The sequence below is a fragment of the Carassius carassius genome, chromosome 40 (genome assembly GCF_963082965.1).
Source record: "Carassius carassius chromosome 40, fCarCar2.1, whole genome shotgun sequence".
NCBI lineage: Eukaryota > Metazoa > Chordata > Actinopteri > Cypriniformes > Cyprinidae > Carassius > Carassius carassius.
The window spans coordinates 20,048,026-20,192,204 of record NC_081794.1 but is presented as its reverse complement, the minus strand read 5'-3'; the positions used below and the strand labels follow the sequence as shown (position 1 = coordinate 20,192,204).

The 144,179-nt window shown below is 38.6% G+C and overlaps 5 protein-coding genes across 37 annotated transcripts in view; 3 read left to right on the top strand and 2 right to left on the bottom strand.

Annotated features, from left to right (window-relative positions):
- Positions 1-36,004, bottom strand: part of afap1l2 (actin filament associated protein 1-like 2) — a 44,484-nt gene extending 8,480 nt beyond the window's left edge. Inside the window, exons 1-6 of one of the 2 annotated variants that reach the window (XM_059532470.1) lie at positions 35,809-36,004; positions 12,993-13,121; positions 8,229-8,294; positions 6,290-6,369; positions 1,563-1,674; positions 1-105 (exon numbers count right to left, since the gene is read on the bottom strand). The exon at positions 1-105 is cut by the window's left edge and continues 101 nt beyond it. In XM_059532470.1, the coding sequence (XP_059388453.1) occupies positions 1-105; positions 1,563-1,674; positions 6,290-6,369; positions 8,229-8,294; positions 12,993-13,121; positions 35,809-35,824 (508 nt within the window). In that variant the 5' untranslated portion in view covers positions 35,825-36,004. The remainder of the gene's footprint in view (positions 106-1,562; positions 1,675-6,289; positions 6,370-8,228; positions 8,295-12,992; positions 13,122-35,808) is intronic. The other variant, XM_059532469.1, reaches the window with a different exon arrangement.
- LOC132122329 (uncharacterized) lies at positions 18,191-21,115 on the top strand. Its single transcript, XM_059532468.1, has 2 exons — positions 18,191-20,808; positions 21,008-21,115. Exon 1 carries the CDS (start codon positions 18,411-18,413, stop codon positions 19,716-19,718), a length of 1,308 nt encoding a protein of 435 aa, XP_059388451.1. The 5' UTR covers positions 18,191-18,410; the 3' UTR covers positions 19,719-20,808; positions 21,008-21,115.
- Positions 36,005-43,583: 7,579 nt separating the features above from the next.
- LOC132122327 (actin-binding LIM protein 1-like) lies at positions 43,584-111,824 on the bottom strand. 31 transcript variants are annotated; one of them, XM_059532444.1, is made up of 27 exons: positions 111,618-111,824; positions 96,597-96,817; positions 80,737-80,871; positions 65,846-66,029; positions 64,506-64,615; positions 61,528-61,654; positions 61,242-61,335; positions 55,781-55,868; positions 55,474-55,532; positions 55,036-55,158; positions 54,587-54,631; positions 53,203-53,280; positions 52,618-52,776; positions 50,896-50,940; positions 50,312-50,350; positions 49,259-49,294; positions 48,779-48,908; positions 48,475-48,561; positions 48,130-48,144; positions 46,932-47,024; positions 46,580-46,627; positions 45,542-45,688; positions 45,009-45,094; positions 44,595-44,718; positions 44,456-44,505; positions 44,075-44,135; positions 43,584-43,975 (listed from the first exon to the last, which is right to left on the bottom strand). In XM_059532444.1, the coding sequence occupies exons 2-27, from the start codon at positions 96,733-96,735 to the stop codon at positions 43,956-43,958; spliced, it is 2,322 nt and encodes a 773-aa protein (XP_059388427.1). In that variant the 5' UTR covers positions 96,736-96,817; positions 111,618-111,824; the 3' UTR covers positions 43,584-43,955. The 31 variants fall into 31 exon arrangements, with proteins under 31 accessions (XP_059388427.1, XP_059388417.1, XP_059388418.1 ...); XM_059532434.1 differs by lacking the exon at positions 111,618-111,824 and having other exon boundaries at positions 96,597-96,858; XM_059532435.1 differs by lacking the exon at positions 111,618-111,824 and having other exon boundaries at positions 45,542-45,682; positions 96,597-96,858.
- A 2,061-nt stretch (positions 111,825-113,885) lies between these two features.
- LOC132121792 (pseudouridylate synthase TRUB1-like) lies at positions 113,886-117,276 on the top strand. Its single transcript, XM_059531544.1, is given in 9 exon segments — positions 113,886-114,027; positions 114,181-114,279; positions 114,835-114,890; positions 115,054-115,135; positions 115,228-115,300; positions 115,403-115,542; positions 116,355-116,411; positions 116,514-116,700; positions 116,702-117,276. Coding segments are annotated over 9 exon segments (858 nt in total). The 5' UTR covers positions 113,886-113,903; the 3' UTR covers positions 116,742-117,276.
- Positions 117,277-140,398: 23,122 nt separating this feature from the next.
- Positions 140,399-144,179, top strand: part of LOC132122326 (attractin-like protein 1) — a 92,213-nt gene continuing 88,432 nt past the window's right edge. For both annotated transcript variants that reach the window (XM_059532433.1, XM_059532432.1), the window contains exon 1: positions 140,399-141,544. In XM_059532433.1, coding sequence (XP_059388416.1) covers positions 141,309-141,544 — 236 coding nt within the window. In that variant the 5' untranslated portion in view covers positions 140,399-141,308. The remainder of the gene's footprint in view (positions 141,545-144,179) is intronic.

Below are 144,179 nucleotides of genomic sequence, written 5' to 3'. Positions count from 1 at the left end.
CGATGGATGCCTCAGGAGATGGCCACTGGTGCTGCGCAGTGGACTTACCCTTCGTCACTTCTTCCTCATCATAGGACTCGTACGAACTGCTCACCGGTTCTGTATCTTTTGTAAATGCAAAATATGAGAAAAATGGCTGGTCTGATTGTTCATTGCCAGTGCACTGGGATAAAGAAAGTAAACATCCCCTACAAAATACCCCCACAGATTCTGTTGAATTTAGCATTGCATGAGAAAATAATAAGTCAAAAATGTCCTGTGTGAGTTTCTTCTGAGGAAAACAAAAAGAACGAGATGAGGATTATTACATTAGGACATGATGGGGGGAATGATTGTTTTTTAATTGGTTTGTCTAGATCGTTTAGTCCAGATAAAGGTATTTCTGAGAGCTTGGGGGCACAGAGAAGTAAGAGTACATCATGAATAAGCAAGCAAACACATGCAAAGTCAGCAGCCTTATGTTTGGATGCATTAAACAAGTTTTTCTCGGAGCTGTGCACTTCACCGCAGCCTATAAAGTTAGTGCTGTTTGATGTTTTCTCTCTTGATGTACACTGAGAGAAACAGAGATAGATACCCCGAGTAATCACAGCATAGACCACACTGTTTGAGGATTCTATGCGCTTCCTGACCCCTGTGATGATGGCAAAGCAACCAAAATCTATAGAAACACAGGATGACAATAAAAGGGGAAATGCAATAAGGGAGGAAGAGAAAAAAAGATCAGGTGAGAAGCTGTAGATAGTGAAACCTTATGTGGCTTACATGTCACATGAAAGAAACAGGAAGTGTAAATAAGTGCGAATGATGCATGAGAAATGTTCATTAGTACTGCAATAATTATATTTTGGGGCTGCACTAATTATTTGTGTCTTGTGGTTTTTATGTAACCAGAAGCATCACTGCTTGTATTATTTAAGGGTTTCATCATGGTCAAAACGTATCAAACTAGAAATTCACTTCACAAATTCGAAACCATGGGGTTTGGCTTGATTTCAACTGCCGAAACATCAGATTTTGGCCATGCACAGCCCTTGTGTGTTGATATTACACAGCACAGCTGCATGCTAATGCCTCTGTATCCTTTGACCAAGAAGAGACGTCATCTGCTGAAGAATATTGTAAATGATTGTCCCCTCGCTGGGCTGAACTTTGCAACCCCAGCCAAATGCCCTATCACTGTTGGCCCCATTTCCTGGGCTCACGGTCAATGTTCCATCACTGTGTGTCCAGAGCCAGAGAACCACTACCGTTGAACAAAGACCATCACTGTTTTCTGTGCTCCCTGCCTGCAGGCTTCTCTATATCACAGTAAAGCTGAAGACTACAGTGGGATGGAGCTAAAACAGAGCACTCAATGACCAAAGGTTCCCTCTCTTAAGATAGAAGTGAGAAGGACAATGTTAAGGGGAATAAAAAGTCACAAATCACTAACCTAATCTTTGGAAAAATCCTTTTTTTTAACCAGGTTATAAATGGCTTGACATGAACGTCAAAGTAAAGATTAAACCATAGAAGATAATGTGTATTTAGGTTAATTTTGGACACAATTTGAGACATACCATTGATGCTAATGGGATCATAGGGTTGTGGATCTTCATAGTAACTTTCAGTCTCCAAACACGCAGGAGCAGGAGCTGGTGGAAGAGGAAACGGCTCCCTTCCAATGTTGCACTGAGATAAAAAGAATGAGAAAAAAGAGAAAGATACTTAAAATTTGAGATAAAGAGAGAAGGAGATAACATTATGTCAGCATCATTTTTTTTTTATTAGTTGCTTATTAGCATGCCTATTATTAACATACAGTCTGCTTATTAGTACTTATAAAGCACATATTCCTCATAGTCTACATCACTAATCCTACTAAATACCTAAACCTAACAACTACCTTACTAACTATTAATAAGCAGCAAATTAGGAGTTTATTGAGGCAAAAGTTGTAGTTAATGAATGTTAATGGCAAAAATTGGACCTTGAAATTAAGTGTGACCAAAATGTAAAATTAGAATAAAAGATCAGGAACATCTCTTACACACTCCCATGTAATGAATCAAATAGAGGGACTCTCAAGAGATTAGCATAACTAGTAGTTTTTGCACCTGTCTTTCATGTGGGCTTTTCTTTCTGACCGAAGGGGGATTCTTCCTCGAAACTGATCCCTCTCTCTCTCTGACCTCAACCCTGCTCAGCTAGAAAAGGAATTCCACACGTGTTTGCCTGCAGGAGTAATGGTTTTAAAAGGGTGTGGAACTAGCGATGAGGTTTCCCAAATCAACCGGTTCATAACATTACTAAATTCCCCACTGATACACACAATGCATTGGCAGCCCCTGGGCAAATTGAACACTGATCCTCTCCTTATGACACACAAAACACACTGACACACACACACACACACACACACACAGGGTTGATTAGGGCTAGCGGTAGCTTGTGAACCATAAAGCTGAATGATTACAAGAGGTTACAGACAGACGGCTGGGAAAATCTCCTCTTGCTTGCATTATACTTTATACTAAGTGGCTGGATTGAATCCTCCTGTTTGACATGACGTGCTTGTGCTTCTCGAAAGCAGAAGTGAGGCAAACAGGCAGGCTAAGTGATGGCAAGGCATGTATATAAACAACTGGATATCAAGGACACAGGAGGTTGAATGCAAAAGCTTGCTAGAGGCTCCACTTCAATAAGTAATGTAGAAAGAGAGTCAAAGAGTAAGATGTAAAGGGACCAACAAAATATATTAGGGTTTTGGTGGGAAAATAAGAGCAGTCCAAAGAGAAGGAACATGTCGATTGAACTGTGTAGAAAGTATTGTTTTTCTCACATCAACCCCAACTCACAACCCCCACATTTTTCGCTTCATCCCGCCCTCGCTCTTCTGACACTCAAAATAAAATCTCTGAAACAGAAAACAGTGTGCTGAGTCCTCAGGCATCTGATAATGATTAATAAGAAAGTGAAGTGATTTCAGGGAAGGCTACAACTCTGTATCACTTCTTCTCTGGCCACTGCTGAAGGTCAAGACCATGTCCACATCCCAGAATCAATGACAAAAGAGATATCATTTTATATGCTGTTAATTGGATATAAACATCACTGTGAGTAAAAGACAAATCCTAAACCTTTAGTACTGTATGTCGAGACTGAACTCCACCCAAGGCTTGTTTTCATAATCTAATCCACAAATCACACCATACCAAAAGAAAAAAAAAGAGTAAAGAAAAAATGCAGTCTACAGTATATAGGAAACATTTCAAGAGTAAGACATAAATAATGATTAAGCACCAGTCTTTGGGACAAAAAGCAAAAAAATGCAAGTGGGCAAAAGACCAAAAGAACACCCAGAACATGGAAAATCCCCCCGTTCCCATGCCAAAAATCCAGTGAAGAAAAAAATGGAGCTCACCAGGGCCAAAACACTTCTGAGGTAGAGAGGGTACTGAAGGAAAATAATCTCTTTAGTCTTATTAAAAACAGGAGTGGCTTTCTGAACTACTGTCATCACTTCATCTATGGGTTTCTGTCTTTATTAAAAATCGTTATGAGTCAGCTATGGAAAAAAATAACAGCTTAATTATTAAATTCAATTGTTTAATCAAATCAATTTAATTTAAACTACATTAATTCAGAATTACATTGGAATTTATTTGTAGCATTAGTGCTGATCATTTATGACTACTATTTTGAAGTCTGTGGCCTCTATGCTATTTTAGTGTGTTGCTATTTTCAGTCCAGCAAGTAGCTGTGAGACTGCAGCGTGTGCAGACTTCTGTTTACAAGTCAAATCCAAACAGAAACACTAACTGACTTGAAGTCTAACTTTTTAGTTCATGAACAGAGTAATCTGGGTACGAACAGGCAGGAGAGAGGTGTAATGGGGCCCCCTTTCAATTTGGGTCAAAGCAGGGACGGAAGTGAAGAACACGTAGAAGAGTCCACTGGGATTCTGAGAGTACGGGTTGAAGAGAGCGTTTTCACCATAGATAGGGCCGTCCTGGGGCAGAACTGTGAGTATTTCTGTGCTCTCTTCTGCTTCTCTTCTGGAAGCCACCGGATACTACAGATATTTATGAATATGCACCTAAAAATGACAAATGGACACTGGTCACCACTATGGCCAAGCCTCAGAGTTACGGGCACTGCATGGTGGCTCATGGCGACAACCTGTATGTCATGAGGAACGGCCCCTGTGATGACTTCCTGCACTGACTCATGGACTGCTACAACATCACTACGGGTCAATTGATGGCCATGCCAGGACACTACGCCAATAGCAGGGGCGCCCTCTTCACAGCTATGGTGTGGGTGAACTCTGCATTCACCGTCAACCGCAATTTAACCCTGGAATATGTAATTTGCGGTGACAAGTGGAAGCCTCGTAGACAGATGACGGGTTTTCCAAAAATTGGCTTGCTTTGGACTTGCTCACTCAGACTGCCGAAGAGCACAGATGCACAGCAGGAACGCGAAGCAGAGGAAGCCCTGGAGATGGACGCCAATGTGGAATTTGTGGAAGAAGATTCAGTAGAGGCTAATTATCCACCTTAGGGATTGCAGATCAATCTATTTTATTTGCAATCATAATTAAAGGAACAGTATATTACAAAGTGTTTCAAACCTGTATGACTTTCTTTCTTCAGTTGAACACAAAATATATATATATATATATATATATATATATATATATATATATATATATATATATACGCCTAACGTTTCTTGTTCCCACACTTACAGTATGCACACGCACAAGTGTCTCTAACGGCGGTTCTCCAGCTTCTATAAACAGCTCCCCGATCGCTTGTGCAGCTGCTGTTAATCAGCCCCAGCACCCCGCAGATGGGTCTGAAGTTCAAAGGCGTTCACTGGAGAGCTCTAATACTCTCCATCCTCTTGTCTGTCTGTCTGTATGCCTGACCGACTGCAGACTCCCACAGCACACAGACTCCACGCTTTTGCTTCCCTGCTGGAATTTCTATCATTTGATTGAAATGAGTATGCTATCTTTTAGGAGAATTATGGTTTCTAATCAAGGCAGGATTCATAATCGACTAGTTACTTGGCTACTTTGTGGCTTATAAACAAAAACACAGCCATTTTCCGTGCGTGAGAAATAGGTACATAACAAATACAGTATGTGGTCAAAATGGAAATAAACAGCAGATAATAAATGACAGCAGGACCACAGTGTCTTGCATTGTAGATAGTGAGATTGAAAGGCAGATATAGCTAAATAAAACTACATACATAGCTATATTTTTATGCATATTGATTATATTCATCACAGTTTGTTTTTACTCTGTTATGGCTTATTTGAATCAAACTGCAATTAAATAGAATCAAAATATTTAATGTTTATGTAAAATAAAGTACAACTTAAAAATAATAATGCTATGTTATTCACATAAAAATAACATCATCATAATAATAATATAGAAGTGTAATTTTTTAAATTATGTACCTTTACATGAACCAATAAAAGAAATATTTAGCAACATATATTTAACTTAAATATTTTAACACATGAGAAAAATGCTACGTCCGGACTTCCATGAACATTTGTTACTGATGATGTGAACAAATTATTGATTCTTGAATTACTAAATCTCAGATTACTCAATCACTGAATATTTGAATTATGAATCAATTAATTGAAAAGCACTAAAAAGTGTGTTAAAATCATTATGATATGCACAGAAAATTACTGCAAATATAGCTTGACTATTTAATACTATTTAATTGCCCAACCCTAATAGCAGATTAAATAGAGTTACATTTGTGAAGGCGAAAGTTTCTTTGAAAAGTAATGCATTACAATATTGCGTAACTTAAATATAACTAATTGTGTTACTTGGTTAATTTTTATGGAAAGTAACTTGGTATGTTACTATTGTGTTACTTTTTGTCACCTGGGCTGGGCTTGCTAATTTGTTTTTTAATACAAGAAAAAACAGTTTTATTTATGGCATTGGCAATTGTAAGGGCCTCTGTGCCTCTGCACCTCATTCCCAATTCTTTTCAACATGGGGTCAGGAGATAATGTCAGTCAATGATAGGAAAACAAAGCAACTTGCATTAACCACTTGAAAAAAGTAACTCAGATATTTTGTGGCAAATTTAATTTACATAATCTGATTACATAATTTGCATTACTTGTAATGCATTACCCAACACTGGTGTCATAATGGCATTTCAAAACAAACTTTGTGTGAAATGTGTTTTTGTAATCTTTTTGCATCTTTGTCATTATGTAAATAATGTTTAAATGAAGTTGAAATTAGTCACTTACTGGTCTGGGAGGTGGAGGCTCTGGGGGGTTCTTCATAGGGATGTGTTTACCTGGTACTCCATTGGCTTCTGGTCTGTAGTCTGAGGAGCATATTGATTTACACACAGAACAAAAGTGGCTGTTAATAAATAGATTGAAGACTTCTCAAAGGATTCATCAAGTGAAGCGATAAGAAGCATTGAATAACTGTGCTTGCAAGCAACAAGTAAACATATTAATTCTGTTGTTCATCTACCACTGTTTGCATATGCTAGCAGCTCAACTCTGGTAACATTGCATAGCCTGCGGCAGTCTCTTGGAGCTGATGGCCATATTCAGTGGCTTCCCATCAGACATTCCTTCAACTTCCTTTCCAAGCGGTAACATCTGGGTTGCCGTAGGAACGCAAGGCGAATACCAAACCCGCACAGCAAGGGCTAAGAGTCACCAAAGAGTCAAGACACCATAAAGTGCTTCTTTTCACTGAAATTCCATTTATCCACACCACTTACAGTGGTGGCCAAAACTATTAGAACACTGGTATTTTCACCATCTAAAAATGGTTTTAAATCAGTTATTTCTTTTTGCTTTTGCTGTAATGTGTCAGGAATGACATGAAGAAACAGAACAAACTGAGACAGACTAAATCCAGAAGAACTTTGGCAACGTCTGCAAGATGCTTCAAGAGACCTATCTGCAAAGCTACTTGAAAAACTAGTGCAAATTCTGCTTTAAAAACAAAGGATGGTCACACCAAATGTTGATTTAATTTAGTTAATAGAAGTTTATTGAAAATCTATTTATGACATTATTTTTAACAGCACCCTCATTTTTCAGCATTTTTACACAAGTGCCTAAAACTTAGGTAGGATTCTTGAAGCATCTTGCAGACCTTGCCACAGTTCTCCTGCATTTAGTCTTGTCTCAGTTTTGTTCTGTTTCTTCGTGTCATTCCAGACAGACTGGATGATGGTGAGATCAGATCTCTGTGTGGAGAACTGGCTCCTAGTGCAAACAAAAATCTCACTGGATTATTACAATTAATGGCAAAATCAATGTTTGGACATGGGAACAGATATTTCCTACTGACACAATACAGCAAAATACAGAAATAACTGACTTGAAACCATTTTTTAGCTGGTGAAAATACTAATGTTCTAATAATTTTGGCCACCGCTGTGCATTTCTCTGTTGGTTTACGTGAGTTATTGCATGTTGTGTTACATAAGTCACTCATCGCACTTGATTTTTATCATTGATTTATCAGATGCAAGTTAACACAGGGTTGGGGAAATTTTCACATATGGGCAGGAAATTATGAAATCATTGTGCTTGAAATAAATTATAAAATAAAAGGCATTATACTGAACTTCAAAGTGTTGTTCTCTTGATAAGCTTTTTTTTTATTCAAATGATGCCATTTGTGAATTTGATCGAAGAACGCCACCACAGTTTAGTCATGCATGTATCTTTTTGGCAAAGACGACTGCGATGTGAATGTTAAGTCTGTTTTATTGTTACGCTCATTCTTCAGTGAAATCTAAACAAAGCAGCTTGGCCTCAGATGGGGGTCTGGCAGAGAGAGAGAGCAAGAGGAGGACAGGAGTTACTGAGAAACAGACAGGAAATGGTGAAGATGGGGGGAGGGGGGCTAAACACTTCAGCCATAACCCAATCACCCCCTAAACATGACACACATTCACAGTGGTGCTGTCAAACAACAAGATAAACAACTGTTATATATAGTGTTCCTGTAGCTCAATTGGTAGAGCATTGCGGTTCTATTCCCCGGGAACACATGATAGGTAAAAATTGATAGCCTTAATGCACTGTAAGTTGCTTTGGATAAAAGCGTCTACTAAATGCATAAATTTAATTTAATTTAAATTTATATGTGACAGGCATCCTCACACCTGCAAAAGTTGCTGAAGGTAAATTAAGGTGAAGATTATAGACTCACCTCTGTCTGTTTTGTCTTGGTTTTGACATGTGACCTTGTTCATGTAGATGTATTCTTCATCTCCTCCTGCAAAATAACCATCATTAAAGACTGGATTACAGATTACAGATTTGAATTTTCAGTTGTGTTTACAGCTGAATCTTGTTAAAAGCTTTCTCACATGATTCCACAATTATAGGTTTTTGCCACAGGAGCCCAAAAATTATCTGGACACTTAATTTAAATTTGCAAAAAAATTACTAAAAGGTCAAATTATTCATGATATTATTCATCATAAAATAAAAAGAATTAGATATCACAGCATTATAATGTACTTTATAAAAGATTACATTTAGCACTGTAATTTTTCTTTAATTATATGTGTTTTTAAAAACCAGCTTCAAGTGAGCATTAGATAATGGCAAAGGTCAAATATTTTAAAAATCTAGGAAATGAGCATGCACAATTAAACATCCAATATCAACCGATACCTTTATACGGTATGTGATACCTATATATCAAGCATCTCTACAAAATATCAAACTAAGGGGTATTTATTTTACAGAAAAAAAGCCCACACAGAGATATCAAGTAAAACCTTTGATATAAAACATGTTTGTCTACGTTTTAATTGATAAAACATAAACATTGTCTGAATTCAAGGTAAAAAGTATTTGGACATTTTATGGTTGGTCAAACATTAGTGGGACATGTTTATAGTTGATTTGATGATTTACACCTGTGGTTACTCTGCTAGGACACCTGTGTATATTTGAGGAACTTATTTAATTGCCTATTTATTCAATAAATTCAAAGGGATAGATTCATCAGAAATGAAAATTACCCCATTATTTACTCACTCTCAAGCCATCCTATAGGTGTATGACTTTCTTCTTTCAGATGAATAGTTGGAGTTATATTAAAAACTGTCCTGGATCTTCCAAGCTTTATAATGGCAGTGATTGGGGATTGAGATTCAATAGTCCAGTAGAAGTTCAATAAAGTGCATCCATCCATCATAAAAAGTGCTCCACATGGCTCCCGGGTATCCATATTTAAAACTTTATAAACTGTAATCTCTTGCTTCTGCTAACTGTCATATGTGCATTCCCAAGAGAATGGCGTTCAATCTCAATTCGCTTCAGAAGGCCTTTATTAACCCCCCCGGAGCCGCGTGAAGGACTTTTTATGATGAATGGATGCACTTTTTTTTGGACTATTGAATCTCCATCCCAGTTCACTGCTATTATTGGAAGAGTTGGGACATTTTTTTATATAACTCCAATTATATTCGTCTGAAAGAAGAAAGTCATATACACCTAGAATGGCTTGAGGGTGAGTAAATCATGTGGTAATTTTCATTTTTTGTTGAACTATCCCTTTAAGTGTGGCCTAATTGTCCAAATACTTTTGGGGTCACTTTGAACCTTGCCTAGAACTTTTAGGACTTCTTTGACTTTTCCTCCCCTCGTCTCATATTTAAAGCTTTTTCAGATTCTAGACCCTTTTATCTCTCACTCATTTTACTGAACATGTAATAGATTTGTGCTGTAGAGAAGAACAGTGAGAGTTTTGTGCTACATTTCTCTTGTGTAAGGGTCCAAAGGCATCTCCAGGCCCCCTCTTTCTATACACATCAAAGACAGGCCAGTGGGAGACATGAGAGGTCATATTCTATCAAAATAAAAGTGCTGATTTAGTCCTAGCCTGTAGGATATGGTTTTCTAGAAATTGCTTGGCAACAGAAAATTTTAGGGTGTTTTTTTGGATCTTTAAAATAATTCAGATACACTAAATTAAGCATAGGGGACAAGATGTTATCATGGCAGAAAAAAAGAACATGACAGTCCATAGGTAACACAGCTTTAATGCATTTTTTTGGGGGGAAATAAAATGTTTTGATGGTACAGTGAAAACAGATTGGGATTTGGAGGATGGAAATGAAAGCTATTTATAAGCTGCTACTAAAAGGAAGTGAGTGTCCCTAGAGGATAAAAACAGCCTTGGAAAATGATACAGTTAGGAGCCAGGGGAGGAAGTGCACAAGCCCAAGACCAGAACATGAAAAACCTACAGCCATGCTTGTGTGAAAAAAGAAGCACATGCACGGACCAAAATTACGGGCTCCTTAATAAGACAGAACAGAGCAGATTCTCCAAACAACACAGAGGTTATAAATGTACACACAACTGTTGCTCTTTGGGAGGACAATTGCGCTATGCAAGTGTAATGCTTAAATACATATACTGTAAATAAAAGTGTACATTTGTTGGACCTTTTGCTACTTTCTATTTGCACCAGTAGAGTGCCTCTACATGAGCAGCACAAAACAAGGTCTGTCATATAATTGTGTGTAGACCATTGATTACATTACGCTTACATTTTTAAGGTGGTAAACCTGACTTAACAATAAAAAAATTGAAAAAAGTTGCGGATACCCCAAATCAGAAGGAAATCTGCTAACTAAGCTGAAATAATCTTAATGTAAAGTACTGTTGAAGGTAGAGCTGAAACAACGAATCGATTTAATCGATAAAAATTGATTATTAAAATAGTTGTCAACTAATTTAGTCATCGATTCGTTGCTAAATAACTTTTATTTGCCGTAAGCGGCTCATTTCGTGCATATTTCAAATCTGCGGTGACCAAAGTGTGGCAGTAATGAGCCACCGGAGGTTTTACTCAGCCAGTACAGCAGGAGAAGTAGCGAATAGCCAATAGCTGGCCTCGTTTTATGTCACGTGCTTCCCGAACAGCGTCTCTGCGGCATTTAGCGGGATGTGGGAGACTGGGAGTACTTTACTTTGAGCCTTCAAAAAAGAAGAGTAACCTGTAAACTCTGCACTACTGAACTGTTTAAGGGGACGTTCACATATCGCGTCTTTTGCGCGCTCAAGTTCATTATTTCCAACACCGCACCGCATCGAGTTAAAAACATCTCAACTTTTCAGAATGCTGCAAGCGCATCGCGGGTCATGTGACAAGAACTAACCAATCAGCTTCATCCTTTCCCGTAACAACGTTAAAAGCTCAGTCAAGATGAAAGGAACAGCTGATCATAGTTGTATATGGATTTCCATTTTGAAATAAATTTAGTAGCAGAGCTACTGCAAGCGATTTTTTGAGCTGCAAATCCATTTATCCTTTGCTGAAATTTCCGCGTCTTCAAGGAGAGAGCACGTCATGGTTGCTTAGCAAAGGCAGACGCCTCAGGGGCGCTTCTGCACGAGCGCTTTGGAAAGGAGAAAGCGGCGCGCCTAGCGTTTTCCACGCGTTTTTAGGCACGATATGTGAACGGCCCCTAAGACTTTTATTTGTGCAGATTCTCCAGTACAATGTTGTTTGCAAATGTTTAGTCGTAAAAGCTGATAACATTGCTTTTTAACAGTTAACATTTAAAGCTTTACAAACATGTTCTGTGATCAGTTTGTCGTTTACCAGTTCAAAATTCAGTCGTGTAGCCTAATTATGACTGAATGAGAGGGGTAAATGTTTAAAGATATTTGAAATGCACTTTTTTTCTAAGTATTCACTGCTCTTTTTCACACAGCAGGTTTTTTGTGTGTGACTGTCCAATTTTTTTTTCTGGACAACCTTCTGATGGATTTTACTTTAAATTGTGAGTTCCATTCAGGTTTCATGCCATTAGCACTTTATTCGAAGGATTGTTTACAATTTCACAGCAAAAGCTATAAAGCTGTTTCCCAGTAAATAATAAAATACAATGCACTGCAATTTTATTCTGTTTTATCCTTATTCTTCGTGAAAATATGTTCTGAAAGATTCCTTAATAAGCTTCGTTCGGGATGTTAAACTACTTTAGGAGCTCTAAGGACTGCCATGGTGAAAACATTATTTTAAATCTCCTTGTGAAATTTGCTAGAGTATGGGTCAGTGTTCTGATTGCAGAAGAGTTCGACAAAGGATTACTAACACAATAAAACAACTCCAGGTATATTTTTGATTAGGATATGACAGTGCAAAATGGTTAAAATCTCTTAAAAATCTATGCTGAAGGATAAAGACCATTTATTAATAATTTACTTGGGGAAAAAATGGGAAAAACTAAAATATAAGTACATAAACCGATTAATCGATTAATCGTAAAAATAATCGACAGATTAATCGATTATCAAAATAATCGTTAGTTGCAGCCCTAGTTGAAAGTTTGGGGTAAGTAAGATTTTTAAAAGAAATAAATACTTTCATTTAGTAAGGATGAAGGATCATTTAGAAATTAACCATAAAAGGACAGTAAAAGCATTTATAATGCTACCAAAAAATTTTGTTTCAAATAAATGCTTCTATTAACATTCTTTAAAGAATCTGGAAAAACAATGATCACAGTTCCCAATAAAATATTAAGCAGTACAACACTGATGATAATGTTTTGTGAGCACCAAATCAATATTAGAATAATTTCTAAAGAATCATGTGACTGGCGTAAAGGCTGTTGTATCACAGGAATAAATTACATTTTAAAATATATTAAAATAGAAAATTTTTATTTAAAATACAATAATATTTCACAATATTACTGTTTTTGCTGCATTTTTGATCAAATAAATGCATGCAAAAGACTTAGCTCTTTTTTTTTAAATGCACCAACCCCAATTTATTGAAAGGTTGTATAGTAAATAATTACTCAATTCATTAATTGTTAGCCCTTTTTGGTGGTCCTTTTTTCATGGACCACCAATGGTTTGTAGATCAAAGTTTGAGAAGCACTGTCTGGTAGAGAGTCAGATGGTTAGTGTAGACATGATTATGATGTTATTTATGTACCATTGGAAGACTTGTACGACTGCAGCAGCTCTGTTAGAAGGCCCTTCTGCACTGTGGCATTTCCACTCAGCTTCTCTCCATCCAGGATCTTCAGAAACCTCTGCAGCTGCTCCAACAGCTGCTCCAGCACTGCACACACACACACACACACACACACACACACACGCACACACACACACACACACACACACACACACACACACACACAACGTACTGTGATTAGTAATAAAGAAAAGCATCATGTCAGTGCACTAGATCTCCTGCACTGCACTAAACTTTGATTTCGAGTACAAAGTAAAAACCTCTCATGCTGATTACAAATTAGTCACAGTAAATATATAATAAAGCTTATACATGCTTCATATTGTAAGTGGAGGATTATCTGCATTTTGGCAACATAAGTGAAGGTGTCAACAAAGTTTAAATTACCAAAGGGGACACTTGTGCCTGTGAAAGCCACAGACTGTGCTTATCAAGAGCGAGCTACACTATGTGAGCTATATTAAGCACACTAAACCAAGTAGATTTTATAATTACCATCTATTTCCTATTTATTAAAACTCTGTTGGATAATATCTGAATGTTATGTTAATTGTTGACGACATCCGTGCTATTTGGTCTTTTGTGTCTTTGTGAATAGCTTGCAACAGGTTGAGGTCAAGAACACGTCATGGGTTGAATGGGGGAGGCTTGACACTCTACCCACACACCCTCCATGGGCCAGCAGCAAACTGGGTGTTCCATTATGAAGGCAATAGTTTGTTTGTGAATAGCATTGCCTTGTAACAGAGAAAAGCAGAGCAGAACAGACATTACCGGAAAAGAGCTCAAAAAAGGAAATGAAACCAAAAGTAAAGATTATCATGTGTGATTTACATCACATCAAAACTCCACATTAGGTTATAAAGACCTGCTGTGTGTGAAACAAACCACTAACTCCTCTTTGCCACATTGCATTCCATTTAGTCATGTAAAAATATGCGATTTGTCTTCATTTTGTGGTATAATTTACAAATGAGTACTCACTTACTAACAGTCACTCTCCTGTTCATTTAAAAAAACTGGTCATACTTAAAATTTCTACATGATCAAATATGACATGTAATTGTACAGTGTGTTAAGGATGAGAGATGAGAATTGTAGTGTCTCATTTTTGTGCATGCACATGGATTATACAGTGTTTGTAAATAACCTTCAGTTATTTTAAGGAGTTTCCAAAAAAATTATATATTATTTTATATTATTTAATTATATGCTTTCTTAATATTAGTTAACTTTTTGTTATATTTTGTAATGTATTTTTACACTCTATAAGTTATTTAACCGATAGAGACCTTTATTTTGAAAGGCGGCTTGACGGAAGTGCTCAGAGCCCGCTCATGCACGGAGAGCGCGCAATACGGAGAGAGAGAGAGCGCGCAAAGACGGAGACTGCACACGGCGTTAGGAATTAAGGACACTTTTAAGTGAATTTAAGCACCAGATTGTTGTTTTATTTTCAGTATTTTGTTTGCTTTGAGTTTGTTGCTTGGCTCCTGGTTGGAAAGGGGTAGTTAAGATCATTTATGCACGTCTTAAATAACGTAACACACATATTATATATTGCATGTGTCTCTGTTGACATAATTTTATGTTGTTTAGGATGAATGTTAGTATTAATTGTGTAATTTTATTGCTGTAAGGTTGATTGTTTTGTTTCATTTTTATGTATAAGATCTCATTACAATTTCCAATATTGTTTATTCATCTGTTTTAGCTCTTACGGTGTTGTGAAGTCTATAAGGACAATAAACACAAAAAGAAAGACAGTACAACATCAGTGAATGAGTTAAATCCTTTATTCTTCAACCGGGCTGTCACAGTAAGAGCTTGCCCTATTGATTCCATTTGCTGATGTAAATGATGACAGACCAAGGATCAAATTTGTGCACTCCTGTGAAGGAAATTGAAGTATTAAAGGTTGCACAAAACAAGGAAACAGATGATGAGAAGATCGATCTGAAGTTGCAAAGAGAAATGAAGTACGTCGCTCTGTCCGTGAACGAGTTCCAATAGAAAAGATGCTTGCATATCAAAGAGAGGAGTCAGAAAAGGCAGATAAAAGGCTTATGCATGCATATGAAAAATGGAAGGATGAGGCTCGAAAGGCAAGAGGGCTGCTGAAAACAGACATCACTGAAAGCCAATTAGCGTCAATTATAGACATATTGGAAAATGAAAGAGAAACTGTAATGAATGCATACATAAAGGTTCGAAGTTATGCAACGCCACCCACTGATACAAGGAGAAGAATTGATGCTTGCGATGCCATGACAAAGGATAGTGTAAAGATTGCTTATGAGAGGATCTCAGGTGTGGATGGAGACTTTGATAGTGAGCGAGTAAGGGGGCGTCTTCGTGAACTGCTTGATCGAGATTATGCTCGCTCCACTATGGTTCTACGGTCTCACATATCAGCTCAAAGTTGAGTACGCCCATAAGTCAACCTTCAGTGAACTCCATCCTGATGGCCAAGCGAATAGAGGCAGCAGCAGAGCTTGCAGCAAAGGAAGCAGAATATGCAACAATAATGGTGGAAAAGGAACAAAGGGAAAAAATACAACTTCTAGAAGAGAAGCAAAGGAAAGAACTGGATGCTCAAAGGAGTGAGTTCGAAAGATTACAACCAGTAAAATAGGTAAGAGCTGCTAAAGCAAGACTAGAAGTGTATGACAAAGAAGAAACCACTCACCCTGCTAACCAAAATGACGAGCTGCTACAGCCTGTAAGCATTTCCACACACAAACCTGTTTGTTCATCCTCAGTTAGGCCAACACTCAATGAAAGGGTATCATCGCCAACCCCCAATGTGGATGTGTCTTACCTTGCACAAGCTGTCCAAGACAGTATAACGTTAAACAGACTTCCTATTCCAGAGCCCACCGTTTTAACTGGTGACCCAATTCACTTCATAGAGTGGAAAGCTTCATTCCAATCACTCATCGACAAAAGACATATTTCCTCAGCAGATAAGTTATACTATTTGAAGAAGTATATTGCTGGGTCTGCTCTGAAAACCCTAGAAGGCATCTTTTACAGAAACGATGAGGAAGCTTACAAGGATGCATGGAAAAGACTTCAAGATCGTTATGGACAGCCATTCACTATTCAAAGAGCATTCCGAGAGAAACTCGCAAACTGGCCCAGAATCCAGCCAAAGGACTCTGAAGGTCTCCGAAATTTCTCAGATTTCCTGACCACATGTAATGACGCTATGCCTCATGTGAAGGGACTGGAAATACTGAATGACTGTGAGGAGAATAGGAAACTTGTGAGCACAATTCCTGATTGGGCGGCTGCCCGCTGGAACCGCCAAGCCACACAAACACTGAGTGAGACACAAGATTTTCCATCTTTCCAAGATTTTGCACATTTCATGTCCAAAATTTATTTCATGTCCATGTCCAGTGAGGCTGAGGTGGCCTGCAACCCAGTCACTTCCTTTTATGCCCTTCACGTTTCTGAAGCTAATAAAGAGAAGCATAATCTCAAGGTTAGTAAGAACAAGGCCAGTGTCTTCCATACGAAGATAGTCACACAGCATGAGAATCCAAAGCTCAATAGTAAAATCACTAAACCACGTTTGTTCTGTCAAGGGAGTGAACATCAAATTCATGATTGCTCTAAATTCGCTGCAAGATCTCTTGAAGAGAGAAGACAGTTCATAAAGGACACAAAGCTGTGCTATGGATGTTTGAGACTTGGTCACAATGCCAGAGACTGTCACTACAGACATAGCTGTAAAACCTGTAAGAGAAGACATCCAACCTGCTTCATTAGAAAGTTAAAGTCTTCCTCTCTTCAAGGTCCAGAGAATGCATATGAGAAAGTCACAACATCTTTAAGTGTAGAATCTGGATGCACATCTGCTAACACCTCAAAGATTGTGCCAGTGTGGTTGTCCTCACAAAACAACACAGTTTCTGAGAAATTAGTCTACGCTCTGTTAGACACACAAAGTGACACTGTCTTCATTGAATATGCTGTAAGTCAAAGTCTAAGGGTCGACTCATGCCCAGTGAAACTTAAGCTCACCATTATGGTTGGGAAGGATTCGTTGATATTAAGTGAAAGAGTTTCTGGTCTTAGAGTTAGAGGCTTTAATTCCACATTAGTACTAGACCTTCCCCCGGCATATACTGAAGAATGTATTCCTGTGGATCGTGCCCACATCCTTAACAGAGAGACAGCCATGTGTTGGAAACATCTTGCTCCTCTGACAGACAAAATTCCCCCACTTCAAGACTGTAAGGTTGGTCTATTAATAGGATATAATTGTTCCAGAGCTTTGGCCCCCAGAGAAGTCATTCTTGGAGCAGAAAATTGCGTGTGGTTTTCGACTGCTCCACCAGATTCAAGGGAACAAGCTTAAACGATCATCTTCTTGCAGGCCCTGACCTTATGAACAGACAGTACCCTGTAGCCCTGATGTGTGATATTGAGAGGATGTTCCACCAGTTCCATGTTGACAAAGCCGATCGTGATTACTTGCGCTTTCTATGGTTGAGAAATGGAGATTTCAACTCACAGCCTCAAACGTTCCGCATGAGAGTACAACTCTATTTCTACAACTCTATTTATCACTAATTATGGACTAAAGCATCTTGCAAGAGAAGGTGAACATCTGTATCCCCTAGATTCACAATTTATTATGCAGGATTTCTACATGGATGATGGAGTCTCTAGTGTGGAAAGTGCAGAGAAGGCCATAAAGTTGGCTCGAGAAGCTCGCCAACTTTGTGCACTAGGATGCTTAAGGTTGCATAAATTTGCATCCAATGACAAGGCAGTTTTGGAGACAATACCGCCCTCTGAGTGTGCTGTAGATGTTACATCTGTCAATCTCTCCCTCACTGACCAGTCCTTGGAAAGAGCCCTGGGCATTTACTGGCATCTTGAACATGATCATTTCAAATTTCGTGTCATTATTAAAGACCAGCCAGCAATCCGTAGAGGTATACTGTCTACTGTGGCCTTGTTATTTGACCCCTTAGGGTTTCTCGCACCATTCTTGCTCAAAGGAAAGTCTGTTCTTCAAGAAATGTGCCGAAATGGCATGGGCTGGGACGATCCCTTACCTGATGGTTTGCAGTTAGGTTGGGAGCACTGGAAGACTGATCTTCTTAACTTGGAGAAGATTCACAGCCTTGTTGTATTGTGCCTGCTGGGTTTGGGACAATCATGATGAGAGAGATTCATCACTTCTCAGATGCCAGCATGAGAGGATATGGCCAGTGCTCATACCTTAGGCTCAAGAATGAGCAAGGTAACATCCATTGTTCTTTGCTCATGGCTAAATCTAGAGTAGCCCTGCTTTAGGTCACCACAATCCCTCGATTAGAGTTGACTGCTGCGGTTGTGTCAGTTGCAGTGAATGATATGTTGAAGGAAGAAATGAACCTTGGAGATGCAGAAGCATATTTCTGGACTGACTCTCAAGTAGTGTTAGGTTATATAAACAATAAAGCTAGCCGCTTCCACACGTCTGTCGCGAATCGAGTTCAGAGAATTCATCGCACCACAACTCCTCAGCAGTGGCGATACATTCCATCGGATGAAAATCCAGCCGATTATGCATCAGGAGGTCTGAGTGTTAATGATCTGGTCACTTCCAGCTGGTTCAGAGGACCGGACATTTTGTGGGAACTGCAAATACCTTCCCCTGTGGATGTTAACCCACAACTTCCAATCGGTGACCCAGAGGTCAAAAAGGCTCAATCACTTAACACGCAAACATTACAGTATTCCTGCTTATCCAAACGTTTCACAAAGATTTCTTCATGGTTCAAAGTCATCCAAGCAGTTCCATGCCTACTTCGTCGTGTCAGGAAGGACAAGTCCATTGAGCACAGTACAGTGGCAGAACGTGAGGATGCTAAGTGCATCATAATTAAGGACTTACAGAGTCAGATATATGCAGAAGAAATGGCCTTACTCTGTAAGGGCAAACAGCTCCCATGCAGCAGCAGGCTATATAATCTAGATGCCTTTGTTGATCACAACGGATTGCTCAGGGTGGGAGGAAGGCTTTGTGATGCTTCTGCCCCTAACTCTGTTAAACATCCAGTGTTATTTCCAAAGGAACATCATCTTACAAAACTTCTGATCGCGGATTGTCATGAAAAAATGGCACATCAAGGAAAGGGATTGACTATCAATGAGATCAGATCAAGAGGATTTTGGATTACAGGAGTAAACAGGACTGTAGCATCCTTTATACTACAGTGTGTGAGATGTCGCAAGCTTCGCAGACCCACTGAAGAGCAAAAAATGGCTAACCTGCCCTCAGAGCGCATAGATCCATCCCCTCCATTCACATACAGTGGAATGGATGTTTTTGGTCCGTTCATCACCAGACAAGGTCATAAATCGTACAAGAGGTATGGACTTCTCTTTACTTGTTTCTGTTGCAGAGCCATCCATATTGAGATGCTGGATGATATGTCCACAGACGCCTTTATCAATGGTCTACGTTGTTTCATCGCTATTAGAGGAGCAGTAAATCAAATAAGGTGTGACCAAGGCACTACTTTCATTGGAGCCAAGAATGAGCTCACCAAGGCCATGGAAGAGATTGACACCAACCGTCTGGTAACATTCTTAGCAGAAAAACAGTGTGACTTTGTCTTCAATGCACCCCATGCAAGTCGGAGCGCGGAGTTTGGGAGAGACAGATTAGAACTGTGAGAAGTGTTCTTCATTCCACTCTGTCCCAGTCATCTGGAAGACTAGATGATTCTTCTCTGCGAACCTTTTTCTATGAAGCCATGGCCATTGTAAATAGCCATCCACTCACTGTAGATAACTTAAGTGATCCCTGCAGTCCTGAGTCTCTAACCCCTAATCACCTCCTCACCCTGAAAACTACCCAAGCCTTACTACCCCCTGGCAGGTTTGTCAGAGAAGACCTATATGCTCGCAAGAGATGGCGCCATGTCCAATACTTAGCGGAACAGTTTTGGGGACGTTGGCGCAAGGAGTATGTGTCTAACATTGCAACAAGACAATGCTGGCTTTCACCAAGAAGGAACATGCAAGCTGGAGATATAGTCTTGGAGAAAGCCGACGATCTGCCCAGGAATGCATGGCGCTTGGCAGAAGTTATTTGAGACTGTCGTTGACAAAGATGGTTTGGTGAGAAGAGTAAAGATACATTTTGGAGACAGAAATCTGGGAAAGGATGGTAAACGTCTGAACAAACCATCATTAGTTGAACGCCCAGTGCAGAAGCTGGTCCTGCTGCTGGAGGCACACTGAACTTCCTGACATATCCTTTGATTTAAGCAGTTTAAAGTAGAACAAGTTTCAGTTTGCTTTACATCTAGCCTTAAACATTGGTATTTTACTTTAGAAATCATTCGTGACTAAAGTTTTAAATTTATAGTCACTCATGATTGGTGGGAGTGTAAATAACCCTCAGTTATTTTAATGAGTTTCCAGGATTTATATATTATTCTTATATTATTTAATTATATGCTTTCTTAATATTAGTTAACTGTTTGTTATATTTTGTAATGTTATTTTACACTCTATAAGTTATTTAACCGATAGAGACCTTTATTTTGAAAGGCGGCTTGACGGAAGTGCTCAGAGCCCGCTCATGCACGGAGAGCGCGCAATACGGAGAGAGAGAGAGCGCGCAAAGACGGAGACTGCACACGGCGTTAGAAATTAAGGACACTTTTAAGTGAATTTATGCATCAGATTGTTGTTTTATTTTCAGTATTTTGTTTGCTGTGAGTTTGTTGCTTGGCACCTGGTTGGAAAGGAGAACAAGGTAGTTAAGATCATTTATGCACTTATATAACGTAACACACATATATTGCATGTGTCTCTGTTGACATAATTTTATGTTGTTTAGGATGAATGTTAGTATTAATTGCGTAATTTTATTGCTGTAAGGTTGATTGTTTTGTTTAATTTTTATGAATAAGATCTCATTACAATTTCCAATATTGTTAATTCATCTGTTTTAGCTCTTACGGTGTTGTGAAGTCTATAAGGACAATAAACACAAAAAGAAAGACAGTACAACATCAGTGAATGAGTTAAATCCTTTATTCTTCAACCGGGCTGTCACAGTGTTTTATAAATATACTCAGCATCTTCTAAAAGGGAAAGTTCTGGCCCCGGATGCTAACTAGGTGTCAGAGCTAACACAGGAAGTACAAATAGCTATGATGTGAAACATCTCACTGCCATCTCACTATGTATAAAATATCATATTTCACTCAATGCTTTGCTATACTGGAGTATAGTCAGAAATAAAGGGGTTTCAGGGCCTTTGATGTCAAAACCCTTTAGTTGTGACTGTTTATGATGCAGTCTCTCCTACCTTACTGGTTAAATATAAACTTCTTTTGTTTCTTATCTAGTGCATTGACCTATAAAACTACTCAACCGATGTAGATTTTTTTCTCATAGCCTGTACATATACATCCCTTACTGTGGAACCTTAGTGTTTTTGCCCTGGCTTTAGGAAAGGACAAGTGATGCAAAAATAGGTAACATCTGTCTTTTTGTCCCCAGTAGCAGTGTCTCTACTCACTGTAAAACATTTCACGTTGGTTAAACTTATAAACGAAAGTTCACCTGCTGCCTTAAAAATGTGAGTTAACTCAACTCACAGATACTCTTTGTTTCAACTCAAGGAGATAAGTTTTACAATTTTTTAAACTAATGGCCATTAGTTGTTTCAACTTGATGCTCTGAGTTAAAACAACTTACTATGTTACATTATCAGTTCAAGAAAACTCAAATCAGCTCATAATAAATAGACTTGTAACTGGTCTGCTCAAAAATGTAAAAAATTTATTGAAATAAATTCAAGTAATGTACAAGCTTTAACATTGGTTTGAAAATACAAATTCTTGTAGGAAAACAGGTTTTAAAAAGTAATTTAGGAACACAAGTGCTTAAACATCCATTTCATCAAAACATCAAAGATTCTCTAATAATATACAGAACTAGAAGAAAGGTAGATGAGTGGTATAAAAGAGGTATAGAAAATGTAACTGAGGGGGAAAGAAAAAGGCATAAATTGGGGAAAAATGAGGAGTGGCAGGCCGTGTGTAATGATACAAAATAACGGCTCATCAATCACTTCAAAGAGTGTAAGTGTTCTCTATATAAACAAGTACATGTAGCTTTGACCTTTGAATGATTTGCACAATACATGGTGATTGACTGTGTCGAACAATACTCATGTAGTAAACTCTCACTAAAAGCAATAAGAACAGACATGTGAAATTGGTCTATTTCCAATAAATGCTCAAAGGTTTTTCCTTATAGTAAACACTTGACCAACATTCAGCATTTGAGATTACAGATAAAGCAAAAAAAAAAAAGGAAAAAAAAAAACTTTAATTTTTTTTTTTATTTGTACATGATATTATTGATGACATGTTTAGGCACTATATATAGTGTAGTACTTAGATTAACTGACAGTCAAAAAAGCATTTTAGCATAAATTATTACTGATTCTGGGATAAAATAATAATAATAAATATATTGTAATGGTTAAGCTGATTTACTTTTTCCCTACACATACTGCTCTACAATGAATTCAGTATCATCAGTACATTCACAAGATTTAAATATATTCTTACATCACACATCTTGATTATCTCAGAAGTCTCCTCTGAAAGGAAGCGTAGAAGGCCAAGTAGGGCAGCTTTTCTTCTGTTCCAATTTGTGCCCTACATACAATCATAAACAATACTGAGTGACTCCAATATATATATATACACATTAGAACACTTATATTAGTGCAAACTGATCAAATTGGGTTCATTTTTATTCATACCTCCCTATCAAGGCACTGTATAACTGCTAAGGCTCAAGCTCCTGCTTGATGATACAGATGCTTTGTACAGCTCTAAAAGACACCAAAGCATCTAGTCCATCCAAGAATGACTGCAGATGATCGATGGTGAACTCTGTGCTCATCTGAAACAGACACAAGACAGGAGGAAAAATGAAGCCAAAGAGACTAATAATGGGTAGGAAGTAAAGATGAAAAATAATCTAATATGTAAATCACATGCCATCTTATAACATAAATGATTAAAGAGGTCATATATAAAGGTCATGACACAAGTAATAAAATCAAGAATAAAGAATGATAAAAATAAGCAAGTTCACAATTACCTTATTGTAAAATGAAAATCCTTCACACAGCTTCTTGGAAACTTTGTAGGGTGACACTTTATATCTTGAGGTGACAATAACTTTGAAGAGGAATCAACAGCTGTAATGGTGCAGAAAAGCAGTAGCATATCAGCAGAAGCAATATAGACTAAGCATATTAAATTGTACATAAAGAATTGCATGGTCTGCATTAAATATGTTGTGTGACTGCATTAGGCCTGCAACAAATATACAAGTTAAAACAGCAAACGATTTTAATATCAGTAAGGATGTGTTAACTTTACCTCGTTGTAACATGAATGTCCTTAAAATCAGCTTCTTGAAAACTCTGCAGGGTGACAACCTTAACCTTATATCTTGAGCTGACTATAACTCTGAAGAGGGAGAGCTGTAAAGGAGTGAAAAAGCAGTAGCATATCAGTAGAAGCAATATAAACTAAGCATATGAAATTGTGCTATACAAAAATTAGTAAACGAACAGCTGTCAAACACGTTTAAAAGTAACAAAATATTAGTACTGAAAACCGAAGTGAAATATTAAGCTATTTTAGCATTTGAGGCTCTAGGAAACTGTCAAATTAGCGAGGGAAAACACCGTGTCCTTATATTGCCCCAGTCAAGTGCGTCTTCATCTGTGTAACGTTACACCTGGTCAAGACAGCCGCTGTCTGGATTTGAACATATTTTTTAATTACAGTACAAATGCGTGGCGTGGCCAAAAAGCTGATAAAGACGCTTTTTGTAAGCTTAATGTATCGCGACACTTTAATTCCACAAATAGACGTGCAGCAGAATGCGGGCGGCGACAGGCTTGACCGGGTGTTCACAGACGGCGGCTCAACTGACCACGGTCACTCGCGGAGCAAGGTCAATGCAATAAATAATAATACCTGCAGACTTCAGGTCGAAGACCAACTAAAATATAAGCACTGTGAACCAAAGTGATATAAATATTTTAGCGTTTGAGGCTCTGGAAAAACGAGGGAAAAACTTGTGTTGTCGTATTACATTCGCAAAGCACAGTCAAATTGGCTAACATGCAAATATCGCAACATTATTCATTTATCATTACAAATAAAAAAACAAAAACTCACCTTCCTCGCATTCTTTGTGTTTCTCGACACAAATTCATGTAAGGTCTCCAGGCAGCTGCATTGACTCAAAATGGCGATGGCCTCTCTCTGTATTTCGCGCTCTCCGTGTATCGCCCCTCCCCCAACATATAACTTACAGACACGAGTTAAATGAACTTTTACAACCAGACAAAACTCAGAAGAAGTCAAGACAACACATGACTTTACGTTTAAATTTTCAATAACTTATAAACTTAAGTTCAGTATCCAAAACTTAAAATGACAATTTAATTTAAAGAGGAAAAGTAAGTTCATATAACTTATTTGGGCTATGATGTTTTACAGTGTACTCAGATGATCTGCTATTTAGACAATAGAAAGAGAAGAATGAATGTCATCAAATAATGAAATAAGTAACACTGCATTACTCATTGTGATGACAAATGCAGACTATCAGCTATCTCAAGCATGCACAATGAGCCGAATGACATTTATTTTAGGAAAATTGACTTGAAATTTCATGCAGTGACACTAGTTTCACAGCAGACTGCTATGTGACATCTAACAACAATTTTCTAAATATTTTATAATTATTATACAGATGTTCATAAGCTTAATTAAGAGACCATAAATAGGAATATTAATACTTTTAACAATTTAATTTATCACATCCCAATAACTGCAAAACAGTTACTAAACAAAAGACATCGTTTGTCAACAACCATGAAAAATTCTGTCCATATATACAGCTGCAAAACGACATCCATTTTTAGGTTTCTTACTTTGCATTCATAGTGAAACCAACACCATCTATCAAGTAAAGTGTTATACATGCTGCTGCTACTATAATGATGAAAGTGTCAATTATTCTTAATTCTATTTTAATAACTGCCTATTATTACTAAGTCAATGGAAAATCAACATCTCTGCAATTACTGTGAGAGTAAGGCATGCTTCAAGACATGTTAAGCGTTTAACACAATAGGAAGTCATAGTTTAGAAAGACAGGATTTAATCAAACATTCCTGGCCGTCTCCTCTGAGGCAGATAACATCTATCCATCTCTGCATGCATAAATTACCCCTGAGAAGAACTCTTTCTGTATGAAAGATAAAATCACTTACAAAGACGCCAAACAAACAAACAAGCTCAGTGGACATAAGCATATTAGTAGTGTGTTCAGTACTCAATGTGCTTAATATATTCTATATATGCTGATATTTATATTTAAACTTTGTGATGATAATGACATATTAAATTTGATCCAAAGTAGATTGCATTACTATTTGTAGGAATATGTTCTGTGCATAAAATGTGGTTGTAACACATACACATTGCACGTAAACAGCAAATATTTAAAAAACAGTGTGTGGTTTTACTTAGCACCAACACCATGTTCACAACAATTCACAACTTTCTTTGGTTTCTCACCCACACAGGATGACCTACAAACATGTTTTTCAAATCAACTCAAATATTTAGACTTTAAAAAAAATTGACTTTAGTAACATATAAAAATATATTTTGGGAGAATGTTCCAACTGTTTTTGACCATACAATGAAAGACAATTGGGTTTTAACACAACACCGGACACCACTGACTTTCATTGTATGGAAAAAACAAAAACTTGTCATACATGTTTGGAGTTTGAAATGACATGAAGATGAGTAAATTTAGTTAAAAATAGTTTTTGGCTGACCTATCCCTTTAATAGTATCATGCATTCTCTTCCTATGATGCTCAGCTGAGCTTCTGTCTAAACATTTTCTCTGCCGTGTGTTTTCAGAGATTGATTTCAATGCCCTTCTCTGGAGGGACCATGGGAATGTGGAGTCAGCTGACTGAAGTACAAAGAGGGCTGAGTTTCCGTTGGTTAAAGTTTGGCCCCGAGTCCATTAAACACGGCAAACGTTGAGAATGAGCATCCACTGAAGCACTGAAACCGCTCACACTTCCTCAGAGTAATGAAACTTGGGTTTGACAGTGAAACGTTAGACTGTCTCCCACTTGACACTAACGGACTAAAAGTGCAGAGCATCATAAAATACATAAAATTATCAACAATTTCACTCTGATTGAAGTAAGTACAGTATGAAGACAAAGAAAGATCTCAGTGCTGACGGTACCTGTCTGGCTAACACTACAGCAGAGAGGGGAATTCTTTTGAAGTAAAAAAAAAAAACCACTTCCTTCTTCTAGGACAAATAATGATTGCAAATAAAGGTGTTTGATGGTGTTCTGTAAACCATGCACTATTTCTGGACTTTCAGATTGCAGCTAGACAAAGACATTCTTTTTCCCGGCTGATACGGAGAGCAAGTGTTTGGTGGAATGAGGAAGACCTCAGTAGAACCATTGACGCCGTGCTAGTTTGTCGTCCTCTTTCTGAATGCATTTCAAACTGATTTTAGACACATCCTTATGGTAAATTGTAAGGTTAAGCACCGCTCTTCCCAGAATCAAAGCCACAGAGCGTTTGCTGTATCAGAGCTGGGATAATAAACACAAGTTTAAATCGAGCAGTTTGAAGCTGCTCTGGGTTGTGTTAGTGTCCTAAGTGGTTTGAATTTTAAAGACAATTCCTGTCTGACACTTAAAATACAGCCCGGCTCCAGCTGTGGCTCATAAACTTAGCTCAGCTCAAGGCGACATATCATAGCACATCATTTATTTGATTCCAGAGTCAAACCCTCAATCTCTAAATTGACGGGCTGTCAGCCATGTGGGAGTCCGATCACAACAGTAGTGGCATGCTTTTTGGTGTTTTCTGTTGTATAGCATTCTCAATTCTTTTTATAAAGGCAACAGATGACACTAACCATCCTGAGACCACAGAAAAGCAGTACAGAACTGCCAATATGTTGTATACCTCTTGAAAGAACATGCTAAATGTCACATTTGTCAATATGCATGCCGCATACACAATACACAAGATACAGAAGATTTTAAGTAAGTGCATTTTAATAATTGGTGCTACAGTCTCTAAAATTTAAATAAAATATTTTTTAAAGTATATGTTCATTTATGACAAAAAGTATCGTATAATTATTAAGGTTTTGTGATTTATTTTTCCCCTGAGGTCTATTTATAAATGTTAAATCATAATTTATTTTTGCATCAACATTTTCCATCCTCCCTGATTCTTCAAGTCAAAAAAGCTGCTTTTATGCTACTATAACCAAAACACTCTGTAAACACTGCATGTGAATCGAGAAACTACACTGCACAGTGCTCACAAAACTCACTGCACTGTGGTTTTTCTGTGATGGCTGATATACCTGCAAAGTCTGAATTACATTGTGACAATTCACTCTGCCAAAACCCTCAATTACCAGTTATATCTAATATTTCTAATTCTCTTAACTGGGCTGCCAGTTTCTGATCACCCGAATGTTATTTGATTACTCCAACCCAGTCTAAAGTAATAACCAAAATCTATTTTAAATCTACTACATCTGTTTCCTAGAAGCTACAAAAAAATTTACACCCAGCATTAACAGCACAGAGACAGCCACAGCAATCTCTGTTAAATGACCATTTTGTGCCAGTAAACATAAAATCGCTAAATAATCAGAACTGCCTTCACACAAAAACTTTAAATGCCACCAGTAATAAAGATGTAATTATTCATTGGTTTCATCATGTTCAATGAGACAGCGTAATAGTCTGGGTTCTTTTCCTCTCAATCCCAACACAACCACAAAGAATCTTTACTTAAACAAATATATATGCGCACACCCAAATGCCATTACTCAGTAAAATTGCATCAATTAGGCTACATGTAATTCTGCACTACATAAATTAAAACATAATGTGTCATGTTCCAGCATAATGCTGATCACACCCATGCACTTTAACATTCATCTATTAGCCAACAACAAGTTCAAATGCTACTACATACGGCCTAAATACTGTATATGTCTCAACCCAGGAATGCTGCATTATGGTCTTGCCCACTGGCTCCACTTTATGCCTTTCAGTTTATTTACATTGAGCAATCAAGAGCACTGGCAACCGAAAATCAGATTGCTAAGAAAAACTGGAATACAAATTCCATTTCCTACAATTACTCCTTATCAAACGGAGCCAAAATGTTTTCCTTTGTCTGGACCATTTATAATCACAAGTTTGGAGCGAGAACCCGTTATGGATGAGGTCTGCAGGGACCCACAGCCAAATACATCCCTATTGTATTATAATGCACAAAGAAGAGCAGCGTCTTTAAACCATCTGCCAAAACACAAAAGAGAACAACACAACCTCCTGGATGCAAAAACTGCTAACATGGATAATCATGTTTCAAAGTTTCTGAGATTGTATTAAATATACTAAAGCATAATTATTAGCCACAATAAACTGACTCAGGCTACTAGTCCTTTTGATGAGGACATGGATAAGAACATATGATATGTGAACCAGATTATTTGTTTGTCTGGTCTCTCATTGAATGCTTCTGATGCACACAGAACATGAGCCACAGAATGTTTACAGTAAAAACAGCGGTGAAAGCTACATGTGTGGGTGCAGCTATGTACCACATCATCATTTCTTCTGAAACTAAAACTATTAAATATCAATTTCTTTATTGCAGTAAATCTAAAATAAGGTACAATTATATAAAATTAAAAACTAAATTATACTACATTATACTACACTAAAATATAAAAAATTACTTTGCTGATTTAAATCAAATTAAATTGCAAACATTTCCAAAACTGAACCAAAAAAAAAAACATAAACAAATGCTAAACATTAAATTGAAATTAAAATGAAATCTGAGAAAATAAAAAAAAATTCAGTAGCAGTGTAGCTAAATTATGTCTTGTCAATGTGCCAAAATAAGAAGTTGTTTCAGAGGTGGCGGAAGTTAGTACACTCTGATAAAAGATAAAAAAGACACAGGTCTTTTTTAAAAATGTGTATGAATAAACATTTTTTGCATGAATAAAACATGTACAATAAGAGCAGAAACGTGCATTATGTAAGAAGTAAGAAAGAAAAATAGCATTTCATGTTGACTTTAACAAACTGTTGTTGCATTTTAATAAAAAATAAATGACACCAAGTCACTCCCATTTCTCTTTTCTAATTGTCTACAGACACAAAAGACACTGATTTAAACCCACAAAAGCTCCCCTAGTCTGTTGCTTTCCCACACATATTTCTGCTGTGCTGCTTATGGGTTTTGGCTGTGATTGTAGTTGGACTTAGAAATATATCCCTTGACTATGGTTTTTTGTTTAACGTTGTTCCTCTTCAACACAGGCATGCATTCGTTAGCGGCGTCCCTTCAGACTTAAAGAGATACAGTATCTCAGTTCTCTTTGATTGACATTTGCTGCACAGATGATTATAATGAATAACTGTTTTGGAGCAGCAGTGACAGTTTCGCATGCAGCGTTAGTTCATTTGAATTGGGACCGAGTTCATCTGTGTGAACGAGTACTTCTCTACAGCGAGCCACAGTAACACTATTATTCACACACCACCCTCTTACAAAAACAAGTGAAATATAAATATATATAGCAAATCTGTTATTCTATGGAGTGATTCTTTCGCAACTTTCTTATCTAAGTTTGTGTGCTTATGTTTCTTTCATATTTACACAGGAACACTAATATTGTGAAAAAAGCCTGTATGCCAAATGTTTTGTAAAATGTCAAAGATTAACTTCATTTACATGCATGAATGTTGACCAAGTTTTAAAGTTGTCAGGAAAATGGTTTAGTAACAAATCCAGTGATAACCTATCGTTTTTACTGTAATTTCATCTGGAATGAGTCACTTTAAAGATCCCCTGAAATGATTCAACAAACAGTTTTCCTTCCAGCGTTGAAACATTTCCAATTAAAACAAGACATTATGGTTGCGTTTTTTATAGCCAAAAGTCTTTAGTTAACACCATAGCTCAGCAAAAGCATGATTTGCTACCTGCTATTGGCAAAAATGTTGTATCGGCCCTGTGTACAAAATTAGTAATTCATATTTTTGGTCCATTTTCCTGGAAGAGAATATTTAGGCTTTAATTGCTAATAATCTATTATGTAAACTTTTAGAAGTACACTCGCATATACGCAACTATTTAAGTTTGGGGTATATACAGTTTTTTTTAAAAGAAATTAATACTTTTATTTAGCAAAAATGCATTAAATTGATCAAAAAATGACAGTAAAGACATTGATAATGGTACAAAAGAAATCTACTCTAAATACACTTTGAAAACTGCATCATAGTTTCCACAAAAATACTAAGCAGCTAAACTGTTTATCATTGATAATAATAAGAAATTGATCCCCAAATCAGCATATTAGAATGATTTCTGAAGGATCCCATGACACTGAAATCTGAAGTATTTGCTGCTAAAATTCAGCTTTGCCATCACATTAATAAATGTCATTTTAAAATATATTCAAATAAAAGTGAATATGACCTCAGAAACATTGACTAGAAACTACAAATCTTATTTTTAATGGGCATGTTTCCAAACTCATTTGATTATGTAAGTATGTTTATCATCCTGTCAAGGACTAAGGACCAATGTGGCCAACAATGCAAATGGAAGCCAGACAAAAAAACAAACATTAACCTTAATCAAGCATAGGTTACATAAACTTTGCATTAATGTTCTAATTTCATTTTAATAAGCAGTGTTAATTTGTCGCAGGTATACATGACCCCACGATGGCATTGTAAAATATTCTAAAACAAGTGACACGTCAATTTTTCACCGGCTGCGCACGTTAGCGTAACTCTCTCAGTCCAGCCACTGATTGGCTCACCTCTGTTTCACTCGGCAACACTGCCTCTGACCTCATCATTTCAGTGGAGGATAAATGAGTGATGACAAGCCTGATTGAAGGGACTCAGTCCACACGGTTTAATCTTTCTCTTCTGCTGGCCACTGAAAGGACGTTAACATGGGTCAAATCTAGGGGACCAAATTCAAACCATTTTCTTGCCATTACACTCTCACAAGAGAGGAATATTTGAATGGCGATACAGAAACAAAATGACACTAACTTGGAAAATGGACATATCGTTGAAATCATACACAGATAAGACTTCAAACACAGCTCAGCCGGCAGCAGTTGGCGTCTACTCTGTCTTGCTGTGATGACTTCTGACGAATGATTATGCAAGTTAAACCATTATTTATTTTGTTGGCTGATTGTACAGTCGCACAATTTCGAAATCGTGTACCGCAATAGTCTTAACAAAATGTCAGGGGCTAACCAAAACAAAAACAACAACAAACGTGTCTTTGTTTTGACTTCATCAGAGGTCTTAAACTTTGAGCAAGAGAGGACCTGAAACAGCACTGACTCACAACTGCATTATTTATCCGGTTCAGACTTGACAACAGCATGCCGGGTTGTAATCTTAACCATGGACAAATCACAACTGACACTCCTGCGAAGAGATAAGCATGGAATTATCAAGCCATCACAAACTCCACGCCTGAATTAACCACCCTTAAACAGATATTGTGATAGCAATGTTGCGCTTATTACTCTCTAATCACATCCAACTGGAGAGGACAAAAAGGGAAAGTTGGAGTTGAATCTGTTCTCTGCAAGTCTGTTTGAAAAAGTGCAACAGTGACCACCCACTTTTTCAGCAGTCTTGGTTTCCGGAAGTATTTTTCCCATTCATTTCTCCATAGGGATTTCAAAAAATTCCTCAATAAAGACTTCTAAGCTTTGAAACAAACCAACCAGCACCAAGACAAATCCCAACATCAGTTCTGATTCAATCCAAAAACTAAATAAATACAACACACAAACATTTTTTTATGTTTTTGAAAGAAGGCTCTTCAGCTCACCAAGGCTGCATTTATTTGATAAAAATACAGCAAAAACCATAATATTGCAAAATACTGTTTTCTATTTGAATATATTTTAAAATGCTAATTATTCCTGCCATTTCAGCAGCCATTACTCCAGTCTCGTGATTTAGAAATCCTTCTATGCTGATTTGGTGCTGAAATAACATTTATTATTATTAACAATGTTGAAAACAGTTGTTTTTCAGGATTATTTGATTAATAGAAAGTTGTAACATCACAAAGTACTGTAAAAATAAAAGCTAAGGTTCGAAAGTTACTTTTATTCAACAAGGATGTATTAAATTGATTAAAAGTGACAGTACAGTAAAGATATTTATAATATTACAAAAGATATATATGTGTGTGTGTGTGTTTGTATATTAGTGCTGTCAAACGATTAATCGCATCCAAAATAAGTTTTTATGTAATATATGTGTGTGTACTGTGTATATTTATTATGTATATATAAATACACACACACACACGTACAGTATATATTTAGAAAACATTTACATGTATTTATTTATATAATTTATATTTTATGTAAATATATTTAATATACAAATATAGCATATTTTTCTTGCAATACATGCATGTGTGTGTATTTATGTGTGTGTACTGGCTGCCTGAAATTTGGAGACTGACTCAATTACATCATTTTCAAAGCTTGATGGAAGTGGACAGTCTTTTGGCAGGCTGCCTGTTCATTTCCCTGGCAACAGCAACTACTCTAAAGAGGAGGATCCTAAGAGCTGGCTGAGTCAGGAGATACAGAAGCATATATCATTGCTTAAAAACCTCAGAACTCACTGTAGGCCTGTCCTGACTGGTTTACTTTATTAAAATATATTTATTTACTGAGAAAATAAATGAGATTTATTCTTCCGGAACCCAACTCTATTCCAGGCCGATCCCGGGAAAAGTGCTGATTCCTGCCTCTTTTTCTCTTTATTTTCATCTCCGCTGTGCTCGCTTAGTTTACTAATAAGCGTGCAGCTTCCCTGTTGACTCTCTTCAGAAGTGAGGGTAATGAGGGCATGAACTCGAGGACCCGTTTTGAAAAAGTGCTGATCTCTCATTCTGGGATGCCTTTGGAGCTGCTTCCAGCACGCAGGCTGTCTTTATTAAGATGCACGAGACGTCCCTGTGTCTCCAACAACATTTTGGAACGCTGACACGTTCTGAGCCCTGGCCCAGGCGGCGGGTGGGTCCGGAAACATGCTGGTATCATGCGGGACCTCAAGGGTGAGATCTGGTTCCATGGGCTCCCTTTGAAGAAAGAAATCAAGGCGGGAATGGAGGAAACCAGAACGATAAGAAAAGAGCACAGGTTTAAATACTCTATTCAGGTACATTTGGGTACGTATCAGAGTTAGATTACTTTTTTAATCTCATTATTGAAATTCTACACGCTCTCTATATTTAGCACACCCTGCTACTGCATCAGAGCAATAAACAGAGAGCAAGAGTTTGAACAAATCCTCTTAGTTCAGATTCACTGCAGGCTCAAATGTCCACACAAAAGCATTTTCATGTAAAAGTGACACTAAATAGGCCAGAATGAACAGTTTTGCGATACTAACTGTGAATTCTGAAGCTCAAAGTACTATATTATCCAAAACCACAACCCAAAGCTATATCCTGAACTCAAAACATGCACATTCATGTAATCTACACAGTTCATTGAGTCAGTCCCACGAGTTCTCATTATGTAAATAGCATTACAGAGATTGTCTCTACTATGTTATGCTACACACAAAAAAAAGCATCATATGACTTTGGAAAATATGTCACCCACTCAGTGTTTTATCATGGGAGAAATTATGTGATACTCCTCAAAATGCCATCTCCCTCCTCCCACTTTCCTATTTTCCTTCCTCTATCTTCCTTCCCTCCCTATATGTCTTATCTCACAAAAACAAAGTACACAAAGAGTCTTTAAGAGGCATGGCCTCACAGACATCTAACCACAACAACTGCAGGCCTGTTCGTGACAGAATTTACCAACACAATGCTGTCATTAAACCATCACAGTGTGCAATAATGTCTCACCACATTTAATCAAGTCACACGTGCCTGCTAATTAAAGGAGTAGTTCATTCTGTCATCATTTACTCACCCCCATGTTGATATGGTATTGTTTACCAGAATGTTAATGCCGTTTTTCCCATACAATGCAAATTAATCTGGGGCTGTAAAAAATCGCCAAACCTGAATATGCATGTGCTTGAGATTTTAAAGCAACAACAGAAAGGGACAATTTCAGTAACAAAAATATAAATTTCAGTTTTGTCCCTTACTATATTCCAAAGAAGTATATAGAGTTAAGGCCCATTCACGCCACTCACAATAATTTTAATTATGAAGTTTTAATAATCGTTTATAGGGAGGTTCACAACACAACTATAACAATAACAACACAGAGGTACAATGTCACTGGAATCACTCTCCAGCTGATTTCCAGCTAATGAACCATAACAACACTGACAACCAATCAGATTCCACTTGACTTTAAAGAGTGTGAGGATTTAAAGAGACAGAAAACAAATAATAAATACAATGTTATAGTCTGTTGATGTGGATAGTTATCCTAATAATTATCATTTTTGGGGTAAACAGGACTTAATTCTATGAGAATACGGAAGTTCACAAGACAGCTACTGTATGAAGACAACAACACAAAGGAACAATATAGCTGAAATCACTTTCAGAACATTTTTTCCCAGCTGATGAACAATATAAATTGACAGCCAATCAGAATCCACCTAACATGAAAAAGAGTGTTAACAGTGACAGATGACATTCCATCAACTTAAACTAATATTAGAGTTAGGGTTAGACAGACTGGAATAGTGAAGTGACATATTCAGTCAAAAACAGTACAGAGGCTGTCATGCGAATACTAAGAACTGGTGAGATAATAGAACTTTGAGTTAAACCAAAACCTGACCAAATAGTCTACTTCACTAACTCAGGTTTGTACAGCACAGGAAGTGGAATTATGAAGTGAAAACCTTTGGGGTTCAGAGGTTTTTATTGTTCAAACACCTCTTTCCATAGTCCAAGAACTTTGGTCTGTTGCTGCTACACTTAACATTAACTTAATCTAATAGCTACTTGCTATTACATTTTACTGTAGATTATCATTAGTGTTGGACTGCTGTTGTTGTTATTATAAGTATTGTTATCATTAGACATGTCCAATCTAGATATAGCTGAACTGATGAATACACTTTCAGAAACTTTTCCAGAAAGAAACATCAGTTTGCACAAAAGCTGCTGTTCCTCCCATAGACTCTTATCTCAGTTTAGTCATAAAATATTAGGGCTCTGCATTCCTATGCATACAAAAAGCTTAAACCACAGGAATCCAAAGAATTCTGGAAGAACAATTGTTGCTACTGGACAGAATCTCTTGTGAGCGTCTCTAACAATTGCTTGTTTATTTTTGCATTCAGAAATCGTATACTAATACTGAGGAAGAATGCGAACCACACAGAGATAGAGAAACCAATGAACGAGCGCATTGAAAAGTCAACTTTCCCTGGAAACTCAGTTTCCTCCTGTTGCATCCCTCTGGAGAGCGATCCCACAGTTTCCCACGACCCGCTATCCCAAATATCGAGGATTGGAAAACATCGCAAAGGTTTAAAGTTGTTCACAGCGGGCTTTGCGTGTAGCTATATGAGACATGATACCATGAAAAATTCATATAATCGTTTCACTTACCTTTGTGCTTATCCATTCTTCTCACGCGAAGAAGACTTCCTTGTTTCTGCGGTTTTTTATGAAGCAGATCAGTTAAGACTGGTCTGTGTCAGGTTTTCTTGGACAGTCCCGATTTCTCAGGCTGATTCTGATCTGATGTGATGAGATGTAATGTGATGTTATCCTCTCCTCTTCTACAGCTCTTTCAGATGCGCCTCTGTCTGTCGCGCGACTGCCGCGCCTCCTCTGGCGCACGTCATCGCTTAACACAACTTTCGTTTGCACTTGCTTTGAAAGAGTTGTATATTTTATATTATAAATTGGAACACGGAGTATATCTGAATACATTTTGGTGAGCATACAGTACTTTCAAAGTATATACAGGAATATAAAATACATTTCACACACAAATATATATATTTTTTTCTTAAGAGCTGGCTTTGGTAGTAAATTATTATTGTTATACATAAGCGCCAAATATAATCATCCTCGTCAGGCGACCCCCATCCTAAAATTTAAAATGCCGCTATAAATATGTGTAAAATTATCTAGAAAATGTTACATTGTTAATTAATTTAAATTGTATTAGTTATTATTGATCTGTTTTTATATATATTTTTTAAATCCAGTTTATGGTTCCCGGTTATGCTCAACAGAAAAAAGAAAGAAAGTCATGTTTGGTGCAACTTGACGGGGAGTAAATGATGGCATGATTTGGGTGAACTATCCCTTCAGTACACCTGTCTGTGAGGGGTGAACAGGTTTATTTACTTCCTGTCCTTCCCTTTGAGTACACAAAATATACCTTAACAGGTTAGGGGTCCACAGCAGCTGCATAAACCTGACAGGAATACTTACAGCTCAACCAACCTTGTTAACTGTACACAAGGAAAATTACATCAGGATCATCATCATATCTTTGTCAATATTGGTCAATGGGAGTCACATACTCTGAGAAGCTGACCCCTCCACCAAACCCCAAAGGAGATGCAAGAACTTTACACTTCCCTGTCAAGTCCTTTACTGTGAACAAGGGGATTAGATGCGTATACTGTAGATCATAATTGGTTATATTCTATGTTTGTTTTCTTAGCATATAAGTAGTAATTCAGTGGTAACTGAATTCCCTTTTAACATAATATGGTGATGTATATAAAGCATGTTGATTTCCCATATGCAAACAATTATTTATAGCCTATACAATGTTTAATTTTTTTTAAATGAACACTTCTATTCAGCAATGCTGCACTAAATTGTTCAAAATTGACAGTAAAGACTACAAAAAAATAAAAATAAATAAAAAGATAACTTAATTCATCAAAGATATTACAGTTTTTACTGTATTTTTGATCAAATAAATGCAGTGTTGGTGAGCATAAGAGACTTTCAAAACCCCCAAACTCCTGAACAGCCGTTTCATTTAAGAAATGGAGATATTCATAAAATGAATGTTTAAAGAAATCTAAATAACCAGTCCTTTGAAATATGACCAGTTTAATACATACATTTGTCATAATATTTTTAAATTTATTTTATTTTCTGTTCTAAATACCTTTCCGTGCAATTTCCTTTTGTGTTGCCGGCAGCAGTCACTGTTTTGAATCTTCCTTTTTCATGACATGAGTTTGTCATTGCCATTCATAGAAAATCCTACCATGTTGTGCATTAAGGCACCATTTTTCACTATCAAGGCTGGATATAAGAATATATTTGAACGGCAGTGGTTACTCATGTCTGAGCGACAGGGTAATCCCCTCTAACTGAGACAGTATGGGAAGCCCTATACAAGCCTTAGTTAATCTACCAGGTTTCCAGTCAGTATTCAGACTCAGCTGATCCTGTGGCTTTAGAGGTGGATGTGTGAATGAAAAATCTCTGTGAGACGTGTGTGGGAAGGGGGCCTGACAGAGGGTGGTCTGCTTCCCAAACGTTTGTTTGTAGAGGAAAAAATGAGGGCAATCGTGTTGTTCAAGCTCATGGAGCATAAAAAGAACAATGGGAATATGCTTTTGAACAGATTTCAAGATTCAAGTTCAAAGGCTAACAGGTATCACATTTTTAAAGAATCTGGAATACCGCTCAGATGCTTGAAAGGGATGCATTGTGGGAACATTGTTTGGAGGTTGTGTATCAGCTGGATGGTGTGGGTTCAGACACTGGCAGATCCTCCTGATTGCTACTAGTTTAAGCACAAAGAACATTCCACAGCTGTGAGTCAGAGAGCAGGGGTCACTGATTCGGCCCCATCCCAGCACTGGGGCCTTTTGATTCAAGGACATTTCCCATGTTACACACATAGACATACACTCACAAAACACCATTAAAGTCTTTGTACACAAAGAAGTGCTCAGATGGTGCCAAGTACATCAGTCATGGCAACGGGGCGATGAGATGCTATCCATCACTGAGCACAATAACTTACCGCCAGGCGGATAAAAGGATAGAAGATGGAATACCTGGTCTGAAAGCTTCATATTCTTGTTCTTCTGAAGTTCTGCCCTACTGTGCTGTCTTGCAGACTGTAGACAGTAACCCACCTTGACAAGTCGGTGTAGCTTTTCACTCAGTCAGGGAAAGCAAGGCACCTGATCAAACTCAGTTCTGAGCCCCCATGGATCTTCGAGAGGAGAGCATTATGTCATGAAATAATTCCTTTATTCTGCCACTCCCAAACTGAGGTTCAGGTTCAGTCTAGTTTAAACAAGAAAAAAAACAGGTTTTTGGTGTGAGAATGATCTGTTGAGAACATTCAGGGTGGCACGTATTGAGGCAAAGCCCCTTATTACTGCCATATATTCATCAGATTGAGCTCAGGAAATACTGACAGGGCTTGTGGGGTCTGAAATTCAAGACTAGCGTATAACTGCCCTAAATGTTCAGTGGATACAGCAGTGAGACAGCCTGTTTGCACAGGGTCTTGTATTTCTCCAATTTGATAAGCTTATTTTATTACTATTATTAATTATTATATGTGGGCGCAAGACAAATGTGAAATGTTATTTTGGACCTAGCTTCTAAGAGGATAATTTGCATTAAATAAGCTACTAGCGGACATAGGTAGATACCTTGGAAACATTTGTTGAACATCCGGTATGATTGGATGAGATAGAAGCATCAGGATTTGATTAGGGTATAAATGCTGAGTCAACATATCTCTCATGGTCACACCAATCTGTATGCCTGTTGACTTTTCTTACAGGAAAATAAATCTTCAAAAGACTTTTTGTCTCATGTCTTTATTGAAGAAAAGAAAAAAAATTGCCACTATAATTTATAAAATTAAACAAATCAATAAATACATATTGTAAATATGTAAAAACTATTGATATGTACTGTAACAATGAGTGTTTAAAACAATTCAAAAAAATATTTAATTTTATTATTTACAGTATTAAAAATTAAACAAATCAATATATTACGTTTGCCATACTATTATACTGTACAAATTTGTTTTTAATAATATATTGATAATAATTATAAATTATAGACATTAAAAAATCAATACAAATTATAGTAATAAACAAAACAGCAAAACTATTGTACTGCAAAAATTATTTTAAACATAATTATTGTAAAGTTTTTTTAAACAATTGTAATATTTAATAATGATATTTTTGTTATTATAATACATCCAATAATGGGCTATTCTATATAATGGGTTGTAAAATACAAATAAACCACATCCCTGACTCATTTCATTCATGCATATCTTCTTGTACTGATGTGTCTGTCACAGTCTGTCAAACATGGATAAAGGTGTCTTCTTGTTCCTACTGTGCAGGAGGATGCCAGTGGTGTGGGTGACCAGAAACACCAATAAACATTCATTCTCTTGCTCAAATACCTCTACAATTCAGAGTGGAATCATTGTAGAGTAACACAGTGCCAAGGCTTGTTTTGAATTCGACTGACTCTGGAGCCTGGGAGCCTGGGAGTGTTTTGGGAAACAGGTCATACCACCGGGTGAATTTATCAGGCAGCAGATAACATGAAGGAAAGCACCCAGGGATTTTCAAGTGACTCAGCAGGCGGACCTCACACTTGTAATGGCCCCCTTATGGCACAGGGGCTTGTATTTCATGTAAAGTGCACCACACAGTAATAATACGTCAGACAATATGATCTGAAGCAGAGTTTTATTACTCAGCAGAGCTTATACACCATTTTCATCAAATCTTTTCCCTCAAAAAAGACAGAAAAGGGTGAAGTACACAGTAGGGGTATCAAAACCAACTCTTCATTCTGTTTTAAAGTGACATACAGGTCTGTTACAGGTCTGGTTCTAGTAATCACACTCATTATAGTCATACGTTTTGTGATACTATAAAAGCACAATGCTGTTATATGTCCTAGTTCTCTGTCATTAACCCTGTTAGTAACACAGGAAACTGCTGGGAATAATAGCCAGCGGCGGCCCATGATACATCTGCAAGCCGAGACAGTGTCTATGGGAACAGCATTATTCGGCAGCAATATAAATGAACGACAGAGATATGGCCCTGATATCGAGTCTACACCTGGAACAAATGCTATGGCTACAGCTCCGACGATCCCACGTCAACACAGTGGCAGTATTGAAACACCTCTGATGCTGATAACACACGGGGCAACTTTTGTGGAGCAATGTTGCTTGTGCACGTTCCCTTTGAGAATGGGGCACAAATTTCTATCTGGATAATTTAGATTGGTCATGTGTTTCACCTGGTTGCCCATTGACGGCAACATTGTCCAGAGTTGCCCAGTGTATCACCAGCCTGAGGCAGTCATTTCAAAGGCTTTTCTTGCTTTATTCAAATTAAAACGCTGTTTAATATTGCAGAAAAACAGAAGTCACAATAAACAGATTGTCTGATTCAGAGGAAGCTGTTTCAGAGAAGGCCGATGTCTGTTATCGTGCCATGTCTGACCTCTAGTGGCGACATTTAATAATCATTTTTTACAAATAATTGAAGTTTAATTTTCGAAACAATAATAATAATCACCACCGCCTCTTCTGGCAATCAGACTATTGGATTTTGGATAAAGAACTTATCTATTTCATGTGCTGTTTTTGGCTTTGGTTATGGTGAACATGCTTGCTACTTATTTTTTTTTAGGTTTGAGACGAGGCAGCAGAGTGCTGGTGGGACAGGACGCAGATTTCAGTTTCTAATGCCTTCCAGAAGCTTTGCTCTGCAGGTGGAGGATCTTCAGTAGCTCTCACTTCCCGCTTTTAACGCACTTCAAAGATCTCGTTAGGTCCGCAGCAGCAGGGGGCCCCAAGGATCCCTACAACTCCACCACCTAACGGCCTGTTTAGGGAGATCCCTGCTGACAGCCCCCGGGTCCCCATCTAAAAAATTACAGTCCTGTTTTACAAGAAGGCCAGGAGGGAGGAGGATAAATCTCTCTTGTCCTGGAGGCTGGTTTAATGAGCGCAGGCACAACGTCAGCTCCTCTCGCTCATGTGTTTGCATCTGGGTCACCGCATTTTGTTCCTATTCAAACACTCACTCACTCATTTAAAGATAAAGATATCTAGATTTGGGAAAATAAAAAGTGGTCTTCTTGAAGCAAAATAAAACTTTTTTTTTGTGCATGTAATTGGATGCAAAAAAAGGGGGGAAAAATAGGAAAATTGCTCAAATACATCATATGAGTGACTGATAAATTAAAACATGCACAATCAGCTATTTAGAAGAGCTTGGCTTTCTTCTTCATGTCGTTGCGCTTCCAAAGAGGAAGTCTGTCAAACTCATGGATCTCCATCCCAAAAATATCAAAGAATGTCTCGGGAGCCAAGTGCCGCTGTACATAAATAAGGAGAGAGAAGAATTATTAATAAATCATCAGACATGTGATCAGGTAAGAGCAAAAATGAACTTTTTCCTCCATTTGATATGACTACAACAACAACAGCAATTATTATTATTTTATTAAATACATATGTTCACTGTACGATAGTATATTGAAGTAATACATTTATTAGTACATTTTTTATTATTCGTTTATTAGTTAATTTGTGCCTAGTATTATTGCAACAGTAATTTTAATGTTAATTATATATATTTTTTTAAATGTAAATAATTATAATAATAAATGTTATGTAAATAATATATTTTTTAATTTAATACGTATGTGAGTATTTAATAAAACTGTTTTTCTTTTATTATTATATTTTACAGAACAAAAATTGCATTTTGAACGTATTTTAAAACGCAGTCATTTTCTTCCCTCGGATTTACGCAAATCACAGGGTGAATAAATGCACATCCCTGTGTAATTTTCTTTCATTCACTTTCCCTTCAGTGAGTCTAATTACCTCCAGTCTCGTCCTGTCCACATCCTTCGGGAGTTTAGTACGCCCTCTGTTGGTGACAGTGAGCATTTCATATGGGTACACCTTTACAAAAGGAGGGATTGTGTTGTTATGGAGAATGCAATGCGAGGCATTTGCCAAACACAATGAATTGCTGAAAGCAAATGGACAAGGGAATAATGCACGGACATTACATTCTAACACAGTACACAAACATCAACTCTTGCCAAAATACAAGACTACGCTCGGTGCAAGTGAGAGAGTGAGTGAGTATGCAGGAAGCATGCAGAGGAACAAACAGTAGGTGAGCCTTGTGTGTGAGAGAGTGTGAGCATGTACTGTTTTCCCAAAGCAGAAAGTCTGTGTTTCTCAATATAGGAGAAAAGTGCAGGTTAGAAGTAATATAGGCCTAATGCATTAAGTGCAATATAGATATAGTTAGCAACATATAATAAACTGTTGGTGTGGTTTAGCATGGAGAAGAACAAATCCTGGTTCCTGACTGTACCATATTCATTTGTATGGGGGAAAATAAATGAAATTCTCATAAAAATAAAATAAATAAAATAAAATGTTCTGTATTAATTACTGTTAATATCAGATAAAATCTTATGACCTAAATTAAATTGGTGTAGATTCATACAGTCAGTCAGTGTCTTATTAGTGCATATTATTTGTAATACAAGTAATCTTTGGTGCAGATTTTATATGGAATTACTTAGTCGTCTTTTATATTTCTAGTCTCCTTTTTGCTTCTGATATTCAATTGGCTAAAAAATGTTATATATATTATATATATTATATATATATATATAAACTCTATAAATCTATATATTTTTCCCCTGAATTGAAAGGGTAACTATGGTCACAGACATTTGTTTTCCCCTACAGCTGGCCTGGGCGTTTTTGCCAACTGTATCTACAGATCTACACGAAGGAATCACAGTGCTGTTAATGCTAACACTTCTACAAACAGTTACAATTCTACAATCATGCCAGTTATTGTTATTACACTGCTGGGAAAGCCTATTAAGTTAATCTATTTAATGTAGCCAATAACTATTAGCCAGGGCCAACTCATGAATTTAAGTTCAGCCCTAGAGAATCAGGCTACTGGGTAACTAAAGCAACCACTTTCACAAAATATTCCCATATGTTACCATGATGACGCCTCTTTAACGAGAACCAGGAGTTCGAAATGATTGAATGATCTCGAAACTATGCACTGCTAAAACAGAGTATGTCATGTGCTGACATCATTTCATAGCACAAGAAGATATACAAGTTATGCTAGTCTTGCTCTTCCCACTGACTGTAAGATTAGCCAAAATTTCAGTCCTGACTGAATAATCTTGGTTTTGGAAGGGGGGTTGATTATTTATTGGACACAGAGGAGTATTTAGAGACAGTAGAGAGAAGAGAAACATCATTTTTTAAAATATATTGGGATACTTGCTTTATATTCCAACATATTAGGCATAGACATTCCCCTGTCCATTCTTGTAATTGAATCTTGGGCATCTTGGGTGGGCTATAGAACAGAACACATACACATGATGCAGATGATATGAAAAGAAAGCAGAAACTGTTTTCAAGAATTCAGAACCTTGGGAAATAGTCTGGATCTAATTCCTAACAGCTATTGCTCTGTAGCAAGTTCTCGGAGGGAAGTGGATCCAGCCACTATACATGTGATGTGTTCTCATGGGTGGGGGATTTTTTCAGCATATCAAACCCTTGACTGTGCTCTTGTCTTTCCCCATGGCTCAAACTCAGACACAAGCATAGCAATGAAGGCATGAGTGCAATTCCGGTTACATGTAGCATGATTTGATTTCCATATGTGCACATGCTCCGTAAATACTGCGGGTCAGTCACATACCTTGAAATCTGTGTAAATCAGAAAGAGACACATTCCCAAATGTTATTATATTATCAAAGAGAGTTTTCGGTTATTAGCAATTGTACTGCAATTGTATTGCAATTTACCTCTTTGTCCTCCACACACATCCCCATAACTGTTATACTGAGAGAGTTCTGTAGACTGGGGCTGGAAGCATAGACAAAAAAGAAATTAATTAAAGATGCACTTTAGTTTAGTAGTTATACTGGCCTAATTTATTCCACACGCTCAAGAAGTCTCACCAAGATTGCATTTATTGCAATCAAAAACTGTTTTCAACATCGATAATAAGAAATGTTTCTTGAGCACCAAATCGGCATATTAGAATGATTTCTGAAGGATCATGTGACACTGAAGACTGGAGTAATGGCTGCTGACAATTCAGCTATGCATCACAGGAATAAAGATACAGATTTGCATGCATTTATTAAATATAGGTAAAAAACAGATGAATGGCTGAGACTTACCCGATGGAGGCCATTCCGTCCATATCCAGGCAGAGATGATGTTTTGGATTCTATAACAGAGGACAGAATACTTTTGTGTACTAATGCCAGAATAAAGCTACAATTGTTGTGGTTGCTTTAAAAGTATGTGGCATTATACCTGTGATACAGTTAGCATACTGGGAGTCAAAGCGCTGGGCGGCCACACTTCGTATGTATCTCTCTCTGTTCATCTCCTTTTCCATCTCCTCTTTCAGAATGAGCTTCCCAAGTCCAGACTGGATCTGCAGTTAAACACAAGCATGTGAGTACTAAAAGTAAAAACACATAGAGATGAATGCATTCCACTTTAGCATGTTTATTAGTCTGGATTTATTAGCCTTATTCACTAAGCAAATATGCAAATTAGGTATGTTTGTATAATTATTTTACTTATTTTGTTAATAAAACAATGCAGAAAGGGCATGTAAATAACCGCAATGCAGCACAGTTTGGCACATATATGCATTTAAATGGCTGCTTTGACTAAAACAAATGCCACAAGCAATGTATAAACTTTTAATACACGCTTGACCTTGCTGAGATGTTCCTCCTGAAGTTGTCTGCGTTTCACTTGCTCTTCCTCTTCTTCGTCGCGTGACCGACTCCTCCCATCTGAGCCTGCCCATCCATGACCAAAAAAGTATTAATATTATAAAATATAAAAATATTTAGATGACTGCAACATTGTCATGTCATTGTACCCCTTGGAGACCTGCAACGGAACCTAAGAGTTCATGTGTACAGTACATATGGAAAACAATGACAATGAGTTAAATAATATAAAAACAAATCATACAAAATAAAAACATGATCGGATTGAGTGGCGAAATGATTTTTGATTGTAAATGTCTTTGATTTATTAGCATTGGCAAATCTATGTCCCTGTAAATTGATCTATCCTAAAGTTTCATCAGATTTACTGCCACTTCAACTCTATGACCAGTCAGATGGGAACATCAGGCCTAATTTACCACCAGCAATCCAAGAGTTCTCAATCCACAGACATCGTTTGATTTCAAAGATGGCTTCCATTTGTTTTGGTTACTGCCAGCAGCAGGAGCGTACCTAGAGCAGCAAGGGATGGAGGACACGGCCAGTAGTCGGTCTCGATCTTTGGGGTTTCGTCTGGCCGGGGGGCGTGAGCAGCGGGGAACTTGGATGATTTGATGATGTCATCAGCGGACTTGCTTTGGGCTGCCAGTGCAGCTGAATCTGAATTGGTATTTTGAGGGGAACTTGACTATCAGTGATGGACTATCATAGGCTGGCAATAAGTGTAGTGCAGGCCATTCAGTTCAAAGCATTTCAGGATTTTTATGTGTAAAACAATCAGTTAAATAAAGCATAATGCAATTGATCAGTTTTTAATTTGTTGCTTTCTTTGGAGCGAAACACCAGTATTTAGAGACAACATCAAAAGCTTTGAATGTCAATGACCTGTACTGCATGTAGTATAAAGTGGACAGAGCACACATGCTACTGAAAAGGTATAGATTTTTATAATATTAAGCAAGCAGAAAATTTTGATATATGAACTATATTTTGAAACCGGTAAACACAACTGTTTAAGGGGTGCCATTCAATTTATTGAAACTAGCCAGATGTGTAGATTTACAGAGTATGCGAGATAGAGACCAAAGCAGAGTCATCTGAGTTGTCCTTGAATTTGTTATGGGATCTTGCAGGCTATAACTTCATGCAATTAGAATGCAGAATCAAGAATCAAAGTTTTACAGTGATTAGTAAAGAAGTAAGAAGTAAGGATTTTAGTTTAGTTTAGTTTAGATTTTAGTGAGGAAACGATTAAAGAAATTGAAAGAGTCTCAAAGATGAGAAGTTTATGATGTGAAATGGTACTTACATGTGAACACAGGATGTGATTATAGCATCATAATCACAAATTAATGGATGGATGGAATCAATACACATAAACAAACATATAAATATAAATAATTGTCAGAAATCATGCTTGCCCACAAACCATAATGACAGGCACCAAAAAAACTTTTTTTGGCTTGTAAGATAGATAGATAGATAGATAGATAGATAGATAGATAGATAGATAGATAGATAGAATGAGCTTAAAATCTTAAGCAACCATACCATGCTGTTTGTAGATTGGTGGTTTTCTATACATGTTAATGCCTTGGTCTGTGAATTAGAAAATAAAGATCTAGTTTTAACAACACTTTTTTTTAATACCACCTAAGTTACAAATCGTATCAGCTATGATCATGATTTCGGGAAATGCGATGCACATACAGGATGACCAAAATTTCTGAATTATTTGTGGCAGTACATGTACTCAGCATAAGAGGTAAACAAAATCTACCATCAAAACAATGAATAAGAAATGCATTATGGAGGGGATTGAAATGAAAGAATGGAGGGAGAGAGACAGAGCAGAAAAACTCTCTAGGGAAGAAAAACAGGGAGATGATGCTCCGGCTCCTACCTGGGACGTGGAAATGTTTAGGGGTCAGAGAGAGGGTCGGGGTGGCCGGCCGAGAGGATAGGGGAGAACTCCGGCCACTGGATGGCTCAGGGCCTCCAAACAAGAAGAGCAGAATAAGCGGGAGAAAGAAAAGAACATAAAAAGGAAGAAAGAATAAAAGAAGGAAAGAAAGAGAGAATAATGCCGGAATAAATCTTCACTGACGGGAAGATGGACGAACAGAAAAGGGCTTCAACAGAGAGGTGACAGAGAGACGGAGTGGACTGTGTGGGTCGCCCCCCACAAAGAGAACAAGTGTTGGAGGTTAGATTGGAAAAAGGACGTACAGATTGGAAAAAGAGGAATGCCTCAGGAAAGCAGCATGCAAATACTTCAGTGTCATGAACAACCACAATAAAAGATAAATGTAAAATTTACATTTTGCCTGTGAGGAAACAAATGTAAGCATGCAACATGTACATGTTCCAAAACTAGTGGGCTGCCTACAGCATTTCAAGACATCACATGCACTCCCCTGCTGTTACAAAAGGTAAGCATGTTGTCTCCTAAAATACTCTGTTTGGAAATATTGCATACACCCCTAATGGAAAGACCAATCCCACAATGCACTAAAAAGACCTTCATTAATCCACAAAGGTATGTTTTATGCTAATTTAAATATTAAATAACAACAACAATAATTATTATTATTTATTGTGTTATTTTAATTTTGAGTTAATAATTATTATTAAAAGTAGTATTTATTTGTTGTATAAAATGGATAATTTTTTAATTTTGTTTTTCATTTTGAAAACATCTCTTTACAGTTTTATGATATTTAATCATATCCCCCAAGTATATCCCCCAAATTATAATAGCAATTATATAATAATTATATAATGCAAATAATAATAATAATACAAATATTATTAGAATTATTTGGGGGAGATGCTTGATTTTCAAAAATTATATAAAAGACAAATATATGATACTCAGAATGGTTATGCAGCGTTTTAAAATACAAGTAAGGCAAGGCAGCTCACTATGTTTTGGAACAGAGTTATTACTGTAGTATGAGAGTATTAGTAATGTCACAGTGACTTGAAAGTAACTTGTTGGTTAATTAACTGTCGTATATACAGAACCAGCATGCTTTTGAACTGCCACAGGCACCATTGCTCTACACTGAGTCAACAACAGCCATGAAGCCAAGACATACCTATGCAGAAAGAATCTGTGGAGAGGACAGAGGGACATTACACACATGAGCATGTGATTAGTAAACTGTGCATTAGCAACTTGCATTAGATGTGCTTCAGTTGGATTTGCAGATCAAACGCAGCCCTTGACCTCATAAGAGTGCCATTCAAGCATTTCAGCTCCAGAACTTGTGAATTTCTCAAACAGAGCTGCCAAAAGCACAGCTTTACAAACTTAAAAGTCACAGTCAAGACATTTCAGCAGGCCTGAATCAGAGGAACGGGGTGGATTTACATCTACTGAACGATACTGACACTGAGAATGAGGTGAAGAGGTCGGGCAACAGGGAGTGGAGAGGCCTTACCTTTGTTATGGGGGAGGAAGTGATGTCGGAAAGGGGAGGTAGGGCGCGTGTCGCTGGAGCGCAAAGAGGAGCAGAGCTTCAGCATTCCTGCCGGCCGCTCAGAGAAGAGGAAGAGGAACAGAGGAGGAGGATGAAGGAAAAAAGAGGATGGAAGGAGCACATGTGAGCAGAGGAGGAAGGTTACAAGCTCAGGAGGAAACGGAAAGCAAGAAAAGGCAACGTGAAAGCAACCAAAATCTCACTCATCCATACACTCCAGTGGAATCCTATGGTGGGAGGATTTGGATCATTTAATTTGACTCACCTGGTCTGTGGAAGTGCTGGGGCGACTTAGACAGAGGTGGTATGTAGTTATGGCGGTGGTAGACTGGAGAGCCGATGGAGCCCTGACTGGTGGATCTCTGCATGATGCGCTCCCTCATGTCATAACAACCCTATCACACACATGCACACATTACATAACATACGGGAAGGTGCAAAACACATTCACATTAATAAATGCATTAAAGGGACAGTCCTCCCAAAATGTTGGTGACCAAACAGTCTCTATTTATATTTTATACCAACTTATGGAACTCTACTGAAACTGTTTGGTTACCAACATTCATCAAAATCAATCAATAAGTAATACAATCTTTGTATTCCACAGAAGAAAGAATGAGGTTGGCTAAATCATGACAGTATTTTCATTTTTGGGAGGACTATCCTTTCAAGACATGGTTTAATGGACATGTACAATTGGCTCTATAGCAATAATAGTTAAGCATTATAAACAGCCTCTGACCTCAGCGGATGGGGTGGGAGACAGTGTCCTTGGAGACTGAAACAGAACAGGAATAAAAAAGCTCTATGTAAGTATAAATCAGAATCTACTAAAAGGTAGACAGGAGACTGAATGCAAAAGAGCTGGTTAGAACAGCAAATATTAAGATTAGGAAAGGGAAGTTAAATCATGCCACAGATATGCTTTTAAGTTCCAGGATTGTGTGGCTATGTATATGAGGAAAGTTGTTTGATGAGTAAATATCACAAAAAAATTTATGATAAAAGTACAAAATAAGATTTTTAAAAATGTTTCTAGGGGAAAAAAAAGTTTGCATTTATTTGACCAAAAGTACAATAAAAACTAACATCGATTTTTTTTTAATTTTATTTAAAAATACAATTTAAAATCACCATATTCTATTTAAATAGATTTATCCCGTGATGCAATGCTGAATTTTCAGCAGCCATTACTCTAGTCTTTAATGTCACATGATCCTTCAGAAATCATTCTAAAATGCTGATTGAGTGCTGAAGTACAGAAACATTTCATATTACTAGTGCTTTAAAAAGTTTCATATTTTTTTGGAAGCTGTGATCCTTTTTTTCAGGATTCTTTGATGAATAGAAAGTTTAAAAAGACAGAATTTATTTGAAATAGATTTTTTAGTAGCAATGTAAAAGCCTGCAATTTTTGATCAATTAATGCATCCTTTTTGTATAAAAGAATTACAAACCCTTTTGAATTTTTCTGACCCCAAACTTTTAAATATAATAAAATTATTAAATAAATACAAAACAATCCAAAAAATCTAAAGCTTAGATTTGTGTGTGTATTTGTGATATTCACTCAGCTGTAGCTGGGACAAAGACAGACAGACAGACATTACAAACATTACAAATACACACACCAGCATGACACTTTTGTGTATTTTCCATTAATTAAACAGAGGACTTCTTCCAGTGCTGAAGAGTCAGCTGAAGCTCAATGCCATCTTCATGATGTGCACATTTAAGAGAGAAAACTGTGGCCTCAGCAGTGGCAGAGTTCAGAGGGAGGTCACTGACAACTTACTGTTTCTGCGGACAGTGAGGAGGGGTCTTGTGGCAGGGTCTGGGAATGTGGACACAGAATATTTAAAATCACTAAAAATAACATTATGTTATGCGTCATGGAAACAGCTGTGTTTTCTGTGACCCATCATGCACTGGATGATGTTTTAAATGAAAAGTTTATGTAGTGAAGGTGAAAGAGGAATTGCAAAAAAGCGCTTGCAGTGTTCGTTTTAAATGTTAGATGCTGTCTATGTTAAAGATGTCAGCTGTTTTCTGGTTCCGTATGAATCTACACTATTGCCATGACACATTTAGAAGTTTTAAGATTCTTCAGTTTTCCACTGGGTTCTTGAGTAGACACTTAAAGTTACTGTCATTAGCAAACTAATATAAAGTACTTAGAGTGGCTATTCAGATGAGAGTTCAGATAGCAGCCAATGAGATGAGAGAAACTAGGTTTAAGAGGCATTAGGTGTTCATGCTTTTTTGATTAGGTAAGGTTTTGTAAATGAATATGTTAGCTGTGTTCTTATTAGTTTGGGTGGGGATCCACAAACTAATTGGTTATGTCAGCAGCCTTATAACTATCCTGCTTACACTTACTGTGGCTCTGCCTCTGGAAGGGCTGCCACCTGAGGCTTTGACCGGCTGTAGGGGAGGAAAAGGGTCTGGTTACTCGATGAACTTGTCGGTGACTCCATAATATGGTATGCATTAAAGGAATATTCTTGTTCATTTTCAACTTGATTAGGATGGACAATAATTTTGTTAACTGTGACACACTTACAATAAGTCTATTTGGTTACTACTCTCTTTCAAAAGTATAACTTCAACTTTTGACATAAAACTGGTGCGATAAAATCACTTACTGACCATCTCTGTGCAGTTATATCTTCTATAACATCATAAACTAATAGCTAAAAAAGTAAACCCTGTATCTTTTTGCTTAATCTGTATTTTGGTCTTGTTTTCCAACTGAAATATATATACATCATTCAAATAAAATTCGATTAGTATTTATTTTTGTATAAAAAAATACAATAAAAATTATCATGCTATTGTTCAGCAGGGATGCATTATATTAATCAAATGTGCCAGTAATTACTTTATTACAAAACTATTCAGATTTCAAATAAATGCTTTTCTTTTTTATTGTAAATTTGAAATTTTATTTCTATATGTTGGTAATGCATAACCAAAATATCCTACACCTAAAAAGTAGTCCCTCCTGGTGATTTAGACAACTTTACCCCCCCCCCCCAAAAAAAAATATTCCAAGTACAATAAGTGCAAACAAAAAATGTTAGTTTTGCATTTCTACTTATAACCTCCCGACCAATTCCCTGATAGGCTTCAATTGTAAGTGTGTAATTGTAAAAAATACATTTTCTGTCTGTTTTAACACAGTCAAAAACAAGTCTAAATTATTGCCTTTGACCATCAACAACAGATGCACATGAAAAAACCCGTGAATATTCCTTTAACATGCATCTCCATCACTGCAGATTGTTCGAGATTTTGATTATGGTCACCAGGTGGCGCTGTGACACTGCTGTCTCTACACAGAGAAGGCGCACAGGCATTTTCAGGTACAGCAGAACAATGTTTAATAGACAAAGGGAACCAAAGAGCAGTCACAGAAAATAAAAAAACACATCTCTTATACATTCTTTTCATGCATAGACATACAGTTAACATGATGACAGGAATACATGCAATGTACGTGATCACATACAGAGAAATGAGCGCACTTGCTCACATCTGCTCTGTCTGCGGCCTGAGAGCCTCAACCAATATTGTTTTTTTGGAACACAAATGGGATCATGGGGTCAGAGAGCTATTATGGTTACTGTGAAAGAGTACGGATCTGGGGATGGGATGGTATTATCACAAAGAAGGAGCAGTGGCAGGGTTGGGTCTGTTATATGGGGATAGTCTGGTAGCTACTAGGTGGCCAAAGTGGCCAAAACTCCTGTGTTGGTTTGGAAATGGAGACTAGACCAGTGGTTCTTAACCAGGGGGCCGGGGCCCGGTTGGGAACCACTAAACTAGACTGTCCAGATCTCCAAATTGACATACAAGGATGTTTAATGTATAGAGTATGGCTGTTCACATATTGTCTGATTTGAGGTAAAAGAGCTAAAGTTTGCTTTTTATGAAAACCACACCTATCCAAAAGACATGAGAATAAATACAAACATAAGCATAAATCTGCAACATCATAACGCCTACACAGCCATACAGTGGCTATATATATCATATTAGGTCATAATAGCACATCGTTTGTTTATTAGAAAGACACAAAAATTTTACAATTCGGGTTACCTCTCCAGGGCTGTGCCTTCCGTGTCTTTCCAGGGTGGAGGAGGTGGAATGGAGAGACTCATAGGATATCATGTCTGGACGCTCTATATCATAAATGGCCTTGACTCTGGGGATGGCTGCTAGGTCCTTGTAATCAATAATCTCATTATCTACTTTTGCCTGGAGGAAGGAGAGGATGAGGGACACATAGGTGGAGAAACACAAGGAGAAAAGGTGTTGATGAGGAAGAGGTCAGGGAACAGGTCAAAGGTCATCCACATCACATCCGACCAAAGCTACAGCTATCACAAAGCTCATGAACGTACACTAATTTGGAAAGATGACCGATTGTTTTTGGAAGCATGCTTATGAGAAAAGCTACAGGGCTAAACATTTGTTTAACAGTGTTTTTGTATATGAAATGATGCTACAGATATCAAATAGAAGGCAAAGAGCGGAGAGAAGTTGAAGCAAACTCCTGTGCTTTTCCTGCATGTTTTTGTACATTGACCCTGGAGTGTACCAGCATCAGAATCCGTTGTGGACCGAGTGGTAAGATCTGACAGACTCGGGAAACGATTGGGGGCGCCGATGTGTGGGACTCACATAAATGGTATGACCTGGAGATCCAGGGATGCTCGAGCCAGGTCTCGAACAGATACTCTCAGACGATGACCTCGTGGGCTGCGGGAGAACGAGATGTTGTGTTAGCAATAAGATGAAAAAAATGCAAAAACATATTTCTAAACAAACTCATAGATGCCAGGGGGAGGGTTAAGGGGGAAGCTGAGCTAAAAATGAACGTTTTGTAAACTGTTACTTGTTCTCATGTCATTCCAAATCTATATGACTTTTGCTTTTCAAAGGAACAGGAAAGGAGAAGGTTTAAAGAATGCTCTTTTTCATAAAACGGAATTGTATGGAAACTGGGCCTTTCAAGCTACAAACAAAGACAATAGATGCATCATAAAGTAAATCACGCACTTCATTCATGTCTTCCAAAGCCATACAACAGGCTTTTACTATTACTGAAATTTAATCTGTTATTTGAATGTATTAATGTTTTTGGATGTTTAATTGCATGATAATTGCAATTATAGTTTAAATGTACTTTTGAATATTAAGTTAATCTGTATATGTAATTTCAGAATTACTTCTAATTTCCTACATAGTTTCTTGCATCTTTAAAAAATACTTCTGAATTGTTACACATCGCTAAACTCATATCATTACGTCACGTATTTATATATATTACTTATTGCAAATTAGTGATGATGAATTTGCAATTTAGTACATTGACTTTAAATGTACGTAATATTGAGAGTACCTTTTAAAGCCAGATAAAATATTATTAAAACGAAATGATTTAAAAATGTACTTTAAAGTAAAACTTTTAGGATGTGAAGTACAATACACATGCATGTTCAGTCTAACTAAAAACGTTTTTACATAAGGGAAGTCATACAGGTTTTAAAGACATGTGGATGAACGACGAGAGTAAATGATGACAAAATTATAATTTTTGGGTGAAGGAGGCATATTCTTAGGCTTTCATTCAGCACAAATTAGAAAGCCACAGCTCATATTGCCTCATACTCCAATGCAAGCCTTCCCAAGATGCATTCTCTTTCATATCATACAATACGCAGCCAGTGCAGCCAATACCTTAAATATGACTCTTGGTCAAACGTCACCAAAACACCCAAATTGCACAACTTTAAGAGGAATATTCTGTATGAGAGGCCATTTCTGTTAGAGATGGTTCTACATGAAGAGCCAAAGAGCCATCATTCCTGTAATGGTGAATGGAGTGCTGGAAGGGCTTGAGCCACATGCCTGCAGCGGTGAAAAGCGTAATGGTTCACACACAGGCTGTTATGAGGAAATTGGCGAAGGGGGAAAGCCCTCTGCTGCTGGGTGACTGCAAAGGCAGGAGCCACAAAACACACTCTGGGTTCCTCAATCTGCTGCCAGAAGCAGAATACAGTACCTGCCTTTCTGATTGGTGCAGAGATGTTACTGAGGGTGGAAGGGGCTGTGAAGGAAAAGGCATCACAAGGATATGACATCACACTCAACAAAACACTCAAATCATCCACCTTAGTCAGCGGCCATCTAACTCAAGCACTACATCCATAGTCAGCTACTCGCAGCCTTGCTTGCTATCTTATGCATGCAGGCAGATCCTGATTTTGTGGGACAATAGGTAATTTTTTTGTGAAATTAGAAACATTTCTATGGGGAGTATGACCTAACTTGCAGGAGGAGAGAGCAAGCATATTCAGTCTTGCTGTGGGGGATGTAAGTTAACTAATATGAAGCTAAAAACAACACACAGCAGCTCAGTCTTGCTTCAAAGTAAAGCAGGACTCTTTGAGAAAGTCGAGTTAGCCGGAAGCATTGCAGTTTGGAGGGAGTGCAGAGCAGAAGACTGCAAACCTCACGACTGCCCAGGGGACGCTGGCCCAGCCGAGAGCCACCTGGGCCCCGGCTCTGAATCTGAGACTGGGGGTAAAAGATATCAAACGGACTGGGTTTTCCTTTAGGATGTTGCCAAGCTGCCTAAGGAGGAGAATCACAACAGAATGGACAACATACTCACTGACAAACACACACACACACACACACACTCATTCTCCTTTCAGCTAGAGCACCTGAGACCTCATTTTAACTTTGGAGCCACTGAGGGAGGTTTTAAAAAGCGCTTTAAAGAATGTGAGCATTTTAAACATCTCCCAAGGTTTTGTAGACTGTTGTTTCTGGGAATACTATGAGGGAGGAGCATAGCTAAGTTTTTATTTTTAAACAGAGAGACAGGGCTGATTAATAACTTGACTTACTGGCTGACAGTAATTGTATAGATCGATAGATACTCACTCTGTACTTCTCTTCCACTCTACTGTTGTTCTTACAGTCTGGATGCCATACTGTAGAACCTGAGAGAGAGAGAAAGAGAGAGAGAAATTCAGATCAAATATGGGTGGGTATATCAGAATTCTTTTACCACATGGTTTATACCAAACTTTTTTCAATAACTAATACTTTTTATTTTATTTTATTATTTTATCCCATTTATATATTTATATGTCAACTAGTGAGATTCATTAGTTTCAGCCTTATTGTGGAAAGTAAGAGCAATGCTTCAATCCTCTATACTAAAGGTCTAACTAAAATGTTTGCTCACCCTGTAAGTACATCTCCTCTCCCTCCGTGAACATTTGATTGCATCGGCTGCATCGTGCACAGCTTGGATGGTAGTGCTTATCTCCTGCCTGTCGGGGGCAGAGGTCAACATTCAGAGGTCAACATGATTCATAAGAAACACAAGAAAAAAACACTCTAGAGAGACACTGGACAAAATAATATAATGACACTGGACAAAACATACTGAAATTCCTTAAGTGTTGAAGTTTTTGGGAGACAGACCAGGTGTCCTGTCACTTCATTGCACTTCACTTCTTTTAAAAAAAGCCTCTTTCTCTCCTCTTTCCTTCATTCTTTGTATTTTCACTTCATAATCATGAACGAACCTCTGTTAAGATCAGCAGAGTCACTTTTTGCAAAGCACACTATCCTGTTTTACTTTACCCCACCACACACACACAAACACACACACACAAAATTCAGCTTTGCCATTGAAGAAATTAATTTATTACAAATATATTAAAATATAAAATATTTCACAATACTCCTATTTTTAAACAAATAAATGCAGCCTTGGTGAGCATAAGATACTTTTTATCAAAAACATCTTACTGACTGTAAACTTTTGAATGTTAGTGTAGCATACCAGTCAAAGCTAAAGCTAAATGTACATTCCATATAATATTTATATGGTTGTGTATGTATGTCTCATCACTTTAGGTCATGTAGCCCACAGCTGTAAGTCATCTGCAGTACTGTTTCATCATTCTGCTGCTTTCGGTTCGCTCTGGGAATACTGATGAGCCCTGCAGTCCTGACATCTCTCTCTCCTTCAAAACCTTTTCCTTGAGGCAACACTTTGTGTTACTTCCCCTTTTCTTCTTTTTGATTTGTACCCTTTATCTGTTCATTTCTCTCTTCTTCTGTATTGTTTTTGTTACTTCTTAAAAGTGTAGTTCACCCCCCCCCCCCCCACCAAAAAAAAAAGAAAATTCTGTCATTGTTTACTGTACTGAACCTCATATTATTCCAAACCTGTATGACTTTCTTCTTTGGAACACAAAACAAATCATAAAAGTAGCCCATCTGAAATGAACTACAAAAGTCATAGTAACTACTGACACCCAAGTATTTTAAATATATAACAAATTAAAACTTTGTCTTTTCATCATGCAATGTTATTAACTTGCTGCAGAAAAACTGGAATAAAGCACTACTTTCGTAATATTTGTACAGTGCATTTTGGAGCTCAACAAAGAGTAGTCAGAATATTCTTTAAAATATCCCCTTCTGTGTTTAATGGAAATCAGCTATATTATTTACATGTACCAAACGATGGAAATACAGATAATAAAACAACTCACTAAATAATATTTCAACCATGTTACTGAAGCTATGGTAAGATTTTTTAAAATATATTTCTGGGAAATATAAATCTAACAATAACTACTATTTTTTTTTAACTATTTTATTTTACTCAGAAAGATTTGGAATGATTTAATTGTTCCAAAAAAAAAAAAAAAGAAAAGAAGAGGGATTTGCTCTTTTTCTCCTTTTTCTCATACATTCACAGGAGCTATACCGCACAAGGAAACCTAAAGCTTTGTTTATCTCTCTTGTTTCTCATACAGGCACACAATTCAATAGTTTTTGTTGTTGTTCCTCTATCAGCTGGAGCTCTGAGTGTTGAGAAGGGAGTTGCCCATTTGGCTCCTCTGCAGGGGAAACATCCCATGGTTCTCTGCTGTTTCGAACTATGAGGCAATGCAGCTGAAACGCATGATTTCACACAGATGTGACCCCTCGGCTGCCGGGCCTCGTCGCCATGGCAACAAGGCCATGTAACAGTTTTCCAGTAAACAAACCAGAGTGACAACATGTTCTACCTCTCTGTGTAGCACTCTGTTTGAGACAGACGGCTAGCAGCCGTTTCCTATTGCATCACAAGAAGCCAACACAGAAAACATAGAGCAGTGGACTCTGAATAAAGGGGCCAAGAACAGTCCAGGCCTCTGCTTCAGCCCAGATGAAGGGGTGTGGACAGAAGACAGAGAGCCAGAGAGAGAGCGAGGGAGACCGACCGGGATGAGGAGAAAACAGCAAGCGGGAATGACGACTGGGAAACAAAAAAGAGATAGAAAAAACAGAAAGTACTTGGATAGATGACTATTATGTTAGATGCTGCTGGTTCTATGCACATGATATTACATTTCTGAATTACGAGAGCCATTACTCAGAAATAATGTTGTATCAACAATGTTGAAAACAATTTTGCTGCTTATTATTTTTGTAGAAAATGTACTACATTTATTTCAAGATTATTTGTTGAGTCGAAAGAACAACATTTATTTGAAATAGATATGCCTTTACTGTCACTTTTGATGAATTTATTGCATCTTTGCTGAAACAATTGGTCACAATTTATTTTAAGGTTCAATTCTCACTTTTAACAAACTGTTAAATGACTTTTGCCTCAACAAACTCATAATTTGCTTCTTATTAATACTTAGTAAGGCAGTTGATAATTTTAGGTTTTAAGGATGTGGAATATGGTCAGGTAGAATAAATGCTTTATAAGCACCAATAAACAACCATTGTGTTAATAACAGGCATGCTAATAGGCAATTAGTTAATAGTGAGAATTGGTCCCTAAACTAAAGATTTACCAAACATTTTTTTTTACTGACCCCAAACTTTTGAATGTTTGAAAGTCTGCTCTCAAATAGTCATAAAATTCTTCTGAAGCCAAATTATGTGAGCTATGCCATCCATATTAATTTTATAGCTCTGTAGTCTTACTCTATCAGCTATTTTCTCATTTGCATTCTTCAAGAATAAATTTAGAGGGGAATATGTAAGATAAAGTAACTGATTTTAACGCAACTCCAATAGGCCTTGTGACCTTTAAAAGAACAACCTGGGGCAATTTCCCTCCGGGTGTCTGGTATATTCTGGATATGCATGTGTGTGTGGTGAGATAATGCAGGGCCAGCTGGTGCGGCAGACTTGTTATTTCTAGATAGCCTCATTAGACACTTATTGGAGAGGTTTAATGACACTTAATTGCAGTTAAATAACTTATCCACGGTTGACATATAGAAGCTGACAGCCCAGAGTAATCAAGCTTATTCAGAACAAAATAGCATGTGTCAGCATCTGTACCCAACATAAATGTTAAATAGCACACAGAAAACAAACTGCTAACTGCAAAGTCTTAATTGTAGGCCTAACCAAACCTACGAGTTCCACAGCAATGTTTATGAGCATTATTCATCCCTCATCAAATCTAAATGGCCTCCTTGGCATGGACGCAATGCCATCTGCAGACTGGCGGCATCTGTTGCTCTCAACATTACATTGAGATTCTACACATATCTGCTTGGATTTATATAGACAGAGAGCTGGTTTTGATCTTCTGCGCTCACACATGCATAAGATTCCAGAACACTTCCTTTCCACCATCTGTGGCTGCACAGATCCCCATAAACACAGCTAGTCTACTGGAGTGTATAAGTGCAAACAGACTGTGTATGAGAAAGCACTGATGAGAACCGGTAACTAATAGACTGTTGACAGGTCAGCTTAATCAGGATGACAAAGCTTGACCATGAGCACCCAAACAGCAAAGAAAAAGCTCTTAAGTATGTTGATAAACACCATCCGCATGCTTATATTACAAGTTGCTCCTAAAACTGACCAGAACACACATTGTGACATAACTGCAAACATTTTTGTCTAAAAAACAAAAAGAGAAACCAGCTCTATTGAAACTATTAGAGACTTTACCTCTGGCAGGCTGCTCGTGTGGCACCCCAGCCCTGCGACTTTGCAGTTAAATCACTTTTGTCACTTGCACTCTCTTGTTCGAGAGAACTCCTATATTCCCCTTCAGTCCCACACGTTTTCCCCTTTGAATTTTTTGAGATTTTTCCTAAATTCCCCCCTCTCTATCTCACCGTTTTCCCACCCTATCAGAGGGGCCTGGCCTCAAAGGGGCCGTCCCGTGCACAATAGCTAGGCGGGACCTTGGAATCCACACAACGGCGCTGCTTTGCTCTTTTCCCATTGGACTGGTGTCAGTTCTAAAATGTTTGATAAATGGAGCAATGATGTAAGTTCAGCCATGTTGTTTGATGATGAGATATGTGTGTGTGTGGACATGGGTCAGACTTACGATTCCACTCATTTAGGGGATCCAGATGTTTAGTGGGAGCTGACACATACTGACATGACTATAAAACACTGAAAATCCACAAGAGACCATCTTTAACATCTGTAAGCAGGAAAACTCACAATTGAGATCTCAGGGATATCTCAAATGTGTCTTCTAGAAACCCAATGCGACTGAATTGAGAGCAAATTACTGTAGGTCTCCTGCTTCTCAGATTTTTCTTCTGAAAAGATAGATTCACCAGAAGAAAACTCAGGATAAGATATTTTGTTGCTAACAAAAGTCATTTTTCAATTCAAGTGATGATTTCATTCTGAACTCATAGGTTTCTCATCAAATTACTTCCTATATTAATGTGATGGCATGTGTTGATGTGTATATTATTGTATAGTAACAATTGGTGTCATTTTTATTTCTCTTAATAACTGTTCATTTAACTGTTGATTATATACATGATACAGTAAATGCAAAATTAAACTTTACCTACTTTGAAAAAACACACTATACCATTAAAAAGTTTGGGGTTGGTAAAAACAGTTATATTATCAAATATTTTTTAAAATTTTAGTACAGTTTTTTACTTTTATATATTTCAAAATGTCATTTCTTTCTATGATAGCAAAGCTAAATTTTCAGCAGCCATTGCTCAAGTCTTCAGTGTCACAAGATCCTTCAGAAATGATTTTAATATGCTTATTTGGTACTCAGGAAACATTTCTTATTATTATCAATGTTAATAACAGATGCTGCTTAAAATTATTGTGGAAAACATGATAAAAAAAATAAATAAAATAAAAATAAAATCAGGATTCTTTGATTAAATGAAATAATAAATAATAAAACAGCATTTATGTAAAACAGAAATCTTTTGTATCATTATAAAACATCAATATTTCAGTATCAGTTGAGTGTGTTTTTGCTTAATAAACATATGTATAAAAAAACAGACTTCTTGAAAAGTTTAAGGACCCCAAATCTCTTAATGGCAGTGTATATAGCATAAATTAATTATATTGCATTGCAATTTTTAATATTACTATATTTTAAAAAAGTTATTAAAAATATATCAATATGTCTTGGTGATAAATAAATTCTAAATAGATTCACATAAACAAAAAATTATCTTGCTTTATCCTCAGTGCATTATTAAGAAATAAGATTGAACTTTCTACCTTATATATATAAGAAGGCAATATAATAATGCTGCAACGACCTTCACATCTGGAGCCTAGCTATGATCTCTTAATGAGCTTCCTTCTGTATGCAGGCAGCTCAATAGTATTAAAAAGAGCCAAGAGGTTCAGTCTATATACACATACTGGTTACTCACCTCCAGAACTTTCCCGGTGATAAACTGATGACAGGCCTCACACTGCACGCCAAAATGGATCTGATAGTCTTTCTCACAGTATGGAGACCCATCCCTTAAAAAAGAGAGCAGGACAGGAAGAGAGATTTATGTTTTTACTCTATTCTATGTCACCTCAATGAAACCAGGATAAGAGCAAAAATTGAATGCTGTAAGAAAAGAGGACAGATAAGAGATGGGGAATTGTAGAGAGAAAGCGGGAGGCACGAGATGGCAAGAGATAAAAAATAATTAAGGCATAGCTCACTTGCTGATGTACTCCCCGCTCAGCACTTTCCCACAGGCCTTGCACTTGAAACAGCCGAGGTGCCACTGGCTGTCCAAGGCCAGAAGAGCCTGACCGTTCTTTATATCCCTGCCACATCCTGCACAGTCTGCAAGAAAACACACACAGATGCAGACCATCAGCAGCCTGAAAATGACATTTACAGATTACATGATTTTTTTGACATGCTAATGAGAACCAGGAAGTTGGATAACAGATTTCATTATAGCCAAAAATATTTTGTTTATCAGCCATTAGCCATGACAAGATTTGGATTTGCTATTCACAGGATATTTAATTTAGTTTAAATTTAATTTAATTTTGTAAATATGTTATATGCTTGTCATTTTTATAATTTTTTAAATATTATGATTTATAATCATTTTAAATTAATTATCAATGCTGTGTAGCTTTCAATTATTTTTATTTCAGTTTTAGTTTTGCTAATTTCAGTACTTTTCAGTCTCTTTTTTGTTCCATTTTTTTTTTTTGTCTAAGTTTCTCTTGTAAAATTCATATTTTATTTCAATTACTGTTGCAAATAATTCCAGTGAGCAATATCGATGATACATAGTAGGGCAGGCATATTCAGATTCAAAGCAATTGCATATCTTTTTTTTAATTTTTGGGGTCACTTGTTCACAAACAATTCTCTCCACTAGATGTCAGTGTCAACTAAAAAAACTCCTTCCGTTTCAGACAGGCCTGTTGATCTACAACACACAGCACTGATTATTCAGACTCTCAGAAGTCATTTCAAACAAAGCATATTGTATCCATAAAATTACTGCAGCGATCAATAGTGAATCATCTTTATATTCCATGACTAATTGAATAAAGGCCTAGAGCACCATTTCTAAAAGCCGAGCATCCTCCCTCGACAAGATGGCACTTCTTTTTAGTTAATACATGTGTAACGTGTGTAAAAGGTTGAAGGATAAAAATAGCTCATGGTTGTCATCTTCTATTTATGTTCCTTGGATGAAATCCCAAAAGCTTTTTTAAATAGCAGGGATGGATGCGGAGGGGTGGGGAGGTCCCAGACGCTGCTGATGTTGCTTGAGGCACGATGGTAACCACTGACAGTGAGGAGAGTATATAATGCACCGCTCTGCATCTAGCTCTCTAATGCATCATTTAAGCCTTCTCAACCTCTGCCTGCACTGTGTGTGTGCTAGAGACCCACTGTGTGCGTGAGAAAGTTTCAAAGAGAGCTGCGTTCAATGCACCTGTCATAGGTTTATCTAAGTATCAGACTCAGTGCAGGTTTTTAGAAGTGTCATGCCGTATAAGCTTTGTAGGGTTTGGCAAAGAAGCATTATCACGGCTCGAAACAATCAGCACCTTCCAAAAAAACAAAGCACTTTCATCAGCCTCAAATAATTTCCTGGGGCTCGTGAATGACAATTATTCAGCCAAGCATGACACAAAGAGATATTAAGGAGGGCTCTTTAAGTTCCTGTCTGTGTGTGTAAGTACGGATGCTTGCACATATAGGAGAAGAGGAGAAAGATAACTGAGAAAGAGGGTGCTCAAGTAACATGATTATCAATAAAAACAGTTGTTCTGCTTGATATTTTTGATGAATAGAGAGTTAAAAAAACAGCATTTACCTGAAATCATTTGTGACTGTTGCTTTTTCTATATGTTCTTGAATAAAGGTATTAAATCTTATTTTTGAACAGTAATGTGCGTGTCCCGCACCTTTTTCCCACCCAAGCAAAAACAGTCAAACTCCACTGATACATGGTCTACACAATGTTTTCTCAATCAACCCAATCCCATGATGCAATGCTTAGAATTACATGAATTCTCTCCTCTGTAACACAGCAGCTATTCATTGCTAAATTGCTTCTGTAATTATCCATCACCTGATGTTGTTATATAACAATGATTCCCTGCATTATGACAATTTGAGTTTAATGACGAGAGCCATTTACTATAATAAGGAAATCCCAAACCTAATTAAATCAGAACATTCTACACATGCGGATCCCTGACCTGTCAGCATCCATCAGTCCGGAATGTATCAGAAAGCGGAAGGCCAGAGAAAGTGAGTGAGAGAGAATGGGACAACCAGCAGGCACAGGAGTGCTCTGAGCTTTTCATTGGCTCTGAGCCTCTCTCATTCTCTGTGCCTGTCTGCTTGACTCCTGGGGCCCCGCATCTTAAATTACACCAAGAGAACCCCTAATCTACTGGAGGAGGATGAAGAACTTCCTCAAAGTAAGATAAAAGAGTGGGAGAAATCAAAGAGAGAAACATTTATAAGGAGATTAGCTTTTCCCTGGATGACAGCACAGGAATTGGTCTAAGCATCCTGTCAACTCAAGTAACCCTAGAAGAGTCTGAAATGAAGCACAGAAGCAGGGATCCTTATTACAACAATACTTTAGAATAAATGCTTGCCTGTGTAAAAGCCATCATGGTTTTTGGGTGCTATGGATGGGTGCCAGTGCATTCCTTTTTGGTTGATAATGTACAGCACATGTATTCTGACTGGTATAAGCACAATGCTTTATACTTGCCTAAGGTGTTTGTGGCACATTGACACAGAACATAGAACATTAAATGTTGGAGTGCACTTTTAAAAATATTCTGATTTTAGAACACTAGGCATCATACAATTGCCAACTGTAAATGTAATGGCTATGTAAATGTATTTACAATTGCAAATGGTAACGGGAAGAATGAGGATTTAAGTTGTTCAGAACACAACTACCTCATGTGCCTTTTTGACATGAGACACAGAAGAGAAAGGGAGCTTCAAACTCGCTGCAATGACCTTGAGTCCTGAGCAGTATAAGTCCTGAGCAGTATAAGACCTGGCAACACATAGATACACTACAGAATCTAACACAACTATAAAAGGGGGATGACTGTGGGGCAAGCTAAAATCTGAGTAGGACACTAAAACATAACCAATAAGCTCAAACACATGTGTGTGAGTGTGGACTCACTATTAGAGGCGCTGATGTCTTTGGGAGTCGGGGAAGTTGGTTGGACGCAATGCTGACAGAGACAGTCTTTTCCATTAAACGTGACTCGATCACCAGCGGGAAATGGCCGTCTGGCAACAGAAGAAGGATGCAAAGACATTAGGCATTTACACTAACATTTAAAAGCTGGGCAGTAAAAGTAATAAATAAATAAAAGAATACTTTTATTCATATTTAGGATGCATTAAACCAATGACAAGTGACAGTATAGTCTACAAAAATAAAAATTAAGTTTTAGATAAATGCTCTTTTGAACTTTCTATTCATCAAAGAATCCTGAAATAAAAGCATATTAAGAAACATAACTGTTTTCGACGATGACAATAAACATTTTTTTTTTTTTTATTGAGCATAAAATCAGCCTATTAGAATTAAAGGACCATGCAACACTAAAGACTGGAATAAAAGTTTCTGAAAACTCAGCTTTGTCATCACAAGAATAAATTACATTTTAAAATATATTAAAATAGAAAATGTTAAATTGTTTTTATATATATATATATATATATATATATATATATATATATATATATATATATATATATATATATATCAGGGGCGTTCCCTCCGAGGAGGCAAGGAAGGCAGTGTCTCCTCAAAAAATTAGATGACAAAATAATTGATATTACAAACATAAATCACAAATATTACTAAATATGGCTTTAAAAGTATAAAAGTTGACACCCGCAGGTAAAGTTACAGCAACAGCTTGCCTCCCTTCAGTCCATAGTCTTTACAAAAGAGACTCCTTAGCGTGCCGTGACTTTCACAGTTCACAGTGCATAAACTAATGTTAACAAACACAACTTTTTTATTTTAATAGTGCATTAGTAAATGTTGAAATAAATAGCAACTAAGCTTAATAAATGCTGTAGAAATTGGCTATTGTTTATTCTTAGTTCATGTTAACTAAAGTAGTTAACTAATGTTAAATAATGAAACATTTTTTTAATTCTTTCCTAAATATTGTTCAAATTGTTACTGCCTTTAGTTATTAATTTGGAATAAATAAAAAATGCATAAAAACACTATGAAATGTATAATTAGTATTATAAATATTAAATTAAATGAAAAATAATATTAATAATACATGCATATAGATATATATATATATATTTACAATGTATAACATTCTTTTACTAAACATTTAAGTTGTTATTTCCAAAACAAAGTTGTCAAACATGCTGAATTATTATACTTAGTGTTAGCAAGGTCAAGGCAAAAAATGTCCATAACATACAAAGATAAAGGATATATGTTTTAACATAGATGAAAAGGGCCTGCTTTTGGGTAACTCTTACTTGCAAACCGTGCAGACAAAGCATGTGGGATGATAAGTCTTCCCAAGAGCAGTGACCACCTCTCCTTCAACAAAGTCTCCACAGCCATTACAGCGAGTGCCATGAAGCCTCTGGTAGTCCAGCGTGCATAGATACTCCCCGTTCTTCATGAAGAAACCACCTTGGGCCAGGTCACAACCACACACTGAATGGGAATATGAGAACAGAGAAATCAGAAATCAGAATAATTAGTTTAATGAGCTCTTACAGTACAAGACAGTCTTTAGTGAAATCTGAAACACACCATCTTCAAAATAAATGACACTTAGTTTGGCTCTTTTGAAACACAACTCAGTAGTCACACAAGAGCATCTCTTTTGCACTGGGATTTACACATTTTGGCTGCCAGCAAACATAAGGTCAGGGGGCTTATGCTTATCTTGGCCAATGTGTATGAGGACAAAGGCGTATAAATAAAGAGTTTCCTGAGGCTTCAAGATGCTTTCAAGGCTCTGGCCCAAGTTCAGACACTTCTGCACAAAGAGGTGAGTTAGGTCTGTGTCCTCTTGGTAAGCGTGTTTATGTGTAATCCTGCCGTCACACATGCCAAATCTTTCTGAAAGCTCCTTGGCCGGCCGAGACTGATATTTAACAGCTTGTTTAGCGTCACATGATACCCCTTCCCAAAAGCATGCATTTCTCTCACTGCCTCTCTCTTTCTATCTGTTTTTCTCTGTCTATCCTCCTACATTCCAACCTGTAAAAATATCAAGAGGGCAGTTTTTCACCATTTTATGAAAATAGAGTGTACATTTAACATTAAAATAGGGGGCTTGAGAGGGGCAGGATGTTAAGATGCACTCGAAGTGGTTTAGCGAATCACAACACACTGAGCCAGCTGACCAATCTCAGCCCAGCACTTATTTCTGAGGGAGGAGCTTCATAATAACAGGAAATAAATCGGAAATAAACAGGAAATAAATCGGAAATAACAGGAAACAAATCAAGGCGTTTGTCAGAGAAGGGACAGATTGGCGTGGAATAAAGGTGAATTATGTGAAAAATTATGCGTTTTTTAAAAATCTAAGCATTAACACATGTAAGACTGCACCCCATAAACACAATCAAGCCTAAAAAAAACACATATTTAAACAATTTGTTACGACTGTGTCATTGACTGATTATTATACCTTATGGTTTCATTGACTTTATGAATCGTGAAATTTGTTTTACTTTTTTTTTTTTTTTTTTTTACCAAATTCATTTCAAAATATTTTTTACATTTCAATGCAAAAATAAAAATTTGAAATGAAGTTATGCTTAAATGCAATGTTTTCTTATGTTTTCCCCTCATCTTGTGATTTGGCATGGTAGGCCATATCAAAGGTCACCACAGGCCAACTTTGGCCAACAGGCAACACAAAACAGCAAAAATGTAATACATCTCTAGTGAGTAAAAGTGAGCAAATATAGTTTAATTGATAACATAGCTAAGGAGATTTATTCCGTTTTAGCCAAATGAATAATCTGATTTATGATGAGATTTCAACTTTTCCTTTGTATCTGGAGCTCATAATGAGATCATGAAGAAGATCTGTAAAGTTGCAAAGACTAAAGTCAAGACTCTGCCATGCCCCTTAAAACGGCTCATTCAAAAACACCCCCACATGTCTACTTTACTATGTGGAAGCAGCCATGTCAGGGAGATGCTGTGTGTATGTAGGTGAAAGCAAAAGCACTTTATTTGGCCTTCCAAAAGTTTAGATGCATTTAGCAATCTTTAAGATTACTTACAACAGAACAGCAATTCATTTTAATGGTTGACTGTTTTGTGAACCTAGGAGAGGATGTCATTCTGACTTTGCTATGACAATCTGGTGTTTCTGTATCAGCTACTGTAAGTATGTATTGTTATTAGTATTTGCTATTGAATGTTCCAATGCGGAGTTTTGCACGTTGTGTGTGTGATATCGCATTTACAGCGATATCGTTGACTTGATTGCAAATAATTGCAGATACTATTTAAACTGAACTGAGATGATGACATCACTGAATTCAATGATGAACTGCCTTTAACTGTCATTTTGCATTATTGACACAATGTTTTACTAATTAATGTTGTTCAGTCGTTTTAACTGCTTTTTTAAAAATGTTTTTTGTTTAAAGCGCTAAATAAATAAAGGGGTATGTGTGTGTGTGTGTGTGTGTGTGTGAGAGAAAGAGACAGGGTCACACATTGGAATCAGCTGTTTTAACCGTGGCTTGTGTACTGCAAACACATAGGAGCTTCATCACGGTGTCTGTCATGCAACTCTGTTCCCCTTTTGGGCTTGAACTGATGGTAAAACTAAGGACATTATTAATCGTCATTACATTTATTTTGAAAGATGAAGCTCACGATTATGGAAAGGGGCATTACATTTCTGACAAATGCTTGCCGTGTTCGGCCAATCACAATGCACTGTGTAAGTTGGCCAATCAGAATGCACTTGTCTGAAGAAGGGACTTTGTAGAAAACGATGCATTTGATAGAGGCGGGGCATAGAGTAGGGTGACCACCCGTCCCGCGTAGCGCGTGCGCGCACAGCGTTTTAAGCCCAATTCATGCGTCCCGCAAATTGAGACTGTGTCACGCATGATCAATGCTTGCTCAAAAAAAGTTGGTCCCTCTATATCCTCGAGCCCCAGGCAGCCAAACGAACATTACTTGACAGTTCAGAACGCTACTTTTGCCACACCCACCCCTCACTTGAACTGCTGACTAGGTTGTTGTCAACTTTTTCATTGTTGTCATGGCAGCGCACGCACGTGCATACCAGACACACTGGGAAGGAACTTTTAGATGCACGCTTTACGATTCGAAAAATGGAGAAGGAGACTCTGAGGCACCGCCATCATCAATTAAAAAACAGAAGGTGTGTCCTGTTTCAAACTTTTTTTTTTATGCGCCTGCCTTTACTAACATGCGAGTTCACCATCCTTCCTCCCTGTGAACCTCTGGAGTTGTGAGTTTAGACTTTTTTTTTTTTAACTATTCCTGTGGTGTTGAGCAACTACAATTCATTTTAATCCTATAATTTTATATTATAATTTATTTAAAGTGAATAAATTGTAATGAAAAATAAATAAAATTAAATAGCTAAAGTAAATCATAAGTGGAAGTGCATCTGTCAATTCTGTCATGAGCAAACATCAGCAGTTACACGTTTAGGGGAATAGGGCATTATTAATATACCATGTAAGGTGGTATGTGCTAGAAATGGGTAAACCACTATCAGTTAGTCTGCCCATGGTGTGGGGGAACCGCCGCACAAGGCAGTGTCCCACATTGTCCCTCAGAAACATACCCCTTGTCCCCCCTTGGGCTTATTAGCAGGTGGTCACCCTAGCATAGAGGACCTACAATTATGTACAGTATTTGAAAAATAATGTGTTTTTGAGCATTAAAGCATGTCAATATATTCTGTTACACCAAAAATACAAAAAATAATGATCTTTCAAAAAGGATCATATGACCCCTTTAAAAATGAATTAATCATAATTTTGTTTAAACTTTTTTGACAGTATGTTTTCAACACAAATCCAAAATTTTATTTGCAGTCCCATTTCCACAGCTGTTAACATATCTTTTGCCTCATTGAAGCGGTCTTCTATTTCTGGAAGATTAGGTCCATTCAGACAGTAATATAATATAATATAATATAATATAATATAATATAATATAATATAATATAATATAATATAATATAATATAATATAATATAATATAATATAATATAATATAATATAATATAATATAATATAATATAATATAATATAATATAATATAATATAATTATATTACAATATAAAAAAATATTTTTAGAACTTGTCAGTAATTTTTGGTTTATCTGCATATATTTTACAAGAGAATAAGTAAAGAAATTCACATTTAATTCAATGTTTTACATGCTGTTTCTTTGTCATTAATTTAAAATGTACACATGTTTTTTTTTTACTTTTTTTTTGTACACCAATGTATTTTAGCATATAAAGTATTCAAATGATTTTTTATTATTTTATTATTTTTAATATAATTGTATTATTATTTTTATTATTTTTAATTGATTGTAGTTTATAAGTTACAATAATGGAAGTAAGAACTTGTCATTTAGCCCATTTCTTACCATTTTATTGTACTGATTCCAGTTATATTCTAGGCCCTTTGTTATAATGAAAAAAAAAAAAAGCACCACCTTCTGGTAAAAAGTAGTATTGTTAGGTGAAATCCACATATATCTACTACATATACCTTTCAAAACGTGTCTGTCTATATAACCTTTTCACCTTTTAAAACATGTCTATATATGCTTTTAAAACATATGTCTTCTTAAAGGAACAGTTAACCCAAAATATTTTATTTTAAGCCTACGAGTTTCTTTCTTATGTTGAACACATAAAGAACCAGAAAATAGTTGTTGGTCCCCACTGACTTTCATAGTTTCGAAATAAATACTACGGAAGTCAATGGGGACTAATTCTTCATTTTCTTTTGTGCTCAATATAAGAAAGAAACTCGTACAGGTTTGGCACAACATAAGGGTGGACATAAATGATTACAAACTTTTCATTTTTGGGTTAAGTATTCCTTTAACAGAAGAGAAGCAGTAGTTACATGGACTGGAGTGTCTGGGAGTTCAGCTGTGTGTGCGTGTGTGTGTGTGTGTTTGTGTGTGTGTCGTGAGCAATGACGCAAGTGTAATGACGCTCTCAGCTGTCTGTCAGATCCCTTCTCAACAGAACAGCCTGTTAAGTCCTCCCAGAACAAACATCCATCCATTCTCTCAATTACTGAGCCAACCTCTCCATCCTCACACTCTGCCTCTGTCTGAATGGATACAGGAAAAAAATTATTCATATGAACTACTAGAAAGATTTAAGAAGAGTAGAGACTCGAGATTCAACTCAAATGTGAATTTTAGTTCAGAATTAGTTCATATACTATGACGCAAAGGGCCTCAGAAACAAAGCCAAGTTACAATCTGTACAGAGTGCAGAAGTGCAGAAAGCCCTGGGTTTCCCATATAGTATATGCAGACATCAGCTTTCACAGAGTTCATCGATATTTTAATGAGTTTCCCAGCATGCTGTTTTCTCTCTGCACTTTAGTGGACAGTACATGGCTTCCTCTCCACTTTGTTTGAGACCTCAACTTCTGCATGGAGAGACATCTCACCCTAAAATATACTGTAACAGCAGTGGGATGTATAGACAAACACAGTCTCTGTGAAGACGCCTCTCATCTTTTTACTGCGGTGTGATTTTATACTTCATTTTTATGCACTTAATCACTCTGTGAGATCAGCTAATGGAGCAGATAAAATGATTCCCAAACAAGAACCCTGGCTGGCATGAGGAGCCCTTTGGCACAGAGCATGGGACCATTTATTATCCATGTGAAACTACCAACAGCACTGTTGTGACAAAGCACCACCATGTTGAACGCCAGGCCTGTTCAGCCTCATTACTGGAGATCTCAGGCTGAATACAGCATATGGGTGGGTTAAAAGAATAGTTCAGCCAAAAAACTGCATTCATTAGAGAAGCAGCAATGTATCACCAGCATCTTTTCAGTGAATCAGTAGATCTGGTTCACAAAATAATGATTTGTTCATAAACAGGACTGCTCCAGAACTTGATTCAGTGAAGTGATTTTAATGATCAGTTTAATTATCACAGAATAAAGATTACAATTTCAGCTTGTTTCTCACACAATGATATTGTATTAATTCAGGTGGCTTATGAATATCATATTGACTAATTTTATGATATGCTCATGGTGCATTTGCATAATTTTTAAGGCTTCAATCCTCATTATGTGTACTTGCATGGAGAAATGAACAATATATTTTATAAAATGGAAGAAACAAAGTCATATGAGTTTGGAATATGAGCTATATGGAGATCATAAACATCAGTAACTTGAGCTAATTTTGGTGAGTTCTCCAGATCAGAATGAATCAGAATCAGAATGAGCTTTTATTGCCAGGTATGTTTACACATACGAGGAATTTGTTTTCGTGACAGAAGCTCCGCAGTACAACAGAATGACAGCGACAGAACATAAAACACATAATAAAATACAAATAAGTAGATAAGGAATGACAATATCGTCCCTGGTGAAACTGATTGCAGGAATATAACTAAAGACAGGACAAACTAACAAAAACACAAAAACAACTGCAGAGCACGTCACGGAGGCAGCCATCCTGTATCGGCGCCACTCAAAAAAATTGAGGGAAGATTGGAGACATGATGTGTTTTTTCTGCGATGAAAGAGTTTAATGGCGACACATTATTCATGCTGCTTGTCTTGAGGTGTGTACTGTATGTACATTGAGCAAAGCTGCAAAATAAAATACAGTGATTGTTAAAATAACCGCTGAGTCTACATAGCACAAATGTATGATTTCTGAGTCTGACCTCAGCAAGAAATGCAGCTGGTACTGTATGCTGCCTGCAAGTATAATTTAAATCCTTAAACACATATCTCCTGTGCTTAATTTCCCCTAAACCACTGCATTGGCTGCACTGAATTGCATTGTTATATATACCACCATTCTAAAGTTTGGGATTAGCTGGATTTTATTATTTGAGATTAGTTGAGTCAGTTTTGGGGGAGATGAAAATCTGAGAAGCAGAAGATTTAAGAAAAAAGTCTCTGTTAAATATCATTGCTGAGAAAAAAAGATACATTAAAGACATGCAAATTTGGGAATTTTCAAATGAGACAGAAATATTTCAGCAATCTTACCTCCCTAATCTAAGTTAATATTTACTATTTTTGCACATTTTTTAACAAAATTTCCAAGTTAATCTATAATGCTAAATCAATCATTCACAAACAGAGCATTTTTATTTATTTATTTTGTGTAGACTTTAGATCATGGACATTCTTAGGATGACCTCTGGTTGGACACTGATTCCTGTCCCAGCTGCATTCGTGAAGCCACAGTATTACAGCCTTCGGTTTGACATTACAGGGCTAGTTTCAGACACACATCACTGCTTAACAGTTTGTGTTTCATATGAGGCAACTTGCTGACTTAATGCTGGGTTTTAGAGAGATCAGTAAATTGTTTGTTGCTTTCATGATGGCTTACGGTGTTATGAGTTATAATGGGTTTTATGAGTGTCCCCTTCAGAGACTGACAGAAAAAGACTGGGTGAGAAATGTGACTGACTGTGTGTGTGTGTGTGTGTGTGTGTGGATGCATAAAGTAGAGAGGTTGTTTTACAACTGACAACTGTTTGGTTAATGGGAGAAGGAATGGAAGGTGTGTTTGTGTGTGTGTATGAGTCTATGTGTGTGCAACATAGTCTGGCTGGTTGGTAATGTGTGTCTCTGACAGTGACAGGTGCCAGAAAAATCCTCTCCACTATTTTAGTAAGGACTGCCTGAACTTCTCTGGCTCCACATTTTCTAAACAAAGAATCTCATTAGGACTTACCACACACATAGATATCTAAATATATACCTTACTCTTCAAAATGCGGATGACCTGACCTCGACAGGTAGAAACCAAGCTTCCTCTTCCTGTTGATTAAACATACTCTGCTAAAACTCTTAAAGCAATAATCCAGATTAAATTCAAATTAACGGTTAGTTCACCCAAAAATAAAAAAATCAGCCTGAGCTTTAGCCACCCTCAAGCTATTCTAGGTGGATATGATGATCTTCTTTCAAAGGAATCCATTCAGAGTCATATTAAAAATTGTCCTGGCTCTTCTTTTCTGGCTCTATCATTTTAGTGGATGGGTGTTTCTGTTTAACAATCTAAAACACGTTAAACAAAGCGCGCTCATCCATAATAAAACGTGCCTGACTTTAAATTCGATTTACTGCAGACATAGAATTGGTGATTCATTTTTCTCCTATTCAATAGGAAAAAAATTCTTTGTGTAAGTCACATGATCTGGTTCTCACAGAGAAAAACTCATAAACCTAAAACTATAAAAACAGCAGTCACTTCAATAAAGCAACATCCTCCTATAAATGAAATGCTCAAATACTTGTGAAATGAATCTTTTGCTTTGAGGTCAACCTGTGACATCATCTTCTTGACTATGAGAATGACATCCTGAAATGACATGTTCAGGCACACAACCCTTGACCCCGAGGGGCATCTGCCACTCCTCATTAATGCAAACCCACAGCTGTGGAGTGACTGGCACACACACACATGCACACACACACACGTTCACAGACAGACAGACTGGCAATCTCTGTGGAGGTATGTGCGGAGCCTTTCTCTTCCGTCTTATCCTCCCAATGGGGATCATCAGAGCTATTTCCAGCATTGCAGCGCTTTAACAGCTCCCAGAAACTATGCCCAAAATAGCACACACAAGCTCGGTGACTGACACAGCATTCACACACAGAGCGAGAGAAAGAGAGGGAGGGAAAATGTGCAGAAAGACAGGGTGAGACATGGGCAGGAATATAAAGTGATCGGGTAGAGAAGTGGGGAGCAGAGCTGTAGATGTTGACTGCACATGTTCACTCTAGCATTCTAAGTGAGCCTGCTTAGAGTGAACAAATGAAACTAATAGAGCAAAGCAAGGCCCATTAGCTTACAACCGAGCTGTAGAGCACTGCATCTTCTCTTGCCAGAGTTCAGGTACTGGCAGGTCACTCCAGCAGAAGCACTCTAGCCGGGTATCCACAGAGAAAGTAACATCAGACCTTATGTAACAGCCTGAATCATGATTTTTATGAATGGAGTTGACTGACTAGAAATATGGGAGATCCATTAGATAATGGATTCCTTGTAAGAGGACTACAAGTCACCAGCCTGCTTAACCTGAGCCCTCTTGCTGCCCTCTTCTGTAATTAAGACATATACGTGGCTAGTAATAGTCTTACTCTTTCTAGATCTAGGAAAGATGGGGATTAATATACGTTAATATGCATGCAGGACAACTGGACTATGACACTTTGAGTATTTATAATGGTACTGAATGGTTTCAATATTTATATGGCACTCACATGGTGCTCAAAAAGTGGGATCCAAATGTCTGATACCATACTGCTTTAATAAAACTTTCCTTGGAAAATGACTTATCATACAATTTGAATTGAACAATAAACAAAAACATCATAATATGTTTGGTTTGTGGTTTGTATTATATGCATAAAAATCCATGTATGTTGTTGTTACATGTATGTTGCATAACAAAATGCATATGCACATTTAACATTGAGTAAAAAGTTGAATATAATAAATAGGTCACACTTGTCCAATTCTCTCCAATAAGAAACCATTAACTATGACTTATGCCTCAATAAACTCCTAATTTGCTGCTTGACCTGCATGAAAAATGATGATCATGTTCTCCAGCATGATTTCTGAATAATCGAATGAGCATCTTGAGTTTGAAAACAAGACCATCTGACCGTCTCTACAGAGTCACATTACCAATTTCACTAATTTGATTATTTGATTAGTGACCTAGAAAGTGTGCAGAATTCTGTCACAGTGTCTGGGTTGTGTTCCCTGGGGTTCCACTAGGTGTCCTCAGTTCCCACGGTGTTTATCATATTATCACTTCCTGTCTCCTTATTTGGTCACCTTCCTCCTTGTTTAGTTAATTGATTGTTCCCCACCTGTCTCCTGTTTCCCCATTATCCTTTTGTGTATATAACCCGGTCTGTCTTAGTATGTGTCACGGAGTCGTTGTTTAATTCATGTCCGTCATCTTGTCGTGCTCTTGCCTTGTGTCCTTGTTTGTTTATGTTTATGTTTATGTTTATGTTTATGTTTATGTTTATGTTTATGTTTATGTTTATGTTTATGTTTATGTTTATGTTTGGTTTGGTTTGGTTTTGTTTGGTATCGACCTCTGCCTGGACTGTTTACCCTTTTGGATTGCCCTTAATAAAGGACTTACTCGCAATTGGTTCTATCTCCGTGCCTCATTGGATCCCTGCCGTGACAGAACGACTCCGTCCTTCTAGGAACCAGCGGTATGTCGTCTTTCCGTTCCCCAGCCAAGATGGCGGAGCGGCGAGCCAAGTATCTTCGGTTGATCGCCCTCCGCCAAGAGGGAAATGAAGTGGGTGCCCTGGCTCAGGTGTTCTGGTCCCTGGCCGAGGGCATGGGCTACAATGATGCGGCCCTCAAGGACTATTTCAATGGCGGGCTGGATGATCCAGTGTCTCAGGAGGAGATGGCGCAGTTAGAGACACTGGAATTCTGGGAATTCGTGCGCTACCTGCAGCATCGGCTTTGGTGGGATGCCCCAGCCACTTCTGTCTCTTCCGGCGGGGTAGTCGTCAGCCCAGCACCACTGCCCAGGATGGCAGCCAGCCAAGCGCCACAACCCAAGATGACCGCCAGTCCAGCACCACTGCCCAGGATGGCTACCAGCCAAGCGCCACAGCACAAGATGGCCGCTAACCCAGCGCCAATGCCCAAATTGGCCACCGTTCCAGCGCCACAACCCAAGATGGCCGCCAGTCCAGCACCACTGCCCAGGATGGCTACCAGCCAAGCGCCACCATCCAAGATGGCCACCAGTCCAGCATCACTGCCCAGGATGGCTACCAGCCAAGCGCCACAGCACAAGATGGCCGCTAACCCAGCGCCAATGCCCAAATTGGCCACCGTTCCAGCGCCACAGCCCAAGATGGCCGCCAACCCAGCGCCAATGCCCAAATTGGCCACCAGTCCAGCGCCACAGTACAAGATGGCCGCCAGCCCAGCGCCAATGCCCACTTTGGCCAACGGTTCAGTGCCACAGCCCAAGATGGCCGTCAGCCTAGCGCCACAGCACAAGATGGCCGCTAGCCCAGCGCCAATGCCCAAATTGGCCACCGGTCCAGCGCCACAGTACAAGATGGCCGCCAGTCCAGCACCACAACCCCAGATGGCCGCCAGCCCAGCACCACAGTACAAGATGGCCGCCTGTCCAGAGTCATGGCCCAAGATGGCTGCTTGCCCAGCGCCGCTGCACAGGATGAGAGTCTCAGCTGACCCTCCAGAGTGGAGTCAGGTGCCCGTGGACCCTCCGGAGTGGAGTCAGGTGCCCGTGGACCCTCCGGAGTGGAGTCAGGTGCCCGTGGACCCTCCGGAGTGGAGTCAGGTGCCCGTGGACCCTCCGGAGTGGAGTCAGGTGCCCGTGGACCCTCCGGAGTGGAGTCAGGTGCCCGTGGACCCTCCGGAGTGGAGTCAGGTGCCCGTGGACCCTCCGGAGTCGAGTCAGGTGCCAGTGGACCCTCCGGAGTCGAGTCAGGTGCCAGTCACCGCTGATCCTCCAGAGTCAGGGCTAGTCACCGCTGATCCTCCAGAGTCAGGGCTAGTCACCGCTGATCCTCCAGAGTCGAGTCAGGTGCCAGGGAACTCTCCAGAGTTAGGGCTTATCACCGGTGACCTTCCAGAGTCAGGGCTAGTCACCGATGACCCTCCAGAGTCAGGGCTAGTCACCGATGACCCTCCAGAGTCAGGGCTAGTCACCGATGACCCTCCAGAGTCAGGGCTAGTCACCGATGACCCTCCAGAGTCAGGGCTAGTCACCGATGACCCTCCAGAGTCAGGGCTAGTCACCGATGACCCTCCAGAGTCAAGGCTAGTCACTGTTAACCCTCCAGAGTCAGGGCTAGTCACCGCTGATGCTCCAGAGTCAGGGCTAGTCACCGCTGATGCTCCAGAGTCAGGGCTAGTCACCGCTGATGCTCCAGAGTCAGGGCTAGTCACCGCTGATGCTCCAGAGTCAGGGCTAGTCACCGATGACCTTCCAGAGTCAGGGCTAGTCACCGATGACCTTCCAGAGTCAGGGCTAGTCACCGATGACCTTCCAGAGTCAGGGCTAGTCACCGATGACCTTCCAGAGTCAGGGCTAGTCACCGATGACCTTCCAGAGTCAGGGCTAGTCACCGATGACCTTCCAGAGTCAAGGCTAGTCACTGTTAACCCTCCAGAGTCAGGGCTAGTCACCGTTGACCTTTCAGAGTCAAGTCAAGTCACCTTTGACCTTTCAGAGCTGAGTCAAGTCACCGGTGATCTTCAAGGACTGAGTCAAGTCACCTCTGATCTTCATGAACAAAGGCAAGTCACCTCTGATCTTCATGAGCAAATGCAAGTCACCAATGATCTTCATGAGCAGTGTCAGGCCAGCACCGATCTTCTGGAGTCCAGTAGAGACACCATGGAATTACCAGAGTCTCGTCCTCCCGTTGATCCGGCCGCACGGAAGTGGTGGGCTTCTGATCCGCCCTGGGGGCTTTGTGCATCGACCACAGGGATGTGGTGGTCTTCTGCTCCGCCCTGGAGGGCTTCCGCTTTGACCACAGGGGGGTGGTGGTCTTCTGCTCCGTCCTGGGGGCCTTCCGCCCTGACCACATGGTGGTGGTGGTCTTCTGCTCCGCCCTGGGGAACTCTGGCCTCGACCACAAGGTTGTGGTGGTCTTCTGCTCCGCCCTGGGGGGCTTCCGCTCTGACCACATGGACATGGTGGTCTTCTGCTCCGCCCTGGGGGGCTTCCGCTCTGACCACACGGACATGGTGGTCTTCCGCTCCGCCCTGGGGGGCGCTTGCCCTGACTACACGGTTGTGGTGGTCTTCCGCTCCGCCCTGGAGGGCTCTGGCCTTGACCACAAGGGTGTGGTGGTCTTCTGCTCCGCCCTGGGGGGCTTCATGTTGTTTTTTCCTTTGGTTTTTGTGTTAATGTCTGTCCCTGTTCCTTTCTGTTAGTCTGGCCCTCCGTCCCTCCCCCTGAACCTCCTCCTGTCCTCCTCCCTCCTGGTCTTTCTGTGTTGTGTTTACATTCTGGTGCCTGTTCCCCATGTTTTTCTTTTCTGGCCCTCCGTCCCTCCCCCTGAGCCTCCACCTGTCCACCTCCCTCCTGGTCTCTGTTTTGTGTCTGTCTTGGAGCGTCTGGGAGCCGCTCCGTAGAAGGGGGGTACTGTCACAGTGTCTGGGTTGTGTTCCCTGGGGTTCCACTAGGTGTCCTCAGTTCCCACGGTGTTTATCATATTATCACTTCCTGTCTCCTTATTTGGTCACCTTCCTCCTTGTTTAGTTAATTGATTGTTCCCCACCTGTCTCCTGTTTCCCCATTATCCTTTTGTGTATATAACCCGGTCTGTCTTAGTATGTGTCACGGAGTCGTTGTTTAATTCATGTCCGTCATCTTGTCGTGCTCTTGCCTTGTGTCCTTGTTTGTTTATGTTTATGTTTATGTTTATGTTTATGTTTATGTTTATGTTTATGTTTGGTTTGGTTTGGTTTTGTTTGGTATCGACCTCTGCCTGGACTGTTTACCCTTTTGGATTGCCCTTAATAAAGGACTTACTCGCAATTGGTTCTATCTCCGTGCCTCATTGGATCCCTGCCGTGACAGAATTCGAAAGTATTTATTATTCATTTTATGTCAGTATTTTTTTTTATATTTATTCAATTTAAAAGTGCCAAACGTTTCTAATGATAAAATACTATCTTAAATAGATTTGAATCACAGAATTTCAATCTCTTTTTTTTTTTACTTTAAACTCCAACTCTACTTGTAGAAGTGAATAATCATGTGACAGATTCTGGTGGGAACGAGTTCTGGTAATTTTGGTCTTTTTTTTTCATTTTTCATTCCCTCTGTGCTTATGAAGTAAATCTTGTGATTTCCCAGTCTTGCACACAAAATGCAAACAAATCTGATTTAAAAAAATCTGATTTGAAGTGTTTAGTACTTAATGTCCGCACTGCCATTTTGAGATCTTGTCTGTTTGTTCAGACAGTGTCATCAATTAGCTGAATTAGCAGAATAAGCTTTTCTTTTAATGCACTGATTTAACACTAAAAAGTTAGACTAAAGCTGGAGTAACAGAAAGAAAGAAAGCTCTTATAGTCAGTCAATTACGACAGTGCACTCTCATTTATAACCTTGTTTCAGGTAACTAATGCAGCGTCTGCGATTAGTGACTAATGCGGAGCTACATGTGGAGTGAATTGCTCAGGTGAGATTAAAGAAAACCCTGAAAGACCTCAGCTTCTGGATTGCTTGGAACAGAAGCTTAAGGATGCACTAACATTTATTGTCAAGACCCCTCATACAATTATCTGCTGTATCAACAGGTCCTCAATGTTTAACATATTGAAGTGCTGCACATTAATCAAGAATGCAGAAACGGACCGTTTTTCACTGACCGTTTTCCACTGAGCTCTCGCTGAGGCTTCTGGAAGTAAATGAGTTGTCTGCTCTTTGTGACTGGCAACATGCCACCACATAAACTTTATATTATCTTATGCAACCTGAGGGTCAATTCATATGGAGTGCAAAGAATGAAAATCAGCTTTTAGAGAGACAGCCAGAAACTCTTCAACTAAATAAAAAAGGTCAAAACTTCATGTAAAACTACAACAGATCTAAAGAAAAACGTGTGATGGCAAACTCAATCTACTGTACTTCCTGCCTGTATCATTTCAAGAGGGACTCACCAAGCAAATTCAGTCAGTTTTTCCATAATTCCTTCCAAATGATGTCGGTAAAACAGGTATGAACACAGAAGACCACAGAAGTCTGGATAAAGAGTGCCTGGCCCATTTTATCAAATTGTCCTGGTTATGCAGAGGGGGCGTGATACAGTTTTGGACTAACTTTGGTTTAATTCATCAGGTAATGAAGTTCCTCTCCACTCAACTCCACAAGCCATCTGCTTTATCAGAGCCAGCTTTGTTAATCTATCCTTTAGTCACATTTTTGACTTGGATGAAGCTATGACTAAACGTAATTACATTTCTTCCTCAATAACAAACAGGCTAAAGTGGAATTTGGTTCTACTTTGTTAATCCGTCCTTCTTGACCTAAGAAATTAGCTTTCAGGAGTTTTCACAAATAGATTAAGACGTTCTAACAGCCACTGTGTAATAAATCAATCTTACCTTTGCATGTGAAACATTTTATATGGAAGTGCTTGGATTGCACCCGGAGAACCTCTCCCTTGCATGGCTGCCCACACTTATAGCACTGGATAACCAGTTTTCCTGGTGGATGGTTTGGTTCCTGAGGATGGGCCACTGTCAAAGAACACAGAGACATGGATTAGCAAAGACGTCCATTATGGAAGTAAACCACACTGTAACACAGATAAGGAGGATAGGATTATCTCATTAATGAGCTTCAAACCCACAACAATATATTTAACAGCAGACATTAAAAGGGTTAGTTCACCCAAAAATCTAAATTATGTCATTAATAACTCACCCTCTCGTTCCAAACCCATAAGACCTCCATTTATCTTCGGAACACAGTTTAAGATATTTTAGATTTAGTCCGAGAGCTCTCAGTCCCTCCATTGAAGCTGTGTGTACAGTATACTGTCCATGTCCAGAAAGGTAAGAAAAACATCATCAAAGTAGTCCATGTGACCTCAGAGGGTCAGTTAGAATTTGTTGAAGCATCAAAAATACATTTTGGTCCAAAAATAGCAAAAACTACGACTTTATTCAGCATTTTCGATGCTTTAACAAATTCTAACTGACCCTCTGATGTCACATGGACTACTTTGATGATGTTTTTCTTACCTTTCTGGACATGGACAGTAGACCGTACACACAGCTTCAATGGAGGGACTGAGAGCTCTCGGACTAAATCTAAAATATCTTAAACTGTGTTCTGAAGATAAATGGAGGTCTTACTGGTTTGGAACGACATGAGGGAGAGTTATTAATGACATAATTTAGATTTTTGGGTGAACTAACCCTTTAACAAGTGTATAAACAATTGGTCCTTAGCTACTAAAAGATAATAAATCTACTACAGTCTGTACTGTATAGCTGTATTACATAGGTAATTTGAATAACTACAATTTTATCATGACACTGAAATTACAGGCCAGTTATGGATTCTGATCACATTCAACAAATGTGTAAAAGCTCTGTTGACAAAATTCTCACACAGATCATGGTAACACTTTACAATGAGGTCCCATTTGGTTATGTTATTTAATCCTTTAACTGACATTAACAATGAGCAATACATTAATGGCAGTGCTATTTGATCTTAGTTAATAAAAAGACAACTGTTTATTGTTAGCTTGGGTCCAAATAACGTTAAAAGATACCACTTTTGAATTTAACTAATGCATTAATTTGAAATTAACACTAATTAAATTAAATGCTTGAATAATTTTCATTGTTGTTATTTATTGTAATGCATAACCCAGAAGAAAGCCTGCAAGTAATTCAGAAATAAAGAAATAAAATACATTTTAAATTTAAATACTTCATTTAAAAATTGTGTGTTTCACAGAAGGACAAAACTGAGGCTGAGTAAATGAAGACAGGATTTTATTTTTAACAATTTGAGAACTACTAAGAGTAGGCCTATTATAATTTAACCATTCGTTAAAATACAACAGTTTTTAAACGGTTTGTAATGTCCAACTACTTTTTGGCAAGGTACAATACATGGCACGGTTATATAAAACTGAAACTTAATTGTTTTTATAATTGGATGCACTGTTCCTGCATTTAAGCACTGTTGCTATTTCCATTGCAATAAATATGCATGTAGATGCAAAACGAATAAACAAAAGGCTTGCTGAACCTCAACTAGCCTTAATTACATAATGCTTGTAACTGGCTAGAAAGTGTTTCAATGGGCTAATGTCCGCACTTTGGGTGCTATCACACAGTGTGTGGGTGTAAGTGGAGTGTTAGGTGTTGGAAGGTTGTTTTTGGACAAGCGGACGGTCACGCAGTGGTTATCACAGCCACACAGAGTCATGTTGTTTACATATCTACTGCTCTTCACAAGTGTCATTTAGAGTCACTACAGTTGCATAACGAAGGTCATTAGTCATTTGTGCTTTGCTGTTTACCAACTTCTGACATGTTAGCCTGTGGACACAACAGCATAAAGAATAATTCACCCAAAATTATTTTTCATTTTGGAGTGCGCTATTCCTTTAAAACATAAACACCACTATAAACAGACATTAAAACTCAAGAACACTCTTCAGCTGTTTATAATCTTGATAATTAAATGCCCTGAAGGAGAGCAGACGTTCCACAGACAGAAATAATGGATGAGCTGTGTGCTGAGGCTCACAATACTTCAATCATTTTCTCCCTGTATCAGTGTTTGCATTCTGTGTTGCAGTTAAGGCTTTACTATGCCAGATTTATTCAAGGTCATCAGGCCAAGACAGTGTCCACTCAAAGCTGCTGTTCTAAACCTGGCGGCACTCAAAAAGCTAAAGTTAATTCGAACGAAAAGAGCTCTGGACCTTTCAGAGTGGCCTCTCATTAGCGTGACCAGGAATCTTTCCTCTTACTCTCGCTATCCTTCCTCCTTTTGACATTTACTGCTACTCTTAAAATCACAGGAACCTGTACTCTCCGTCTCTCTCACTCCAGGATGACACTTCTTCACTTTATGTCTCCTGTTTTATTGGAGAGTTAATGCATGCCTCTCTAATCTAATCGTTGGCCACTTGAAAGGCCTGTGCAAGATTAACATAAAGAATCCCCCTCCCACCATCACTCGCCGTTCGCCGTATCAGGCCATGTGTTTAAATATAATATTGCCACCCAAAAGAGTCTCCACTTTGTAAACAGCTCTGGGGGCCTGTTCAAATACTGTATGTCTCCTAATCATATAGTGCATATCATTTCTTTTCCTGTCACTTATGCATCATGACTTTAATTCAACTCCTATTAAATTAATTAAAAACCTGTTTTCAATAGCTAATATGACATTTTTATTTATGTGAATGATTTTTTTTTTTTTTAATAAGTACACATTTTTTAAAAATGTCATTTGAACAACCATTTCATAAAACTGAACCTTAAAGGTACAATTTGTAAGATATTTGCAGTAAAATATCCCAAAACCACTAGGCTAGTGTTATATACTTTGTCCAGCTGATTATTAACAATATCTCTAATGTTTTCAACTACTTGTAAATCATGAGAAAATTCCCATTCTAAACAGTGACACGGGGCAGTGCAGTCGCCTGTCAATGACGTTAGTTACCCTTTGTTACTGCCTTTACTGACATAGAAACCACATAACAACAGTGTGGTGGACAAATGCGGAAGTAGTGTCTAGCGTCCAGCAAACCACTAGCTTGCTTCAAGCAGTTCCTTATTTACTTCTTCTTGCACGTTTTATGGTGGAGTGTGTTACATATTTATGGAATTACTGTTTACTGTATGGAATTACATATAATTACTGTTTACTGTCTGCCGCTGGTTCTGTCGACAAGGACAGCTCCCGTAAACGTAAGCGTACGGGCCAACCAAATGGCCCAAGGATCAATATCGGTGTTGCATTTTCTAGATGCGGAGAGCTTCTCGACAAACTTTAACTAGAAAGAGATGCCGATCTTGCTTGTGTTTTACTTGACAGGTGAGTTGTTTTGATTCGTATCTTTACAGAAAACGTATGACATTATAATGATCAACAAGATTAGTATTATGGGGCATACACGCTGAACGCGGGGCATCGCATCTCTAGACCCGCGCGAGGACGCGTCTGTTCCATAGTCTGATCGCATCTTTGCACTGACTTTGTATTTAATCTATTCGCGCAAATCGTTGAACTCGCGTTTGCTATGTATGCCCAATTATTGTGTTAGAAGACAACAAATCCCATCATTCCACGCTCCTTCTTAGCATCATCAAACCACGCAATTGTTATTGTTTTGGTAGTGTGCCCTCTAGTGGCAGGTCCTACAACCTGTACCTTTAAGGTTCCCAGCTCATTTTAAATTCGACCTAACCGAAAAATGACTCACAGTTCAGTGAGGGCATCAGTTGTGAACTCTGATCTATTCACTGAGTGAGTCTAATTCAAAATGTTAAATTACGAGGAAACTTGCATTAAAAAGAATTATTTATAAGAGTAAACTGATCATGAAGTGGACATCAAGGCTTGTGCAATGTTCATGTGTGCACAAGAAACACTGCCACACAATCTAAAGCCACAGTCACGCTAGAATTTGAGTGAGCAAAATTTCTATAGACAATATGAAGTCACACACTGTGGCGTCTTTTTGAAAAAGAAAAAAAACATAGTTCCACATAAAATGCATCCAAAATGTAAACATATGCAATCTACTCCCTATTACTGCAATGCTGTAATCCTGCAGATCTACAGTTTGTGTACTTTTAATTCAGTAAAAAGCAAAGAAATGGACGGTGTCCATTAATTTTTCTCTGCTGAAGTAGTCATGGATGACTAATCAGTAACGATAAGATTCTGCTAGGGTTTTGTGCTCAAGAATGTTCCAACCAGCCCTTGAAACTAAAGCACAGGATTTTGTCTCAAACTAGCCCCCTCCGCCTGAGACAGCTGTTGCTATAGCAACCAGCTCTACCAGGGCGGCAACATCATGACACCGGGGGCTCGTACGGTGAAGCTGCAGTGTTGACAGACAATGGCAAGCTAAGAATGATCTGTTTAGTGTTTCAATCACGCAGCTGGGCTAGACTAGGAAAGTTTCCTGACATATGCTGTAACTAATACAACAGCTCACACTGTTGCTAACATATTAGGCAGACATTCAAAAAGCAGATTTGGACACTGCTACAGTATGTGTTTTCTGCATTCAACCAAAGGCAGTGTGTGCTACCTCTACTCTGTCACGCTCGACGCAGATGTGAGGGAATGTGGGCAGGTGGTGAAGAACAGCACAGCTAAACACTGAGGCTTCCTGAAACACAAACACTATGAGCCTCATTCATGAAACATGTGCAAGACTTATTTATATGTTAATTGTCTTTAAAAGATTTTGAAATTGTTACATTAAAATAATGGTTTTATGTACAATACACATAATATGAATGCCTAGTTTTTCATGGATAAGATCTGCAGTATAACATGGTAAATGGTATGAACTAAATCTTATATCGCCTTCATGAAATGCTACCTGGAAAAGAAAAATTATATTCATTTTTCAGATTTGTTAAATATTACATTTAACCATTATTAAATTATTTGTGTTTTTTTTTATTGACCACAAAAGTAATCTGAATGTAAAAACAGGCAATTAACATGCACAAATACATTTCCAATAAACAAAAAATTATAATAATAAAGTGTGATATGTTATTACTATGTTATTACAGTGTGATTTATTGCTGTGATGGCACAGCTTAATTTTCAGCATGATTACTCCAGTCTTCAGTGTCACATGATCCTTCAGGAATCATTCTAATATGCGGGTTTGGAGCTCAATAAATATTTCTTCTTATTATATTGAAAACAGTTATGATGTATTTTTTATGTTTCAAGAATACAAGTTTAAAAAAAACAGCATTAATTTAAAGTATACTTTTTTCTACGAATATAAAACGTTTGATCAATTTAATGCGTTCCTGTTGGATAAAAGTACGAATTTCTTTTTTTCCTTATCATACTAACCCTAAACTTTGGACTGGTATTGTATATTCAATAAAAACAACTTCAGAATATGTAACATTCGAGTTTCAAAATACTCAAAACTGTAAAGCTAATATTAAACATGGCACTAAATCTAAACTCTGACCCACAGAACATAAACTAAATTCTATATTAATACAGTTGGTACAAAAACATCTGCCACAGTATAACAAAATCTCACACGGTATATTCTGTCATAGCACCCAGCTCTACTGCTGCGCAAAAACAAATTAAAATGCTGACCCGTGGTGATTTAATGTATGATACCTGTCCATTAACACACACAGATACACATGAACACATTTAAAAAGCTTCTGATGGTGTTAAGTAGAGTTTAGCACTTAATTATTTCAGGCTGTGTAACTGGAGAGGGTTATTCAATCCTGAGGCAAAGTGTCTTTCGAGTTGAACCGGCGTTCTGACTCAGAATGAGTGTGTGTGTTTGTGTGAGCAGAGTGAGTCAATGTTTTACTCCTCACCACTGCCTCCAGCAGCCATTTTCAAACGACACATCTTCAATACATTCCTCCTCAACTCAGACCAAGCAGGTCTAAACATCCTTTTTGTATGAGAGATTGTTTCACCTCTGCTAATTTTAGTAGAGTTTAACCTTACAACAACCCCCATACTAATCTCAGTATGAGCTCGCCTATCGACTCAAAACTTGACCCCGGATGCTAAAGAGAGCTTGTTTTAGACACAAACGTGGACTGATTGCTGTCTTTTGCCCACAGGTAATACGTTCAGGGTGAAATATTCAGTTTGAATAATCATTTTGTATTAGATTGATATTATATTTGTATTGTGATGAGCATCTGGCTCCCCTCCAGTCAACGTCACGCCGGCCCTCACGTTGCTGGCCCACATCCAGACTCACAAATAGGGTCTGTGGCCAAGAGGAGGAGTGAGAAAATGGAACAGTGTTGGCAGCAACTGATAAATATCGTCTCTCATGACCGCTGTCATAAATTCAGTTGACATCTTATAGAGATATTAAAATTTATATGTACCACATTCTTCAGGACCGAGAAATACACAATATAGTCAGTTTGTTTATATAGAAGTGTATGAGCCACAATACACTAGGCCTACTGTTAAAAAGTTTGGGATTGGTAAAATGATCTATTCTTTTTCTATTAGAAATGTTTTCTTTTTATTTATTTTATGATAAAAAAAAAACTTGCTATGTGTTCTGTATTGAGCTATCTGAGACTAGTTATAGCACTTGCAAATCTTTTGTTGATTTTGATTGCTTCCATTGTCCTCATTTGTAAATCACTTTGTATAAAACTCTGCTAAATGTCTAAATGTAAATGTCTTTATGCTCACCAAGGCAATAATGTGAAAACTTATTTATACTTTCTATTTTATTTCAAAATGTAATTTATTCCTGTGATGACAAATCTGACATTTCAGCAGCCATTGCTCCAGTCTTCAGTGTCACATGTAATAATTCTATGAAAAAAACTTTATCATCACAGTTGAAAACTGTGTCGCTTAATAATTCTGAGGAAATGTGATATTTTTAAGGAGAAAAAGAAAGTGCAAAAGAAATAAAAGCTTTAATTTATTTTTAAAAAACTCAAACTTTTGAAAGATGCATGTCTTAGAGTGTTTCTTGCTATTCATGAAAAATAGATGCAACTTCAAAGTAGAACACAATTGCACATACTGATTATATCATGGTATTGATTTTTATCTTTCATCTTTCATCTGCTACTACTACTATCATACTCTTTGAACAACTTGTATTAGACTACATACACTGTCAAAAACCAACACTGTAAAAATAATTCTTAATAAAAGTAAAATAAATACAGCAGAACACTGCACCAGTGCTCTCTAGTGTAATATTATCAGTATAATTCATCATATTTTGGCTGTGGAAACCTTTCGCTGATGAAGATCGATATATAGCCTAATACAAAAAAATCTCATAGTTTTAGTCAGCAATGTGTCATATTCTGGGGTTTGGGGAAATTGAAGCGGGAATCAATCCCAGTAGATTGAATTTACATATTTTACCTGAAATAAATTCAGCAAAAGAGTCTACAGTCTACAGTAGACTTATACATTTATATGTGATTCAGCATCACTGAATTTGTAGTGACATAGTGTAGTCTTGTATTGCTGATTTTATAAAAAAATCAATAAAATTTTTTTAAAAAAATGCTAAAATCTGACCCCAATAGACCATTTTCTGTCTGTCTGGTTTTAGAGATAACTATTGGTCTCAGGGTAAAGTATTATTATTATTAAAGCATTAACTTAAATATACTGTTTGGCATACACACCAATACATAAAGTTAACTCAACCACCAAGCAAAGGACACATACCATTGTGATAAGCACATGTGATAAGCATATCTGTACCAAAACCCATGAGGCCTCTGAGATCACGTTCTCAGTCATTCTGATATTTCCATGACATTAAAAGGCCAATAAAATACATATTTCAGGCCAGCTAAGAAAGTAATGTTGGGCACACTACCAAAATAGGACATGGGACAGGGTTGAATATTTCTGCTGCATAGAAAATAATGTAATTTCATGGTGACTGCTGAGTATTTTCTTTAATAATGGATGAAATGATAGAAAATAACTTAATTGTACTAAATCATACTTTTGTATGAAGAGGTAGATCACATTTACATCCATTTGGTAATTTATTAACACTCAGAGCCCAAACTTCAACTATAAACAGCTTAATCATCTAGATTATTTACTCAATAAAAAGTGTTTGTTTGTCACTGCAGTTAACGTACATCAAGCCCAAATGTATATTTCTTTCAATCAATGGCACTCTAGAATTTTATATTGCTTCTTAAAAGCCTGTTTTGTCAAAGTTTAGGTTGATAAATAGGTTTAAAGAGCATTTCCAACATATTTCTGCTGAGATCAGTATGCTATGTGGGCAAAAAATAAGCTCAATAACACTGAAACTCTATGTAGCAGAAAAACTGTTTATGCATACAATGTGAATATTAGGCTATAACCCTTTCATATGGGTAGTGAAATAAATATGTGCAGTTAAAACAGTCCTTAGAGACATTGTTTTTGGCAAATTATCATTATACTAAAATATCCTATCCTAACATATAGGGCTACAAAACTGGTATAGCCATTCTTCTGATACAGAACAATACATTTTTAGATCAAAAGTCTAATTTACAATCATGTGAAGCTCTCTGTGTCCATTTATGGAAAGGTTATCAGAGTTATGTGCCTTTGACGTGAGTCCAATGTGAGCATTCCCATTTAACCACTGATAGTACAGAGAGTATTCAACCAAACGTTGAGTGGAGTTTGGATGTGTGTGTGTGTGTGTGTATGTGTCTGTGTGCTCTTGTTTTTGTGACATATCAGGACACAACTCTGTATAATGACATGGGTATGACACAGGTAGGTATAACATGGAGAGGGGTGACTTATGAGGACATAACCAATGTCCCCATTTTTCAAAACGCTTATAAACCATACAGAATGAGTTTTTTTGAGAAAGTAAAAATGCACAAAGTTTCCTGTGAGGGTTAGGTTTAGGGGTAGGGTTGGTGAAGGGCGATAGAATATACAGTTTCTACAGTATAAAAACCATTACGCCTATGGGATGTCCCCAATTTTCACAAAAACAAACGTGTGTGTGGGTGTGTGTGAGTGTGTGTGAATGTGATTTCATTGCTAAGCCAGGCTCAGACACTACCCAGCTGCATGCATGGAGGAAATGGACAATCTGGCACAATGGGGAATGAGATTGCACTTGGCCAGTGATACAGTAGAATAATATTTGAATAAATGTAATTAGATGTTAAAAAATTTCTTCAGTTTTCTGGTAAATAAAGACTTGATGTTTTACGAATGAATGTGTTTTTATACTATATTTTAAATAATGTATTGTATTTTAAATGTCATGAATATATTAATCAATTAATTAATTAATATTAATAATATAATATACATATTTTTATATCAAAATGGCAGGATAATATTAAGCAATTTTTACATAACACTTCATATTTAGTTTCAGGTAGAATGTGAATGCCATGAGGACTAGGAACTGTAGACTGTCTGAATAATATAACAGACGATATTTATATGTAAATAATACAATGTACAAAATAATATTCTTTATTATTATAAATCAATATAATATTTATAATAATATATAGTTTATATTTATTATCATAGATTTCTAAACAATATCTTTTCTAAATAATATTAATTTATCATTTAAAATATTGTAGAAATGTCTATTATGCTTTTGTTTGTGTATTAGCTTGCGGCTAGCCTAACAATAAATGTTTAAAGAAACTCCATGCATGTATTAATGAACATATTATGGGTCATAGCACTGACATGCACGTGTTTGTGTGTAAATACAGGTGTGTGAGGTGGGTTTGCAGTGTGAGTTGTGCTGTGATTCACACGGGGCACGGCCTCAGCAACAGACCAGTCATCGGCCAGTTGCCATGGCTACAGCGATAGGCTAAATGCATTATTGAGTTCATTCTCTCTTAGTCTCTCTCTCTTCTCATGTCTCTTTCCCTCGCTTCCCCTCCCTCATCCTGCGCAGACCACTATTAGCTTTTACTAAAGCATGATCTACTTTTGAAAACATGCACATCGCTGCTGTGAAACATCCTTTGCCTCCGTCTCTTAGTCGTGACACAGGCTTTCTTAGGGAAACAACCCTTTTTCCGGAGAAATCCCAAACAGGAACGCACTGTGCACTGCTTTCAGTTCAGTTAATAATTCAATAGCCTGCTAAATTCCTACATAGTGTTACACAACATCCCTGCTAGAAACTGTGCCATCAGAAGCTCCTTTGGTTGAATAACAGTCAGATTTATGTCCTATTTTGGGTGTTTTTCACGGTATTGTTTTAATCAGGCGGTGTGGTCCTGAGGCCTGAGTAAACATGATAATGAAGCGTTTAAGATTCACCAGATGTTCCTGCTATAATGCGGCTTCCCTCATCAGAGAACATTAAACTTCTGAAGTTACTGCCGCTTAATATTCGCAAAGAACTCTCAGCATGAAAGTCCTGCACAGACACTTCTGCACATTCACACACAACCATTAGACTTAGCAATCACGGTATTATTTAGACTAGAATGTGTGAAATATGTACCAGACCACACAAACCGAGAGAAAACAGAAAAGTTTATAAAATGGTCTTCTGGATAATAATAAACACACATTATGTTTGTATAGCACAATGTGCAGCCCACATGCTGAGAAGCGATTTAGTGGTAAAGTAATCGTCTTTAAGACCAACCCAAGACACAGACATCAATTCATAATTAGCATTACATTAACGGCAAGCTTCAGAATCGCAAACAAATACAAAAACACAAGCTTTCTCATATTCCCAGCACTACGTGGTCGACCAACATGAGCTTTTTAACGTCTAATGCCATCACAGGTATCTAGAGAGCAAGGTGGCTCATATCCAACATAATACCAATAAAATTAACAAAACTTAATGGAAACGAATAACGCCTTATTACTATTTTATACAATATATATCCTACTAGAAATATAAAATGCACACAATTGATTTTTTTACACTAAAAATACACAATATATACTCAAAACTAATTGTAAAATAGATTTGATTTTTAAGTGCTTTACATTATAAAAAAGTGCACTATTAAAGTAGTTTTACTATTAAAAAATATACTCAAAATGATTTAAAACATGCACTATTTTATGCAAAATGTATGCTTAAAAATAATAATTAACAGCAGAAATACACACTATCAACTGAGTTTCACTTGATTTACACGTTATTATAAAATAAACAAAAATGCACACTGTCCGTAGATTTCCAAACTAACATTAGTGAAATATTACTTTCTGTTGATAAATCTATCAAACAGAGTTATCAACAATCTCAGAATAGCTTAATGACTACCAATTAATCGTCCAGTCCATTAAATCAGTTAATCAATAGCACCTACAGTATGTTCCCTTCTGCAGTATCTCATTCATTTTTTATACACCGCAATCCTTCTAAAGCAGCAAACCGTCCTCCCTACATCCAACGCGCATGCAAATCTCCCACATGCCGGCCTGGTTTTCTCCCTCTGCATAAGCTCTCTCTCCTGGTCCCCACCCAGTGCTGTGCAATGCCATGCTACCTTTCTCCTTCACCATGACCATTGGCTCCTCAGTGTCTGCTGGGGCTCTGATGAGGAGGATCAGAGGGAGAGAGCTGCTTCCTTCTGCCTGCTTTCTTCCTTGGGTTCTCCTGCTTTACTCCTCCACTGAATCCAAATGTGTGGAGACGACGGAAGAGAGGGCGAGAGAGAGAGAGAGAGAAAGAGAGAGAGAGAGCAAGGCAATGTGCAAGATGACAGCAGAGGAACGGATTGAAAGAGCTTGCACTCTCAAATTAAGCAGCCGCTCAGCAACTGCTGGCTTGGTCTTCGTTTCTCGAGCAGCCCCCCCCCCCCCCCCCTCCTCATACACACGCATACCGTGTGTGTGTGCTTGTGGACTCTGCCCTGGCTCTTCTGAAATAACCAGGTTGCAGCTGCCGTGTGTGACAAATGCAGATTCCACAGCCGTAATCCCTCCCAGTTCGAGACACCACCTTAAATTCTTCAAACAGAGATGGAGGGGACGGGCACATGTGACTCAGTTTAATATAATGCACATTTCTATTCTTCCCATACATATCGTCTCCCTCCCATTGTTCATCACATGCTCCGATTAGCTGTGTTTATTTCAGTGAAGTGCTGACTGCTGCATTTACAACTCAAACCTGTTTGTTGTAGATGAATTAGCTGGAATATAATTCACTTTCTTTGACCCACATATAATGTATGTATAAGGTAAAACAGGAAAACTATGCTATGGCTGGCCTTTGAGGGATCAGCTGGTGTCTCTCCGGACTATCCACGCTTCATGGCTGTAGATTATAGGATTACTAGGCTGACAATTGAATTGGGGAGTTCATTGAGAGGAGTTATTAATATTCACAACAGTGCAGTGGTGTCAAGGGGTAGCGTGTACTGAGAGAATGGGGCTGCTCTGACGAATTACCCAGAAGTCTTTGTACTCGCAGAAAAGAGGTGGTTTGTGTATACACTTTTATAGCTCCATATTTTGTATGAGACTGAGACAAACTGTTCTAAAGTTTGGGGTCAGTAAGATTTTTTTTTTAATGTTTTTGAAAGACTGTATGCTCGCCAATGCTGCATTTATTTGATCAAAAACAGTATAATGGTGTGAAATATTAGTATGATTTATTAAACAGCTGTTTAGTATTTTAATATAGTTTAAGATTTATTCTTGTGATGGCAAAGCTGGATTTTCTTAGGCTTTTACTTCAGAATTCAGTGTCACGTGATTCTTCAGATATAATTCATATGCTGATATTGCTGTTCAAGGAATATAGTACAGACCAAAAGTTTGGACACCTTCTCATTCAAAGAGTTTTCTTTATTTTCATGACTTTAAAAATTTTTTTAGATTCACACTGAAGGCATCAAAACTATGAATTAACACATGTGGATTTATATATGGAATTATATACATAACAAAAAAGTGTGAAACAACTGAAAATATGTCATTCTAGGTTCTTCAAAGTAGCCACCTTTTGCTTTGATTACTGCTTTGCACACTCTTGGCATTCTCTTGATGAGCTTCAAGAGGTAGTCACCTGAAATGGTCTTCCAACAGTCTTGAAGGAGTTCCCCGAGAGATGCTTAGCACTTGTTGGTCCTTTTGCCTTCTGTCTGCGGTCCAGCTCACCCCTAAACCATCTCGATTGGGTTCAGGTCCGGTGACTGTGGAGGGCAGGTCATCTGGCGCAGCACCCCATCACTCTCCTTCTTGGTCAAATAGCCCTTGATGCCTTCAGTGTGACTCTACAATTTTCATAGTCATGAAAATAAAGAAAACTCTTTGAATGAGAAGGTGTGTCCAAACTTTTGGTCTGTACTGTATATATATATATATATATATATATATATATATATATATACATGTATACATATACAAAAAAATCACAAAGTTCAAAAGCACAGAATATCTTTTAATCAGTTTATTGTGACCTTGCTTCATAAATGTATTTATTTATTAATTAATTTATTTAAATCTTACTGACTCTTGTTGACCCTGAAACATTTAAATGGTAGTGTATCCCATTGCATTTAAATGTATAGATGTTTCATCAATAAGATAGGAATATAGATAGGAGATAGGATAAGTTAGGAAAATCATGGTTCCGATAAACATGCATTAACGTGGACACTGTTAAAGACAAACCAGCCAACAGGGCCAAAAGTGTCCATAGCCTAAGAAACAGCACATGGGTTGATATGGTTAAAGGAGATTAACTGAATTTTAAATAAGGCAGGATGTGTGTGTGAGAGAGAGAGACACAGGGTGCCAGCATGAGAAGGCCACAAACAGCAGGTGTTGGATAAATAGAGGAACTTGAAGTCTATTATATCATTAGAAAGGCGAAAACAGCTGAATATTTTGTCAACAAGCAAGAGCAAAGAGAAGGAACTGAGCCAAAGCAACAAGAACACAGCTAGACCAGTGTCATTACTCTCCATTTACAGTATATGTACAACAACACAAAACGCTACTATAACTACTTTATGAATGCTTTAATGCTTGTTTCAGAATAACAATCATTTTCTTATATCTTTGACATTCTAAAACACTAGACCGTGAATAGAAATGAATTATAGTTATTGAAATATATTGACATTCTTAGGGGTTTTCGTGTGTTTCTATGTGACATGTTCTAGGATAGTTGCTAGGATGTTTCAGTTGGTTCCTTTACTGGCCCAAAAAAAAATAAAAAAAAGTTTGTTTTTTTTCACCCATTTTATCCAAAAAACATAAACCCACATCCTTACAATGTCTGCAGCACAGTACTGCTATATAAAAGCAGCACATGTGGAACAGAGGAATAACACTATAACACCTTTGGCTTCAGGGTATCTCTGATTTCCACTTCCTGAAGGGGATCCAGACTTGCCTTGGCTATAAATGATTGATTGGTTGAGTGGAGTCATAATTACTCTATGCACTGTATGCACATAATTACTGTGTGTTTCCCTGAGCACAAATGTCAAACATTAATAGTCAGGCTTACGCATCCATGCTCATCTATGCAGACGAGAAACTGCTTTCTAATCTCTAATTTCATCAGTTCTCAAAATATACAGCAGATATTTCCATAGATAATCCATATATTTCCATAAACTGAATAACATCCAGAAAGACCACACAGGTCATCTGCATCTGGAAATCACTGAATTATGCAAGCTTAATACAGTATGAATGGATTTGTATATGTTCTAGGAAATAACTGTTGCAAAAACAAAAGCAGAGTGTAGTTTTAACAAAAGTATTGCAAATTAAATTACACACAAATAGAAATATGCGTACTAAGACACAAGTTATGTCCTAAGACTGTATAAATAAATATGTCAGTATGTTACTCCGGGATGCAATGACAAATCTGCTGAAAGCTACAGTTAATTATGAAACATTTACAATACCAGTATATGGCATTTTACGGGGTATAAGGATGAGTGATTGCAAAAAAAAGAGACCTTTGCAGACTAATGGGAAGATTTGTCAGGAATGTGTCTACCATTTCAGCCATAATCCTGCCAGCAGGATAGTGCTATGATCCAGCTCAGACTTCAGATTAGCCTCACATCCCACTGCCTTATAAACACAAATACCAGCATCTCTGTTTATCTCCTCAATTACTTTGCAATATGTTACATTTTTGGCTCAGTGCTATCCGAAATAGTTCTGCCCCTCTACAAATATCACTTAGTCACTATGACTCGTAACTGCTGCTCTGCTAAAATCTAAAATATCCATTCAATAAAAATATTTTTGGCTCATTTTAGAAATTACTCAAATATTTTAACTAATAATTCTTATTATTATAAGTTTTTCTAAATATCTAAAAAAAATTTAAAACAAATAATTTTACTAAAAATAAAATTATGTACATACTAAAATTTAATTGTACTAATTACAAAATACTTAAATGAAATAAGAAAATAAAATAAAGTAAAATCAAATATTACAAAGTATTGTAGTTTATGCCTAAGAAACAGTGGGGTTAACAAGAAAAAAAAACATTAATAAAATAATTTGAGTTGCTCTCTTAAAAATACTTTTATAAAAATTATAACTACTTAAATTATTTTTTATTTTATTTTAGCTTTAACCATTTTTCACTTAAAAAAATAAATTTTACACAACTGTACAACAACACAGGCAGTCACATAATGGAAATATGTTCTATGATAGCAAATAAGTGTCTAGCATGAGTCTAGCATCTCTCCTACTCTGTATCCTCCCTTACCGGGTCCCATGTCAGGGGGTGCCATTTTCTCCAGGATGGCATACTCATTAGGGTTCAAGAAAGGCAGCTGCTCCATCATGGACTGTTTGGGAATAAGGTAGAGCACCTCAGCCACGTTCCCATCTTCGATAATGGACATTCTCCGAACTGAGTTCTTGCGCTTTACCCGGTCCAGCACCACGGAGTCGTCGCTGCGGCTGGAGCCGCACAGTTTGCCAAAGCTGTTAAGATTGGGTAAGTTAGGCATGGTGAGACCCTCTAACCACTAGAGATACCATACAAGACAAACATAAAAATCGCCCGGTCACACAATAGTGAGCTGTGTTACAGCTCAACCCCAGGTACTAGATTAAACGTCCAGATCACAGGGGTTTATTTGTGTTGTTGGTGAAGCAGCGCTGAGCCCCTGCTGAGAGCTCCTTCCTGGTTTACTTAAGCAGATTACGGTCCGATGTATTTTTAGTGATTATCTTCAGTGGAATGGAAAAAGAGCACTTGCATGGAAGTCATGATTTTATGATCTGATACAATACAATATCAAAAACAGATGGATCCTGGCTTAATGCTCTGTGATTGGATGCATCTTCTAGAAGATTATATATTAAATTTTACATTGAAGGGTATTGCAGCCGTACAATATATTGCAGTTTAAATCATTTTTAAATCAAATCATGTGACTGGCTTTTACTCAGTTTTTTTTGTAATACAACACAAGGCATCAACGTCCTTATAATGGACATACTAGGAAATAAAACATATACAATAATGCATCGGCTCGATTAAATTGACATTTCAGATTAAAATAAAGATCCTCTCTAACAAAAAGCGGTTTTATCAGAGTTTGTAAAACCACGCCGTACAAGCATCCGCATTTAAAATGGCACGTCATCAAATCTGCTCTAGGGGACTTTGTCTGTGGTACTTTTAGAAACATAAACCCTGCTTCCATGTCCCATACGTACTGAGTAGCTAATATCACTCACATACAAGTTTATGTGTACAGCAACTACTGTGCAAGGACATAAAATTAACAAAGGTTTGATTAAAAATTACAATTCTGTCATCATTTTTCTTCTATGAAATATAAAAGCTGATATTTTAAAGAAATATGAACAGGATGAAAATTACAGGTGTGTTTGGGGAGTATGACACCAAATATGTGTTTTAGTATTTGTTTATAAGGTCATTTATATCTTACCTAATGGTTGACAAAATTAAATTTAAGCAGATTTGCACATTTATATGAATTCTTTGTCTTCAAGAGATGCAGGGCAAAATATTGATGGCTCATATTGCACTATACAAACTTTTTCCAATCGAATGCTTTCAAAGATAAGCATGTTATTCTAGAGGGTATATTATTAAATATATTAAACGTACCATTCATATATGCACAGTAACATGAATAAAACAGAGTCATTCATATTAAGAGTCATTTATATTCACATGAACAGCTACTGTTTTTTCAAGTCACAGGCACATAACATGCTAAGACAATGTTAAAGGGTTACTTCACTTGAGAATGAAAATTCGAGTTTCCAGCAGAGGCCAATTAGCTCATGCAATGTATAATCAATGTGACTGATAGCAGATTGCATGTAAAGGACCTATCAGCCTGTGCCATCTAGTGTTTCATGACTGAACTAGATATATGATTCTCACACTAGAATGATTTCACAGCAGTTACATAAATCATCAGTCTGGATGAGAAGATACATTACTCTGACTGCTAATCGTAGACCCAGAGGAAACACAACCAGACATCCTGAGTGTTACAATGTATTTAGTCTTCATGTGATACGTTCCTTCATTCCCATTTCTGTGACAGTTCGTTTTTCACTTAGGGCTTTTCATCTCCTCACCTGTGTGTGTCTTTGTGCATTAAGATAATGACTATGACATTACAGATACATACAGCTCACCAGTGCCATATAAGATCCAGGTGGAGGTTATGTGAGCAAGGAGACAATATAATATAAAATGACTGTTAATGACAGAGTATGACAAAGTGTCCAGACCAACTATGTCTCCTTCCAGAGGGGCTTATGGGGGAGTCATGTATGCATAATCACCACTTTAGCCTCAGTGAGATGACTATAGTCTACCTACTGTGGGACAAAAAGCATTTGTCAGCTGTGCTAGAGCACACTTACATTGACACATGAGCACAGAAACTATCTGTAAAGTGTGTTTTGGGGCACTCTAAAAGTGCAGTGTGTAATTTCTTTGAGACTGGCAGCAATAAGCGATGATTATCTCACAGAAAGTTCTGGGGCAGATGTAGAAATGTCTAGACCCAACCACACACACACACACACATACAAACACACACACACACACACACACACACACACACACACACATTCTTTTAATACTACAAGACACTATTAAGCTGCACACAGTCTATTTTAGGATAAAGATACTGTTATGATTTGAGTGATGGCTCAAAGCACATAGACAAAACAATTTAAAGCACTTAACAGAAATCTATTGTGAAGCCTATTTAAGAAAGTAGAACCCAAAATATTAACAATGTACCATTTAAACCAGCTAAATTAAATTTCCATCATTTGTGTATATGAATCCCTTCATGTAACAAGCGCTTAAATGCTTGAAATACCTCACATGACAGAGCAGAGACGCAGATTAAGTCCTGCTGACATATCACAGTGTTGTCATTCAGTCTCTGGCTGTGCTCAACAACACCACAGAGTATCCATTACCTCTGTCACACCCTTCACAGTCCCCAACATGAAGGTTAAACCAATACACAGCGATGTGACAAATCTGGGCAATAGGTGAATCTGTAACACCTTAGAACTTTCATTAATAACATTTATAAACATTATTACAACATAAAATGCATATTTAATTATATATAAAAATTACATATAAAATCTCTCTCTCTCTCTCTCTCTCTCTCTCTCTTTCTATATATGTGTGTGTGTGTGTGTGTGTGTGTGTGTGTGTGTGTGTGTGTGTGTGTGTGTGTGTGTGTGTGTGTGTGTGTGTGTGTGTGTGTGTGTGTGTGTGTGTGTAAAAGAAAAAGGCACTTACTGGGATCTTGACATACCCACTGTGCCCTAGTTATAATGCAGAAATATTAATAACAGCTCTCTTAGAATGACTGATTTAGTTAACAAATCCAAAAAGCACCATCTACTGTCCAACATATTCTAATTACCCTGAGAAACTGCAGCATGAGGTAGGATAGACAAGAATAAAGAAGAAAGGTAGTCATCAAGCATACTGACAATAGTTGGATAGGAAAAGTAGACAAAAGTATTCTGGATTATCTGATGGTATATGAAGCCACTGCTGCACACATCTAGGCCTATCATGTTCAGTCACTCTTGTGTGATGTAAAACATCTAAATCCACCTCATGGCTTATTACACATAAGTTCTGATTCAGGCAAGGTCAACACTATCAAGCAGCTAATCTGCACAGAGAAGTGCTCAGGGGCTTGTCCACACTCTTGGAAGCTGAATCTATAATGCTACCGGGCCTTCCATCCATCTTGACATTCTTACACTTGGCCAATCAAGTTGCTGAGGAAAGGATATGCATGTGTTATCCATGGACTGGCAAAGCTAATGATGGGACATACTAGTGCTGGATCCACTGCGGCTCCCTTTTGAGAAAGGTTATTAAACCAACCATGCATGGTTTAATAACCTTCCTCCAAAACATCAAACAATACTCCCTTTCATCGCCATCCAGGCCCACGTCTTATTGCATAACGTTTCTCCATGTGGCATATAGAATTTTTCATGGCAAGAGTGAATCACTTCATAGATGAATGCAGGCAATGTAAGCAGCATCATGATGAGGAACGCTGACATTATATAACAACTATTCACAATGCATCAAGATTTCAGTCTCTCTCCATTTTGACTCAAGTTTAGTCATCAAAATCATGCACAAGTGTATCACTATATATGACTATTTTAATGGTCTAAATGGGTTCTAATGGCCGTGCAATGTAAACATCACAAAGTATGGAAATTCATTAATATGGTAGGAGAAGATAGATTCCAGAAAAAGAGATTAATCTGAAATATAATATTATTAATATAATTTTAACAATCACAGAATAAGGAAAATAAAAAAAATGAATGGTGTACATTTTACAAAAAAGTATATATATACTTTTTCATGTTTAAATAAATGTGTTGCTTGTCTTTTTTATAATTATTTGTGAAATGTACTAGCAATTTCTGAATAAAGTAAATCATACAGCATTTTTCCCCCAGTATTTTTTTATTAATCTTCAAAATAAAAACAATATTTTGTACTTAACAAAAGCCATCATTATGTCCACAAATAAAATCTCATAGACAAATAGACACAAAATACTTGAATATGTAAATTAATAAAATGTCACAGATCACTATTTTCCAGAGACATAAAATGAATACAATTTATCTCAAAAATGTTTTGACTGACTAAAATATTGATAATCAAATAAAATTACAAAACAAGAAGAACATAGCCGTTCATTGAATGTGTTGAGATGAAATGTTGTGCCATCTATGATCTAGAGAAACAATAAGGTGGGAATCTTACCTTATACTATATGCAAGTAATTTTAGGCTGTTTTGTACAATATTAAACAGGGGATTCTTGCTCTATTTCTTTATCCACCATGGGGTCCTTAGTGTAAAAATGGCTGAAGACACATTTCAGTATTGAAAATGTATATAAGCTAATAGCAAGTGAAATTCTGTTAAGTGTTGCTCCCCCTAGCTGCACTTCTGAAAAGTGCAAGAGAATAACTTGTTACACAAAAAACCCAGGGCCAAAAATACAGCAAATCTAATCCAATCAAACACAGTCCACTGCACACCATGGCAATTACCAGCTCAAGATCCACTTCACCGTGTGAAGTATAAGCATGCACACCATAAGAATGGCATACACGTGCTAACAGTGCAGTTCTCATTGTTGGAAGTGTCATAAACTTAACATTTAGATGACAATAATAAACCACTTGTCTTCTCATAATTTGACACCTCCTTATTTATGTGATCCAAATTAGAAAAATATTCAAATATCTCTGTGCTTCAAATATTACAAATAAAGTCGAAAACTCAAAATCCTTTGAATGGACTTGAATGGACTAATTCAACATCCCTAAAGGAATTTCACTAGAATTGCTTTAGCTATTAAAACCACACAGACATATTCATCTTTGTTGAGGAATGTAGAACAAGGTGCTTTGGACATTTACTGTATGACATGGAACAGGATGTTTCTTCACACTGTGAGGATTAAATGACCACATCCCTGCTTTATTTCTCACACACAGGCTTGCAAACAGATGCATGCTCTCCAGGAGCAATGAAGGTGAAGCGGTATGTTCGGCTCCACCCATTGGCTGATTAAACTGGCTCATTGTGAATTGCCCTGCAACACTGCAAAGTAGGCATGTGCTACATCTGTTCCAGGGTTCAAAATATAAAAACACACACTCTCATGAACACCCACAGAGAGAGACTATGAGAAAGAGGAAGAAAGAGAGAGCCTTATCAACTTTGCGCTAAATGGTTACACATGAGAGAATACTGTAACAACAAAACCTCCTGTTTTTAGTCTTCAACAGCTCCGTCAGTGCTCACTTGAAGAGGAAATGCTGGGGAAATTCTTTCACAATGTCGTAATCCTTTCCAGAGATTTTTTTTCTTTTTTCTTCCGCTGTATTTTACGTGAGGCTGGTTCGAGTTATATTCCTGGCGATTATGGTCTACTGTGCAAACAGCCTACGGTATCAGAGGTTGCTCAGAGACATCGTGGGGGTGTTTATTTGTGCGGACAACCTTCAAATCTTCAGCCAACCTCAGAATCAAACCTTAACAGCCCTCTCAGCCCTTAAGAGAGTCCCATACAGACCCACGAGTACCAGAGCAAATCACCAAAGTCTCTGGAGAGAACAAGGTGCAAGCAAGCAAGACAAAAACAAATCTTACACTGTATCTTGACCAGGTGTGATACCACAAGCAACAAGAACTGCACGTGCTCTACAACACAGCCAGTCTGAACATATCTGATGCTAAATGTTCCAGCATGTGGAGGAGGATTAATAGTGAGATTTCACTGTAGACGGCGCTCCCAGAGCAAAACAGGGATAGAATTAAGTGATTGGTGGAATAGCCTGTCACTCATAGAGGGTCGCTCCAATTGTTACAATATTAATTCAAAAATAAAACTGTAAATTGATAACTCACTTTCATGTGATGTGTTTAAACACATTTAATTAACATTAATATTTAGAATTTACCAAAAGATTAATACGTAATAAGACTTTTAAAGCATTGGCCACTTACTTTTATTGATTAGTTTGCAAACTGCTTTTCTTAAACCATTTACCAAATGAGTTAAAAAATGCCATTTAAAAATAACTACTTGTATATATATTTATTTGTCACTTTGAAAAGTGAATTTATTTATTTATCTTTTATTTTTGAATTAATACATTAATAAATGATTTCTTCATTTTATTCTTAAATAGCACTTAAATTGTCTTCCATATTTGCTTGTTGCAACTGGTTAGGACAACATTTATGAAAAGACAGCTTTTATTGCCTGCCACTTTATTGCTTCATGCCAAGTTTGGAGGGGGGTACTGTATAAAAGCATCTTTAATTGCATCTGAAATGCATCTTAACATTGAAGCATTAAAAGCTTTGAGTGGGTTCATAACTCAAAATCTATTTGCTGATGCAACATTTAGTATGTCGCTGCAAAAAGCAGAGTTTATAAAATAAGTGACCACAAAATCTCATGTGCAATGACTGGATATACTTTAAGAAGAGTGTGACAGGGAAGAGAGAGCTCTTTCAGGGTCTAATCACACAAAGAGAATTCATGTTAGCAGCAGTTCTAAAGTGATGTCAGGTAGCCATTGGCGATGGCCTTGTCGCATGCACAGCACTATTCATTCCTCATCATGCTCCCCTTTCACTATTGTAAGCATACTGTAACTCAGATCTTAAATATATTTTAAAATAAAATTTATGCTTGTGATGGCAAAGCTGAATTTTCAGAAGCCTTCAGTGTAATATGATCCTTTAGAAATCAATCTAATATGCTGAATTGGTGCTCAAGAAAAAATAATTTTTATTATCAGTGTTGAAAACAGTTGTGCTACTTACTTTTTATTTTTTTAATATTTTTTTATATATTTTTTATTATTATTTATTTACTTATTTATTTATTTTTTGGAAACTGCGATACACTGCATTTAAATCTTTGGAATAAGTAAGACTAAAATAATAATAATACTTTTTATTAAGCAAGCGTGCATTAATCTACATATTCTGAAAAAAACTAATAAAAAATCTAATTTTGTACTGCCTTTATCACATTAATTTCCAAAGGTTAGTTTAAATAGCAAAGGGTTCATGGTTATCATATTAAAATAAAAAAAAGTCATGAGGATAAAGAGTCAAACAGAGTGAAAATGGTCATGAAAACAAAAAAAAAAAAAAATAACCCCTTGAAAAAAAGCCCGGACAGTGTCATGTAAGTGTGTATCATTCAGGCAGGCCAGGTCATTCTCTGAGCTGGAGGGGGCTTTAAAATAATACATTGAAAGAAACTGCAAGCAAGCTAAAATGCCTTGACAAATGCTCCATATATCTAAATTTTGGCTTTGAGAGATTCCCCTAGCAGCAGTTGTGGTATCAAAAGGTCAGTTTCTATATCCCGTGGGTTGACAAAATGCTGGGTAAACATGAGAGCCCAACACAGTGTTAGAAACGCACAGGTCACTGTCCTGGGGAACAAAATGGATGCTACTGTTTCAGTAATGTCCGATCCTACATCTGCTGCTCCCAAGCCACGGTCTGGATAGCTATCATTAATGCAACTGTGCCCTGCTGAGAAGTAATTAATGTGATTGCTTCTGCTCTTACTGCAGGTGGTCTTTTTGGATGCAGCAATTAAGCCCCTTATACTGCCGTGACCTTGTAGATGACCAACAAGACAAGTCCACCCTGCAAGGAAAACTGCAAATATTGCTCTCACAATAAGGCTCATAGGACTGAAAGATCTTTCCATTCTAATTGGATTCTGTCTTCAGTTTATGCTAAGTGGCTCCAATCAGTATTCATAAGTGGATCAATCGGGACTACAGGAATTTTACAGTGATGTACTGAAACAACATTAATCAAAGTAGGGCGGCCTCTCTAAGCCAAATCAATCATTCTGAAAGAAAGCATAACTGTCATAGTTCCACACCACAATTAACTGTTAAAATTGTTTCGTAGAGTTTTCTTATTGAAAATATGGCTTGAATTTTCAGTTATTTCTTTTAAATGAGCCATTTCTCCTTTAAGTTGACTCTGAGAAGCATTTGCCTTGATAATGGTTTGCAGACTCTGGTTTTTAAACCAGAAATTTAAAATCTTAGTGTGTAATTTAACAATTTCTTATTAAAAAGAAAGAAAACCCACAGATAAAATGCTTTGCAATGTCAAAATTCATGTAAACCCATGTAAGAAGAGTATGCAAAACTTTTTATGACTTTATTTTACTGAATAATACCCACACGCAAATCTCTAGTTAATATTTAAATCTTGTCTCAGTTTGCAACAGTAACCAAATGGGATGGAATTTAGCAAAATGACCTTTTTCCACTGAAGATTAAAAAAAGAGCAAAAAAAAAAAACTCCCCTATACGAAAAAGAAGGGAAAGGAGATTGAGCCGCTTTCTGATGTAATAAAGTATGTAAAAACAGAGGGTTTGAAAATGCAATAAATTGGATGATTGTGCAATTTAAACTGTGGCCAAAGGGGCAGAATCACACTCTCACTTTGACTTTATATTGAATTCTTTTGCTTTAAAACTGAGCTTATAACACATTCTGTTACTAAAACATATTATTAAACCTATCCCTGAAACATCACAAAACATTTGAGATTTTCATTTATTATTTTGCATGTTTCTTTAGCCATTTGAGACTATTGGATTATGGGTTATTTCAGGTTTTACTGTCTTTATGGGGACTCCAGAATGCAAGCAAAATCTGACACACACACACACACACACACACACACACACGTAAAAATATTGGTTTCTTCTATATTTTCACAAGGTCACTATAAGAATCCAGAAGACAAGGTATCAAATGTACTCTGGATTTTGTGATTAAGATTTTTTTTACTACAGTGTAGAGCATAATGATCCTTTGTTTTGAGAGGGACCTCTAGGTTTACTTTGAGCCACATCTTCTACAATAACACAGGAAATAATTGGGACAAAAGTTGGCTGGTAGCCAGTAATATCAGCAGCCCTTTCCCCCAATGGTCTGTAACTGGACTTCTGTCCACAAAGTGAGATAAACTAAGGAAAGCAAACTGGCTTGGACATGAACCAGGCATCAGGAGAACATGGCCTTAAACATTTTGTCAAATGCAAGGTAAGATAAATTCCCAATTGAAGCTAAGCATTTACTTGGTAGACTCTCGAGTGGCTCCAGAGCTCAGTACAGATGAAGCATTCGTCAGGATGGTGATTTTTTTTTTAGTGCAGAGGCACAGAATCAGCAGCCCACAGAGAATACAGAGCTCAGGAGTGTGTGGTCAGCTGGAATCAGAATGATGGCCTCCATCTGGTGCTTACACACCTGCAAGGTATATACAGTATATATATATATATATATATATATATATATATATATATATATATATATATATATATATATATATACGTATGTGTGTGTGTGTGTGTGAGAGAGAGAGAGAGAGAGAGAGAGAGAGAGAGAGAGAGAGAGAGAGAGCGCGTATGTACACTATACATATATAGAGGAGGCCCTATACAGAGGAGGCCAAAAGACCAATGATTTTTATTCATTTAAGCTCCTTTGTTAAAAAGGTCAGATGTTCTCTTTTCCACTCAAGAACAAGATGCTCACTGGATCATTCTCAAATAATGCTAGTTTTGCATAACAATTTGTATTGTAATGTGTATTTGTTGTATTAAACGTAATAAATATTAAAGTGTGTTTAAGCATTTTAGGTGTCTCATTGGTTGGACCATGATATATACGGTATGTATAATTTGTGTGTATCTGAAACAGAATGAAATGGAATGGGAAATATGTGTTTCCCTGTATGACCTCTTAAATTTCCATTAAATATTTTGTGCTGCCTTACCTCATATAATTATTTATAAAACTACTAGTGTTTTTTGGGGGGTAGAGTACATTGAGATGTTTGTCTCCACTTTTAAATGAGGTCTGGACTAATTCAAACTGAAGTCATCTTATAAGCAAAGGGTGGTGCAAAACATGTCTAAAACAAAACCCACTGAACTTGGAAATGTTTCTAACTTTTATTCCTCTGGCTCCTGCCCAGCTCCTGCCATTGTGTCAGGGGGAGCCGATCCACTGATGTGACTTCATACAGGATCTCCATGAAACTCCAAAACAATGTGCACCTCACCAACCCTCAGAAGTAGAATGGGGGCATAGAAAGAAAGAGTAAAATGTCATACAAAGGTTTGTGTTGGTGACATAACCTAATACCACAAGTTCAAGTCCACTGGTTACTCCATCATCCCTTCCCCCTCTCCACTTGACCAGCTCAACCAAAGAGAGGTGACATCCTAGTTATAGGAATGTAGTGGGTCTGGACTCGGCTTGCTGAGGGCGGCTTGGGAACAGAGAGAGGCAGAGGGGCAGCTTCCTGGTGGGATCAAGCTTAATTAAGCCTTGAATAACAACTAAAGCCCTTTGGTGTTCATGAGGCTGAAACCCCAGCAATCAGCAAGCATGCTCCACTTCTCTTGGTCATCCTAACGGTGGCAGATCTGTAGTGCAGATCACTACCAAGTCCACACAAAGAAGAAGAGCTGATGGCTAAAGGTCAGCATCTTGCACAGTTCAAAGCATAACATTTAGACTTCTTAAAGAACCATTTTTTTTTTTACTTTTACATTTGGCCTGTTTTTTGCACATTTTAGACAGGCTGTGAGTCTGTGCTATTAGTGAGACTTTTTCTGCAAGTTACATTATTGCACAGTAGGTGGTGACAAATGACTGCCTTTAATCAAGTGAGTCATTGAATTGTTTACTAAACTGATGCGTTCAAAGCCACTAATTTGTTAAAAAATAAAAGAAGCAACTGCTTTCATGATTCAGTCATTCACACAAACCTGATAGATTCAAGAACATAACAAGTGTCTTGCTTTGTGGCCAACATGTCTCTGAAATGCAGTGGTTTTCCAAACTGTCTCCCTCATCTAACATACCCGATTCAATTTGTCAGCTCATTATAGAACATTTCAGACCTGAAGTAAAGTAGGTCAGAAAATGTAAAGATGTGAGAAAATATGATGTGTGTCAGATCCGCATCATGTTCAGCAGCGGGAACTCTTAAAGTAACAGCAGCCAAATAACCTAATAACTAAGCTGCTGTGATGCCTGTTAATCACAAAACAAAAGAAAAAAAGAGGAAATCAATCATTTTCATAGCTTTAAGGATTTTTTCGATAATTGTATTCAATTTTGTATATTAAAGTAGTCTAATAAATGATAGATCTGATAGCTCTCAATTATACTGTAATGTTGAAGTTAGTCAATGGGTAAATATAAGGCGGAAAACACACCTAGACACATCAGAAGTATTGGTATCAGCGATACTGGCCTTCAGTTATAAAAAAGCTGCTATTATTAAAATATACTGTCTTTATGTTGTTTCTACATTGATTTAAGGATTGAACGTGAAATTAAAATAAATAAATAATAATTAAAAAAAATGATGTGTGGTTTTTGGTAACTTACATTAATGGAAGATTACCTTTTACTTGATTTACTTCATTCAGTGTTAAAAAGGTTATAGGTTCAATATTCAAAGCAAGTGAAAAAACAAAAGGATTTTCATCGGTGACTCGTTCATAAAGTTGCGGCTTGGAATGCCAGATGTTGCATTAACAGGTCGTTTTGAGAGTCACATCTGTTCAGCTGTCAATCGGTACAGATGTAATATGGGAGTAAGACTACTAAATCACTCACACAAATGATTCATTAAAAATAGTGATTCATTCAGGAACGAAACGCCACTATACCTGTGAGTTGCTCATGAAAGTGTTAACGGTTAACGATTGGACTATTTACACCTTTTTGTTGGCAGAGCGAAAATAGATGTTACAATATGTTTTAAAAATATAAATAACAATCATAACTGCCTCTTAATAGACCTTTTGAATCGGAGCTTCATAAAACAGTGCTATTACCTTACACCACAAATTCAGTATATTCTAGGATAGTTCTTTGCCGGATCCTGTAATTTAGCTTAATTGACTGTGTTGAAGGTATGTGCAGGAATGATTCAAACTATTTATCCAGCAAACACAACTCTGACTGAACCCAAGTGACTAAGCAGATACAAAGTAAGCGTAGCATTGACCTGGACAGCAGGAATTATGATGTGTCATTCTGCTGAAGTAAAGTGACTGTGTTTCCGTGTCTCTGAAGCAAAGCCATGTCAAACAGAGTAGGTTCAATTGCAGCAAACCTCCAAGCGCTCTGGCCTCCATCCTGGTCACCCCCATCAAGAGACAAGTCTCAGAGTCTGACAACCACTTAAAGCAATGATAAGAGACATATCTTACAGGATGACCTGAATTGGGACAGTGATAAGTGGAGCACACCTCGTTTACAATCCTTAAATACAAGTCTTATCAGTCTCGTAAGAAGTTATCATTTAGTAATTTAGAACTATTTTCTTGTGCTTTAATACATTAAATTAATAGTGAGGGTGAGTAAATGACAACAGAATCTGAATTTTTGGCTGACCTATACCTTTAAGAAACACACTGAACCATCATCAGTTTGTTTTTCCATCTCAAAAACTGCCAATTTCTGAAGGTGAAAGTGACAGAGCTGTCACAATGTCGTCTTTCCTGGAGAATATTTGTGAGGGCTGTTGGAAAATAAAATAGTGGTATCACTGCTCTGATTAAAGCCCAAAGAAAAGCAAGTCTGGGGAGGTTCCTACTCGCTGGATGTTGTTAGAGACGGTTTACTTCTCAGATTCTCACAGTGATTTCAGCTGACAGCTTTAACCGGGCTTCCCCAGGGGCCGACAATGATCTTGGGTCCAAGAAATGGAGATACAGAGAAAAAGAGGGAATGCACCATGAAAAGATGAGTGAAAATTGGGAGGATATTACAGAATCATGTCAAGAAAATCTACCAGTTAGTGTTTAATTGTTTGTTCTTTTTTTTATTATTGCATGCCTTTAAGTCATGGCTACAACAAAGTAATTAAATATTCTCATTACTATTGCCCAGGAAAAAAGATACGGTTTATTTAAGACACATTAACCCTTTTGTGACAACATGCCCCAATAGCAGTTGCACTTATATTCTAAGCTGGTACAATATATCCTGCCATTAAATAGCAAAATAATTATAATTTTGTTCATTAATTGTTTCATCACAAACCTTATATTTACTCAGGCTACTGATATAGATCCTGCCATTTATTAAAACCTCCTGTGTGACAGCTTGCTCTATTTATCCCAACTTAGATTTTGAAGGATTGTTTTTGCTTTGTCAAACTTGTTCCACAGTTTTACAGATGAGTCTGGTGTTATAATTGCACTCCAGTGACCTCAACAATAGAAATGAAATGACTGGACAAGTGGGAAATGGCTTGCTAAACTTAAGTGCAAAGTTTAAATTGAACTCTATTACTCCGGGCTACTAGGGGTCATAGGGACATGGCAAGAAAAACATGGACTTGGACTTCAGACAGCGCTGTGAATAGGACTTCACAAAAATGTGCAAACTCAAGACCGAAGTTAAACACACTTCCAGCCAAAATGTCTGATTTTAGGAATTTTATGACCAAAAACCTCCAGACTTATATACAGAACTATTCTGCATCTACTTCACTTTAAGTTGCAGTCTTTGTCATTTAGATTTAATTCAAAACCATTTGAAGAAAAGCACCATGAGAACAACTATATATATATAAAATACATAAACTCTGTAATACTGGCATTCATTAACTCAAGCCTCTCTAGCCGAAATAAAAAAAAAGCAAAGTCTCAGAAATCACAAAAGCTAAATCAATAACACTGCAACACTTCTCAAGAATAATTTCTTAGACACATACGTTTTTGAGCTCATGTTGTAATTATAGCATGGTCGAGGCTTATGCCTGTGGCTCATGGTAGCAGTAGCCCGATTCTTTAAATAGACTCAGCAACATAAATCATCTGCAGTGGTTGCGGTGTGTATGTAATTGAAGTCCAGAAACCACTGGAACTGTCAAAGCAAGAATAACAAGTAGAAACATTCCGTGGGCATATACATAGCATCATCTTGTGTGACGCTAATATGAAAAGAAGAGCATCCAACAGTGAGAAGAACAGAATGCAAATAATACACTAGTCAAGTAACAGGCTTCGTTTTTCTCTGTGTCCTTTCTTGAACAGAAAAGGAGGTAATTGCTTTATTTAACCCTTCAGTTGTCTTCGGGTCATTTTTAAAAAGTCTGTAAAGAATATAGGTCTACAATAAATATAACTTTTTTAATAGGAAGTTTGGAACCAATCCCTGAATAAACTGAGATATTATGCAAAGTCAAAAAGGAAAAGAGACACCTTAAGCCAAAACTCTCAAAGGTTTTTTTTCTCTACACACAAATTGGGTTAATGCATCAATAATACAATAATATAAACAAACAAATCAAAATTCCATTTTAATAGCCTACACATCAGAAGCAGAAAAACGCAAATTAGTGTTTGTAATAGGCTACTACATTTGTATAGTTAAGTAAGCTACTACGATAATGCATGTGGCATTACTTTAACTGTCAGATTTGACATATGCAAAAACAACTGTTTCTGGACAGGTGTTGAGACTTGACAGTCTCATCGCGTCTCAAGTTTAAAGGTAGCTTCATTCTCAGCAGAATGAGTCAGATAGACTGACCTCTTTTGAAAAGGCTTACGTATGAATAAGACATTAGAAAATGCATTATTAAATCTAAATAAAAACTGGTTACCTCTTGTTGACATGATGCAGTATGAAAACTCTGGGTTTTCCTCCTTATATAAAATGAAGATGGTCGCCAATATGCATTTCAATCGAAAATACAGTTCCCCGACTTCAGATAGGCAGAAAGTGTGCGAGCTTTAGGTGCATGAGCAGCGGAGCAGCTCTGGCGCTCGGCATCAGTGATCACTACAAAGCGTGACAAAATAACGGGAACCGGAGGCTTACACAATGGGCGTGTCCTGCACGATAGACTGACTGCTACGATGTGTGGCTAACACACATGTTGACTAACACTCCTGCTTTCAGAATAACTACTGTTTTCCTGACTCTAACAGGTTCGGATGTTGCTTTTTACGTTTTTATATTTTATATTATCTTTTCAGACCCTTTATTTTCGAAGATTAAAGTCACTGTTATTTGTCTAGTGTGTACATTTATAAAAGATCGCACTTGGTACCATTTAACATGTGCCATTCTAAATATGCATTAAAAAGCAGAATTATAATAATACTGTTATAATAATAAATAAACCATCTATTAGTAGGCTAACTAACAGAATATTAGTCTAATTGATAACAGCCTACTTATTCAATATATTAGGCTGAAATTAAATAATACTAATTATTTATAATATTGATTATATAGGCCTAAATGGTATGTGTAAATATAACAAACATCCGACACATTGTTTGTTTACCCTTCTTCAGTAATAGTGGATAAATGTCGCCATCATGTGGTTCCATATTTTACTGTGAACTTTAAAGGTACAATCTCCGACGTGAATAATGTTATCGCTTTATAATATTTTTTATGCTGGTAGATTTTATTTTATACGATTTAGTTAAATACAAAGGACGAACATGCTTAGTCTATATAAGAAAGGGGCAAATTATATTATGATAAAGGCCCAGTTTTCTCTGTGCACGCAGGCAGTGTAATATAAAAGTTGTCCGCCACAGCTGATCTAGAGTCCGTTTACGCATTTAAGTTATATCCTAGTTCAGATTTGTTATGGGAAACTGATCCTACCTGCATTTGCTAACTTTATAGCGGAGTAGGAAACAGTTGCCATTAAGTGACATATCTGAGATCATAAAACATTTGTGTCTGTTGGAGGAATGACTGATTTACAAGAATATGCTGGATTAGTGATGCAGCAGGATTTTAGGTGGAATAAAGGGAATGAATCTGCTCTGGCAATATCAAATATTGCAATTTCATTTTGAGGGTGATTTTTAGGGCCATTTTGAAGGTGAGTATCATAACAATACGAATGATGTCATCATCCCGCGCCGATAGTAGTGATGGGATTTATGGCTCTTTGAGGGGATCCGGATCTTCGCGATCCGTTCCTTTCAAAGAGCCGTTCAAAAGAACGGCTCTTTTGGCTCTTTTTAAATATTTAGTCAGTTTTAAGAAGCCAGCTTGGGGGCATCTCAGTTTATCCTGGAAATAATCACTGGGAGGAATGATGAGGTGAGATTTGTAGTCAAATAATTAAAACTCAGATATCACACACCAATATCTGAGTTTGAATTATTCTGAAATATTGATTATTACCTCATTTGTCATGTGTGGACTATATTCCATAGGGTTGCACAAATCCCTCTGCTTAGACAGTGACATCACTATTTTGGATTTACCTTTAGTACAAAGTGTGTGTGTGTGTGTGTGTGTGTAAAGCTACGTTGACTTATGTTATTCATACAATACCTACTCACAAATAAACATCAAAAACAAAGCCAGCTGCAATGAATTTCTGTGCAAAACAGCTTTTACTACAAACACTTCCACACAAGAACATTGTTATCACACAAGAACATTTTGATAGAAAACTAAAAATATTTAAAGTAGATAAAATTCTAATAAATAAAATGGAAATGTCTACATACTACTGTAAACTTTGCACATAGGACATCAGCCCCTTCAAGTCAATGAACAATAACAAAGTGGGCTGCAATGAATGTCTGTGACAGCTGACAATGACAGAGGCACGCAGGGGTTTTTTTTCCACTGGAGTAGTCACGTGAAGGATGCGTGCACAACTAATAACTAATATCATCACGCTATAAAGGGTTGGCCTGCGCTGGGTGCGCCCCTCCCCCTATAACTGTTCTGTCTCGCGGAGGAGCTCATTTGTGTGCATCTGTGTGAAACACGCATAGGAAAAAAGAACGACAGAAAGAACGGCTCCCCTCCAGCCGCGACTCGGCTCCCATCGTTCATGTTTATGAGCCGTTCAAAAGAATCGGTTCGTTCGCGAACGTCACAACTCTAGCCGATAGCAACAAGCATGGCTGCACAGAGCAGTTCGCTATCCAAATTGCAGTCTTTAAATGGTATATTTGCCATTTATAAGAAACAGGGTCCCACCTCCGCGGATGTGTTAAACGCACTGAAGAAGGCGCTTTTAAAAGGTGGGTGCGTTTTTAATTTCTTTACTTTTAAGGGCATCTTGAGATTCATTCTTAGCAGTAGATGTCAGTCCTTTGCATTGGGGAATAAAATAATCACTCGTAAAGTAATTATCAGAATACGTTTTATGGTGTAACGAGTTTATCCTTACACAGAGGCAGGAGTTGCAAATCCCAATCCTCGCAAGAGGAAGAAACAACCTTTAAAAATTGGCCATGGTGGCACCCTGGACAGCAATGCTTCTGGTGTACTTGGTAATGTAATCCAGTATCTTCTTCCATTGTGAAACATCATAAAAACTAAAATTTACACCATGAGCACTGGTGAAGCCTTACCAGCAATGGCATAATAAGACAAGACACCACAGATGAATAGGGTAAAAATTTTAGCCATCATAACACTACTTACCTTGTGGATTAATCAAAGTACTTAAAAACAGTAATTTATTTAATTATTACACATTTTCTGATCATCTAATTTTTTTATTATTGCACAAATGTCACTATGTTTTAAATTAATAAAATGTTCTAATCATGCAAATGATACGAACAAACTCCTCTGCACAAACATTTAGAACTGAGAGAGAGAGAAAAAAAACGGTGTTTAAATATAGTCTTGTAATTGAAATGTACAAATGCAAACAAGTATGACAAAAAACATGTCAGTTATGGGATTTTGCTTCCATAACAATGCATGAAAAAACTCATTTGGCCTGTGATGTCTTGCCTTAAGTAGAATCTAATACCATATATGTAATTAAATGTGAAAGAATATGATATAATATATGTAATTAACCTAATGTTTTGCAGTGGTTGGAATTGGTGAAGGAACAAAGATGCTCACCACGATGCTTGCAGGATCAAAGGTAAGTATTACATAAAATGTTTGTCTGTCTTTCGACATTTGTCATCTATTGTCCTTATTTTTAAGTCGATTTGGATAAAAGCGTCTGCTAAAAGTAAATGTAAGTGTCATCCAGAGGTCTTATTACTGTAACATTTGTTTCTATGTTTTTTTTTTCTTCATAGAAATACAGAGCTGTTGGAGAGTTAGGCAAAGCAACTGATACGCTTGACGTCACAGGAAATGTTGTTGAAGAGAAGAGTTATGGTGAGAATCATGATTTTGTGGCTGCGCTTGCGATGAAGGAATGGATATTTCACAGAAGTCAGTGTATAAAGATTAGTGCTTGTTTTTCCCAGATCACATAACAAAAGAGGCTTTTGAGGAGAAGATGAAGCAATTTACGGGTGAAATTATGCAGGTTCCACCTCTGTAAGTCAATTTGTTTTGCTTGTTACACAATACAATCTTTATAGACGTCTAAATGAATTATGTTTTTTGACGTCATAGAAAATCTGATGTTTGCATTTAAAGATATTCAGCACTGAAGAAGGATGGCCAGCGCATGTCTGTCCTGCTCAAGCAAGGTCAAGAGGTTGAGGCTAAACCTGCACGTCCAGTCACAGTGTACAGTCTCTCTTTACAGGACTTCAGCCCGCCATATTTCACCATAGGTTTGTCATTTACACACTAAATTTAGAAAGACATTATATGAGAAATATTAACGAATGGTAAATGTGTTTTCTTGGACAATTGAATTAATACTGTATGTAGAGAGTTTAAGAAATAATTCACCCCCCAAAAAAAAAATCCATAAAGATATACTCACCCTCAGGTAATCCAAGATGTAGATAAATTAGTTTCTTCATCGGAAAAGATTTGGAGAAATGTAGCATTGCATCATTTCGTCACCAATTGATCGTTTGGAGTGAATGGGTGCTGCCATCAATTAACATCGAGTGAGGTGCAAAGCTGCAATGCTTGTAAGAAACAAGCCCATCATTAAGATGTTTTAGCTTTAAACCTTTGCTTCTAATCAAAATATGTGCTCATAATCCGCTTCCTCTGGTCGAAACATTCATGCCCTGTTGTCCTCCCACCTAAAAGTCCACTAAAGTTTTTGTTTAGAAATGTTTTGTTTTCGCTTTTCACTTCATAAGAAATTAATTGATGAACTGGAGTTGTGTCTGGATTGAAGTGTCAGTCATTTTTGGATTATTGTGATGCTTCCATCAGCTGTTTAAACTCTCATTCTGACGGCACCCATTCACTGCAGAGGATTCTTTGTTGAGCAAGTGATGTAATGCTACATTTCTCCAAATCCTGTTTCAATTAAAAAACTAACTTATCTACATCTTGGATGGGGATTGGTGAGTAAATTTACAACAGATTTTAATTTTGGGGTGCACTATGTTAGAAAACATTTTTGTTTCTTCCCATAAAATCATTATGTCATGCTAAACTGCTTTAATTTTTGCATTTACAGATGTTGAGTGTGGAGGTGGATTTTATGTAAGAAGCTTGGTTGATGATCTTGCAAAAGGTAACACTCTGGAGATATTTCTTTCTTGTAATACTACCTTCAAACATTAACATTTAATTTACCTGACATAATATTCTGATTTTCACCCCTGTACCCCCACAGCTCTGTCCTCCTGTGCTCACATCAAGCATCTCACTCGGACCAAGCAGGGTCAGTTCACGCTTGAAGAGCACGCATTGAAGGAGGATCGCTGGACATGGACCGATATCTCACAGGCTCTGCAGCCCTGCCCAAAGCCACCAGGGCTACAAAATAATGCCAAGAAAGCTAAATCAAAGCATAAACCTACCATCTGAATCTGAGGTTGACAATGGAGATCAAAATGATTAAAGGTGATGAAACAACCCGTCTGATACACAAATTGCATTCTCTGTGAGAGAACTGTAGCAAATTGTCTGGTCCATTCTGATTTGATCTGGTCTCTGCTACCATCCATGTGTATCCATCTTCATGGCAAAGTGAGGATAAAAAAGGGTGGCATCATCAAAATAGATAATGGATTATTAATGCATCTGAATTCACTTAATGAAAAAAAATATATATAATTGAAAGTAGTTATTTTGTTTGTTAATAAATGTCTATGGCATTTAATTAGTTTTCTAGGTCAGTAAATGTCTTAGACTTTTATGTGTTGTTTTCATGTTTGGTAAAAACCATAACATTTATAATAGAAGCAATACATAACATCAGATTATTGCAGTACTCGTGTATTGGAAAATAGCAATAAATTACACTATTGTTGAAATGTTTGGAGATGGTAAGAATTTTTGTTTCAGAAAGAAGTCTGAAGAATGCATTTATTTGTTTAAAAATAGTAAATATTGTGAAAACTGTAATATTGTGAGATATTTTAAGAAACTTTTTTTTTAATGGTATATTATTCCTGTGATGAATTACTCAAGTCTTCAGTGTAACATGATCCTTCAGAAATTTTTCTAATATGTTGATTTGGTACTTTTGCCATTGCTGAAAATGGTTGTGCTGCTTAAAGTATTTGTTCTAAGTGTGATACGTTTTGTTCTTTTATCCATTATTTTCATTTTTCAAGAGTTTTTGGTGAATCAAAGGTTTAAAGCAATCATTTTTTTAAAACAATCTTTTTGTTACAATGTAAAAATCTTTATTGTTGCTTTTGATCAATGTAATGCATCCTTTGCTGTATAAATGTATTAATTATTCATTCCCAAGTCTTTGGAATGGTAGTGCAATTTTTAAGATATTTTTATGTTTATATCCTTTAAAGGTAAATGGTGTCCTGACTCAAAATTTAAAAAAATCACACATAAACCAAAACTGAACACAATATTAAAATACATGTAATTAAAAGCTTTCAGGTAACACAGAAAACACACAGTCATACACTGAGATTTATGTAAAGTCATGGTATCTCACCAAACTGAATATAGTTTAGACTGTTTTAATGTGCTCAATCAGTATACTCTGATACTAATCCCTCTTATTTAGGCATTAAGATCCCATTCAATTCCTCTGTCTCCGGACTGTTTCCACCCATACATTGATGGCAGAGAACAAAACAAATAGAAATAAATAAATCATGTGAAATGCAAACCCCATCTCCTAACTTGGCTACTCTTATACAGAGAGAAGAGGAAATACAGTTCTCTGCATTGCCATGGATAAATTGATAATATATTATTATTATTATTATTTTCACTTTAAAAGTGACATAGAATGCACTGATACAGTATTTTAAATTGTTATCTGATGTCCCCAGAGTGTGTATGCGAAGTTTTATTTCAAAATACCCCACAGATAATTTTTTATAGCTTCTTGAAATTGCCACTTTTTGGGGTATTAGCCAAAACGCCCTGTTTATGTGTATGTCCCCTTTAAATGAAAAAGAACTGGTGCTCCTGCCTCCTTTCCAGTATTGCCAAGTCCGCGGCTACTTTAACACTGTTGCCGGGGTTGCTTTTCATGTTCTGGCAACCGTGCTCCCTTCTCAGAAAGGTGCCGAGCTTCAAGAGCTTATGCTCGTGGCATACCGGTGTTGACCATGTTACTGACCTCACACATTGCTTCCAAACACAAGGTACTCTACGCATTCTGTTTATCATTATTTACAGGCACCCAAAATACTCTCCAGCCTTTGTTGAAGAGTTCACACAAATGCTATCAATGATTTCCTCAGAGTTTGACTTTTGATATTTTATGGGATTTTAATTAAATATAGCATCAGCATCTATATCAGCCTTTGTTCTTTCAATGTGGAACAAGCCACAGCTAGACAGAGTTTCTTCAAACCTCATAAACAGTAACTCAACAACACTCGCACTCTTTTTGCTGCTGTTGAGAGACTGACAAAACCCCCAAGTCAGATTTCCAGTAAAATGCTCTCCAACAGCAAATGCAATGAGTGTGCTTCCTTCTTTTCTGAGAAGAACAATAATATCAGGAAGGACAGACAGATTTGACTGCGATATCAAAAATAAGAGACTATCTCTGCTCTTGAAGATGTGGCTAGAAACATTTTGGAAGAAATAGTGCAGCACCTTAAATCGTCAAACCTGCTATCTTGACACACTTCCCACATATATATATTTTTTTTCAAAAGGGTGCTTAACTGTTTATAAGTAGTTCTCTTAGAAGTGATGAACGCTTCGCTTCTTTCTGGGATTTTTCCAAACTCCCTGAAAACTGCAGTTGTTAAACCCCTTCTGAAAACAGCAATCTCGATAACACAATTTCGAGCAATTATAGACCAATATCAAATCTTCCTTTTATAGCCAAGTTTAATGAAAAGGTAGTTTTAATCATCTGAACAAATACTTAAACTTAAATGGATACCTGGAATTTTTTTAATCTGGTTTCCGACCGCATCACAGCACAGAGACAGCACTCATTAAGATAATAAATTATATGCACTTAAATTATGATTCTGGCAAATTATCAGTGCTGGTCCTACAAAATCTTAGTGCTGCATATGACACTTTGATCATAAAATACTACTAGAGAGACTGGAAAACTGGGTCTGGCTTTCTGGGATGGTAATCAATTGCTCAGGTCATACTTAGAAGGGATAGGTTATTATGTGAGTATAGGAGAGCATAAGTCTAAATGGACGTCCATGACATGGGGAGTACCACATGGCTCAATTCTTGCACTGCTTTTGTTTAGCCTGTATATGCTCCCACTTAGTCAAATAATGAGAAAGAGCCAAATTGCCTATAACAGCTATGCAGATGATACCCAGGTTTACCTAGCCTTATTACCAAATGACTACAGCACTCACCCATCCCTGAGAACCACTACCGGCCCAAACCTTGACTTCCGATGCCGGAAAGCTACTCTGGTGAGCCCAATTACTGCAGAACATTCTTGACAAAATGTTCCATGCATTTTTCTCTACAGCCCCGCACCTTTGAGACTGAGGAGTCCAAGATGGCGTTTGTCCTGACGCTATTCTCTGGTAGAGCCACGCTGTGGCGGACGGCGGTGTGGGAGAACCATGACCAATGCTTTCACCTCATTCCACTCTCTCTCTGAGGTAATGAAGAGAGTGTCTGACCGGAAGCGACACGAGGAAGGAAGCGACCCGAGAGCTCGCAGATCTCAAGCAGGGAAATCACTCCATGGCGGACTATTCCATCCAGTTTCGCACCTTGGTGGCTGCGTGCAAGTGGACTGAGGAGGCGCAGTGGGATATGTTCCTGCATGGGTTGGCCGACCGTGTTCACAAAGAGATCTACCTCCTCGAGTTGCCAACCAGCCTCAACGCACTCATCGACTTGGCGCTCCGCGTGGACGCTCGGATTGACCACCTGGGGGCGCAGACCAGTCACACATGCCTTCTCGGCACCCCGGAGAGTGGTAACTCAAACCGGGAGAACATGGTCGGTCCCGTCATCAATCAGGTGGGTAGAGCTCTACTGACCCGGGAGAAGAGAGAGTGGCGGAGGTCTCAAGGACTATAGCTTTACTGCAGTGGCTCTGGACATCTGCTGCTTGCCTGTCCGGTAAAAGAGTCAGCCTGGTAGTAAGTTTGAGGCTACTATCGGGTGGAATCTCCGCCGGGAAGTCCTCAACATCATCAACTCTCCTTCCGGTGAAACTGCGGTGGGCCAACAACACTCACACCTGTCACGCTCTTCTGGATTCAGGAGCCGAAGGTAATTTCATTGACAATAACCTGGCACATCACCTGAAACTTCCGATCATTCCCCTGTCAACTCAGATTACTATCAGCGCACTCAATGGCCAGGAACTGCTGCACGTAACCCACAATACAGGACCCAAGACTCTCCTCACCTCTCGCAATCACACCCAAACCCTTTCCCTTCTCCTCATGGACTCCCCTGTGGCACCCATTGTGTTAGGTCACCCCTGGCTGGTCAAACACAACCCACGAGTGGATTGGGGTTCCAACACCATCATCTTGTGGAGTGAACGTTGTCATGAGTCTTGTCTGGTTTCTGCTTGTCCTGCTGTGTCTGTTTCTGTCTTTCAGAAGGAGACTACGGTTTTGTCAAATGTGCCCGCGGAGTACCTGGACCTGAAGGAAGTGTTCAGTAAGTCCCGTGCTGCTTCTTTCCCTCCGCATCGTCCCTATGACTGTGCCATAGAGTTAGTTCCAGGTAAGTCCCCACCTAAAGGCAAACTCTACTCTCTTTCCATTCCGGAGTGGGAGGCCATGGAGTAATATATTTCTGATTCTCTGGCATCGAGGTTCATCCGCCCTTCCTCTTCTCCAGCGGGGGTGGGATTCTTTTTTGTTGGTTAGAAGGATGGTTCCCTGCGACCTTGTATTGATTACAGAGAGCTGAATAACATCACGGTAAAGAATACCTATCCTTTGCCATTGATATCTTCAGCATTCGAGAGGTTACAGGGAGCATCCGTCTTCACCAAACTGGATTTACGCAACGCTTATCATTTGGTCCGCATCAGGAAGGGGGATGAGTGAAAAACCGCCTTTAACACCCCTAGAGGGCACTTTGAATACTTGGTGATGGCATCTCTCCAGGGGTTTTCCAAGCACTCGTGAATGACGTGTTGAGAGACATGGTTGACCAGTTTGTATATGTTTACCTGGATTACATACAGATTTTTTCCTCATCTCTCCAGGAACACGTGCAACACGTCAGACAAGTGCTCCAGATATTACTAGAGAATGGGCTTTTTGTCAAGGCGGAGAAATGCGTATTCCATGCACAGTCTGTACCCTTCCTAGGGTACATCGTCTCATCTGAGGGAATATGTATGGATCCTGACAAGATTAAGGCTGTGATAGATTGGCCAAGTCCAGATTCCCGTAAGGCCCTACAGCGGTTTCTTGGATTCCCCAATTTTTATCTGCGTTTTATTCGCAATTTCAGCCAACTAGTCTCACCTCTGACCACCTTGACCTCCCCCAGTACTGCGTTCAGATGGTCTAATACAGCCGAAACTGTATTTTCCAACCTCAAGAGCCGCTTCGTTTCTGCTCCCATCTTAGCAGCCCCTGATCCCACACGTCAGTTTGTGGTGAAGGTTGACGCATCAGAGGTGGTAGTAGGTGCAGTTCTTTCCCAATGTGCTGCCTCAGACGACAAGATGCATCCGTACACGTTTTTTTCTCATCGTTTATCTCCTGCTGAAAGTAATTATGACATTGATAACAGAGAGTTCTTGGCCATCAAATTAGCATTGGAGGAGTGGCGTCATTGGTTGGAGGGGTCAGGGGTACCTTTCATCGTCTGGACCGATCACAAGAACCTAGAATATATTAGAACTGCCAAAAGACTCAACTCCAGGCAGGCTCGGTGGACACTTTTTTTCGGTCGCTTTGATTTTTCCCTATCGTGCCGCCCGGGTTCAAAAACGTCAAACCTGATTTTTTGTCACGTCTTTTTGATCCTTCCGAACGCCTGGTGACTCTTAAGTGTATTTTACCTGAGACTATAGTCATCTCATCACTCATATGGGAGGTCGAATCGAAGGTCAAGACGGCCTTAGAAGGGGTAATGCCTCCGCCCTGGTGCCCACCGAATCGGTTGTTTGTTCTGGAGGAGTTACGGTCCGACGTTATTCAGTGGGGTCACTGCTCCAATGTAGCTTGTCATCCAGGGATAAACCGCACCAAGTGCTTAGTAAAGCAACGATTCTGGTGGCCACTGATGGCTCGTGACATTCACGATTTTGTTTTGCCCTGCTCAGTTTGCGCCAGTGGTAAGTTGTCTAACCGACCTCCAGATGGGCTTCTTTAACCGTTGTCTTTCCCTTCGAGACCCTGGTCCCACATCGCTCTAGATTTTGTTACCGCCCTCCCGCCCTCTAATGGCATGACGGTCGTTTTGACCATAGTGGACCGATTTTTGAAGGTGGCACATTTAATTCCTTTGCCCAAATTACCTTCAGCCAAGGAAACAGTGTTCACTGTAATTGATCACGTGTTTCTGTTACATGGCCTCCCGGTAGACGTGGTTTCTGACAAGGGATCCCAATTTGTGTGCAAATTTTGGAGAGAGTCTTGTAAATTCTTAGGAGCGACGGTTAGTCTATCTTCGGGTTATCACCCACAGAGCAACAGCCAGTCTGAGCGGGCCAACCAAGATTAAGAGAGAACGTTACGATGTTTAGCCTCCAAGAATCCTTCTTTCTGGAGTCAACAACTCTCTTTGGTTGAGTACGCTCGTAACACGTTACCAGTTTCAGCCATGGGCCTCTCCCCGTTTGAGTGTAGCATAGGTTACCAGCCACCTGTTTTTCCTAGTCTGCAATCTGAAGTCGCGGTACCAAGGTTTCACACAAATCAAGGGGAGTCCGCTTTTAGTTATAATGCCGCCGCAGTTGGAAGCAGCTACCAGAAGAGATCAGATGTGCTAAAACGTTAGAAAAATTTAAATGCAGACTCAAAACTCATCTGTTTAGCTGTGCATTTATTAAATGAGCACTGTGTAATGTCCGAACTGATTTCACTATATTTTATGTATAATCATTTTATATTCTTAACTGTTTTCAATTCAATTTAAACCTAATTTAGAAACTTTGAAAATCATTTTCAAAGTTTTAAATTTCTTGTTTTATTGTGTACGAAATGTGCTATATAAATAAACTTTTAAAAAAAGTTTACCATCTGGGGGCACTATGGTGCTTTGGCTTCATGAAGGATTTATGGCATGCCTAAAGCACAGAAGAATGTGCTGTAAATCACCTGTGATTTACACATAACAATATACTGTATGCTTATCCTGCAGGTCACTGCTGCTGCATCACTGGGCAGTTATGCCGCATGTGCTTTCTGACAGGCTGGGACATGTTGTGCTCAGTGAGTCTGAGTTGCAGTTGCCTGAGGCTTTGATTCTTTCATTCCTGAAGGTATGAGGAGAAAGTGTCATGTTTCCCAGTGGGCCATGAAAGAATGTAGCTCTAAGCGAGACAGGAATGTTCATAGATTGGAATATTGTGTAAATGAAAAACTTGAAAACCTTTGCCAGCACAGAATATGTGGAGCACTTGCTGTATTAATTAAATTAACAGTAAGTTTGATGTAAGTGTTAATTTACAGTCTTTTAGTTGAGATTTTCTCTTTAGAATGGACACCCATGCATTTTAACCAAACAGCTCTGTTCTTAAAATCAGTGCTATACTGCAGTAATATTATTCATCTGTTCAGTGCCTGACTGAATGGGGCTGTTGTGATGGGAATTATCTAAAAAAGGAAGTCTGTGAGGTGTGAGAATCATTACAAAGACCAGTAATTGTCCACAGAGTAACAAATTGCCAACTGAATTGAGTGTTTTATTACAGTCAGCAAACAGGCCAGAGATACAGAAGTTAGTTATCACAACAACAGGTTTATTGACAAACGGGCAGTGGGATGAGAAGCAACCTCGAGTTATTCAAGGAAGTAAAGAATGAAAGTTTCTTAGTTGAGGGTAAGTTTATATTGCCTTTTGAAGGTGATCCAGTGGAGTGGTGGAGAACGGGAGCAGTGGATCATCTAGGGCAGGGGCGTCAAACTCAAGTCCTGGAGGGCAGGAGCACTGCAATATTTAGATTAAACCCTAATTAAACACATCTTCAATCAAGTCTTTCAGGCTTATTTGAAAGCTACATGGTATACAGGTGATTGGGATCTGGTGTGCACTGGGGCTGATGACTGTGACAGTGGTGACTGAGACTCCCTGACACTACCCCCTCCTCCAGGGGTGGCTCCTGACGGCGAGCGTGATTTCACCAAGTACAACATGTTCCTGGATCTACATCCTTGTTGATCCTGGAACAATATTCCAATCAACCACTCAGAGTTGATATATAATTTTTCAGAAAATATCTATTTTAGGCTTACAACCAGAGTTAGGTGCTTCTACACCCTTGTCAATCAGCTATCATTTACCACTGATTTTAGGAATAAATTATGGGTAGGATTAGGTTTAGGGGTAGGGATTGGGATTGGGTTAAATCTATATTTTTGGACAACAATGTTAATCCAGGATCATCAGAAGATGTTGATCTAGGAATGTGTCTTAATTGGCAAAATCACAGTGACCGGCTCTTTTCTGGCTTGTATCCTTTCATGAGATACCCCAGCCAGCTACCCTGTCGCTGCGAGTCCAGCACCTCTTTGACTTGGTAGATGAAGGGTTCCTCAATAATTTCTAGAGGAGGAGGTACGTCTGGCTCAGTGGGTCCTGGTGCAGAGGGAGAGAAGGGTTTAAAGGGTTAGTTCACCCAAAAAATTTAATTTGCGCATAAATTACTTACCTTCAAGTCATCCTAGGTGTATATTCTTTCAGACGAATCCAGTTGAAGTTATATTAAAAATTGTCTTTGAACTTTCAAGCTGTTTAATGGCACTCATCGGGTGTTTCTGTGCATCAGTCCAAAAGAAGTTAAATAAAAAGCCCCCATCCTTAATAAAAAGTGTCACACACAGCTCCAGTGGGTGAACAAAGTCCTCCTGTAGCGAATCAGTGCCCATATTTAAAATGTAATAATCACTTTAATATAGATTGCTCTTACTGTTTTAAACAGAAGCAGATCCGTGCGGATGACGTTAAGGTCGACTTTGGATCTTGTGTGCACTGTGGCTGATAACTTTGGTGACTGAGGCTGCATGTGAAATCTCTAAAATGTTGCCTTCGGAGGCAGCATTCCAAAGCAGGAAGGCATCAAGGTACGGTCAAATCCAAATTCTGCTTTACTTCCTGTCTCTGGAGGTACCGTCTTCTGATCGAATTTTGAAGGCAGCATAGATGTATCCTTCGCTGCCTTTGATATCCCTCAATCCCGTTTGTTCCATTTCGTGATGGTTAAGCTAAAAAAAAAGATGGCATCTGAAAGTTGCATTTGGTGGTCAGTTTGTGTGTAAATGTATATTTCTGACTAACTTTTTGCACTTTTGATGTTAGTCAGGCATGTACTGGCCATCGGGACTACCGGGAGATTCCCGGTGGGCCGCGGTCTGATTGGGCCGGTGCGTTATGTATTTTGTTTTTAAATCATTATTAATCGCAAATATATTCGTAAGTATATTGTTGTATAGTCCAATTCCGGCCTTATGTGTCTCTCTCATGTAGCCGCATGATGCTGATGCGAGACGTGATGTGACGTGTTCACTGCTCATTAGCCAATCAGAATCAAGTTCTAGCCTTGAAAAGCGGCTGCATTACAACTGCAACGAAATTCAATATGTTAAATAAAAATATCTAAGTGTAAAGGAGGCTCCGAAAGTTGAGAGAGAGAAAACGACAAGCACTTGAGGCAGATGCCACCAAATGTGTCAAGATAAATAAATTATTTGCTGGAAGGCAAAAGACTTAAGTGAAGATGTCAGCAGGGCGGGACTTGACTGCTGAGGTGAGACATTGTTTTGTTTTAAAAAGTTAGATGTTCCAGCTGTAATATGCCACCACTCACTGATCTATATAAATGACATTTATAATTCTCAGCTCTCAGGTTCTGTCCATTTTATTACAAAATTCAGACAATACCATTTTGGCGTTAGAAAATGTGACGTGACAGATCGCTTTAGCGCCTCAGTTCAAGTAAACCGATCATCTGTTACTTTCTGTTTAAGTACAACGTACCATAATATCGATCAATCAGTCATCAGTCAAATCAGCAGGAGAACAATTCACAGAACGTTACATTTCAAGAAAGCCATTAAAAGACCATAGCAGGTTAGTTGAGAAAAATAGCCATAAGAAAGGAGTATTTTTGCTAAATATGTGAACTATAGTACATATTTATTATATTTTCACCTGTCATTAAATAATTGTTATCAGGGAACTACGTACACTGCCAAAATGGTCGCATATGCGACATTTTGAAATGTCATTGCGACTCAAATTTTTATGGGGTCGCAAATGTATCACTGATTATTTTTGTACCTACTTGTGTGTTATACTATGATTAAATATGAGCATTTATTAAAACAGAAATGTGTATTTTAAGAATACGTTTTATAACGTGCTCCGAGCATTCAACACATCAAGTTGGCTTGCCAATTTAAACATTCAAAAGAGTTTAAACCTGTCACGATCGGTGTTACTGGAAACACAGAGAGAGAACCAATTGCAGGTAAGTCATTTATTAAAGGGTAATCCAAAGGGATAAACAGTCCAGGCAGGGGTCAAAACCAAACATAATCCAAACATGAAAACAAGACAAGAAGACAAGGCAAGGCAAGGGCAAGACTGATTTGACGGACATGAATAATCATAAGACATTAAACAAGGACTCCGTAACACAGACTCAGACAGACCGGGTATAAATACACAGAAGGATAATGAGGGAACAGGAGACAGGTGGGGAAACAATCAATTACTCAACAAAGAGGAAGGTGACCAAATAAGGGAACAGGAAGTGATAAGGTGACAGACACCGTGGGAAAGGAGGACACCTAGTGGAAACCCAGGGAACACAACCCAGACACTGGGACAGTACCCCCCCCCCTCTACGGAGCGGCTCCCAGACGCTCCACGACAGACACAAAACAGAGACCAGGAGGGAGGCGGACAGGTGGAGGCTCAGGGGGAGGGACAGAAAAGAAAAACATGGGGAACAGGCACCAGAATTGAAAACACAAAACAGGGAGACCAGGAGGGAGGAGGACCGGAGGAGGTTCAGGGGGAGGGACGGAGGGCCAGACTAACGGAAAGGAACAGGGACAGGAGTGAACACAAAAACAAAAAGCAAAAACAACAACATGAAGCCCCCCAGGGCGGGGCAGAAGACCACCACATCCTTGTGGTCGACGCCAGAGTCCTCCAGGGCGGAGCGGAAGACCACCACGTCCTTGTGGTCAAAACCAGAGTCCTCCAGGGCGGGGCAGAAGACCACCACAACCGTGTAGTCAGGGCGAGAGCCCCCCAGGGCGGAGCAGAAGACCACCTCAACAGTGTGGTCAGGGCGGAAGTCCCCCAGGGCGGAGCAGAAAACCACCACAGCCATGCTGTCAGGACGAGAGGCCCCCAAGGCGGAGCAGAAGACCACCACAACCGTGTGGTCAGGACGGAAGCCCCCAAAGGCGGAGCCGAAGACCACCACGTCCTTGTGGACGAAGTCAGAGTCCTCCAGGACGGAGCGGAAGACCCCCACAACCGTGTGGTCAGGGCGGAAGGCCCCCAGGGCGGAGCAGAAGACCACCACAGCCATGTGGTCAGGACCAGAGCCCCCCAAGGCGGAGCAGACCTCCGTGCGGCTGGGCCAACGGGACGACGAAACCCTGGTAATCCCCTGGTGTCCTTACTGGATTCCAGAAGATTGGAGCTGGCCTGACACTGCTCATGAAGATCATTGGTGACTTGTATTTGCTCATGAAGATCCATGGTGACTTGCCTTTGTTCATGAAGATCACCGGTGACTTGACTCAGTCCTTGAAGATCACCGGTGACTTGACTCAGTCCTTGAAGATCACCGGTGACTTGACTAAGTCCTTGAAGATCACCGGTGACCAGCCTAGTCTCTGGAGGATCAGCGGTGACCAGCCCTGACTCTGGAGGATCAGCGGTGACCAGCCCTGACTCTGGAGGATCAGCGGTGACCAGCCCTGACTCTGGAGGATCAGCGGTGACCAGCCCTGACTCTGGAGGATCAGCGGTGACTAGCCCTGACTCTGGAGGATCAGCGGTGACTAGCCCTGACTCTGGAGGATCAGCAGTGACTAGCCCTGACTCTGGAGGATCAGCGGTGACTAGCCCTGACTCTGGAGGATCAGCGGTGACTAGCCCTGACTCTGGAGAGTTCACTGGCACCTGACTCGACTCTGGAGAGTTCACTGGCACCTGACTCGACTCTGGAGAGTTCACTGGCACCTGACTCGACTCTGGAGAGTTCACTGGCACCTGACTAGACTCCGGAGGGTCAACTGGAACCTGACTCGACTCCGGAGGGTCAACTGAGACTCTCATCCTGTGCAGCGGCGCTTGGCAAGCAACCATCTTGGGCCATGACTCTGGACAGGTGGCCCTCTTGTACTGTGGTGCTGGGCTGGCGGCCATCTTGTACTGTGGCACTGGACCGGTGGCCAATTTGGGCATTGGCGCTGGGCTAGCGGCCATCTTGTGCTGTGGCGCTGGACTGACGGCCATCTTGTGCTGTGGCGCTGGACTGACGGCCATCTTGTGCTGTGGCGCTAGGCTGACGGCCATCTTGGGCTGTGGCGCTGAACCGGTGGCCAATTTGGGCATTGGTGCTGGGCTGGCGGCCATCTTGTACTGTGGCGCTGGACCGGTGGCCAATCTGGGCATTGGCGCTGGGTTAGCGGCCATCTTGTGCTGTGGCGCTGGACTGACGGCCATCTTGTGCTGTGGCGCTAGGCTGACGGCCAATTTGGGCATTGGCGATGTGTTAGCGGCCATCTTGTGCTGTGGCGCTTGGCTGGTAGCCATCCTGGGCAGTGGTGCTGGACTGGCGGTCATCTTGGGTTGTGGCGCTTGGCTGGTTGCCATCCTGGGCAGTGGTGCTGGGCTGACGACCACCCCGCCGGAAGAGACAGAAGTGGTTGGGGCATCCCACCGAAGCCGATGCTGCAGGTAGCGCACAAATTCCCAGAATTCCAGTGTCTCTAACTGCGCCATCTCCTCCTGAGACACTGGATCATCCAGCCCGCCATTGAAATAGTCCTTGAGGGCCGCATCGTTGTAGCCCATGCCCTCGGCCAGGGACCAGAACACCTGAGCCAGGGCACCCACTTCATTGCCCTCTTGGCGGAGGGCGATCAACCGAAGGTACTTGGTTCGCCGCTCCGCCATCTTGGCTGGGATACGGAAAAATGACATACCGCTGGTTCCTACTGTGACGGAGTCCTTCTGTCACGATCGGTGTTACTGGAAACACGGAGAGAGAACCAATTGCAGGTAAGTCATTTATTAAAGGGTAATCCAAAGGGATAAACAGTCCAGGCAGGGGTCAAAACCAAACATAATCCAAACATGAAAACAAGACAAGAAGACAAGGCAAGGCAAGGGCAAGACTGATTTGACGGACATGAATAATCATAAGACATTAAACAAGGACTCCGTAACACAGACTCAGACAGACCGGGTATAAATACACAGAAGGATAATGAGGGAACAGGAGACAGGTGGGGAAACAATCAATTACTCAACAAAGAGGAAGGTGACCAAATAAGGGAACAGGAAGTGATAAGGTGACAGACACCGTGGGAAAGGAGGACACCTAGCGGAAACCGAGGGAACACAACCCAGACACTGTGACAAAACCATTCGAACACCAGATGCGGGAAAGCTGAACTAGCTGGTGAGTAGCCGCGTCTCACGGACAGCAACACTGAACCGAGCTCTCCTTCAGGACGTTCGCGTCCTCCTGCACCTGAATGAACAAATACAAATCGCTTTAAACAAACAGAAAAAAAAGAGCGAAAAGCTCTTTTCCTTTTGTACCGACAACAGATACATACAAAATATGTCAAAATACCCGTCTTGGAAAGTGTGTTCGAAAAGTCTGTGGTATGTCTTAAGTGAAAGTAAAGAGCTGAAAAAGAAATCGGATGTGTATCATTATAATGGATGCATTGTCTCTTAAAGTGACCGCGCCTAATTAACTAGCTCTGCTGTCAGTGTCTTTAATGTACAGTCGTGGCCAAAAGTTTTGAGAATTACATAAATATTGGAAATTGGAAAAGTTGCTGCTTAAGTTTTTATAATAGCAATTTGCATATACTCCAGAATGTTATGAAGAGTGATCATTTACTTTAAATCCCGAAATTTACTTAATCCCAAAAAAACCTTTCCACTGCATTTCATTGCTGTCATTAAAGGACCTGCTGAGATCATTTAAGTAATCGTCTTGTTAACTCAGGTGAGAATGTTGACGAGCACAAGGCTGGAGATCATTATGTCAGGCTGATTGGGTTAGAATGGCAGACTTGACATGTTAAAAGGAGGGTGATGCTTGAAATCATTGTTCTTCCATTGTTAACCATGGTGTCCTGCAAAGAAACGCGTGCAGCCATCATTGCGTTGCATAAAAAATGGCTTCACAGGCAAGGATATTGTGGCTACTAAGATTGCACCTAAATCAACAATTTATAGGATCATCAAGAACTTCAAGGAAAGAGGTTCAATTCTTGTAAAGAAGGCTTCAGGGCGTCAAAGAAAGTCCAGCAAGTGCCAGGATCTTCTCCTAAAGAGGATTCAGCTGCGGGATCGGAGTGCCACCAGTGCAGTGCTTGCTCAGGAATGGCAGCAGGCAGGTGTGAGCGCATCTGAACGCACAGTGAGGCGAAGACTTTTGGAAGATGGCCTGGTGTCAAAAAGGTCAGCAAAGAAGCCACTTCTCTCCAAAAAAAACATCAGGGACAGATTGATCTAATGCAGAAAGTATAGTGAATGGACTGCTGAGGACTGGGGCAAAGTCATATTCTCAGATGAAGCCCCTTTCTGATTGTTTGGGGCATCTGGAAAAAGGCTTGTCCGGAGAGGAAAAGGTGAGCGCTACCATCAGTCCTGTGTCATGCCAACAGTAAAGCATCCTGACACCATTCATGTGTGGGGTTGCTTCTCATCCAAGGGAGTGGGCTCACTCACAATTCTGCCCAAAAACACAGCCATGAATAAAGAATGGTACCAAAACACCCTCCAACAACAACTTCTTCCAACAATCCAACAACAGTTTGGTGAAGAACAATGCATTTTCCAGCACGATGGAGCACTGTGCCATAAGGCAAAAGTGATAACTAAGTGGCTCGGGGACCAGAATGTTGAAAGTTTGGGTCCATGGCCTGGAAACTCCCCAGATCTTAATCCCATTGAGAACTTGTGGTCAATCCTCAAGAGGTGGGTGGACAAACAAAAACCCTCTAATTCTGACAAACTCCAAGAAGTGATTATGAAAGAATGGGTTGCTATCAGTCAGGATTTGGGCCAGAAGTTGATTGAGAGCATGCCCAGTCAAATTGCAGAGGTCCTGAAAAAGAAGGGCCAACACTGCAAATACTGACTCTTTGCATAAATGTCATTTAATTGTCGATAAAAGCCTTTGAAACGTATGAAGTGCTTGTAATTATATTTCAGTACATCACAGAAACAACTGAAACAAAGATCTAAAAGCAGTTTAGCAGCAAACTTTTTGTAAACTAATATTTATGTAATTCTCAAAACTTTTGGCCACGACTGTATGTAAATGAAAGTAAATCACTCACTGCTCTTGACTGAATTACTTTGTAGTTTTAACAAGAATTTATCCACAGTCAATCCAAAAATCAGATATAATTGATTATATTGTTCTACTGGTGGGTGCAGGACACTAGTTCATTAATGTGAGTATAACAAAATACAAAATACAGTGATTTGTGAAATATTGTACCCAAAAATTCTTCATACTGTAGACTACAAGTGAAATTGATATAAAAAAAAAAAAAAATAATAATAAGGGACCTGACCATGTTGTGCTAAAATGTTTCTTTCTTTAATTGCTAATGCAACCTTTTCACACCACAAACTGAACAAAATTAAGCATTGCTTGCTTGGTAACTGTTCAATAAAGTATTGAGTTGTGTAAATAATGTCATACTGACAGTTGTCTGAAGTTTTGGTTGATTCCATTACATATCTTTCTATCAAAGCTATCTGACATTATCAAGAGGATTTTGTTCTGACAGTTCTTCAATTTCTAAACTATAACAAATAAACTGTGATAATGTGAGAAATGTTGAAGGTGTCTGAATACATTTTGGTTTGACTGTGTATTTTATTTTACAGTGAAGACTATGAAGTGCTATTTTAAATTAGTTTCTGGACACCTACAAACTTAAAAAAAAAAAGTAACCATTGTGTAAATAGCACAAATAAATAAATAGAATGAACATACAGTACAAATTAAACAATTTCAGAAATTTTCAATTCCAGCTACGGCCCTGTGTTAAGGTACCAAGACAGTGCACTGTGTGTACTGTAAGAAATAAAACAAGAAGGCATGTGGTTTAAAAGATGTCAAGTAAAATAAAAAGCACATCTGTATGCAATACAGTTTCATTATTATCCAGAGCAGCATCCTATAAATAATTTGTGCGACCAAATCACCAGTGGAAAAGGTTAGTGTAGTTCCCGGGTTATTATAATGAAAATTGCATTATATTTAATTTTAACTAGTTATTTTTAACCTTTAATAATACCAGCTGATGCTCTATGTCTATGTATGTTTACAGCATTTATGTGAGATATATTTTTTCAATTTGTAATCAATTGAGAAAAAAATCCCTTAAAGTGCCAGGCAGAAGCAATATACCTACTGTCGGTCTGTGTCATTAATGTGAACAAAAGACAAAGAGAACTGAAGTCTACTTCAAGGATTTTCAAAGGCCTTTGATTATGTTAAGAAAAATTTAAAATAAATCACTACACAACGTTCTTTGTCTTAATTACTCTTTAATTTTATTGTAGATCAAGGGTCTTTATAAATCACGTTTACTGTAGATCAGTGGTCTTAATACTAGCCTACTATAAGCAGCCAACAGGTCAGAGTATAGTAATTTGTGTAAATTAATATAAAAAAAAAAAACAAGAGTTATGTTGCAGCTCATGAAATAGTTACAGCAGAAATTGTGTACCCTAAGCATTAATATTTCTATTAGAATAATAAGAAGCACATAAATTAAGACCTTTAGATATTTAAAATAAAGCCTGATAAAATCATTTGCATTTTCTTTGTTTATTATTTTAATAGTTTTTTTCTTGGTTTTGATAGTAATACATCTAATCAGTAATTGAATCATCTAATCTAATCAGTAATTTTACATGCAGATTAATGTATGTATAGATATGTAGTGTGTGTGTGTGTGTGTGTGTGTGTGCGCGCGCATGTTTACATGCATAATGGGCCGGTCTGGATGAAGTCCAGGGCTGATTTTTTGTCCCAGTCCAGCCCTGATGTTAGTTCTAGTGAGAAATCAGTATTATAGTAATTTAATATTCGTTTCGTTATCACAAAAACTCATTCTATTTTGTTGTAGATCATTAAACCGTTATGCTGCCTCAGAAGTCTGTCCGAAATCAGTTTCATGAGGTGCCTTGGTGCAAAAACGCTGCCTGCAAAATCATTGCTGTCTGCAAAGTCATTGCCTCATACGGCATCGAGGCAGCAAGTCAGCTGCCTAAGTTTTCGGATGCAGCCTGAGAGTCCCTGACAATTATATTCTGTATAACAGCTGGCAGATTTACTGTTGTGTAAATATATGTTTTACTTTTTACAGTCTTAAAAAGATCCAGCCTAGCGTTAGCTTTCTGTACTATGAATGTTGGATCAAACTGTATACTTTCACTTTGTTATTGTTATTCAGCAAGTATGCATTAAATTGAGAAAATATGACAGTAAAGACTTTTACGCTGTTACAATAAATAAATAAATAAATACATTTAAAATAAATGCTGTTCTTGCATTCTTTTAATCCATTAAAGTAAAAGTATCATGATTTCCACAAAAATTGGAGCAGAATCGTTTTCAACTAATGTACCTTGAGCACCAAATCAGCATATTAGAATGATTTCTGAAGGATCATGTGACACTGAAAACTGGAGTAAATTCAACTTTGTGAACTCAGAAAAATTACTGTAAAAAAAAAATTAAAATAGAAAACCACTATTTTATATTGTAATAATATTTCACAATAATTTTTTTTACTGTATGTTGATCAAATAAATGCAACCTTGGAGAACATGATAGAAACAAGCACATTAAAAAAAAAAGTCTTACCAAACCAAAACTTTTGCTTCATATTATTTGTATTAAGAAAGCATATGTTTGAGGTGCATGAAAGTTTGATAATTGAACCCAAAGAGCTGGACATCATGCAGTATTTCAGCCTTAAACGTGCAGTATGGAATTTTTGGCCACCAGGGGTCCCTCAATCAAAATAATAACATGAGACGTACTTTGATGACATCGGGAGAGAGCGTTGGCTCATGGGAGTTGTTGTTCATTGGAACACGCGCTCTGTCGCTCCCCACATTCCTCACTCATTTTAACTGAGGCCGGCGTCTCAGCTGCGTGGCGTGTCAGTTTTTAATTCGGCTCTCATGTTATTAGGTTAGAGCTTGCAGACTGCCTGCGTGAGACGCGTGTCTCAGGCGCGGCTCGGCGCGGAAAACGTGTGCATGCTAGAAATAGAACCGACGCCTATTTTTCACGCGACACGCACGCGTGTTGGAAGCGTTTCCAGGCAAAATATAATAGGAAAATATGTTTATATGTAATTTTGTACACAAATACATATTAATTCATGACATTTTGATGTTTGAAAGTCTATAGGTTGACATAAATTCAGATACAAATGTAATTTAAAAAATAAATAAATAATTATCGATTTTCAAATATTGCACCTGTCAAACATAAGTCTATTTTGCCGTCAATACTGTTGACGGTGTCCTTTATCAGTAGGCTTTATATTTATGTTCAACATGAAGTATAGATATTGTTGTCATGAAGACAAGAGCCTGGTCTGTCAGCGGTCTCCCTCTATGTCACCTACAGCAGCAGCAGCGCGCCACGCTTCTGGAACGCAGCAGAGACGCCACGCAGCCAGTGTGTCACCGGCCTTAGTATTTTGACAATCACGTATTTTCGAACGGAGAGATATATGAATTATCAGACCCCTATCAAATCAATATTCCATCTAGCTAGTAGTAATATATGTAAAAAAAAAAAAACACGGTTGCCTTTCGTTAATAATTATAATTAGGCTACGTTTATACTATGATATCAAACAAAATAGTGAACTGCATTTGAAGCTACTTTATCCAGCTAGATATAGAACACATGTAGATTTACATTATACTCTACATGAGAGCTAGTCCGTCTGCGTTTAACACAAGACATCATCGTTTCACAAAATATACAGATAGATATAGTTAGCTGAATGGATGCATACCTGTTTATTAGAATGCAAGCATCTCTCTGTAGTTTCAGCTTGTCACGAAGCTCTCTCTATCTTGGAAATGCAACTCCAATATTTACCCGTGTCTCGTTTCTTCTTCGTCCCAAAACCTTCTCAGGTCATTTATTTCACCCGTACGTTTGCGCTTCACAGAACGTGCAGGCAAAGCATAATCATGATCCATAACTAAGTTATTGATTGAGGTATAAATACGAATATAAATATAAAATATAATAGTCTCGATCAAGGCTAGCTACTACTTTTTCTTCTTCGTCTCGTCTTTGCTTCTGTTCACCTTTGTATTTGGCGGATCCGCAGGAAGTTAGATAAACTAGAGGGGTCAAAGTTTATATGACGCCATAGACGGGCGACAAAACGGAAATATAGAAACGTGCCGTGTCTTCTAATTAAACTATAATTTTCTCCGGATTTTAAAGTTCGTGGAAACTGTCGGGATAATGTAAGTACACAACAAAAAAAAATATATAACATAGATATAGTGATATCTTTTCACACACCTGGACTCATTTTGTGTGTTTTTTGCCCCTGTGACCCAGTTTCTGTCTCTATGTGGTTTGATTAGTTCCCAGGTGTGTCTAGTCATTTCTGCATGTGTTCCATGTCCCTGTTAATTAAGTCATGCCATCCACCTGTGTTTTCCCAATTATCCCTTGTACAAAAGCCTTGTCCTTTCAGTTCTGTTTTGTTGGGTCAACTCGTCTACTTGTTACTTGTCAACTTGTTATCTGTTACTTGCCACTTGCCACCTGTTATTTGCTACTTGCCTATGTTTGATTTAATAAATCCTTGTTTCGTTTATCCCTCGGCTCCGTGTTCCTTCCAGCAGCGTAAGCCGTGACAGAAGACCCGACCTAAAAAATTAAAAAAAACTGCGTGTTTTCCCTCCGTTTTGTTTTCCGTTTTTTCAGTCTTTTTCTTTCCGTAGTGTGTCATGGATCCCCTCTATCGCCCCGAATACCTCCTCCTCCTGCTGGAGCAGGAGGGACTGTCTCTCGAGGACCATACCAGACGGTTTCTCTTGATAGCTAATGCCACCAGCTACCCGGACCACGCGCTCTGCACCTTTTATCACGCCAGCCTGAACTCCAGGTGCAGAGCGTTGTCGCCCGAAGATGGTCCTCGGGAGGATTTCGCCGCATTCATAGAGTGGAATCTGGTGAGAAATGGGTCACCTCTCACGGTCGGCCCAATGGAGGATCTCGCCAGGTCCACTCTGGACCCAGAGCCCAGCCTACAATCTCCCCACGGTACGAGGCATAAGCCCGAGCCCACCGATGACGGAGAGCCAGAGAGCAACCCGTCAGACCAGGTGCGAGAGCCGGCGACACTGCCCACCACGAGGGAGCAAAATGTGGAGCGCCAAATGGGTCAAAATGAGGGGGTTTCCAATTCACCTATGCCAGATCCTCTGTTAAGCCCAGGAAGGGCTCCTGATCTTCCGTTAAGCCCAGGACGGGCTCCTGATCCTCCTGTAAGCCCAGGACGGGCTCCTGAACCCCCGTTTAGCCCAGGAAGGGCTCCTGATCTTCCGTTAAGCCCAGGACGGGCTCCTGATCCTCCTGTAAGCCCAGGTCGGGCTCCTGATCCTCTGTTAAGCCCAGGAAGGGCTCCTGATTCCCCGTTAAGCCCAGGACGGGCTCCTGTTCCCCCGTTAAGCCCAGGACGGGCTCCTGATCCTCCTTTAAGCCCAGGACGGGCTCCTGATCCTCCGTTAAGCCCAGGACGGGCTCCTGATCCTCCGTTAAGCCCAGGACGGGCTCCTGATCTTCCGTTAAGCCCAGGACGGGCTCCTGATCTTCCGTTAAGCCCAGGACGGGCTCCTGAACCCCCGTTAAGCCCAGGACGGGCTCCTGAACCCCCGTTAAGCCCAGGACGGGCTCCTGAACCCCCGTTAAGCCCAGGACGGGCTCCTGATCCTCCTTTAAGCCCAGGACGGGCTCCTGAACCCCCGTTAAGCCGAGGACGGGCTCCTGAACCCCCGTTAAGCCCAGGACGGGCTCCTGAACCCCCGTTAAGCCCAGGACGGGCTCCTGAACCCCCGTTAAGCCCAGGACGGGCTCCTGATCCTCCGTTAAGCCCAGGAAGGGCTCCAGCCCTAGAGCTTACTCCAATGCCTGCTCCTCCAAAATTCCCACCCTCCCACCCACTCCTGCCTCCTCCTCCGCTGTCGTCTGGCTGCCCCTCTGCTCGCCCTCAGCCTACCATCATTGTGGTGCGAGCTCAGCGGGACCGCCATCCTCCAGCGACGCCTTGGTCGGCGTCTCCCTCACCTCCGCCTCCAGCCTCTGAGGCCTGGACTCCGCCTCGGCCCGTTGACCCGTCGGCTCCACCATGGCTCCTAGCTCCTTCCTCTCCGCCGTGGCCCGGCAGTCCGCAGGCTCTGCCTGGCTCCCTCGTCCCTCCGGCTCCGCCTTGGTCTGGCGTCGTCCATCCTATGCCTCGGGACTCCACTCCTCCAGCTTCGCCTCATCCCTCCGTCCCTCCGGCTCCATCAGGCTCCTTCATCCCCTCGGCTACACCTCAGTCCTCGGTCACTCTGGCCTCACCGCGGCCTTCCGGATCCACATCGCCGCGTCAGTCACCAGAGCCATCAGTTCCGCCTAGGACCTCCGGCTCCTCCCCGTCACCCTGGCTCTTCGGCTCTCCGTCTCCACCTCGGGCTCCTCCTCCACTTGCTCCGTTGCCATGGGTCGAGTCCCTGGAGTCGGTGACCATTCCTCCTCCATGGCTCCTTCCTCCGTCGGCCCCACCTTGGGCCGTTGTGGCTGTGGCCTGGGTCCTGCTGGGTACCTCCTGCTTCAGATCCTTCCTGTCTCCTCCCTGGCTCCTCCCTCCGTCATCTCCTCCCTGGCTCCTTCCTCTGTGGTCCCTGTCTGCTGACCCCCTCCTGGGAGGCTGTCCTCCACCGGAACCTCCTCCCAAGTTCCCACCCACGCCTCCCTTTGTTGTTTCTACGGTGCGAGGACGCACCTACCGGGAGGGGGGAGTACTGTCACACACCTGGACTCATTTTGTGTGTTTTTTGCCCCTGTGACCCAGTTTCTGTCTCTGTGGTTTGATTAGTTCCCAGGTGTGTCTAGTCATTTCCGCATGTGTTCCATGTCCCTGTTAATTAAGTCATGCCATCCACCTGTGTTTTCCCAATTATCCCTTGTACAAAAGCCTTGTCCTTTCAGTTCTGTTTTGTCGGGTCAACTCGTCTACTTGTTACTTGTCTACTTGTCCACTTGTTATGTTACTTGCCACTTGCCACCTGTTATTTGCTACTTACCTTGCCTATGTTTGATTTAATAAATCCTTGTTTCGTTTATCCCTCGGCTCCGTGTTCCTTCCAGCAGCGTAAGCCGTGACATATCTGCTATTTTTAAAGCAGAAAAATTACATATTGCTCCTTTAAAGGCAGGGTAGGTAAAAAAATGTATAAAAAACATTTTTTCCAAATTTGTTTAAACTTTATTTATATATCAATACATAATTAAAATGTAAGTACTCTGAAAAAGAAAGTATAAAAATCGAGTGTCTGTAGACCTCTCACGACTGTTTTAAAGACAGCTCATTATTTCCATTCACTCCACCCCCTCCCTTCTGGGCTCCTTCCAAAGCCTCTACTATGGCTCGCTAAGTAATGTTATGTTAGCTATATTACGCAGCTACGTGTGCTAATGACACATGCTTCATGAAAAAAATATGTATGATCAAAATACAAAAAGAAAGATTTACCTGTCCAGCAGAAATAAAGCCATCAAGGAGTCACTTTTCAGCCCCTTGAGTTCCCTCAGTTCTCGCCATCGCTGGAAAGCCACGCCGATATTAACTCGCGTTTTATTTCTTTGTTTATCCAAAGACTTTTTGTTCATTGCCTTTTCTTGTACTGTTACTGTCTTCCTTTTTTTGCCTGGTTTGCCTTTACTAACTGCATAGGCTGATACTGTGAATTTTGCTTGCTGTTTCTCTGCCATTATTTTTGTATTCCTAGGGTCCGTGCTGCTTGAATTCCTCAAATCAAACATGCGCGCGCAAGTGGGCAGGTCATGTGTGGCAAAAGGGTGGTTGCTATGGTTGCGAGAGAGTGACAGTCGCCTAAGCCAATCCTATGTTTCGTCCCGAAATGGAAATAATGAGCTGTGTTTAATACAGATTAAACGGTCTAGACTCACTCGATTTTTATACTCTTTTTATCAGAGTACTTACATTTTAATTATGCATTGATATATATAGAAAGTTTAAACAAATTTGGAAGAAAGTTGTTTATACATTTATTACCTACCCTGCCTTTAAGTTGGCAGCAAATAGTGTTGCACCTTAACACTCAAGAGAAGGACAAAGTTCATATTTGAGATGGAGGCTTGCAATTGTGATTGAATATCAAGGTTTTATGACCCAGATTTCAGTGAGAATATACATTAATGTAATCAATATAATGCATGGAGTATTCTAGACTGTGTTTTGAAATTGGTAAATTGTAATAGCGGTAGGAAGTTAGGTTTTCACACACTTCCTGAAGACAAACGTGTAACAAAGCTTCTCAAGTACTGCAATATACATTCCAGGGACGCACATATTGGTCACTGTCCCTTTAAATATGACCTCTTTCCATTGCGCATGCGCGGCCGCGGACATCTCTGCGTTGAGTTTGCTCCAACCTGAGGAGCAGCCAGCGAGAGAGAGAGCTGTTCGTACTATGGGGAGCTTAAACGGTGGTCGAGGGGGCCAGAATTCACACACTGAGAGGGTTTCAACGCACTGGGACGAAGATGATATATAACCACACTGAGGGGCCACGCTTTCGTTAAGGAGTTTATTACGTTAAACCTGAAAAACAGCGAATAATATGCCGATAACTGATAACGTTAGTTACTCAGGTTTTCCAAATCCCTCAGCGCAACGGACAACATTAGAAACAACATCCGTATTACTGACTCCTGCGGTTATAAAGGATGCTTTTCACTCCGAAACCTGCTCCGTTTAGCGTTTTCCCGTGGCAATTGAACGTTAGCCAGGAAAAGCTCAAGGTTTAAAAGCTTTTAAAGCACACCAGCAGTGTGTTTGGACAGCCAGCTGAATGTTTACGCTTTAAAATGGCTGCGGACGGGATCAAAATAAGACCGCTGAATAATATGATGCTTTAAAGCTGGAAATATCTCATCACTCGAGTTATGGTAATGCTCTGGAAGGAAAGATTTTTTTCATTGTTATGGGTAATCATTTTCCAGCCCTGTAACTGCAGGAGGGAACTTAACGTAGGAAATTCCTGCCCTTGTTCAGAAACACAATGAGGCGAGACAGATGATTTAATATGCCTGTGTTTACGCTCGTTTTATCATATCACACTCGGATCTGGAGGTTTTCAGTTAAACGTTTGCTTACGCTTTGGGAAACGATCGCCTATATTTAAGGAATATTCATGATCCATAAGTGAACGGATCCCCCTGCTGTTATAATTAAAACAATCTGGGCACCAGTAAGCAGGGAAGAAGGACCCTAAGATATTGATACCAATTCAACAACAACAACAGCAGCAGCAGCATCCCTAAACCATGAATACTGAAAAGAGGATGCTCAGACCTGAACTGTTTCTAAACAGACAGAGACTGCAGGGCATGAAGAGATATTTCTGGCTGTGTGTGATGTTCTCCCTGGTACTGATTTCAGACGGCTCTCCATCTAATCCCTGCGAGAAGAGCTGTCTGTCAGGCAGGTGTGTGAACGGATCTTGTGTATGTGATCGTGGATGGGTTGGGGACCAGTGTCAACACTGCCAGGGAAGATTCAAGTGAGTATTTAAAAAGGCATTTATGTCTATTAAATAGGACTGATTTTAGCTCTAGAGGAGCATGAAAGCATGTTGCAAGGTCTTCGTGTGTTAAATTCACTGATCATTGGTGCACATGCACTTTCAGTTAAAAAAAAGTACAAAGCCGTCACTTGATGTGATGCTCTTTCCAAAGGTACTAATATATACCATTTAGGGGAAGACACGGTATAAAGATGCAAGGATACCTCCTCAGTGACAGCTTTGTATGTGATTTATTTCATTGTTATTGTATTCAAATTGCTTTGTGATGTTCAGGAAGCAACAAAGGTCCATTGTATGTTCAATCATATGTAAAGCATGTTACTGATTGCTAGATTTTCATATTTGTCTGGGAAATTTGGATAACTTGAAAGGGACTTTTCACATATGTGAACCATCTGGTTAAAAACTGATATGAGGGGCTTTTATTCTTGACTGCTCCCTCCTCTCAGACTATTTTTCTGTGGCTTAAAATCTAGATTTAATTTCCATGTTTAAATCTTTCTTGTTATACTCATGGTGAATCCCATGAGCCAAGGCACAGTTTGGTTTGAATTCCAATTTTTTACTTTTTTTTAGCACACAGAAATGAAGTTTGCTATAAAGTCTTAATTCCACAAATAAAAGCATTAAAATATCTTAAAATGGAACCAAAAAGTATTAAATTCCTAATGTCAAGCATTGCTAAAAATTTATATCGTCCTCAGTTGTTTTGTCTTGTTTTCCATAGAAATCCTTAAAGGGTTACTCCACCCCAAAATCAAATTTTTTCTCATGAATCAGTTGCCCCCATGTCGTTCCAAACCCGTAAAAGCTTGGTCGTCTTCGGAACACAATTTAAGATATTTTGGATGAAAACCTGGAGGCTTGAGTCTGTCCCATAGACTGCCAAGTAAACAGTGTCAAGGTCCATAAAAGGTATGAAAAGTGAAAAAGTGAAGTGAAAGTGACGTGACATTCAGCCAAGTATGGTGACCCATACTCAGAATTTGTGCTCTGCATTTAACCCATCCGAAATGCACACACACAGAGCAGTGAACACACACACACACCCGGAGCAGTGGGCAACCATTTATGCTGCGGCGCCCGGGGAGCAGTTGGGGGTTCGATGCCTTGCTCAAGGGCACCTTGGTATTGAAGGTGGAGAGAGAACTGTACATGCACTCCCCCCACCCACAATTCCTGCCAGCCCGGGACTCGAACTCACAACCTTTCGATTGGGAGTCCGACTCTCTAACCATTAGGCCACGACTTCCCAGTCATCATCAGAAAAGTCATCATCAGAATACTCCATCTGCCATCAGATGTGCAATCTGGGTTACATGAAGTGACAGGAACACTTTTTGTAAGCGAAGAAAACAATAATAACAACTTTATTCAATAATTCCTGTCAACAGTCTCCTCTGTGTCACTTCATATCACTGTGCTGCTTATGCTCTTCTGTGTCCTCCGTACCACAAGGGTGCACTGTATTATTTCAAATCAAAGCTAAATACACATAGAAACTTTGCATCCTTGTGGCGCTGATGACACAGAAGTGCACACGCAGCAAGGTGATATGGAGTGACACAGAGGAGACTGTTGACAAAGGAATTATTGAATAAAGTCGTTATTTTAGTTTTTTGTTATGGGACAGTCTCAAGCCTCCAGGTTTTCATCCAAAATATCTTAAATTGTCTTCCGAAGACAAAAACAGAGCTTTTACGGGTTTGGAAAGACATGGTGGTAAGTGATTAATGAGAGAATTTTCTTTTTGTGGTGGAGTGAACCCTTTAAAGGGATGGTTCACTTTCAAATTAAATTTTGATATGTTTTAGCTTACCTCAAGGGCATCCAAGATGTAGGTGTCTTTGTTTCCGCAGTATTTCCCATTTTGATATTTTTAGGTCAAACCGTTCTTGTCTGTGACTCATATAATGGAGGTCTATGGTCACCACCTCAAAGAGCATGCACAGAGGAGTCTAAATTAAACAATTCCCCATCGTAAGTACACATTGATGACCTAAGACACGAAACGAGTGGTTTGTGTAAGAAAACGAACAGTATTTATATCGTTTTTACCTCTTGTACACAACCACACACAACTGATCTGAGGGCACGAGTGCTTCCTGATGTGACGTGTGCGCGTGCTCTTGCTTAGTCTGCGCAAGTGCGGAAAGTGCCAGAAGTGATCTCTCGCACGTGTACAACACTTACTGTCTATGGTTTACACAGAGATTTCAGAAGTGTTAACTTTCACTGTGAAGATCTAAACATACTTAGACGTACAGGAAATTGCAATGGAAGACGATTTCAATATATCAACAGACAACGTTTAATTTTTTTTACAACCATATTTATTTGAACCAGAATACACTGATCAAGTAATCAGGAGCGATCCGCTGCAGCAGCACATCTTCAAGCCTCAGAGAGACAGAGATCTCTTCCAAATTGGTGGTGTTTTAGTAGCAAGTGTTGTGTGATGCCAACAGAAGTGGAGAGCATATGTTGTCACGAATGGAACATAGCAATGCCACATCTACAAGACGATGACGAGGACATTGACAGTATCGCATCACACACCTGCCTGACTGAAGATCCTGAGTTTTCTCCGCCGTTGAGACGCAGCGTTTTG

Bases quoted from the DNA above. Each gene is read 5' to 3' on its own strand.
- LOC132122327 (XM_059532434.1), bottom strand. From the start codon at position 96,843: ATGCCTAACTTACCCAATCTTAACAGCTTTGGCAAACTGTGCGGCTCC. The intron at 55,159-55,473 runs GTGAGTATCTAT...TCTCCTCCTTAG, and splicing joins GAGTGGAAGAGAAGTACAGA to GCAGCTTGGCAACATCCTAA. The intron at 49,295-50,311 runs GTAAGTTGTCAG...GTTCTGTTTCAG, and splicing joins CCTCACTGTCCGCAGAAACA to TCTCCAAGGACACTGTCTCC.
- LOC132122329 (XM_059532468.1), top strand. From the start codon at position 18,411: ATGTTGAAGGAAGAAATGAACCTTGGAGATGCAGAAGCATATTTCTGG.